Source organism: Cnephaeus nilssonii (assembly GCF_951640355.1).
Source record: "Cnephaeus nilssonii genome assembly, chromosome: 24".
In the NCBI taxonomy this organism is placed as follows: Eukaryota; Metazoa; Chordata; class Mammalia; order Chiroptera; family Vespertilionidae; genus Cnephaeus; species Cnephaeus nilssonii.
In genome coordinates, this window is record NC_137095.1 from 5,981,885 (window position 1) to 6,094,063 (window position 112,179).

The 112,179-nt window shown below is 43.7% G+C and overlaps 1 protein-coding gene and 1 long non-coding RNA gene across 3 annotated transcripts; both read right to left on the reverse strand.

The window, feature by feature from the left end:
• Nucleotides 1-5,445: 5,445 nt before the first annotated feature.
• Nucleotides 5,446-83,748, reverse strand: BLM (BLM RecQ like helicase). 2 transcript variants are annotated; one of them, XM_079764248.1, is made up of 22 exons: nucleotides 83,683-83,748; nucleotides 71,883-71,984; nucleotides 70,354-71,033; nucleotides 69,148-69,310; nucleotides 65,419-65,543; nucleotides 61,272-61,404; nucleotides 60,086-60,765; nucleotides 57,808-57,999; nucleotides 55,252-55,370; nucleotides 53,945-54,058; nucleotides 50,874-50,972; nucleotides 50,267-50,415; nucleotides 36,206-36,312; nucleotides 34,311-34,471; nucleotides 28,282-28,477; nucleotides 27,447-27,637; nucleotides 23,116-23,263; nucleotides 16,820-17,019; nucleotides 16,158-16,350; nucleotides 13,326-13,448; nucleotides 10,663-10,864; nucleotides 5,446-6,507 (listed from the first exon to the last, which is right to left on the reverse strand). In XM_079764248.1, the coding sequence occupies exons 2-22, from the start codon at nucleotides 71,978-71,980 to the stop codon at nucleotides 6,330-6,332; spliced, it is 4,251 nt and encodes a 1,416-aa protein (XP_079620374.1). In that variant the 5' UTR covers nucleotides 71,981-71,984; nucleotides 83,683-83,748; the 3' UTR covers nucleotides 5,446-6,329. The 2 variants fall into 2 exon arrangements, with proteins under 2 accessions (XP_079620374.1, XP_079620375.1); XM_079764249.1 differs by lacking the exon at nucleotides 83,683-83,748 and adding an exon at nucleotides 72,777-72,840.
• Nucleotides 83,749-94,374: 10,626 nt separating this feature from the next.
• On the reverse strand, nucleotides 94,375-105,317 carry LOC307095078. The gene is made up of 3 exons (XR_013813173.1): nucleotides 105,021-105,317; nucleotides 101,541-101,837; nucleotides 94,375-94,567 (listed from the first exon to the last, which is right to left on the reverse strand). It is a non-coding gene; the product is annotated as an uncharacterized lncRNA (long non-coding RNA).
• Nucleotides 105,318-112,179: the final 6,862 nt, after the last annotated feature.

The following is a 112,179-nucleotide window of genomic DNA, read 5'->3' on the forward strand; positions in this document are numbered from 1 at the left end:
ACACACACACACACACAGATATCTAAGTGAATACTGAGGCCCCGTTCACTTGTCTGGGGAAAGCCAACTTAAGTGGTGATGGGGCGAAGCCTTCAATGACCAGCCTGCCACCGTGCTCCACAGGCCTGGCACTGCCACGTGGGCTGCGAGTCTAAGGTCCAGCAGGCCCCAGGCGCTGCCCCATCCCCGCCCCGGGGAGGACACTCTAACCCAGTGGTCGGCAAACTCATTCGTCCACAGAGCCAAATACCAACAGGACAACGATTGAAATTTCTTTGGAGAGCCACATTTTTTCAACGTAAACTTCTTCTAACTCCACTTCTTCAAAATAGACTCGCCCAGGCCGTGGTATTGTGTGGAAGAGCCACACTCAAGGGGCCAAAGAGCCACATGGGGCTCGCGAGCCGCAGTTTGCCGACCACGGGTCTAGGCGGATGCCTTCAGGGGTTCCCTCCATTTACCCAGCCATCCAACAAACGCAGTCCGGCACTGCTGTGAGCCGAGAGGGGCAGAGCGCAGACTTTAGCTCAGGCCAGTGGAGGAAGTGCAGGACCTGGGCGGGGGGGGGGGGGGGGGGGGGAGTCCTTGGAGGCTGGCTGGCCCCCCTTCCCCTGGGCAGCACCCTCTTCTTTAGCCAGGGCTCCTACTGTGCTCCCCAGTGTCCCTGGGTAGGTGACCCAGCCAGGACACTTGTCCCCTCAAAGTGAGGAGGGTGGCCAAGTGAGGAAGTGTTGCTTTCTGCTCAGGAATGGGGTCCCCAAGGTGGCCAGGTGGCTGTCCCCCGGCTTTATTCTGATTATAAAAATGACACAGAGCTTGTTGTAAAAGGTCAAGCCATTCAGAAAAGTAAAAATCACCACTGTTAATATTTCAGCGAGCAATATCTCCCTCTCCCCCCCCGCTCCACAAACACACACATAGATAAAGTCACAAATAAAATCTTTACTAGCCATGCTGTCTGTAGCCTGCTTTTTTTTTTTAAGGAGCTGTCTTTTACGAGACATACAACTGCTGATCGCCGTGTGTGCACGGCCCTCCCTGCAGCCCACGTGGGGACCAGGGTCCGGGGCTGGGCTGCGTGGCAGCAGTGGGACAGTGGCATGTCCTGCTCAGCCACACGCTGTGGGTGACTGCCCAGGTCAGTAAGCAGCGCAGTCATCACATGCTCTTAAGTAAAAAATAAGCTGTTACAGAGTTAGCTTTGGGGTGGGTGGGGGAAGTGTGCAGTTGAGAAATTACTTGCCAAGCATGGAGGCAGTGAGTGCGTACACGCGCACTCCATACATGTAGGAGATCCTCTGTCCACGGGGCTGAAATAGGACCTGGAGCAGGGGCCCCCACATGGACCCCTCAGGCAACATAGCGTTCTGCTGACTGGGAGGGGCAGGGACTGCTGGTCTCACTGATGAGGAACATCATCTCTTGGGGTGTCTTCAAAGCATGAGACAGCGCCACCCTCCCCCATATCCCCTCCCGGGCCAGGGGGATCTGTCCATTCCTGTCACCTGTTACCCTGAAGGCTGCTGGGACTCTCGCTGGACAAATGAGAGCCTGCTGCCCGCTGGCAGGTGTCCAGCCCCACCCTCTTCAATTCCTTTGCGACCCTGGGTCAGAGCAATTTTTCTAATTGCTCCGATCAGACCTTGTCTCTCCTGTTTTGGGGCCTCCCCTGGGGACCAGTCCACATTCCTCAGCCGGGACCAATTCTGCAGGCTCATCTGCCCCCTCCGGCCTGTCCTGAGCCCTAGGCGGTCCCCTCATGGGCCCTGCTCCCTCCTACCTCCAGCCCTTTACCTCTGCACTTCCCTTTCGCCCGAAGTCTCCTCTTGCTCTCAACTCCTCCCCATTCTTCAAGGCTCCAACTTCACTTCTTGTGACTCCCAGACTGGACTGGGTCTCAGCTGGGGGCTCCCACTGCACCCCAACTCCCCAAATACTGCTTCTGTTCTTCTCCCGGGGTGTTAGAGCATTGGCCGTTGCCCTCGCTGACTGTGACCTCACCGAGGACCAGGGCTATGCCTGGGTCTCCGTGTCCTGGCCACCAAATGTTGATGGAGTATCTGACCACAAGAGTGCCCACAACCACTTTGGGAGGCAGGGACCTGGCATGATGTTCATTGTACGGATGAGACATGGAGGCTCAGAGAGGCCTGAGCTTGCAAAGATCACTCAGCTAGTTCGGAAGGAGCGGGGCCGCTGGGCTGGGTGCTGGGAACGTTGGGGACAGACGGCGCGTGGTCTCTGCTCACAGAGCGCGTGCAGTCATGCAGGCGGCGAGTCGCAGTGGGGCTCACGTGGGCGGCCTTGTGTCTGGCACGAACTGTTAAACCACGGCCGCCGCAGACACTCACGCTTCTGTCTTGAGGTTAGCAGGGTTACTGCCTCCCAGGTCACGAAAGGCTCACGGCCGCTCACTGAGAAGGCCTGAGGGTGCTGGGTGCGAGCAAGACTCCAACCATAGGTCTGTTTCTCAATCCTCCCAGGTTGAGATTTCTTTAAAAAAAAATTTTTTTTTTTTTTTAAATTGATTTCAGAGAGGGAGAGATAGAAACATCAATGATGAGAATCGATCGGCTGCCTCGTGCACGCCCCACACTGAGGCTCGAGCCTGAAACCCGGGCATGTGCCCCTGACTGGAATTGAATCTGGGACCCTTCAGTCCGCAGGCCGACGCTCTAGTCACTGAGTCAAACCAGCCAGGGCAGGTGGAGATTTCAAAGTCTGATAGCAGAAGCTCTTCATATCCTTCCTGACTGCAGTGAAGGTCACCACTGAGGCTCATGGCTGTTCTCTGTCCCACGAAGGGTCATCATGGGAGGCAGCAGGGCCCAGTGAGCTCCCCCAGGGTCTGACCATTGCGCGGCCTGGAGGCTCCTGGCAGAGGCTGAGTACATGGGGCCAGGACAGGCTGCGGGATGCCTGCGGCCTGGGTGGGGACCCACAGGGACAGACCGCTGGGCTGAACTGCATCCTGATCAGGGCTAGGCCTAGGGGCCATCAGGTCACTGAATCTTCTGTGGGAGGCTGAACCATGCTGTGGTGACGCCAACACCCCATGTGCCACACCTGCAGGCCACAGGGACCCAGCCTCTGGCCCTCAGCCCTGCCTGGGGGGTGCCTTCTCTCCTGGGGGTGCTGTCTACCTTCTTGTCCTGTCCTCTCTGCAGCGACCGGAACAGGGGGAACTCCCTGGGAGTTCGTTCCCTCCCTCCTCCTTCTCCTGCCAACAGAGAACACGGGTCTCGCAGAGGGAAGAACAGGGAAATGAGGGCTTTCTAAAGGCTAACTTTATCCTAGAGATTCTGGTGGTGCCCTGCCCAGATGCAGAAATGGAATCCTTGCCTCACAGCAACCGAGGGCTGAGCCCATGGACTGAAGCCCCTAGCGGGACCGGCTCAGCGAGTGGGTCTCCGGGGACATCCCACTAGCCCGCCTCTCTGAACCCTGTGAGGCCACACGGAGGCCATGGCTGCTGCAGCATCTAGTGGATTCTACCCTGGCCTCCATGGAGGGCCCACAGGCCATTGTCCTCTGCCAAGGCAGGAGCCTGGGGTTTGGTGAACCCCATGGCTGCTGCTTAGAGCTGGAGAGTCCGGGCTGGGCCTCTGGGAGCCTCCCAAAGACAGGGCGGGCCTCTGAGCACCCCCAGCTGTGGGAGGAGAAGCAGCAGTTTCTTATGAAGACCAAGGGGACCCGGACCACAGCCCCTGCTTCCTCTTCTGGGGAAAAACCGCAGCTCAGCTGGCCTGCAGAATTCTGAAGCTTGCCCCAGGGGCCTACAGTGCTGAGCAGGGGGTCCCTGGGGCTCTGGGTGGAAAACTGGGGGTGGGAGAGGAGGTTGGATTGTCCAGGGAAAGAGCACAGACTTGGATTCCTTATCTTGTCCAAACTGAGGACTTCTGAGAATGAAAAGGCACTGTTTTAACTATTACACCAGGACAGCAGATGTAAACCGGGGCTCTTCAGGGCAAACTGGAATGTAGGTTACCCTACTTACTACCGCTTCCTAGCTGTGTGGGTATGGGCAATTACATAACCTCTCTGAACTGTTTTTTTTTTTTTTGCAAAAAAAAAAAAAAAAAAAAAAAGAGGCCAATATCCTGTGCTTGCCTCCCAGGGCTGTTGGGGCGGGGGGGGGGGGGGGGGCAGGGAGAGAAAAAGAGTAAATGATGTGCAATTCCTGGAACAGCCCTTGGCATGGAGTAGGCTCTCCGTGTTTCTCCTCTTCCCGTGAGGCAGTGGGTCCCCTGTCCCTGGGGGTAAAAGCAAGGACCTGTCAGCTCTCGAGAGTGAGTTCCTGTGGTGGGAGAAGGTGTATAGAGCTGGAGTCAAATTCCAGTCCTCCCAGTGAATTCCAGAGGGGGATGACGAGGGTGGGTCAGTGAACCGTCCTAGGCTGGAAGCCCCTGGTGGACTTGGCCCCTCCCCTCTTCCCAGGTGGTGACCTCTGCACCCACAGAGGGCCCTGACCAGGGCCCAGCCTGGAGCGGCTTTGCGGTCACCATCTCTGTGGCTGCCAGAGGCCCCAGTTTTGGTCAGGGTAAGTCAGTACGCTTCGGTCTTCCTGCGATCGCCCCGAGTGGACGCAGCCACGTTCTCCAGGGGATCTGTTTTCTGTGCCTGCAGGAATTGAAGAGCCTGTTCCAACCCAGCAATTTTTAAAAAAGAGCTGGGTGCTGGGCTTGGCTCTGCCATCTGATCCTGGTCAAAGGTCTCCAGGCCTCGGATTCCTGCCGGAGGGTGGGGATGAGCTGGCTCTGTCCTGGGGGATGGGATGAAAGATGTAGGTGACGGTGCTGGCTGCTCAAAGCCTCTACACTCCATCACTTGGGGCTCCCACTGCACTGCCTTTACCCATCTTCCCCTTCCCTTGCCTGGGAGCCCCTCGAGGCAGAGCGGACACTCCTGAGGGGATAGCAGTCTCCACTGTCCAGGCAGATGAGGTCCTTAATCCAGGAATGAGGGAGGTCCGAGCCGGGAAGTGACTCAACATCTGTGCCGGGGCTGCCCCTGACCCCTCGAAGCCAGCACCGCTGTCGGCGGAAGGCTCTGACCTCCTGCCAGATGTCCTTGGGCTCTGGAACGTGGCCTCACACGGGGGACATTATCCCAGCAGCCTCATCTACTGGCGACTTTGCCCTCCATTTCCTTTCCTCACTCCAAGAAGGTTCTTCTGGCCACGGGCCAGGACTTGCTGGAAGGTTGGTTTCTCGAAAACTGTCAGCTGTGGGAGGCATCCTGAGGCAACAGTGCACAGCCCTCAGCGGACTCCCGTCCAGCCAGTCTCCTCCGTCAAATGTGTCAAACGCAGGTCCCGTGTGGCAGTCAGTAGGTGTGCAGCTCCAAGGGTGGTCCCTTAGAGTGGGTGCAGGGTCTACCCCAATCCTGAGCCTCCAGGCAGAGGCCACAGGCTCCCAGTCACGCTGGCCTTAACACCTTTGGTCCAGTCAGGACCTCCCCAGCTCTATGCTCTTGACTCCGGTCAAGAAGTGGGACACCAAAGTTACCTACAGCTCAGGAACAAGATTTCTCCAAAAATGGGGTACTGGAGCTCCGATGAGAGGTGCCCAATTCCACTTTAAGACTTTCTGGCCAACCAGCCTATTCATGAAGGGTCTTGTAAGGTAAGACTCCCTAATACCGAAGGACTACGCCGACATTTAACGTATTCTCACCCAACAGAATGTCTGACCATTTTCTTGTTGTTCCCAGGTTTTGGGTTATTATTCAGTGCTAACAATTCCATGGGCGAAAGAAATGGCAACTTATTGTGCTACTTTATATTTTTTAACCAGGCAGATTGAGCATTTCCCAGATATCTGTGGGTCGTTTTTATTTCTTCTTCTGAGGAGAGCCTACTCACACCCTTTTTTCTACTGGTCTGTCTTTTCTTAATGATTTAGAGGTGCTCTTTGTATATTGCAGATATTACTCCTTTGTCATATTTTTTTTTTTCCTATTTTCTCTGTCTTCTCATTTTGTTTACGTCTTCTACAGAGTTTCACAGTTTTACAATGTCCCATGCGTCTTTTCCTTCAGCTCCTGTGTTTCACGCGTGCTTCGAATTTCTCTCACTGAGATGATTCAGCTGCTGCCTCAGAGGTTCTCCGAATCAGCAGCCACAAGGCTTGCAGTGGCAGCAAATCATGCTTATTCAAAAGAAAATGTTTACTGTAAAAATAGAACTGTCACCCCAAGCATTTATTGAAACATTAATAGATACGGGTAAAAATTATACATGGCATAACAAAAAGTAACAGCTTTATATTCACAGATGGTCAGATGCTGACAAACCAGAAACAAGATCTCTGTACATTGAGAGTTGGTTGTTAGGAAAAGGCATACGTCGGCCTGAGGAAGGATCTATTCACAGGCTTTGGTGGAGCCATAATCCCCAGTTTTCTACTGATTCCTGCTGCCGTCTGAGAACCACGTGCAGTTGATGCCGGCCCGGGGATGCTGGAGGATTTAGTCTTAGGAGATACCTTTCTGCATGTGGTGGATCTCCTAAAATATGACAAAGAAAATGGAAATGTTATATAAAACCCCCAAAAACAGTCTTTTTTTTCTCTTAACCTGAAAGAGCTACATAACCCATGCTTTTCTTTGGTCTTACGGGTCTCTCTGCCTGTAATCCCCCGGGTAAGGTCAGTTTCCTTTACAATTCAAGGAGGAAAGGACGCTGCTGTTCTTCAGACAAATTCATCTCCCTAAAATGTCAAGGACTGTTTCTGAATTCTGTGACTTGAGGCCAAATCATGTGCCTTCTCTCCACCTACACCTTTCATAGCTGATAATCAGACCCCTCCCTTGGGACAACAGAGCCCAGATCCATTCTGATCATATAAGAAAAGTACGGGGACCTTGTTTTAAGGCCCCAAATGCTGGACAATACACTCTGGAATTGCCCGGTCCAGAGAAAGGCGGCTGGGTGCATGGAGATGGGGCAGAGCAGAGCAGAGCAGAGCTGAGCCGAGCCTCTTCCTGCCAAGCCCCCGCCAGGGGAAGGCTGCAAATGTGGTTCCCTGGGGAGGCCTGCGAGGGCTCGGGTCTGGCACGTCGCTGTCACCGCCACGTCGCCAGCAGCTCGCCGGATCGCCTGCACTCCCAGATCTGTGTTCTTGTACCTCCCACTCGCTGCCTTTACAGTCAAGGAAGCAGCCCTGGCCACAGCCTATTAACAAAGTCCTTCAAGCACCTCACTTCCCTCACTGGCCTGAAGATAATAGCGATTCTTTCCTCCTCCCTCCCACCCCCAATAAAATGTAAAATAAATAAATAAATTAAAAAAAAACCCCACAGGGCCGTATGTTTACAAGGATAACAGCCGGCAGCATTCTCTATAGAAGCCTTTTTCTTACACAAGTATTTCCTGCTGCTTTGTTACCCGGCTGAATTCATGCCCAACACGAATTCCACAGCATCATCGGGGGCTGGCAAGTGGCCTCCCACCTCTGAATTCGGGGGCTGCCGGTCTGTGGTAATGACATTCCGGTGGGACTAGGTGAAGAGTGGTTTTTCAACATCGTTACACTCTTGCTCCAGGGCAGTATGACCACAGAACTGGCAAAGATGTGCTAAGCCGGCAGAGCAGCAGCCTGAATTTCCCTACGCAGATTTCCTGCTGAGGTATTAAGTCCAGAGCAAAAACCGGCTGTCTCTGTTGATTTACAGAATGAATCTGCCAACAGCAGCCTCCATCTCGCCCAGCCCATCCATTTTACTCCCACTTAGGGAGCTGGGAACAAAATTCGTTCCTTGTGTGTTCTTCTCAAGTGGTAAAGTTCCGGTAGGGTGGCGAGTTAAGGACCCTGGCAAAGAGCCATGTTTATTCTGCCATTGTGCAGAGACCTTCAACCAGGTGAGCAGTGGAACTGGAGGGAATCTTTCAGAGAGGCTCTGGGGAAATGAGGAGAATGAAGCACAGACACAAAGAGGCTGTGACAAAGGTAAAAGAAAGTAACAAATCGTGCTGGTTTTTGGCTCTAGGGATCAAAGAATTCCATCATAGACACACGGGCTAATTAAAAACCAGCATCAAAACTGGGACTGGCTTTGGAACTGACTGAGCTTTCCTACTTCTCTCTCTCTCTCTCTCTCTCTCTCTCTCTCTCTCTCTCTCTATATATATATATATATATATATATATATATATATATACATATATACAATTTATTTTTTACAGAGAGGAAGGGAGAGGGATAGAGAGTTAGAAACATCGATGAGAGAGAAACATCGATCAGCTGCCTCTTGCACATTCCCTACTGGGGATGTGCCCGCAACCAAGGTCCATGCCCTTGACCGGAATTGAACCTGGGACCCTTGAGTCCACAGGCCGACGCTCTATCCACTGAGCCAAATCAGTCAGGGCTTTCCTACTTCTGATTAGATCAGGTTCCAGGCCACAGGGCAAAGTGCTTCACTCTTACAGACCAAAGTTGTGAAAACGGAATAAGGGAGCCAATGGCAATGATCACTTAAAATAGGGTTTGCTTTGTTCTAACAAGTAAAAATGAAATCACAACCATTGCTAAGGTCTTCCCAGGTACTCCATGTAGAAATGAAAATGCTCTGGGCCCTAGCTGGTTTGGTGCAGTGGATAGAGCGTCGGCCTGAGAACCGAAAGGTCCTGAGTTCGATTCCGGTCAAGGGCACGTACCTCAGTTGCAGACTCCTCTCAGGCCCAGGCCCTGGTCAGGGCTCGTGCAGGAGGCAACCAATTGATGTGTTTCTCTCACATCGATATTTCTTTCTGTCTTTCCCTCTGTCTAAAAAAAAAAAAAAAATCAATGGAAAAATATCCTTGGGTTAGGATTGGGAAAAAAAAAAAAAAAAGCTCTGGGCAAGTGTGGGCGAGCCACTGTCCAGTCCTACCTATAAAATTGAGACCAGGCTGGTACAACCTTGCGGAAGCCTCCCACAGGCCAGGCCTTAGTTTCCTCATCATAAACCCCAGGGGACTGGACCACATGCCTTTTAAGGACTCTTACTCTGTGTGGGCTCCTGAGGCAATGAGTATTTCCCAAAACGAAGGAATAAATGAAGAAAATAAAATGTCCCCACTGAAGAACATCTGCCGGTCACTTGCACATTAAAAACCACAAAATTAAACTAACATTTACTAATGCTTTTAATTTCTGTATCCTGGCAGAATAATTAGCACATGCAAGATGTTTGTTTGTAGACTTAACAAGAAAGTGACAATTTGGTCACATTTGCCTTCCCCTTTCTTCCCTCACTCAAAAAAAATTTTTTTTATTACCCAGAAGGAAGAGAGTTACAAAAAACTGCCAAAGAAAAAACACAACAGCTTCCAGAAATTTACCGAGGACTTCTTTCCCTTTTCTGCAAGCATCTCTGTGACAACATGCAGTTATGTGGGAGGCGGCCATCCAGGCTGATGGGATGGTCGCGATCCTGCCAGACCTTACTTTCCTGGTGAGGACAGTGTCCTTGCAGAAGACAGGGAGGGGCTGTGTGAAGCAGTGCAATTATGAAGAAATCCGAACGCCGCCCAGATCATCACCCAGCACCTGACAACACTACCTTTGTCCCCCCTTGGTGTGCTAACAGCGCCCACAGCAGATGAGTCCCCGCCCAGGGGGCAGGCACATGTGGGAAAGGGAGGACGGAGGCCATTCGCGCCGTCTCTCGGAGCCTGGCTTGCCTGACCTTTTGGTTTTCCTGTTGTGGACTCTTCCCTGCTGCCCTGCAGACTGGGAGGCCGGCTTTCCCAGGTATGGATGGATGGCAGGGAGTGTGCAGGGCCTCCAGGTGGAGGCCCGTAGATTCTGCGGCAATATAATATAGCAGTAGAGCAAGTACTGATAGAATCATAAAAGTAAGGAGGAAACAGAGGTTTCTGTTTATTCAGCTGGTATATGATTTATACTATTTTAGGTGGAAAAGACTCTTAAGAAGAGCAATTATAAATTTTTTTTTTTCTAAGTTCGAGTCAAAATTGGAGTTTTTGCAAACTAGAAAATTTTAGTGATAATCGACTTAGGAGTAGATTATTTTTATTTATTTATTTAAAAAAAATTTTTTTTAAATATATTTTATTGATTTTTTACAGAGAGGAAGGGAGAGGAAGAGGGATAGTTAGAAACATTGATGAGAGAGAAACACTGATTCAGCTGCCCCCTGCACACTCCCCACTGGGGATGTGCCCGCAACCAAGGTACATGCCCTTGACCGGAATCGAACCTGGGACCCCTCAGTCCGCAGGCCGACGCTCTATCCACTGAGCCAAACCAGTTTCAGCAGGAGTAGATTATTTTAAAAACTAAAGCAGCCCAGCCGGCACGGCTCAGTGGTTAAGTGTTGACCTATGAACCAGGAGGTTGCGATTGGATTCCCAGTCAGGGCACATACCCCGGTTGTGGGCTTGATCCCCAGTGGGGGGCGTGCAGGAGGCAGCTGATCCATGATTCTTTCACATCATTGATGTTTCTATATCTCTCTCCCTCTCCCTTCCTCTCTGAAATCAATAAAAATATGTTAAAAAATAAAGAAAGAAAATGAAAGCTAAAGCAAATGTTGGATCAAGCGACATTTAATAATGGCTTATTTTACTAAATGCTTCAAAGGACACCAAAGCAGCTGCACTTTTGTACCTTCCTCCCTTACACCCTGGGTTGCAGAACGTGTTGCAGAACTTACCCTCTTGCCTTGAAATCACCAAAACCAGTTTTTCTCCTTTTAGACCTTTGGCAGGCTGGCATCCTTTTCCTCTTTCTTTCATTTTTGGTTTGATTTGCAAAGTAATGAGAAGATATCGGTGTTTCCTCATCGCACTCCTCCGAGCCATTTCTAGCAGTGCTTCTGCTGCTGGATGGGCTCACTGGTGGGGAGCTGTCCTCAACTGCAAGTGGACAACGCAGACATTTACCGCTGACGCCTGCTGGGCCCAGTGTCATTCGTCACAATACACACAGTTCAGCTGACACCTACCTGCGTTCCTAGTGTCTTCTTGCCACATGGGTTTGACAATTCCGCAGGAACTGAACATTTCTTTTTCTTTAATTTTACAAAGCCCCAAAGTGCTCAATGGCAATTTATTTTTTTTAAAGGCAGAGGATAAGAATTCATTTAAAAAAAATCTGTGAGCCTGGCCAGCGTGGCTCAGTGGTTGAGCATCAACCTATGAACCAGGAGGTCACTGTTCGATTCCCACTCGGGGCATATGCCTGGGTTGCAAGCTTGATCCCTAGTGTGGGGCGTGCAGGAGGCAGCTGATCAATGATCATCTCTCATCATTGATGTTTCTCTCTCTCTCTCCCCCTTTCCTTTCCTCTTTGAAATCAATAAAAATATATATTTTAAAAAAAAACTGTGATACTTTTTAACTCAACTAGAGACCTCCGGTTTAGCGCCTACTCTGTGTGTATGACCTACACCTGTTACTATTTGGGCAGCTAATCCTGTTAAGCTCTTTTAAAAGTATGATGTGCTATATAAAAGATAAATCTTATTTATCAACTTACATATGCTGAAAATATAACCCAATATAAGAGAAACATAAACTATGCTCTGTACCTCACTTCTGAACAACAGTTACTTAGTGAGTGAGTGTCAGAAACTTCCAGGCCATATTTTATTCTTCAAAGACAAAAACACCTCTTTGTTTTTGGGAACATTTCACACACCATGCAGGAAATGGGTCTGTATGGAAGCACACAGAGAAATGGTAACTTCCACAGGTATTGGCACCCCAACACACGGAAAGAACATGAAACCTCCGCAGATAAATTCATTCCTCCATTTTCTGAGGAAGGTATTTCCTGGCTGGTTTGGCTGGTTCACCCTCAGGCTACCTCGCTGCCCGGTAAAAAGGACAGGTCGGGCCTTGTCCCTCCAACACTGGTTCCCACAGAAAGGCCCTGTAGCTGGGGCCAAGAGCGCTGTCAGCCCAGCTGTGGGACTTGGGGGCTATGAAAGGCCTCACCCATTTCCACCTGTAAAATGGGTGTTGTGAGGACTGAGGGATACAAAACAGACAAAGCTCTTGGCACAGTGCCCGTCCCTCCATAGTGGCAGCAATTCTCACCAGGCTGGCTGCTTCCACAGAGCAGCCCTGTCTCACGTGGGAAAAACCCTTCCAAACAAGTTACTATAGTAAACAAGCATGAAGTTCCCTCCAAGGGACTGCCCCTATTGTCAAAGCAAGGCCTTTAATGGGGTACTGACGATACTGAGGAATGTATGAAACCCTTCTTCTGCAGCATTTTTTTTAATGAATAAAAAACAATTAGGAACAGACAGAACTTGAAACACATGCTCACTCATTTCTCAGCCTGTTTACTATTTCCATCAGCCTGGAAAAGAAACCCCTACCGAGATCCCTTACAGAAACAGGAAAAACATTGCACTTGGCCTGCCTGCTGTGTCCTGTCACATGGCAGTCTGTTAGAGGAGGCCATAAGACTTCTGCATGTGCCCTGTCTCCTACATCTTCCTTTGCTCTCCGTTTCCTCTTAGCCAGTGCCTTCTATAGCTCAGTAGTGATGGGGTTCGTCATGAGAGATGCTTCGTGACAGGCCTAATGTAACCTTTGGGAACACCTGCTAATGAGGCACCGACTTGGACAGATTCTTTCACTAGCTAACAATAAGAAGATAATCTAGCACTACAATTCCATGGTCATTTTCCCAAAATATTTAAACTCCATTCTTCCATTTTACCTGTAGACATGCTTTTCAGATAACATATTCCCTCCTCAGATAAGGAAACTGCCGCACAAGGTTATTTGTGGCCTGCCAAGGAGCACAGAGCGAGATGGTGGCAGGCCTGGGAGCTGCACTAGCCCAGTGGTCGGCAAACTCATTAGTCCACAGAGCCAAATACCAACAGTACAACGATTGAAATTTCTTTGGACAGCCAGATTTTTTCAACTTAAACTTCTTCTAACGCCACTTCTTCAACATAGACTCGCCCAGGCCGTGGTATTTTGTGGAAGAGCCACACTCAAGGGGCCAAAGAGCCGCATGTGGCTCGTGAGCCGCGGTTTGCCGACCACGGTGACTAGCCCTAAGGCTCCCCCAGGTATTTGCCTGAACAGAACCAGCAACTTCTGGGCTCCAAGGTCCTCCTTTGGGTCCTGTAGCAGGTTTGGTAGCTGGCACCCCGCAGGGGGCCCAAGCACCTGTGTCCCGGAAGCGGTGCCTGGCACACCACTGAAGGGTGCCCTGAGCACTTGAGCGCCAGGGTGACAAGGTGTTGGAAGCATGAACAACCCAGAAACCACAGAGATTTAATCCAGTGAGATGCATCGCTTAACATTAAGTCAGGCTTTCAGAAAACACATATTTGGCTGTATACTGAACCTGGCAGTGTCCACTCGGAGTATTTCTGTAATACTGGAATCACTTCTGCACCGTATTTTTCCAGTTTATCTTCAGTAACACCATCAATTTGAAGCAAAACCTCAGGATCAGAAGATAACGATTCTGTGCGTGAACATAAAAGCAGGAATTTAAATTACCACCAAGAGAAAACCCACTGGGTTTGTGCTCATCCACCCATTCAGCACATGCTTGTTAAGTGCCAACCAAGGGCAGAGCACTGGGCACATGGGCCAATTTTCTGCAAGGCAGTTGGTGCCAACAGAGGCAGCAGACAGGCCCAGAGGGTAGCAGCCCATCATCCAATTCCAGAAGCAAAGGCGCGTTACGTCCGGGCTGAGAGGGAGGGAGAGCAAAGGACACGGGGTAACCGGGGTAACCGGTGAGGACCTGTGCGCTGTGCCTCAGAGTTTAAGCAGACTTTGCTATCTTCTCACATTCAGGTTATTTAGGGGAATGCCCACATTCATGTTTCCAGCTCTGACTTCTCCCCTGCACTCCAGACTTGTATATCCAACTCAAAAAGACCGTAACTGAATTCTTTTGTTTTAATAAGAATTAAAAAAAAAATATATATATATATATTTTTCCTCACGTGCCACAATATATATATTTATTGATTTCAGAGAGGAAGGGAGAGGGAGAGATAGAAACATCAATGATGAGAATCATTGATCAGCTGCCTCCTGCACGCCCCCTACTAGGGATCAAACCCTCAACCCGGGCATATGCCCTTGACCAGAATCGAACCCGGGACCCTTCAGTCCGCAAGCCAATGCTCTATCCACTGAGTCAAACCAGCCAGGGCCTGTAACTGAATTCTTACACGCCCCCAACCCAAACCCATTCTTCCTCCAGTCTTTCTGTCTGTGGGGTGAAGCAGGTAATCTGACTTTAACAAGTAGGCTGTTGAGTCCTCTGCACACAGATGCTACATCGGTCCCGTAGCCGGACAAGCCTGTCATTTTAAAGATCACTCTAGCTGCTGTATGGAAAATGGATTATAAGGGGAAGAGCAGAAACTAGGAGCCCGGTGGGAGCCACTGAGAAGGAAGCGAGGATGTCGCGAATTAGGGTGTAATAGTAGAGATGAAGAAGAGATGGATTTGGATGCCTTTGGGAGGCTGGTCTGTAGGAGTCATTGATGCACTGGCTATGGGGAGTGAGGGAGTAATAATTCCTACGTAGACTTCAGCAAAGGGTGGATTTCAAATCTTCGATTTTCACATCATTTCTATGTTTAGAGGAAGAGGAACAGACCTTTGGGACAGACTAGGAGGCTTATGGAGGGCGTTAGTGGGAGACGAAGTGGGAAAGGCAAGTAGAAATGCAGATCCTTGATAGACTTGGTACTTCATCTGGAGAGCTGTTGGCGTTTTAACAGAGGTTTTGAAAGATTAAAATGTACATCATGTTCATATCTGGAGGTAAGGAGACCAGTTAGAAAACTACACTAAAAGCCTAGGAACAAAAGACTGTATTTCATCAACTCTAAGACACTTATTCATGGTTTGACTTTCCTGAGGTCAAGGTTGGTCTTACAAGTGCTGCCGGCTGAATGGTGGCTGTGCTGCGGCGGCTGCTGCCTGTGCACGTGAGGACGTGGTCACAGCCATTAGCACTGCTGGCACGGCCACGGCGTGACTGCGGGGCCGGTTCCTCACGTGCCACAGAAAATGTCTACAAAACAACTAGGCTGTGATTCGACTGAAAAAGTGATTGTGGATGCAGAAAACCTCAGAAACGGAGGAACGGGGGATAAATTTGGCATTGATAAAGCCAATATCTCTTTCTGAGAAAATGACCACAAGTTCAGAGTTTCTTGCACACTACAACCAATGCTTCCCACAACTGAAAAAGATGCCTAAAGTGGATGAAGCGGTGTTACCTTTGTGCCACTGAGCATGTCAAGAAAACAAGACCACCAAACCAGAATGAGTGATGGGAAAATAGTGGAACACACTGAAAAAGGCTGCTGTCGCTAACATTCTCAATGACACACGGGAAAACAAAGATATGGAAAACGGACTCAAAAATAATTTGGAAGTCAGGCTTTGAATGTGAATTTTTACAACTACCTAAATCAACTCACTTTAATTTTATGCATTTTTCATGTACAAGCAGAATAAGTCAAAATAATTTTCAACAAAAGCACTGTGTTACAGTTTAATTAGCAGAATTTTTTCTTTCTCAAGTTCATAAAATAGCAGGGTCTTAAAGTAGATGGCATCTTAGAGTTGATGAAGTACTATAATGGCCTATGGTGCTGGGAATGGGAATGGAGAAGAGAGAAGGTGATGATGATGGGACTTCAGGAAGGTAATGTACAGTACTAGTTAGTCACTGACGTAACACCTTATTTTCCAAGGACTTTACTATTAGAATTCTGGTGGAGCTATCTGAAGCTTTGGCAATAACTCAGGGCATTTATTAACTGAAGACACAGAAGAGTGCTTGATCCGGATTCAAAGAAGCATAACACATCATCTCTTTTCATAAGGAACTTAGCTCCTCATTGCAAAGACATCGTTATAATAACATAGCTAAATTTCATAAAGGCAGGCACAAATGGACACATAATCATAAGGAACATCTGGTATTAGAGACTGCAATTATCCATATTCTAACATCCAGCATTGGAAGAAAGTATCTCAAGAATAAGTTTAAATGGCTTCTCTGAGCTTTCAATTTAGAGATTAAATAAGAATAATACAAAAGCCTGAGATACATTTATGCACTTAGCAAGTTCCTTAGCAAGACTAACCTTGGGCTTATTAATTGATGCCACGGAACAGAAGGCTCAGACACACCTACCTGCAAGCTTCTTGAGAGTGACAGTGTTGAAGATATTAAAGTAATGGACACCAAAAACTTTCCCGAGAGATTTGCACACTTCTGTAAGTTCTCCAAGACATTTCTTAACAACCTCTTCCCTCTGGGAAACCTTCGTCACTAAGGCTTTTTGTTTTTTTATACGGCTGGAATTTTCCGTCTCCATAAAGTCAACCTTTGAGTGAGAGGGGAGAGAGAGAGAGAAATCATAGGAGTGTGTGTGTGTGCGCACACACTTGCATCAACATAGGGGTTTTATTTAATGCCTCATTGCATTTTGGGGGGGATACTTCTTTTATGCCAAGTGGATAGTAAGCCCTTTGGGAACAGGGGCTGTGCATTCTCCATCTTTGTATCCCCAGTGCCTAGCACAGAACTACTTCTTGACAAATGTTAGTTTAGTAAATACGTGGTGATTTAGTGATCTGATAACCCATTAAGTGCACTTTGATAGTTATTGCATTACTTGGGTTCCATTTTAAGATCTCTTTGCAAATTAAGAGGAACATAATATGTTCATACAAGATAGTAGAAATAAATTCAGTACCCATAAGCTTTGGAAAAGAGAGTTTAATTTGCAGGAATATGTTTTTGTCTACTCACTGTGAAATAATAAAATGAAATCAACATTTAAAATGCTGTACCTTTAAATGCCCATTTAGTAAAGCTTGCGCTTTAGTTCCGAGCATCACGTAGGCAATGGGTTGGTCATTGGCATTGATAAATAAGTCTTCATCCAAGATCTTGTCGAGTATCAGCTTTTTAAAAAGTCTTTCAGCATTGTGTCGTGAATATGTAGATCCCTTTCCAAATATCCCCGACTGAATTTTTGCACTCTTACTCCCTGGTGAGAAGGGAAAAAAAGTTAGATTAGTAAATGTAGGCACATCATAATGCTCTAATAGAGGTGATTTGTGGGCAGGTCTGGATAAATGGAATAAAATACATCATTACCATGACAAAATATAAATTATTAAAAATTACTTTAAAATAAAAAATAAGAAAATGCTTTCATATTATTATATAAAAATGTTAAATTATATGTACAATGTGATAAATATGTGATTGTGAGCAAACACATTAAAATATTAGCAGATTTTTCTGGAGTTATTTGTATTTTTTCAGTTTTCTACATATTACAATGTAGTGATCATGTATAACTCTTATAATAAGTTATTTTATCTGCAATTCTTTGTTCCCCTGAAAAAGGTCCAAACTAGGAGAAGGCAAGAATCCTGAAAGGGAAGACTTAGCACTGAAGCTGCTTTTGTCCTGAGGAAGGAGCCGGTCCAGAGGAAAAAGCTGAGAAACTGAGCAAAATCCAAGCTATTGATTTTTTTAAAATGAAGGAACCTCTTAATTGTTTACATATTTAATTAATGTGATACCTGGGAAAAAGACTATAGTACAGAAGGGTTTATAATTAAAAGCAACATTCCTCTGCCCCACCCTCCCCTCCCGTCTCACTTCCCTTCTCTAAGGCATTCACTTTCTAAACAGCTTTTGTTTTCAGCTCTTGTGGTTACCTCCTCCGGAACCCTAACCCTTGCTGTCATTCCTCTAGCCCAGGGGTGGGGAACATCTGGCCTGCTCCGTATAAGGCACACAGAGTCATTTGGTCTGGCCCTGCCAAGGCATTAGGGTGAGTTAATTAAATGTTTGCCTAAATAGAGCAGGCTAATTTTTAAGCTGATAATTTTGAATGGCCCTCAAATGATGTTATAAATATCCAAATGGCCTTTGGCAGAAAAAGGGTCCCCCCACCCCTGCTCTAGCCAGTCACCACCTGACATTTACCTAATGAACGCCCAACTATGAAAGAGAGGCTTCAGCCAAAACTGGTTTGGCTCAGTGGATAGAGTGTCTGTCTGCGGACTGGAAGGTCCCAGGTTCGATTCCGGTCAAGGGCATGTACCTTGGTTGCAGGCACATCCCCAGTGGGGAGTGTGCAGGGGGCAACTGTCTCTCTCTCATCGATGTTTCTAGCTCTCTATCCCTCTCCCTTCCTCTCTGTGAAAAATCAATAAAATATATTTAAAAAAAAAAAAAAAAGAGAGAGAGGCTTCATCTCATTTATGCCACCCCCTTCACTTTATCTTGCCCCAAATTTTGCTATAATACTGGTTCACCTATTCAATATTTCTGTAACTTTAGATAGAACTTTTGACCACTCTCTCCCCTCTATGTAAATTAGCATCTCAAACCTTCTGTGTACTCTTCTTTTATTTTTATTTATTTATGTACTTTACTTTTATATCAAGATGAACATATACATCCTGTCCTGTTCTCTAACCATATTTAAGTCTATATGTTGATGCCAAGTGTTGTAGCTAATCAACAGTTAATAAGTTTCCTTCTCCACTTGGAATGCTGTGACTCTTGTGCAATCCTAAGGAGGATGTTTACCGCATTCAGGCAAATGGATTATTTTTTTTGGTAGATTTTATCAATTACTCAAAATCATGTGACAATTTCCTTTGTTTTACATATAACCTTAGCTCTCCTGTATAATCTTTCCCCTGGAGTTTCTAAGCCCCTTTCTCCCTTTTTGGTTAGGAAGTAACATTTGTGTTCTTCACTGCCATCAATAAAATATTGCATTTCTACCCTGGCCAGTGCTGCTAAGTGGTTAGAGTGTTGGCCCCGCACACCAAAAGGTATCGGGGCCAAGGGTGTGTACCAGGATTGCAGGTTCGATCGCTGGCCCCGGTTGGGCACATGTAGGAGGCAACCAGTTGATGTGTCTCTTTCACATTGATGTTTCTCTCTTTCTTTCTCACCCTCTGCCACCTAGGCTCTCCACCCCTCTCTTAAAAAAACACAACAACACACACACAAAAAAACAGAGTCCTAGCTGGTTTGGCTCAGTGGATAGAGTATCAGCATGTAGGCTGAAGTGTCCCAGGTTCGATTCCAGTCAAGGGCACATGCCCAGGTTGTGGGCTCCATCCCCAGTGGGGGATGTGCAGGAGGCAGCCAATCAATGATTCTCTCTCATCATTGATGCTTCTCTCTCCCTCTCCCTTCCTCTCTGAAATAAATAAAAACATATTTAAAAAATAAATAAATATCCTCAGGTGAAGATTAAAATAAATGAATGAATATATTTTAAAAAGCCAAGCCAGTGTGGTTCAGTGGTTGAGCACTGTTCTATGAACTAGAAGGTCAAAGCTCAATTCCTGGTCAGGGCATTGCCCAGATTGCAGGCTCCATCCCCAGTAGTGGGAAGGCAGGAGGCAGCTGATCAAATGATTCTCATCATTTATGTTTCTATCTCTCTTTACATCTGAAGTCAATAAAAATATATTTTAAAAAATATTTAATTTCTTATTCTTTATACTAGAGACCCAATGCACAAAATTCATGCACGGGTGTGTGTGTGTGTGTGTTTGTGTGTGTGTGTGTCCCTCAGCCCAGCCTGTACCGTCTCCGATCTGGGATCCCTCTCACAATCCAGGACTGCTGGCTCCCAACTGCTCACCTGCCTACCTGCCTGATTGTCCCTAACTGCTTCTGCCCGCCAGCCTGATCACCCCCTAACCACTCCCTTGCCAGCCTGATTGACGCCTAACTGCTCCCTTGCCAGCCCAATCACCCCTAACTGCCCTCCCCTGCAGGCCTGGTCACTCCCAACTACCCTCCCCTGCAGGCCCGGTCACCCCTAACTGCCCTCCCTTGCCAGCCTGGTTGCCCCTAACTGCCCTCCCCTGCAGGCCTGGTCCCCCCCAACTGCCCTCCCCTGCTGGCCTGATCGCCCACAACTACCCTCCCCTGCCGGCCATCTTGTGTCCACACGGGGTGGCCATATTGTGTTGGAGTGACGGTCAATTTGCATATTACCCCTTTATTAGATAGGATTATTTGGGACCGATTTTTCTTGACCTTGTTACAATGGGCACAAACTGCTTACTGGATGTGCTGCATAGCTGTGTTTCTGGGATTTCTTCTCACCGGACCCTCAGTCAGTTCCTTTGTTTATGGTATCATATGATGTGCACTCACTTTCTTTGCCTTCTAGTCTCCAGAGTTGCTGATATTAATCTGATGCTAGTTTGGTTTTGGTTTCTGATTTTACTTACCAAAACTTTCAGGACCATCAATAAAGAGGTCCAGAATAAGCCACTGTGACATAAAAATTATTGAGCAGAAGAAATCTCAAGCACAGACCCCCCCAAGGAATTCAATCAACTGTCATAAATCCCCTCCCAGGGATGACTGATCTTATCATCGAAGATCCACATCTAAACAGACACTGTCACAAAAAACGATATCTTCCTCCCATCTGTTCTCCTAAGAGCCTATTTACCTTTCCAAAAAAATCTTCTCTTTTCCTTAAGTGGTCTTTCTCCCCCTCCCCTTCCCTTCAGGTGGTATTTAAGCCCCAAAGCCTAACCAACCCTTAAGAGTTACATTTTTTTCCGTGAACTCCCTTATACACATGATTAAATCTGTCTTTTGACAGTTTAATTTGCAGGCCCCCTCCACTACTAAACCTAACAGGGTAGAGAAAATTTTTCCTCTCTAATATTTCTTTACTCTTGGTATCCTTTTTTATTTTTCTTACTCTTGGTATTCTTTTTTCATTCTTTTTACTTTTGTTTTTCTTTTCTTTTTTTTTCTTTCTTATTCTTGGTATTACATCTCATAAAGCATTTGATTTGGCAATCAGTGGGCATTTTAATCTGAAGGCCTTTTCCTTTTCCGCTCTGAGAAATTTCCTTTATCATTGGTTTAATAATTCCCTCTATTTCCTATTTCAAAAATTTTGACAGATTTCATATCTCCTAAGAATAGATCTATATTTTTTCCATTTATTTTTTTGCTCAGGTCTTAGAAGATTTTCTAGACTTCGTCTTCCAACCTTTCCACTAAATTTACTCTGTCAACCATTTTAAAAATTTTATAGTGCTTTCTCAGTCGTTTTTTTCTTTTCCAAAACATTCTATTATTATTGAAGTCTTTGTCAAGATACTAATTAAGAGTGTCCTCTCCTTTCTCCCCAAAGCTATTGCCTACTTACTTAGCTATCTCTGTCCCCAGGGTCAAATACTCTATTTGGTCTTTCTCTTGATTGTCCATTTATACTTAATCTTCAGGACCAGGTTAAACTATTTAGTGGACTTCCTCTGTTATTTTATATCTAGGTCTATGCCCCCCCCCCCAAATTCCTTCCCTGAATGGGGATATTCAGTCATTAGGTTTGCTTTAGAATAAGTAGGTAGGACCAGACTTTAGGTGGGTTGGGTGCCCCACCCACCATGCTAACTCAGCTTTCTTCTTTCTTTCTTTCTTTCTTTCTTTTTCTTTCTTTCTTTCTTTCTTTCTTTCTTTCTTTCTTTCTTTCTTTCTTTCTTTCTTTCTTTCTTTCCCTCTCTCTCCTTCCTTCCTTCCTTCCTTCCTTCCTTCCTTCCTTCCTTCCTTCCTTCCTTCCTTCCTTCCTTCCTCTCTCTTCTTTTCCTTCCCTCACCCCTCCCTTCCTTCCTTTTCTTCCTTTCTTTCTCTCTCCCTCTCTCTTTATTTCTTCCTTAAATTATTTTTAAAAAATATATTTTTACTGATTTCAGAGAGGGAGGAAGAGAGAGAGATCGAAACATCAATGATGAGAATCATTGATCGGCTGCCTCCTGCATGCCCCCAACTGGGGATCGAGCTCGCAACCCAGGCATGTGCCCTTGACCAGAATCGAACCTGGGACCCCCTCAGTCCACAGGCCCAGGCTCCATCCACACAACCAAACCGACTAGAGCTCAGCCGCCTTTCTAGTCCTCAGGCAGTTCATTTATTTTTATTTTAGAATCAGGCTGGTATTTGATGCAGTTCTTTGGTGGGCAGACTCTTTTTAACTGCCCCCTCCTATTTTTCCTATTTTGGGCTCCCCTGATTTCACTCCCAGTCCCTGGGTCCAGACTTCAGGCCTGAGGCCTACTGATAAGGGATTTTGCCTGGTTGATAGTTCCTCCCTTGCTTTAACTCTCTCCTACAATTAATTTACCATCGTGGTTTATTTCGCTTCATTCCATTTGTCAATATGCTTCCATCCATTTCCTCAATCTAATGATGGTCTCTCTCTGGTTCTCTATGCCATTGCAGATTTAATTCCTCAGTTTATTTCCTTACTATTATTTTAACAGAGCGTCAAGCAAAAAAAGAAGAAAGATACTTATGCTCAGGCTACCATCTTGAACTGAAAGTCAGCTAACGGGTAATTCTCTAAGCAAGTTATATTCCACTCAGACTAAACTGTATAAGCTTTATTTTATTTATTTTTTTGTATGAGAACTCCTTATCTTAGTGACTTATAAATTCTATAAAAATAATTAGCATAGCCCTGGCCATTGTGGCTGTTGGTTGAGCACTGTCCCATGCACTGAAAAGCCGGTTTGAATCCAGATTGTGGGCTCGATCCCCGGTCGGGGTTGCATGCAGGAGGTAGTGATCTATGTTTCTCTCTCACATCGATGTTTCTCTCTTTCTCCCTTCCTCTCTAAAACTCAATTTTAAAAACACACACCATAAAGTGTTTCTTTCTGGGAAAAAAAATCGGCATAATTCATAAAAACCGATTTTCTTTTGTTAGTCGAAAAAGGTTTTATCAGCCGAAACCGGTTTGGCTCAGTGGATAGAGCGTCGGCCTGCGGACTCAAGGGTCCCAGGTTCGATTCCGGTCAAGGGCATGTACCTTGGTTGCGGGCACATCCCCAGTAGGGGGCGTGCAAGAGGCAGCTGATCGATGTTTCTCTCTCATCGATGTTTCTAACTCTCTATCCCTCTCTCTTCCTCTCTGTAAAAAATCAATAAAATATATTTTAAAAAAAAAAAAAAAGAAAAGAAAAAGGTTTTATCCTGAAGCCCTTCACTTCTATAAGAAATTAGACAAGAGAATTCTTTAGATGTTCAACTTCAACTGATAAAACGCAAACTAAAAAAACAGATCACTTACCCAAGAAAATGTCAACCAGCATATTCATGGTAAATCTCCCACAAGGACCTACATGTTTTCTATTTCCCATTCCTTGAGATGAACTGTGTTCTTGGACAAATCTTACAATATTTTTCACATCGTCAGTCACATCTCGTGTCTTATAATCCTATGAATAAAAAGAGATTACCTTTTATAATTAAGATGAGACCTAGATTGCTAAGGTTTACTAACTAGTAGTGTCATAAATCAACCGTTTCCACACCAAAATCTAAGTAAGTTTCACATGTTCATTCTTTCCTAAGTTCTTCTATTAACCTTGTGTCTAGAACAATTAGCACTTTACTATATCTATTTTATTACTGCTTCGAAGACATACATCTTGTCTTTCAATGACCTGACAGTACTCTACAGGTAAGAATATTCTTAGAAAACAAAATACCCTTCATCACCCCTAGAACAGTGGTCTGTTATGTACTGGCTGGTGACTTCTGAGATGAAAAACGTGCAAATTTATGAGTTTCTAATCTCTTTTGGGTCTTTGGTGCCACAATCTCTCTTTTTTATTATCTCCTGTCAGTTCCCTTCCTCATATTCCCCTTGGCTGACTCCAAAAGCTGCCTATTTTCTAAAGCCTCCATTACCATACTCTCTCTCCGCTAGTTCTCCAAACTACCGTATTTTCCGCCGTATAAGACTACTGGGAGTATAAGATTTTCCTGGGTTAAAAAGTCATCTTATACGCCGGAAAATACGGTAGTCCAATATATCTAATCCAGTATATCTAATCCCATCAATATAGTCCAATATACCGTATTTTCCGGCGTATAAAATGACTTTTTAACCCAGGAAAATCTTATACGCCCAGCCGTCTTATATGCCAGAAAGTACGGTAGCAATCTAACCACCTGTGCATCCCCAAAGCTGGGTCCTGCTTCTGCTTCTGTGCCTCTGTACATGCAACTCCCCATCTTTTAATCCTTGTTCCTCTGCCACATTTCAACAACCTAAGGATCAACAGGATTCTCGTCTTCCACGAACATTTGGCAGTGATTTGGAGGCTCTATCTGGAATCATCGGGACAGAGTGCCTTGTCACTCTCTCCAACATCATTCCCGTCTTGCTTCTTGGTGACTAGGAAAGAGGCGATCCTCCCGCACCTTGGCCTTCAGCGTCCTGATCTCCTCTGCTCCGGTGAGCCTGTCCTCCACGTACGTCAGCAGCTCACTCCCGTGGTCACACCTCCTACCTTTCCAGCTCACATCATCTGGCATCCAACAATCCTCATCCTCAGATGTTCGCCTAACTCGGCTTGAATTCCACAGACCCGTGGTCGGCAAACTGCGGCTCGCGAGCCACATGCGGCTCTTTGGCCCCTTGAGTGTGGCTCTTCCACAAAATACCACGGCCTGGGAGAGTCTATTTTGAAGAAGTGGCGTTAGAAGAAGTTTAAGTTTAAAAAATTGGGCTCTCAAAGAAATTTCAATCGTTGTACTGTTGATATTTGGCTCTGTGGACTAATGAGTTTGCCGACCACTGCCATAGACCATCACTATCATACTACCTTTCATACACCCTCAACTCCTTTGCCCTTAGGCCACGTCATCACATTGCCTGACAGGACACATTAGATGATTATATGCAGCGCTCCACCATCCATGTCTGCACTTCTGTAGCTGAACTTGGCTGGAGAAACACTTACACTGACAACCATGTTGACTGTTGGCACTTTCAATACATGGCCACAAACCTCAACTGGACGCTTAACGCTGCCAGGTCATCTCCAGACATCCTTAGCCCATCACTCCTCCATTCTCTTAGAACCGTAGTCAGCAAACTCCAGTCCGTGAGCTATACGCCTGCTTTTGTAAATCAAATTTTACTGGAACACAGACATGGAAAACCAATGCATTTATTGCTTATGTCTGCTTTGGGCTAAAAATAGCAGAGTTGAGTAGTAGTTGTGACAGAGGCCGTGATTCTAAGGCCCAAAAGCTTAAAATATTTACTCTCAGGCCTTTTAAGATAAAGTTTACTGACCCCTGTCTTAGATGACTATTTTACTCTCTCCTTTCTGTTCAATCCTTTCTCTTATCCTGTCAGCTGACGACCTTGCTTCCTAATTGAGAAAACTGAAGTAACCAGGAAAGATTTCACCAACTTCCTCCACTACAGCTACTGTCAGCACCTGCTGCACATTTTCTCATCCTTCCGCCTGTTATTATAGGTGAACTACCCAAGCTCCCGTCTGAAGCCAATCTCTCTACTTCTACTCTAGATCCCATCCCCTGTGCCTACTCAAGGACATTGCTTCAGCAATTCTCCCCCATCCTTACATACCAAATTGTCATCCTCTGGAGGCAAATTCCTATCCGCACACAAATGTTTATTTCTCCTGTCTTTTCTTGACTCCACTTCCCCTGCCAGCTACTGTTTCATTTCTCTGTTCATCTTTCAAACAAAACTGGAAAGAGTCCCATATATTCACTGCCTCCAATTTTGCGCCACCCTACTGAAACTAGTCAAGTCACAGTCCCCATGGTTCCTGCAGGGCCAATGGTGAAGTCTAAAGTCCTAATCCAATGGTGAATTCTCAGTCCTAACTGTACTTGGCTTAGCAGCAGCATCTGATCACTACTTAAGCACTCCCTCCTCCCTGAAATACTTAGTTTCTTTGGTTTTCCTCTTATCTCACTTGTTCTTTCTTGGTCTTCTTTCCTAGTTCTGCTTCTCAATCTCTTAATGTCCCGGGACTCAATCTTTGGTTTTCTTCTCTTCTGTCTATAAACTTATATCCCTGAAGATTTCATCTGCTCTTATGTCTTTAAATAACATCTATAAGTTAAACACCCCCAAATTTATATGCATCACCAGCCTCTTCTCAGAATTTCTGAATCTAATGGACATATCGAACCCAATATACCCCAAACGGAATTCCTGATCCTTCCTGCCAGACTGCCTTATCCAAACATCTTCGCTGAGGATCACTCCATACTTTGAGTCACGCAGCTCTCCAGCTGCTGCTCTGGCCTGCCATGACCTCTTTCCTGACTCATAGCCCTGCTCACCACGTGGGCTCCTTTTTTATCCCTCAAACGCACAAGCCTGCCCCTACCTGAGGGCTGTTGTTCTTGGCTTCAGCCAGGAATGCCCACATCCAGAGAGCTGCTCAGCTAACTCTCTTCTTCAAAGTTTTGCTCAGACGTCATCTTTACAATAGGACTTCTCTGGGCCACCTTATCTAATACTGCATCCTGCATCCCATCCACTAGTCCTGACTCCTTATCATGCTGTGCATTTCACCACAGCCCTTACCCCTTAACATGTGCTTGTTATGTGTCTTGTTTGTACTCAGCCTCCTTCTGCTAGAATGTAAGATCCTCAAGGGCAGGGACCTTTATATTTTGTTCTGTGATGTATCCCAAACTCCTACAACAGCGCCTGTCACAGAGTAGGCACTCAACAAATATTTGTTGAATGAGTGCCCTGATTAGCAAGGTCTACAGAGTTGGGTGCGGTGGGCGGAGATGGCCATGAATCCAGATTGCACCCCAAGAGAGACTCAGTCACCTCTGCTCTGGCTAGTGCTGCATGTCTAGTTGTAACCGCTCTGATCACATATAGGTCTATCTCCCCTCCAGTCTATGAACGGGCCCCACCACGCTCTTTTGTGAATCCCCAGCAACTTACCCAGACATTGAAAGTAACATATCAAATGAGAAAATGCTCTGTAAACTGTAGACATTAAAACATAGCATTACCATAATAGGTACAATCAAGTACTTGAATTTGACAATCTCCCAAGGTTATTTTTAGGACAAATGATAGCAAACTCAACTAGAAGTTATTGCCACCATTCTTCATAGTTTTTTAAAAATCAATTTATAGAGTCATCTAATTGATCTGAATTCACACACACAGGACTCCAGTTATCACAACTCTTTTGAGAATGAGATCTTTAAATATAGAGTTGAATTGAAAATATTCTACCTGCTCATTTTGGATTTTTTGTATAACGATATTTCTAAAGTATCCTATAATTACTAGTGCACGTATATAATAACCCCAGTATTTTGGATAGGCCCAGTATATTTTTAAGGACTTCTAATTCTAAAGATATTCCATAGAATATTAAAATGTTTCCATTCCTAATTACTATGGGAAGGAAGCAATCTTTCCCTTGTTTAATTCCTTAGGGGCCACTATTTTCATCTAACTTTTTTTTTTTGGTAGCAAAGACAGTTTTATTGATTGAGAAGGCTCATCTCAAGAAGATGGGAAAAGTAATTCTTAAATCCATCTTTCAGCTAACTTTTCTATATCAAGAGGAGAAAAATGTTTTTCCATTTTACCTTTGTTTGACAGCAATTATCACAAGAAACTTCTGAGTGTTTCTTACAAAAATCAGGATTAAATCCAATTTCACCAAAGTAAGCCAAAAGCTGTATTCGCCTGCATTCTGTTATATTTTCACAGTAATGTACCATACTATACAAATTATTAAAGTGAGTCTCTCTTGTATGATGGTTTCCATCTTTTTCCACTAAAAGAAAGGAAGAACATAGCAAAAAAGACTTATTAGAGTAGAAAAACGAAAGAGAATATCACAGAAATAGTTATAATACATTCATGTTACTTTAAATATTAAATGAAATAATTGTTAATAGCATTATATATCAACATGACATTCTATGTTATAATTAATGGAATATTTATGGGCATCCCTTAAGATATTAGTTTTATAGGTATAAATGTAGATGGTCAGGAGTAGCTGAAAATATTTTGCAAATCTTCATTATTCTCAATGATGATTTGCATGATATACACATGATATTAAAAACTCCCATATTGAGCCGAAACCGGTTTGGCTCAGTGGATAGAGCGTCGGTCTGCGGACTGAAAGGTCCCAGGTTCGATTCCGGTCAAGGGCATGTACATTGGTTGTGGGCACATCCCCGGTAGGGGGTGTGCAAGAGGCAGCTGGTCGATGTTTCTCTCTCATCGATGTTTCTAGCTCTCTGTCCCTCTCCTTTCCTCTCTGTAAAAAGTCAATAAAGTATATTAAAAAAAAAAAACAACAAAAACCCCCAAATTGATATAAGCATTTCTATTTTTCTGTAACTAGACCAAAAGTACCACAATGCCACAAGTAGGGTACCACTATCACGAGACTGCAGGGGGACTTACTCAGTATAAGTCTCTTCAGTCTGGTCACATCATAATAGGTATAGAAAAGCAGGCAGTGAGATATTTCCCCGTCTCTTCCAGCTCGGCCAGATTCTTGATAGTAACCCTCCACGGATTTAGGGAGAGACGCGTGGATCACAAATCGCACGTCGGGTTTGTCAATCCCCATTCCAAATGCAATTGTCGCACAGATAACCTGATGTAAGAGCAAAAGCCTGTTAGCCTCATAACGCATTAAAACCGTCATTTTAATAACAGATGCTCCTAAAAGCTTTCTCTTCTATTTTGTTTTCAAATGTACTCTATACAACTATCTGGTATCTTAACTTGGTCCCATTATTTAGCACAACTAATAGGAGATTTCTATATTGGCAATTTGCAGTTTTATTAAGACCCGAGAAGGTCAAGAGACGCTCGGTGGGGCGGGCATTTTCTTGTGTGGCTTGGTATTGTCACCTGAGGGAGCCGGCATCAATAGCAGCCACCTCTCAACGTGCTGTCACTGGTTGATCTCTTATGTTTTTGATAAGGTGGTGTGAGTGCCGCGCACACTGCCAGGGTGTCCCGGCCAGTGATCAGAAACGTGCTGCTCAGCAGCTCAGGTGGTTCCCAGGGCTTGAGCGTCGAGGTCACTGCTGCTAGCTTCTCTGATGATTCACCTGTTCAGTGTATACCATCCGTTCTCCCAGTGACAGCAGCTGATCATACAGCGGCTTTTTTTATTCATCAGTGAGTTTCAGTCAAAACGTGAGGTTTTTATCAAAACTCATGTGAGTAAAAGTCTGAGTTGCTTATACCAGGAAAAAAAAAAGACTGGAGACCCTCGATCTTGGCCTATGCAAATTACTTAGTGGAAGCAAGGCGATAGTTAAATTTCAGGAGCTTGACAAATCAGTGTTTAGTAAAAAATCACCTTCAAGAATATCCATTTCCTTTGCAAATTTAAGGCCTATTTAATCCAGACAAAAATATTGTATCTCTAGGCAAAATTACATTATATAAATAAAGCTATTTTTAAAAAATTAATTGCTACTGCAAAAAACGGTATTTCAAAAGCAAATGAACTATCTGGCAGCCAGACTGAGGCTAATGACACGATCTCAGTAACCAGAGAAGGGAACTGCAACCTATGGAGCACGCGGATGGCAAATGGGGACAAGGACATCCATCAGTGCTGGGAACGGCAGCAGCCTGCAGTCTAGGTCCGTGGTCCATCTAAATTTATGGCACTTTGATCAAAGGCAAATATCCTTGGAAAGAGGAAGTGTACCGTAGCCTCTAGTGGTGGAGAGCAGGTAGAGAGACTTCAGAGCAAGATGTCCCAGCCCACAAGCCCACAGGGTGTGGTCCACAAGGTTCCAAGAACCCTGGTTGGGCGGATACATGACTCAAGGCCACAGATGACAGCCAACTCTTTCCGAAAGCCTTTACCTGGGAAACTGGCTTTGTTTAGTTGTTACTTCCTTCTTATTTCTGTAGTGCTTTTAAAACTTCAGGCTATAATCGTTTCTTTGTGAAGAAAAACAACCAAGTTTTATTCTAATTCACAAATCCAACAAGACAAAGGCTGTCCAGTTGGTTGTACCCTGACTGTAAGGATTAGCTCGTCTGAGAGTAGAAAACAATTAGATTAAAAAAGAATTTCAACCAATTTTTTAAAACCATATTTTTATCAAAGTGTTTTATATTTATTATATATACTAGAGGCCCGGTGCACAAAATTCGTGCACAGGGGGAGGGGGTTCCTCAGCTTAGACTGCATCCTCTCACAATCCAGGACCCCTCAGGGTATGTCTGACTACCGGTTTAGGCCCAGTCCCTGTGGGATCAGGCCCAAACTGGCAGACATCCCTCTTGCAATCTGGGACCGCTGACTCCTAACTGCTCGCCTGCCTGCCTGCCTGATCGCCCCTAACCCCTCTGCATGCCTGCCTGATTGTCCCTAACCACTTGCCTGCCTGCCTGATCACCCCTAACTGCCTCTGCCTCGGCCCCCGCCGTGTGGCTTCATCCGGAAGGACGTCCAGAAGGTCATTTGGCTGTCTGGTCTAATTAGCATATTACACTTTTATTATTATAGATATAAGCATGTATATTGTAGAATATTTACACTATGTATATATTTATTTATATTTTAAAAAAATATTTTATTGATTTTTTTACAGAGAGGAAGGGAGAGGGATAGTGAGAAACATCAATCAGCTGACTCCTGCACACCCCCTACTGGGGATGTGTCTGCAACCAAGGTACATGCCCTTGACCGGAATCGAACCTGGGTCCCTTCAGTCCACAGGCCGACACTCTATACACTGAGCCAAACCGGTTAGGGCCTATGTATATATTTTTAAATCCTCATCTGAGGACATTTTTTCCATTGATTTCTAGAGTGGAAGGGAGCGGGAAGCAGAGGGGGGAAGAAAGAGAGAGAGAGAGAACAAAAAACATCGATGTGAGAGAGTGTGCCTCCCTACTGGGGCTGGGAAACCTGCAACCAAGGCAAGTAATTACCCTTGACTAGGAATCGAACCCCTTTGCTCTGAGGGCCGACGCTCTAAACACTGAACCAAACCAAACTGGCCAGGGCTATATATAAAGATTTAAAGAAGTTTAAAAAAATCGGTTTGTTTTTTTTCTTGTCTATTTTTTTATTCAATCTTTGTTGCGGTTGAGATTACACACCGTTGAATTCTATTTTTCACTATCTTTCTCCATCATGAACATTTTCATTATATTGAAAAACTAGAGGCCCGTTGCAGGAAGATTCCTGCAAGGATAGGGCTTCCTCGGGCCTATTCCTGCAAGAATAGGGCTTCCTGTGGCTAGTCGGAGCGAAGCAGAGAAGGGAGTGAGGGTTTCGCTCCCATCTCCGCTGCCTCGCTCCCTCCCTTCTCCGCCGCTGCAGCGCTTGGCTTCCTTCTACGCTGTCTTCAGTCCTCGCTTCTTGCTGTCTTCAGTCTTTGCTTCTTCGCTCCGTGCCTGTGTATGCAAATTAACCACCATCTTTGTTGGGTTAATTTGCATACTTGCTCCTGATTGGCTGGTGGGCATAGCAGAGGGATGGTCAATTTGCATATTTCTCTTTTATTATTGTAGATTCTTCATAAACCATTTTTAATGGCATGAATGTAGTGCCATAAGGTTCCCAATCATTCTTTCAGGACATTTAGACTCTTTAGTAATAAAAAGTTATTAGGGTATTTATCATTAAAGATCACATTGATGTCAATTCCATGCTCAAAATTCAGATTTGAGGCTCTTGATAAGAGTCCACCATATTGTTTTCCAGAAAGGCTGTCATGAACATTGTAGGGACCTGCCTCTTCCAGCACTCTCCCCAAGTTAGTAAAAGTTTGTGCAAGAGGTGAAAATGACCTCTATTTTAAATGTGAATTCCTTTGAATATTAGCAAAGTTGCACTTTAAAGAAGCATTTGATTTAGCCTTTTAGTTTTTCCTATCCAATAGTCTCTTTTAAAAAAATATATATGTGTGTGTATATATACATATATTTTTTTAAATTGATTTCAGAGAGGCAGGGAGAAGGAGATAGAAACATCATTGATCAGTTGCATCCTGCACGCCCTCTACTAGGGATGGAGCTTACAACTTGGGCATGTGCCCTCGAACAGAATCGATCCCAGGACCCTTCAGTCCGCAGGCCAACGCTCTATCCAGGTGAGCCAAACCAGCTAGGGTTCCAATAGTCTCTTGATGGCCTATAGGGTAATTTATTAAGACTCATGTTTTTCTTATCAAATTTTTACAAGCTCTTCATTATGTTTTATTTGCTGAAAATATAATTCCTAGTTTGTTGTTGCTTATAATTTTATTGATATAGAAGCACTGAGCTCTTTAGGTATCATTTCTGTGATTACTTAGTTTTGGGCTATTTTTAAGCGTAGGTTCTCTTCTACTCAGAATTCATTTAAAAATACCAACATCTTTATTTACCTGCAATTAATTTTGATACAAGGATCCAAAATGATATCAGTAGAATAATCTTCCTTTCCTCATTAATTTTTAATGCATTCTTTATTATATACTAATTTTATATGTTTTCCGGTCTGTTTCTGGATTTGTTTTATTGATCTGTCTATAATGTTCTTATATAGCCAGTGTTTACGTGTTATTATTTTCTTGCCAAATTCTTTTAGTTATCTTCACTTGAATATTCTTCTAGGCAAACTTTAGAAAAAGTTTATCAAAGGAAAAAAAATATTAGAAATTTGATTAGTTAAATAAATAAATTGATTTGAGAAGATTGACATCTGTATTTCAGTGAAGATAAATCAGTGATCTATTTTCTGAACGTTTACATATGTGAAAATGCCTTCCTGTTGTTTTCAACATAAATGATATTGAGCTGGGTATGAAATTCTCTGGTCCCAGTCTTCCTACTTCTGATTCTAAAGAGTCTACTCCTGTTTTTTAAAATGTATTTAGTGAGACATTCTCAGGCATGTCTGTTTTCTGTTCTTTGTAGAGTAAATCTTGATGAATATAATTTTTTAGGTTTGTAAATCAAAGTGGTGAACTATATCGACATATAAGTTTTCCCCCAGTGATTTTTGTCTTTTAAATTTGATACATATTTACTTATAGTACATCTTAACTATCCTGATTTCTTCCTTGGGTACACTTATTATTTGTAAGCTAAACCTCTATTCCCTGTCACCAACAAGTATCATATTTTTTCTTTTCAATTTCCATCTGTTTTCTTTTTCTTTCACATTCTCAAGTTATTTACAACATCACTGATTCAAATGTCTGCACTGAGTCAGATCATTTACATCTTAGACCACTTCTTTCTGAGGATACTAGGTTGATAACCTCTAAGATATTCTTCTGTTTCCCCTTAGAAAATAATTTTGAGAGATATTTCTCCTCCATATCTTGAGGGTAACGGTTTCTTTTTCTGAGAGCTGAAAAATTCATAGGCTACAAAAAAAGCATTAGTCATTTTCCTGAGATTCACTCTTGCATGGATACAGTGAAAAAGACAGATAATACTAAGTGTTGATGAGGAAGCAGAGACATTGGAACCTCATAGATTCCGGATGGGAATGTAAAATTCTATAGTTTACATTCCCATCCATTCAAACAAAATCTAACACACACATTTATTCACAATAGTCTACCAACTGATGAATGCCTAGCAAACTGGTAAATTCATACAATGGAATATTATCTGGCCACAAACATGAATGAAGCACTGATACATGCTACAATGTCGATAAACCTTGAGAACATATAAGTGGGTGGAGGGGGGAAAGGGACAATGAGGGACATCTGTAATAGTGTCAACAATAAAAAAACACATTATGATAAGTAAAAGAAATGAGTCACAAAGAACACATTCTGGCCCTGGCCGGTTTGGCTCAGTGGATGGAGCATCAGCCTGGGGACTGAAGGATCCTGGGTTTGATTCTAGTCAAGGGCACATGCCTGGGTTGCGGGCTCGATCCCCAGTAGAAGGCGTGCAAGAGGCAGCGGATCAATGATTCTCTCTCATCATGATGCTTCCATCTCTCTCCCTCTCCCTTCCTCTCTGAAATCAATAAAAATATATATTTTTAAAAAGAACACAGTCTGTATGATTCCATTTATATGAAATGTCCAGAATAGGAAAATCTATAGAGACAGATTAGCAGTAGCTGGTAGATTAATGGCTACCAGGGAATGGAGGGTTGGGAGAGTAAGGGGTGGCTGCTAATGGGTATGGGGTTTCTTTTTAGGATGATGAAGTGTTCTAGAATTAGTGGTGATGGTTGCATAACCTTGTGACTATACTAAAACCACTGACTTGTAAACTTTTTTGAAAGGGTGAATTTTATGGTCTTGAGTTAATCTCAATAAAAATTGTTTTTTTATTTAAGAAAGAAAGCAACTTTAGAAGTCTTTAAAAATATTTTCTTCTATTTCAGTCTTATTTTGATGTCTACTACTTATGATAAAAACAATTTTCATTTACGTAAGCAAGTTTGCTTATATACTATAAAAAAATTACTTGTTTATCTTTAAAAATGTCACCTGACAGCCATCCTGGTTGATCCACTTGTGCTGTACTTCGTCTCTGGCAGAATCACTGAGGCCAGCATGATAAGCAAGAGCGGGGAGACCATTCTTCTGTAAGGTGTCAGCCATCGTGTCACATTCTCGCCTGGAGAGGCAGTAAATTATCCCTGAATCATCTGCCAAGAAATGAAGATTTGTAACATAAATAACAGCACAACCTATATTATGTTCTTTGAAACATATGAAACATAAATAGACCTCCATAGTTTTCTTAAAGTAGGTAAAAGAATGCAAGCAAGGAGAACTCACGTGCACTGAAAGTGTCAGGATTTGACCTTTAATCCTGTCCCTGAAAATGACTCCTGAGGTGGACCTGGACACACCCCGGGCACTATTTCACACTGGCTAGAAAATGGGAAGATACCCTTACACAAACTTTGTAGAAAACATATGGCAATATGTATCACAGAGCCCCAGAAATGCTTCTATCTTTTGGCTCAGTTTCCTTTTAGAAAATGAATCTAGAAAATAAAGCGGTACAAGGACTTACACAAAAAGTTTTATTCGAATTTGAAAAATTAGAAAAATTTTAATGGCCCAAATTAGGAGGCCTATTAAGACAGGAAATTATAAAATAATACTAGTGGCCCGATGCACAAATGAAGATTCATGAAAGAATGGGCCTTCGTTCCCCTGGCTGCCGGCACTGCCTTTGCTCTGGCTAGAGCAGCCTTTCTGCCTTCCCACACTGCCCAGAGCGGCTGGGGTGGTGTGGAATGCCTGTGTCATCACCATGGCGATGATGCAAGTGTCCGGCTGTCCCTGGCCGCTCGGCGCCCACATATGCAAATTAACCTGCCATCTTTGTTGAGTTAATTTGCATACTCACTCCTGATTGGCTGGTGGGCATCACAAAGGTACGGTCAATTAGCATGTTACTCTTTTATTAGGTAGATACGGTATAATTATCAAGTATTTTCTATGTTTATAAAAAGACATGAGAAAATGCTTAAGACATAAAACAGGTTAAGGGTAGAAACACAATATACTGTATATATACTAATATATAGTATGCTAATGGACAGAAAAATGCACTCAAAAATTAATGGAAGGAAACAAACCAAAAGGATAACAGTGACTTGTCTTGAGGTGAGGTTTGTCTTTTGCTTCCTTCTTCTTTTTGTTGTTATCTAAATGTTCTTCAATGAGCATGTATTATATTTATTGTTGTTTTTATGTATCTATTTTTAACATTAGAAAATAAAGGTATTAAGGAAAAGTCATTTCTCTGTGTCAGAGCCAAAGGTATAGATTTACACACTATTACGCTATTTATACTAGCTGCCAGGGAGAGGAGGGCCTGGAGAGGGAAATTACTGACTTTTTCATGGTCCATCACTGCACTGTTTGATTTCTTCAAACCAATATGTATATTAAGATTTAAAAAATGAAATAAAGATGTTTAACAAAAAACTTCTCCATGGAAAGTGGGTTACATGGGAAAAAACCATGAATCTCAGAATCTCATTTTAATTATTATCGTTTAAAGGCAGACACACTTGGGAGAACACACTGAAACGAAGACCTGCATAATTCACACACAGATAGAAGCCAGAGTTAAGACACTGACACCATAAATTACAAAATAGAGATGTAGGAGGAAGTATTGAATATTTTTTTGTTAGGGTTTTTTAAAAACGTATTTTTTATTGTTAGGGTTTATTGTTATCAAACTGAATGAGATTTCACAATATGCAGAACTGAGGGAGTTGAGATATTCTGCTCTATAAATAGCAAATCAGTGCTATCATGAGAACTGTTTAATATGCAATCTTATATATTCTATTGTGGTACTAAAAAGACATGTATTGATTACTTCTAGACATAATTCATCACATGGCTGTACTCACGTGAGTGATGCTTCCTGATCCATTCTAAGCAATCAAATGCTACCTTTTTAGGCTTTTTTGGGAGCACGTAGTATTTCAGATTATGTCTGTTAAAGCTCATGGTAAACCTAAAAGAAGTCCCAAACATAAAATTTTGTTACTATGAGAAAATATAGTTTTAGCCACCTTCAAAAATTAAATGCTGATTTTCCACAAAGCAAATCTAATTATTGAGTTGTGTTAAATTGAATACTGCCGCTAGCAGCTTACATCATAGAACAGAGCAATGGGAGGTGGGTTAGGGGGTCAACGAAATGAATGGTGACAGGGAGGGAGTGTCTACGGGACTAGATGACAGGGAGTTAGAAGGACTGTGAAGAGAACACAGGCAGGTAAGCCGAGAGCCCGGTCTCCACGATGAAGATGGCTAAGAGCAGAGAGGACTAAAACATTATTTAAAAGATTAAGAAAATCAGCTCAGCCAGTGTGGCTCAGTGGTTGAGCATTGACCTATAAACCAGGAGGTCGCGGTTCGATTCCTGGTCACAGCACATGCCCGGGTTGCGGGCTTGATCCCAGTGGGGGGCATTCAGGAGGTAGCCAATCCATGATGATTCTCTCATCATTGATGTTTCTATTTCTCCCTTTCCCTTCCTCTTTGAAATAAGAATAATTAAGAAAAAATATATACTAGAGGCCCAGTGCATGAAATTCGTGCATGGGGGGGGGGGGTGGTGGTGGTGGTCCCCTGAGCCCAGCCTGCACCCTCTCCAATCCAGGACCCCTTGGAGGACATCCCTCTCACAATCCTGAACCACTGGCTCCTAATCGCTCACCTGCCTGCCGGCCTGATGGCCCCTAACTGCCCCCTGCTGCTGGCCAGGTCGCTCCTAACTGCCCCCCCGCTGCTGGCCTGGTCACCCCTTACTCCCCCCCCCGCCAGCCTGGTCTCCCCCAACTGCCCCCCCACCCCCCGCTGGCCTAGTCGACCCTCACTGCCCGCCCTGCCATCCTGGTCACCCCCAACTGCCCCCCCTGCTGGTCTGGTCGCCCCCAACTGTCCCCCCTGCCAGCCTGGTCACCCCTCACAGCCCCCTCACCGGTCTGGTCACCCCACGCAGCCTGCTTGTTCAGTTGTTCGGTCGTCCCTCACTAACCTCCCTGCCAGCCTGATGGCAGCCATCTTGTGAGGGCATGAGGGTTAATTTGCATATTACCTCTTTATTATATATATAGAAAATCATAAGAGAAAACATATACATTTTCAGGCCACCACTGTTCCCAAATTTTGACTGTGTACACGAGGAGCTAATTGCCGGGCAACAAAAGGAGCGTGGACCATTGCACTTTGGCTCTGCGCCCCGGAGAGAATGTGGGTGATGCTGAGACAGAGTGCTCTTCTCTCTCTGGTCTTTTGCCCTGGGTGTCCCACTTCCTCAGGAAGCTCTTCCTCTCCGTTACCTCCTCTCTTGTACTTCAGTCTCTTCTGTGAATTCTTCTCTTTTTTCTCTGAATACGTTCTAAGATCACCAATCCTAAAAACAACAAAAGCTTCCCCTGACCCAGTACCGCACTGCTGCCGGCACCCACCTTCCTTTCCCTCCAGTGGCAAGACACTGAGGCTCCCAGCCGATGAACCACACACTCAGCTTCTTCTCATCACTTCCATCCTGGCTTTCCCGTTACCCTTCTACCAAAATTGTTTTTGTCAAAGTTTTTACAACTAAAGAACTGTTATAGGATCCGTGACCTGGAGGGACCCTCCACTGGCCCAGGTTCCAACACCTCCGCAGGAAGGACACGTTGAACTTCGAGCACAAAGCCCTCCCAGTGCCTAGGCTGATGGGGAGGAGGCTGCTATTCAAGGGTGTGGAGGTCAGAGGGAGGCAACCACTGGCTTTCTGTTTTTGTATCTAAATCCAAGCTAGCTGGGTCCAGGATTTGTTGCCATTGGTGGGATAAAGGTGTTTAGTTTTAGAACTGAAGAATGCCTTGCTGGTGGAGGGCAGCCACGCTCCCGAAGGGACTGCTGTTCAGCTAAGAAGGCCACGCAGGAGGCAGTAGTAGCCTTCACCGACATGTTTTTTGCGTTGGTTTTTCAGACCGCGTCCTCGCTGACCTCTCCGTCATGCCACATTGGCTATCCTTGCTGAAAGCCCATTAGCTCTCACTGTTTTACATTCCCTTCACCACTCTGATCTCCCCATCTCCATCTTGTCTTCCTTCGCTCACTCCCTAAGTGACAATCACCCCCGAAATGCTAGGCTCTTCTCTTCTTCCCCTGCATTATCTTCTTCAGGGACCACGCTTTCTTTAAACTGCATCCAGCTGAAACCGGTTTGGCTCAGTGGATAGAGCGTCAGCCTGCGGACTCAAGGGTCCCAGGTTCGATTCCGGTCAAGGGCATGTACCTTGGTTGCGGGCACATCCCCAGTGGGGGGTGTGCAGGAGGCAGCTGATCGATGTTTCTCTCTCATCGATGTTTCTAACTCTCTATCCCTCTCCCTTCCTCTCTGTAAAAAATCTATAAAATATATTTTAAACTGCATCCAAACACCATTCCCACCTCTCCCAACTTTTGCCTCCAGCTTAGACCTTTCTTCAGATTTCCAACCCATAATCCAACTCCTTTTCACACAAATGGTCTAAAACTGGGCATGCATGCCCCCGCAGGGAGGGGTCACAAAGACTTTCTAAAAGCACAAGAGCAAAGATGATTTTTAAGGAATCGATTTCCAGGTCCTCCCTTCTCCATTTTCACGTCACTTTTGCTAAAAGACTGATCTGAGAATGTGCCTGCAGTCGAGGCATCCTGCTGGTTTCTCCTGCCCCCATATTTTTTTTCTTTTACAATTGTCCTCTCACTTTCTAAAAACAAACAAACGAACCGAACCCTACTTTTGACTCCTTCTGAACTTTACTACCGTGCACTGCTCCAGGTGCAAACACCTCCAGGACATTAAAAAAAAAAAAAAAAGTCTAGTATGGGTATAGGTAAAACTTTCTTTAGTCAAAGAAACAGAAACCATTGGTGAAGCTTCATGTTTGTTAAGTGTTTTACATATTTTTGTTAAGGGTAGGGTATGACATCAGGAATGAAGTATTTCAGCCGCTATTGGAATGCTCTGGTTTCAGATACAGAGGAAGGTGGTGGGAGTGAAGACGATTTTTACTTTATGATCGTGCTTCTTCCTTCATCCCTGAAAACTGTCAGAGAATGCATTACTCTGAGTCAAAACCATCCCTCTTCTATCACTTGTACAAGACACTCAGAGCTTTCTTGTAGTGCTTGAAATGGCAGAAGTATGTGTAGCAAGCAGATTGTGGCAAAGAAGGGGGCAGATAAAAGTTTGATATATTCAAGGACTAATTTGATTGTTCTCAGTTCATTACTTACAATCACTGCCACAGCAAAAGAAACTGCAGTCTTTTTTTTTTTAATATATATTTTATTAATTTTTTTACAGAGAGGAAGGGAGAGGGATAGAGAGTCAGAAACATCGATAAGAGAGAAACATCGATCAGCTGCCTCCTGCACATCCCCTACTGTGAATGTGCCCGCAACCAAGGTACATGCCCTTGACCGGAATCGAACCTGGGACCTTTCAGTCCGCAAGCCGACGCTCTATCCACTGAGCCAAACCGGTTTCAGCAGAAACTGCAGTCTTGATAGTTAAATTAAGGCATTAAAAAAAATTGCTCAGGCCTGGCCAGTATGGCCTAGTGGTTTGAGCATCATCCCATGCACCAGGAGGTCACTGGTTTGATACCTGGCCAGGGAAAAAGCCCAGGTTGCTGGCTCAATCCCCAGTGGGGGCCATGCAGGCAGCCAATCAATGTTCCTCTCTCTCCCTCTCCCTTCCTCTCTCTCTAAAAATCAATAAAAACATCTATATATATAAAAGCCTAAGCAACTGGCCAACTGTCCGGTAGCTATGACGCACACTGACCACCAGGGGGCAGGCGCTCAATACACAGGCATGGAAACATGGAACAGATTGATGAATTACAGAGGGAAGGGGGAGGGGGAGGGAGAGGGAGAGGGTGGGGAGAGATTAACCAAAGGTCTTATATGCATACTAGAGGCCCGGTGCATGAATTCGTGTACCGGTGAGTCCCTCGGCCTGCCCTGCGGGGAATGGGCCGAAATCAGCTCTCTGACATTCCCCAGGGGTCCCAGATTGCGAGAGGGTGCAGGCCAGGCCCAGGGGTGCAGGCCAGGCAAGAGGGTGCAGGCCAGGCGAGAGGGTGCAGGCCAGGCCCAGTGGATTCATGCACGGGGCCTCTAGTATTTTAATAAAAAAGAATGGCCTTATTGCCTTTTCCTACATTTTACACCACACTTTAATGTTAGAACAATGTTTCATGTATTACAAAAAAGCTGAGCCTGGCCAGTATGGCTCAGTGTTTGAGTGTCAACCCAGGAACCAAGAGGTCACTGGTTCGATTCCTGGTCACGGCACATGCCAGGTTGAAGGCTCGATCCCCAGTAGCAGGAGGCAGCCAATCGATGATTCTCTCTCTTCACTGATGTTTCTATCTCTGTCTCCCTTCTCCCTTCCTCTCTCTGAAATCAATAAAAACATATTTTAAAAAAGCTGAGTCAAAAAAGAAGACAGTAGCAATGCTGGTGGGAATGTAAAATGGGCAGGCACTTTGGAAAATAGTCTGGCAGTTCTCAAAAGGTAGAAAATAGAGTTAGCACACAACCCAACAATTCCATTCCTGCGTCTATATCCGAGTCAGGAAAACACAGTTCCGCATAAAAACTTGTATGTGAATGTTCATAACAGCATTACTCATAATAGCCAAAAAAAGTAAACAACCCCAGTGTTGACCAATCTACACTAATAAAAGGGTAATATGCTAATTAGACCGGGAGACTTTCCAGACGTCCTTCCAAAGCCATGGTGGCAGGACTGAGGCAGAGGCGGTTAGGAGAGAGCAGGCCAGCGGAGGGGGAAAGGGGGGCAGTTGGGGATAAGCAAGCCGGCAAGGGGGGGGGGGTTCCCAGTTGGGGGCAAGCAGGCTGGGAGGGGGGCAGTTGGGGGCAAGCAGGCTGGGGGGGGGCAGTTGGGGGCGAGCAGGCTGGGGGGGCAGTTGGGGGCGAGCAGGCCAGCGGGAGGAGGGGGGCAGTTGGAACAAGCAGGCAGGCAGGCGAGCGGTTAGGAGCCAGTGGTCCTGGATTGCGAGAGGGATCCCAGATTGGAGAGGGTGCAGGCTGGGCTGAGGGACACTCCCTTCCCCCCACCCCACCCCGTGCACGAATTTCGTGTACCGGGCCACTAGTGAATAAATAAAATGTGATATACCCATAACAATGGAATATTCTTCACCAATAAACTTTGAAAACATTATGCTAAGTGAAAGAAGCCATATTGGATGATTCTCTTTATATGAGACTAGAGGTCCCCGATTGCCTGTAGCCACCCACCCCCGGTTCCCAGGCTGGGGGCAGACCCCTGGTGGTCAATGCACATCATAGCCAACTGGTCATTCCGCCGCCTGGTCGAGTTGCATATTATGCTTTATATATATATATATATATATATATATATATATATATATATAGATATATATATATAGATATATATAGATATATATAGATATATATAGATATATATAGATATATATAGATATAGATAGATATCCAGAATAGGCAAATCTAAAGACAGAAGGTAGATTGGTACTTGCCTCAGGCTGTTAGGGGGTGTGAGGGGAAAGTGGGATTGACTACTAATGGATATGGGTGCTTTTGCAGGGTGAGGAAAACATTCTAAAATTGATTGCGGTAATGGCTGCACAACTCTGATTACTAAAAACCACTGAATGATACACTTTAAATAGGTGAATTGAATGGTATGTGTATTATATCTCAATAAAACTGATATATTCAAAACATTTGGCATAAAATCTGAAATTTTTATTTGTGGCATAGAGAAACGTTTACTAATTTAGTCAAACAGACTACTTTTACTAAAAATAAGAAAATGACATCATATCAGGACAGAAAGCTGTAGATCCCAAATCCAATTAAAACCAAAACAAGTATCTCTACAGCAAATAGACGCTAAACTCCAGCAGATGGGCCGCTAACTAAAAGCAGCATTCCCACAATTTGTTAGAATGAAAAAGATAAGTCTGTCTGATTTTATTACAGAGAACAAATCTGACGTGGCCTGCTGGAAAGCAGTATGTTTGGGATTACCAGATACTGTAGTTAGAGGCAGTGCTCATCAATTGATAAATGGGTAACTGAAATGTGGAATGCCCCCAAAATGGAAGATTATTCAGCCATAAAAATGAATGAAGGATTGACACAGGCTACAACATGGACGTCCCTTGAGAACATTATGCTAAGTGATGGGGAGTGACTGCTTAGAAGCACTGAGGTTGCTTTTTGGGATGATGAAAATGTTCTGAACTTAGATTTGGGGGATGGTTGAACAATTCTGTGAACATTCAAAAATCCCAACTAAATTTTTTAAAAAATATATTTTATTGATTTTTTACAGAGAGGAAGGGAGAGGGATAGAGAGTTAGAAACATTGATGAGACAGAAATATCAATCAGCTGCCTCCTGCACACCCCCTACTGGGGATGTGCCCGCAACCAAGGTACATGCCCTTGACTGGAATCGAACCCGGGACCCTTCAGTCTGCAGGCCGACGCTCTATCCACCGAGCCAAACCGGTTAGGGTAAACACAACTAAATTTTAATCTTTAAATGGGTGGATTTTATGGCATGTCAATTATATCTTAATAAACATATAATTTTTTTTTAAAAAAAAGAAGTTTAGATTTTATTGTATTTCACTAAGGGAGTTGTTGCTATTAAAATAAAAAATATTATCAGGTCCAGGGTGTCAAACTCATGTGATTTTAAGTGATGTGTTAGGAAATGGAATTAATTTGTGCTCAGCTCTTGTTGCTTTTGGAACTGAAATACTTGTCTTGAGGATATGTACTAGTTTATATGAATTACAAACAGTCAAAATTTTCTTTTTTTATATATAAGAAAATAAGCCTAATGCGGCTGATTTGGTTTGGCAATGAAAACTGGATTTGCCATTCAGGTTACGTGGTAGTCATTTCCCATTATCTGAAAGAACTCATCAGTAGCCACAAAGTTTTGACAAAACTAATTTAAAAGCATATCACAGAATAAAAAGAAATATGTCAAAAATAGATTAGGAAAGGTCTTCAGAATAAATGGGATATAAGGTTTATTTATGTGAAACAGCAATTGGGTAAGTCTTGGTAAGGCATTTTTTAGGGTATATTTCCCGGAAAAAGTAAAGTGAGTAACTAATGATCGGACTTATTTTGCCAGTCACATGGTTTATAAATCTTTGCTTTCAACAAAATTTGGAGGACTTAATTGAGTTGTTGGTTGAAATATCATTAAAAATAATTTTTCATGACAGATCATTACGTAATGTTGGCATATGTGTCAGAAGGAATTCAAATAATTGAGTGTTATTACTACAATAAAATGCTTTCCATTCCCATCCACGTTTTTGCGAGCAATGTTTCTCAATGCTTACATCTCTAAAAGAAATTGAAGCCACCGGCCAGTATGGCTCAGTAGTTGAGCATCGACCTATGAACCAGGAGGTTCAGTTCCCAGACAGAGTACATGCCCAGGTTGCGGGTTCTGTCCCCAGTGTGGGGCTTGTAGGAGGCAGCCAATCAATGATTCTCTCTCACTCTTTCTTCCTCTCTGAAATCAATTATATAAATAAATTGGAGCCAAGTGAATTCATTCACAGATATATGAACTAACTGGGGGAGGGGGGAAGTCCTATCTTTATTAAGTTACACATTGTCAATCAAAATGTATGCTTAAGAAATTTTAAAAATATATTTGAACTGTGCTCACAGCCATCGCCACGCTGCCATCGTTAATGCCAGCCAGCCTCTAGCACCTGGGTTCCAGTCCAAGGAGAAGGGGGGCTAAGTAAGGGGTTCTCTATACCATGGCTCTTACAAAGTGGGCTGCCCACAAATCAACCCGTGGTAACGTACCATGGGAGCAACTGGCTACCAAAGCCACTCGCAAGAGTGTGCCCTGTACGGGAGGGGTAAAGAAACCTGATCGTTACAGGCCTGGCACTGTGGCACTCTGTGAAATTAAACCTTCTCCGAAGTCCACTGAACTTCTGAGTCACAAACTTCCCTTCCAGCGTCTGGTGGGAGAAATTGCTCAGGACTTCAAAACAGACGTGTGCTTCCAGCGTGCAACTATTTGGTGCTCTGCAGGAGGCAGGAGGCCTACCTGGTTGGCCTTTTGGAAGACACCAACCTATCCATGCCAAACGTGCAACAATTATGCCAAAGGACACCCACCCAACACACTGCAAACGTGGAGAATGTGCTTAAGAACCCACTAGGATGGGAACTATTTCGTTCTTTTTAAAAATATATATATTTGTATTGATTTCAGAGGAAGGAAGAGGGAGAGATAGAAACATCCATGATGAGAATCATGGATCGGCTGCCTCCTGCAAGTCCCCCACTGGGGATTGAGCCCACAATCCAGGCATGTGCCCTTGACCGGAATTAAACCTGGGACCTTGCAGTTCGCAGGCCGACTCTCTATCCGCTGAGCCAAACCAGCTAGGGCTATTTCATTCTTTAAAAAAAAAATTCTCCCCTTCCTGTTATTGGTAGTTCTGAATGTTAGATATTTTCTTTCCATGGGGTCAAAAGGTACCTAAGTATATGACAAGTGGAAAATAGGGGTCAGAAATTGGGTATTGGCAGTTTTTCCATTTTCATTTGTGTGTATATTTTTTTAATGTAAATGCTGGGACATAAAGCATTCATGCAAGTGAAAATGTTTCAGCGAACAAGTTTCAGTAGTTCAACTTTTTAAATTTTTCTGGACAAGGCCAACATTTGGATTTTTAAAAAACAAGTAAATTTCTTATTGATGGCAACTAAATGGTGTTTGTAGCATTTTTATAATAAAGTAGATTGCATCCATTCACTCTACTTTTCTAACCGAGTTTCCGACATGCAAGCACATGTTTTAAATGTGGTCTGTGTTCAGTGCTGTTCCTGTAAGTCTGCTATTAAAATACAGTAAACTGTAAAATATATACATACTTGTAAACTAATCCGATCAGTTATGTGCTACTAATAATTACAGTAACTCAATTTGGAAAAAAATTTTGGTATAAGAAATTTAATAACAATTCTTAATATACAAACATGTTTCTATCTCTCTATCCCTATCCTTTCCTCTCCGAAATCAATAAAAATATATATATTTTTAAAAAGACTTCATGCATAAAAATACATTGCCTTAGAATAGAATTCTGTAGGAAACTGAAAGAGAAATAAGTGCTCAAAGAGAAAAAGGAAAAATGTGAAATATCTGTTAAAGAGGTAAAAATTTTTTAATGTGTTTTGCAAGTGGATGATGTAGGTACAGAACTGCTCTCATACATATATTAATATTCTACGGAATACATTTTAAAAGGCTGGGTTACAATTTTGTTTTAAAATGTTATAACAGACCACATTCTCTTTATTTAAATTCATGTTGAAAAATTTCAGGTGTCAGGTTAAAAATGTACAAATGGTACAGCTTTTCAAAATTCTTTTAGGAGGCACATGTCCGAAGAAAGCATGAAGACACCACGATCTAAAATTAAATTCATTATCCATCCCTTCCAACCTGCCACTCTCCTGCATTTCCAGGTATCACCCATGGAGCCAGTCACCTGCACCAGAAACTGGTATAAACTTTCACTATGTCCATATTTCTAACCCCATCAGCTGCCAGTCTTGTTGATTCTACTGTTTTTTCTCTTGACTGTCCCCACCTTCCTTTTCTACTGCTGCCACCATCATCATCTCTCTCCTAACGGGCTGCAATAGGGTTCCTAAAGGGCTATCCTGCCTCTAAACTTTTGTTCCTCCACTCCACCTTCATCCACTGCCAGGGTTATCCTTCTACCAGACAGTTCCGATCAAGCCACCTTCCAGGTGGATGTGCCTATAGGACAAATCCCAATACTTGAGCACTATGATATGTAAGACCCTCTGGATCTGGCCTCAAGCCACCTTCCCCAGGTTATCCCTTCTCTTTATTTCTCCACTTATCCTATGCATTATTCACCATTCCTTGGGCCTGACCTGTATTTTCTTTTTTTCTCTCTCTCTTTAAATATATATTCTTATTGGTTTCAGAGAGGGAGAAGGAGAGAGAGAAACATCAATGATGAGAGAGAATCATGAATCGACTGCCACCTGCACACCCCTCACTGGGGATCGAGCCCGCAACCTGGGCATGTGCCCTCAACTAGAATCGAACCCCAGACCCTTCAGTCCACAGGCCGGCGCTCTATTCACTGAGCAAAACCAGCTAGGGTCTGGCCCGTATTTTCACACCAAAAACTTAGCCCTGAATTCTCACTCTTCATCTGTTAAAATGCCACTCACTTAGCAATTCACATCCAGTAGGATGAATACAGTAAAAAAGACATACGATAACAAGTGTTGGTGTGGATGTGGAAAAACTGCAACCCTCACACACTGCTGAAGGTAATACAAAATGGTGCAGATGCTTTGAAAATCAACCTGGTAGTTCTTTAAAAGGTCAAATGTAGAGTTACCATATGGCCCAACAATTCTTCCCCTAGATATATGTCCCAGAGAAATAAAAACACATGTCCACATGACAACTTGTACACAAATGCTCATAGTATTATTCCTAATAGCCAAAAAATGGAAGCAACTCAAATATTCACCCCATGACGAATAAATAAAATGCAGATTATCCATACAATGGGATAGCTGTCAATAAGAAAGAATGAAGTACTGATACATGCTACAACATGGATGAACCTTGAAAACATGATGGTAAGGGAAAAAGGGCACTCACAAAGGCCACAGAGTATATGATTCTATTTAAATGAAATGTCCAGGATAGGCAAAAATCTAGATAGAAAGCAGATAAGTGGTTGTCTAGAGCTGGGGAGGTGGAGGATAGTGGCAATTAACTGATAATGTGCATGGAGTTTCTTTTAAGGGAGACAAAAATGTTCTAAAATTAGATAGTGGTGGGACTGCAAAACCCTGTGAATAAACTAAAAATAATAAAAAAATCACAGAATTATATACTTTAAATAGGTGAATTTTTAGGTATAGACATTATAACTCAATTCAGATATTTAAAATTTTTTAAAGACCACTCATCCTACAAAACTCACTTCCTTTATAAAACTCTGTCTGACCCCTCTTCACTAATAGTTGTTACTTTGGGTTACAGTTAATCTTGCCTTTCTGAGTTCCTGCAGTAATAATTTACACTTCTAATCACCACTTACTTCATTCTGCAATTTGGAGAGAATTTAAAGGGTGCTGAAAACAGATTGTTTGGGTTTAAGTCCTTACTCCAGCACTTGCTAGGTATGTGGCCTTGTTCAAGTTATTTAACTGCTGTGCCTCCGTTTCCTCATCCATAAAGTGAGGAAAATGGGAGGACCTACTTTATAAGACTTTTGTGTGGACGAGTTAATACACATAAAATGCCAATATTAGTGCCCTGCACATTGTATAGGCTAGATATGTAAAAGTGTTAGCTGTTATTACTGTTGTATTGTTACATTATTATTGTATTAACTGTCCATATGTCTGTCTCTTTCTTAGTTCATATTTCTCTGGTCTTAAGGAAAGGGAAAATTTATTATCCATCCTTGTATTTCCCAAAGAGGAATAATATCATAGACCAGCATAAGGAGAGGAGCATGGGGCCCTGGCTCCAAACCTTTGGATAAGTGCCTTCTTCAGGGTCACGACACATCAGCAGTTGGGCAAATTTAATGCAAACAAAGGGCTTATTGGTAGAAAAGAAGAGCAGGAAAAAATGTGTCAGAAAGTGTTCATTAAAATTTTTTACTTCCACTAAGAGATTTAAACCTTCCCAAATATAGACGTACCAAATATATTAAAGAGTCAACAGACTTGCCCAAATTTCCACATTTTACCCACATTTACCCAAATTCCTCCTCCATATGTTTCATTTATTCATTCTTAACAAGTGCCAATTATGCACCGGGCACCACATGCTAGACTCAGAAAATGTATGATCTATTGCTTTTGCAAGGAGATCTCCTCACACTACTAGGAAAGGATACTAAAGGTGTCTGCTTCTAAATATATTTGTGCAATGTTTACTCAAGCAAAACGACCAATTCTATACTTAACAAAATATTATTCAAAAGGTGAATTGAGCCCAGCCGGTGTGGCTCAGTGGTTGAGGATCGACCTATGAACCAGGAGGTCACAGTTTGATTCCGTCAGGGCACATGCCTAGGTTGCAGGCTTGATCCACACAGTGTGGGGCGTGCAGGAGGCAGCCAATCAATGATTCTCTCTCATCATTGATGTTTCTATCTCTCTATCCCTCTCCCTTCCTCTCTGAAATCAATATATATATTAGAAAAGGTGAATTAAACTGAACTTATATGATTTAACTGTCAGGCATCTGGAAAATTAATATTACTGATCAAAAAGAACAGACTGCTTCTGGCATAAATTGAGGGGAAAAAGCTAAAAATATTGCCTATCTAAAAAAAGAAAAAGCTTTCACAGACCAATGTAGTACTTGTAGAAGCAAATTTCTAGTATGTAGGTTATTCACTAAAACCTAAAGTCTGACACCTTAACTATCATGTAATGTTTATCAATTATGGAAGCAAAATATATTTCTCCCCAATTTTATACAAACTCCCCTCTGCAAGTGAGATCACACACAAAAAACTCTTGAGTACTTGGAAATTCTCGCACTCAAGAATACCAGTTTAGCCCTGGCCCGGTTGCGCAATGGTTAGAGCGTCAGCCCACGGACCGAAAGGTCCAGGTTCAATTCCCAGTCAAGGGCATGTATGTGGGTTGCAGGCCCGAACCCGGCCACATTGATGTTTCTCTCTCTCTATCCCCCCTCTCTCCCTCCCTTCCTTCTACTCCCTTTAAAAATCAATGGGGGTGAAAAATATCCACGGGTGAGGATTAACAAAAACAAACATGTCAGTTTAATCTGCAAAGGTCTCTGTAGCTACTTTAATCTCATGATCCCTCATATCCTTCATGTGGCACTCCAGTTCTCATAACCCGCTGAGAGACGCTGCTATTGTTTTTACTGATTACCATATTTATAGAGCCAGCTTATTCTCTTTATTTCCAAATGAACAAAAGGTGTACTTAAAAAAAAAAAAAACCCACCCCAATATATTAGTCATTCCTTCAGGCTTTCCTCAAACTCAAACACCCATTAACAAATTGGAAGGAAAAAATATTTTAACCCTGGCCCACAATAGGTGTTAAGTAAATATTTGCTGAGTGAATGAACCTATCAGAGAATGCACCCGTGTCTACAAACTCACGCAGAGGTACAAACTAATCCAGTACAACCTATATATGTGGGGCATTTTACTATTGTTGTTGTTCTTATTGAATAATTATGGATTTGGTGCCAATAAGAAGCCCTTTGCTGTTGAGATGGAAACAAAGTAAAAAAGCTGTTATACATAGTTTCCGGACTATTTTCAACATTGTGGGTGTCACTGGGATTTCAGAGAAAAGGACATAGAGCAGGGTCATTGGCTCATTTCATGATGTATACTCTAGGATGTATGGGAGCCAAAATTAGGCAAATAAAAGCTAGTTTATTACTGGGACGAGACCAGGGCTAACAGGAACAGCATGCACTTTACCCCTACTTACAAAATAGGTAACGAGAGAGAGTTTTCATTTCAGTAAGTGAAGAAATTAGGGCCCTGGTTCCCAAATTTTGCTATCTATTGTAATCACCTGGGGATTTTCTTTTTTAAAGGCGTTAGCAGTACTGCCCTCACTGCACGCTAATTGGACAGTAACACCACCCCAAGGAAAGGATGGTTCACTTGGGGATTTTTAAAAACCTACTGGCTCCCAGCCCCAAAATTCTGAGCTAATTGGCATCAGGCACAACCTGGGCATTGGGATTTTCAAAGCTCCGCAGATTATAATGTGTAGCTCACCGAGAACCACTGCCCCAGGGTTTGAAATGCAGGACTTTCAACAACTTACACCTGAGGCCTGAGAATCTTCAGCTGAGTGAGGATGTCCTTCTGCACCCTGGGATTCGCTGTGGCCGTGAGAGCCATCACCGGAACAGAGGGAAACTTCTGGCGAAGCATATTCATTCTTTTGTAATCCTGACGAAAATCATGTCCCCACTAGTTGAGAAAAAAAAAACCCGCTTTTCAGACCATTTGAATCTTTCGTGTATACAAAGCAAATACTGCTCTCCACATTCAGAACCACCTTCAGTGAAATAGAATATTCTTCAGTGAAATAGAATAATGCACTCAATGTTTTCTCTCTCTTTGGTTCTGAAAATATATATACTGTTGGTGGTATATATTTATCAATATTTCAAGACATAAAAAATAGTATTTACGCCGAAACCGGTTTGGCTCAGTGGGTAGAGTGTCGGCCTGCGGACTGAAGGGTCCCGGGTTCGATTCCGGTCAAGAGTATGTACCTTGGTTGCGGGCACATCCCCAGTGGGGGGTGTGCAGGAGGCAACTGGTCGATGTTTCTCTCTCATCGATGTTTCTAGCTCTCTATCCCTCTCCCTTCCTCTCTGTAAAAAATCAATAAAATATATATTTTAAAAAAAAATAGTATTTACCTGACTGACACAATGTGCTTCATCAATAACAAACCGTGCCAGGAGCTTCCTCTCATACAGATTCTCCAGAGTAGAAATCAGCCTGTTGCTTGCACAGACCTAGGTCAGAAATGGATCAATGAGACACTTAAACACATTTAAACATCACATCGCCTCAAGGATTCTGTTGTCTTTAACTTCCACTACAACTTAAGCTCCATTAAAACCTTCAGAGAAAACTGGTTCTTATTCCATTATATGAAGAGAATTAGCAGAAGTGATAGAAAATAGCAGAGACATTTTACAATGTTTAGCAAACAGTTATGTGTCAGGTCAGTGGATGTAAAACTTTGGACCTCAGTGTAGCTGAGGGCCATGCTTACACTGGGAACAGTGCTATGGACACGTTACTTCAATGCTTGTTACTTGGGGAGGGGGATACACACACACATATACACATATTTGTATGTATGTATGTATGTATGTATGTATGTATGTATGTATTTCATAGCTCTGTCCATGACAGGGCCTAAAAGCAATGACAACCTAGTGTTAACGACCACATCTAGCACCCACATCTTCACAGACATGTCAAAAGGACACAGAGGCCAGTGTGATGAAGGTCTCCCACTGGCCAAATTAGAACATTAAATTATATAACAAAAACAGATGCTAGCCTACTATATAAGTTAAAATTCCGTAAGTTCATATTAATGTAAGTAAATATGTAGGTAAAAGGGAAACCTCTTTGTTATAGTAAAATGCCAACTAATTAGAAAAATCATCATCTGGCAGCCATTATAATAATAGCTAAAGGGGAATCGTCAATGGATGATGAAACTATTAGGTAGACGTCTGATGAATCAACAGGATATTTACACAGTTTCAGAGTATCCCACAACAAGTATCTACTGTTACTAAGGCAGAAAATAACCGAAAACACTTACATTTATGACCAAAAAAGAGAAAAAAGTAATTTTACAGTGAAGAAGTCTGGCAGACATCACCTTACCTAGGTGATTAGGTTAACTAACATCACCAATAATAGAATGAACTGACATCAAATGCCTCCTGATAGGATGCCCTGAGAACTTAACACAACTTCTGAAGTTCCTGCCAAGATGAATAACTAATCACGAGGAAACATAAGATAAACTCAAGTTGAGGGATGGTTCTCAAAATAACTGGCCTTCACTCTTCAACTGTCAAAATCACCCTAGCTGGTTTGGCTCAGTGGACAGAGCGACAACCTGCGGACTAAAGCGTCCCAGTCAAGGATGCCCGGGTTGTGGGCTCGATCCCCAGTGGAGAGCGTGCAGGAGGCAGCCAATCAATGATTCTCTCTCATCATTGATGTTTCTATCTCTCCCTCTCCCTTCTGCTCTGAAATAAAAAAAATATATTGAAAAAAAAAAGTGTCAAAATCATGACAGACAGACAAATTATTTAAAGAGACATGACAACTAAATGCAATGCATAATCTAGGAATTTCTTTTGCTATAATGGACATTATTAGGACAACTGGTGAAACTGAAGTTCATAGACTAAATAATAGTGTATCAATGAAAACTTTCTGATTTTGATCACTATATTGGTATGCAAGAGAATTCCTTGTTTTTAGGAAATGCATGGCGAAGTATTTAAGGTTAAAAGAATATATCATGTCTACAACTTACTTTCAAATATTAAAAAAATAGAATGACAAAGCAATCACAGTAAAAGTTACATTTGGAGTTTCTGGGTGAAAGTCATACAGGAATTCTTGCACTATACTATATATCAGAAATATGTCAAAATTGAAAAATGTATGTATTCTAGTGAGCTCTTAGGAGATAATAGAAAAAATATATTGGTCTCCACCCCAGTGTCTGGCAGAGCTCCTGAAATCCTTGCCATTTCCTGAGTGATAAGAGCGCTAGGAGCATCTTTTTACTCTAGAGTCGAGTCTGGGGGGATCCTGGATGGGGGCTGGGCACCACAAAGACCAAGCCATTAGAACCTTGGAATTTGCATCACCACCCCCCATCCTCCAGACAGGGGAGAGGGGCTAGAAATAGACTTAATAATTGATCGTGCCTACATGGGGAAGCCTAAATCAAATCCCCAAAGTATGGGATTCAGAGTTTCCAGGTTGGCAAACACATCCACACCAGGAGGGTGAGACCCCCAACTGCATGAGGGCAGAAGCTCCTGTGCTCTGGACCTCCCCAGACCTCACCCAGCATTTTTCTTCATCTGCCTGTTTGTCTGTATCTTTATCATGTCCTTTAGTAAACTGGTAAACTTAAGCACTGCCCTGAGTTCTACGGGCCGCTATAGCAAATGAATGGGAACTGAGAAGGGAGTCACAAGAACTTCTGATTTATAGCCAAATCAGAGAGAAGTTATGGGTGACCTGGATGGGGACCAACTAATTACGATCGGCATCTGAAGTGGGATGGGAACAGTAGTGTTGGACTGAGCCCTGAACCTGTGGGATCTGACACTATCTCTGAGTAGGCAATGTCAGAATTGAGTTAAATTACAGGACAATCGGCCGGTGTCGCAAGAATTGCTTGGTGTAAGGAAAAAACGTCCACACACTTGAGCAGAAGAAAGTATTCTATAGTATATAAGTAATTATACTTATAACTAGTAGCCCATTTGCAGGAAGAATCCTGCAAGCGGCTGTTGCGGCCGCCGCACCTGCACCCGCTCGCCACTGCCGCCCGCCCCGCTCCGCCCCGCTCTGCCCCAACTGGGCTTTCCCTCTGGCAGCCACCTTGCTTTCCGCTTTTCCTCCCTCTTCCTTCTAAGTTGTCTTCAGTCTTCACTCCTCCCTCCCTCAGCGTATGCAAATTAACCACCACCTTTGTTGGGTAATTTGCATACTCGCCCTGATTGGCTGGTGGGTGTGGCTTGGGTGTAGCTAAGGTGTGGTCAATTTGCATATTACTATTTTATTAGGTAGGATATTACTCATATAGTATGAGTAATAAAGGAGAGAAACAGAGGAGGGAAAGACTGGGTTTTCCATACTCAAGAGGGAGAACTGAATTGTTTTACTAACACAGCTCTAATGTCGTATTTTAAAATAATGATAAAATACAAACCTTCTCTGGAGTAACATACAGAAGTTTTATAATTGGGTCTTTTTTTGATAACTGGAGGTAAATACTTGTAGCTTCTGAGTCAGTCTTATCACCTGTCAGATATGTAGCTGGAATCTAAGTATTAAAATAGTAAACAATGTATGTTTTACACATTAATCTGACTTAATCTTATATTTATTCTTAGCTTTTATAAATATTTTACAAGTTACATGTCAAATCTATCATAGGAAAGATAATCTCAATGTAATAAAAATAACAATAAGCACATAGGACATTTAAAAAAAACAACCCTTATTAAATATAATTTAAAATAGTCTTCTCATTATTTACTTCTTTTTTTGCTTTCCTTTACTTCCTTTGCTTTTCATGTTTGTAAGTAAGTATCCGAAAGATCCAGTCCTAATGTATAGCTGCATTATTTTTTAGGTAAATGTGTATTCAGGGTTTTAATGTGTAACAATGATGCAAGGGCCATAACATCAGGACTGACTTAACAATGGCTATCATCACTGCACTAAGACATTCTTTGGAAGGAAAATCAAACCAGCGGTCTTGTTGAAAAAGGTAGTGACACCCTAGCCAGTTTGGCTTAGTGGATAGACCTTCAGCCTGCAGACTGAAGGGTCCCAGGTTCAATTCTGGTCAAGGGCACATGGCCGGGTTGCTGGCTCGATCCCCAGTAGGGGGCGTACAGGAGGCAACTGATCAAAAATTCTCATCATTGATGTTTCTATCTCTCTTCCTCTCTGCAATTAAAAAAAAAAGAAATCCAACATAAAAAAAAGGAAAAAAAAAGAAAAAAACAGAAAAAGGTAGTGGCTCATTAACCCTGAAAATAATTCTGTTTGATCCCAATATGCAGGATTTAGTAGAATGAATTCATATACAATTATAATCTCAGCCAGGAGGAAAAAGGACACCCGGGTGGGCATGTGCATGTGTATGCATTTTAAGATGTTAAGGGAGTAAGATAAGAACTATGCTGATCTGGCAGAAAAAAAAACACAAAAAAAAACTACTTTCATATTAAATAAAAAACTTTTATATCAGCAAAGTACAAGTTAAAAGTTCTTACTAAAATACATTCTCCTAGAATAAAATCAGATGGAACCACAGAAGGTTATCTGTATGAGAATTTTCAGACTTGAGCTTAAATGTACAACTTAATGTAATAGCTGTACTTCGTTCTTATAATTCACAAACTATTAAGTAAAAAGGCAGCCCAGAGCACTAAAACATAATTATTTTTAAGTTATATTTTTATTAGCATTTTTACTGTACTTGGAAGAATTCTGTTTTTAACTTACATCCAATGAAGTCAGCTTCTGGACCTGATCTACGATAAGTGACCTCAAGGGGGAAATGACAATAGTGACCCCGGGAGAAACACAGGCAGGGAGCTGGTAACACAGACTTTTCCCACCTCCTGAAAGAGAAATGACAAAGAAATATCTGTCAGGTCCTATCTAGAGAGCATGAAGGCAAAAGTTACAAAGTAAACCACACGCAATATTTAAGATAATTAATAGAATACCAAGTGATAGTCCCCCTGGTGCCAACAACTTGTCATATTCAAATGAGCCGAAATACTTAGATAATTTATATGTGTAAGGATTATCTTTCAGGACATCTCATGTAGGTACATATGATAGCAAAAGCAAGAATCAGGGTGGAAAACTTATATGCAATAGAATTGCTTTAAGTCTACTTGGGAAATCCAAATGCAGTACAAGAGGCACTCTAGTTATGATATTAGGATTAAAATAATTATTTTATATAATACTATAGGCCCCATGCACGAAATTCGTGCAAGAGTAGGCCTTCCTTCCCCTGGCTGCCGGCACCGCTTCCCTCTGGCACCCAGGACCCAGGCTTATCTCTGGCCGCCGGCAGGCGGCAGGCACCTGGGACCCAGGCTTCCCTCATAGCCCTGGCTTCGTCCGGAAGGTTGTCTGGATGGTCGTTCTGCTGTTTAGTCTAATTAGCATATTAGCTCTTTTATTATATAGGATTTCATTTTAAAGAGTTAAAATGTGATAAAATATAGAACACTAAAACCCACAGTTAACATGGTTTAGTATTTCTTTGATGATCCAGAGGGCACTTCTAGAATCTCAGTTTTGTTAAACCGCTAGTACGAACACTCCCTGTACTCTTATCCATAGGGTAATATTCCCAATCTCCCTTTGAAGTAAAGGGTAGAACTATATTTGTGTGCATTAACAGAGGAAGAAGAGAAATAAATTTCTTTTGAGACCACAGGGTGGGGTGGGTGGAATCTCTCTCCGTTCAAATTCAAAATGCCAAGACAATCAGTACACATTCAATGGTAACTGAAATGATTAATCCCTAATTTTCAACTTCATCAGCCCACTGATAAGAGAAATTTGTGCCAGGCAGTTTCTAGGACTTCGAGTTATTTTTATTTTTTTAAAACAAAACAGTCCATCTTTTCTGCAAGAGTAGTAAGTAAATTTCTCTTTGGTATGTATGTGTAAATGTCAAGGCAAGACCAAGAAGCTGAGTTCTAGTTTCGGTTCTACCCCTCAATAGGTCATGTGACTTAGACATGCCAGTTAACCTTATCACGCCTCAACTTTACAACCTCCAAAATGTACTAGATCAGTAGCTTACAAATTTTGTTGAAAATAACCCCCCCCCCTCCACACACACACACACACAATACCAAGAGGTTAAACTGGAGTGGAAGGACACATAAAAACACCCCCTTGAGTCCTGGCCAGTGTTGCTTAATGGTTAGAGTGTTGGGCCTCACACTGAAGGGTTGAGTGTTCGATTTCTAGTCAAGGGCACATGCCTAGGTTGCAGGTTCGATTCTAGACCCGGTTGGGGTGTGTGCAGGAGGCAACCAATCGATGTGTTCCTTCCATTCTCTATAAAAACCAATGAAAAAAATATCCTTGGGTGAGGATTAACAACAACAAACACCCCCTTGAAACCTCAAAGGACCATGGGAAGCCCCCCAAAACCAGTGGACGACCCAGGGTCCTTTCCTGCTTTAGTTTTGGAGCACCAACTTGGAGTTGACACAGAGCACAGATTAAACAAGTTAATGAAACAGTAAATGGTTATTAAGCAAACATCACCTAAATTTTAAAACCAGTTTGAAAAAATTCAGATAGCCAGATAATACTATTAAACAATGATGGCAATAAGACGGCCCAGGGAAGACTGCATGTGCAAGTACTGAAGCTTCAAACTCCCCCTGGTTCTTATCCTAACTGCTTATTTAATACTCTGCCTTGGATGACTATAAATCATTGAACAGCTGTTATAAACGTTTATAGCACAATGAAAAGTCCTGGATCTCTTCAAAAGAGGCCAAGAAAGAACTATGCTAAATGCTTTTCATTTAATTCTCATAACACTCTGTGAGGCAGGTTATTATTATCCCCTCTGCACATGTGGGGTCCAAGGAATGAAGTGCCTGGCTCAAGGTCACACCGCTAAAAAACTCCGGAGCTGATGGTTTTAACCACCATAGAACACTAGACTGTAACAAATAAACTGCCAGAAATGGTCACATCTCTATTCCAGTCCTACATTTTTATTCATGTTCCAGACTAATTTAGATTAGAAAAGGAAAAATTCCCAAAGAGAAATTCTATATCAGTTAAACACAACCAGCTTTGAGTTGAAAATCTTAAAGGGCTATAAATGTCATCATGTCAACAACTAGAACAGAGGGTATGAGGTAATACACTTTCTTACTATGGCATGGGAGGGTTAGAGGCCCATAAATGATAGAAATACTGTGTCGATGTTCTTTTTATTTCTATTAAAGGGCTTTCATTTCACATCTGCCAATGGATTCCTGCCAATTCATATCTAAAAATACATACCAGTGGGCATTAAGATAAAACAGTCTTCACCAAGCAGTGCAGCATTGATCGCCTCTAGCTGATTAGTTCGAAAATGATGTAGACCAAATTTTTTATGAAAAATCTTCATCATTTCTTTTGTATGAGGAAAATTAAGACTTTGGAAATGCTCGTGATTCAGATTTCTGGATGGTAAATTTTGCGTCGACTGGTCTAAGAAAATAATCAATGTTAAGAAAAAGCAGTGCATTAATGTCACAAGTCAGTTTTAGTGTTTACCCTTTGCCCTGCATGATCACTGACATCCCTTTCCCTACAGCCAATTCCTTCTTTAACTATGTACCGAATTTCCTTCCATACAAGTGTCAAAGCCACCAAAGACTTCCTAAGGGCCAAATTCAAGTCTTTCCTTGATTTTTCTACAGCATTACCTCTACTCTGTTGCCTCTTTCCTCTTCTCTCTTGACTGACCTTCAAGGCAACTGTGGATTTAAATTCCCTCTCTTGGTTCCCACTTCCTTCACCTGCCCCTGAAATTTGGGAGTCTTTCAGATACTTGGGGCTGGGCTCTTTTCTGGAATTTTCCTAGTCCTATGATCTTCAGCATCACCTATGTGCACAGAAGGCATAAGAACTGACTGATCCACTCCTAAGTTCCAGTCCTATATGCATCTTCAGTTGTCTGCAAGACATTTCTACCTAGCCCTGGCCGGTTTGGCTCAGTGGATAGAGCGTCGGCCTGCGGACTGAAGGGTCCCAGGTTCGATTCCAGTCAAGGGCATGCACCTTGGTTGTGGGCACATCCCCAGTGGGGGGTGTGCAGGAGGCAGCTGATCAATGTTTCTCTCTCATCGATGTTTGTAACTCCCTATCACTCTCTCTTCCTCTCTGTAAAAAAATCAATATTTTTTTAAAAAGACATTTCTACCTAAACGACTTACCAAAACTGTAAGCTCAACAAGTCTTGAAATAGCCCTCCTCAGCTTTTCTCCAAATCTTCCTGTCTCCTGACCCCCCTATTTCTGTTAATGGTGTCATACTTTCCCAATCACCCAGTCAGAAACCTCAGTCATCTTAGCTTCCTGATTCTTCTTCCACAATGTCACTCACATCTGCCCCCTGCTCTCCATCCGTACTGTCGCAACTTTGGTTCAACTCAGAGGAGCAGAGCTCATGCCAGCTTTGGCAGTTACTCCAACCCCAACGCTCAACTATCTCAAGATAATTGCGAACGTCAAGTATGACACATTCTAACAGCATACAAAAATAAATCCATTAAAGGTTATTTTAAAGGTCAACAGTGTAACTATAAGAACAACCTTTGTGGTATTAAGTCATCAATAACAAAAATAGAGAAGGCTGTACTTTATAGAATGTTGTACATCTAAACTTGTTTCAGTAAAACAAAACACTTTGTGATAACTTTATAGGATTGATGTAAGGTTTTAAAATTAATTTTGGCTCTTCTCTGCAGCCTTTACAGTGGCTAATTTCATTCCTCCAAAAACTTCCCTCACTAAACTGTGAGCACCAAGAGGGCAGGAACTATTCATCATTTATCTATTACCAGAACCTAGAGTAGAACATGCACATAGTGGGCACTCAATAAATATTTATTGAATTAATTAAAAGGAGTCTAGGCCAAAAGAAATAATTTGATTGATTTAAGAAATGTGACTTCACACAATTTACAATAGCTAAGATCTGGAAACAGCCCATCAGTAGACAAGTGGATAAAAAAGATGTGGTACATCTACACCATGGAATACTACTCAGGAGTAAAAAAGAAGAATCTCTACCCTTTGAGACAGCATGGAGGGACCTGGAGAGTATCATGCTAAGTGAAATAAGTCAGTCAGAGAAAGACAAGTATCACATGATCTCACTCATATGTGGAATCTAATGAACAAAATAAACTGACGAATTGAGTGGATCCAGAGACATGGAAGCATGGAACAGAGTGCAGAATCTCGAAGGAAAGACAGGGGAGGGTGGGTGGGTGGAAGATAATAAATAAACCAGAGACCTTGTGTGAATATATGCATAACCCATGGACACAGACAACAGGCTGGTGAAGGCCTGGGGCAGGGGGCGGCAGGCTGGAGGGAGTCAATAGGGGGGAGGAGATATATGTAATACTTTCAACATTAAAGTTTAGAAAAATAATAAATTTAAAAAAAATGTGACTTCAAATCTGTCTTCAACTGCCCTGTATTTTAATATTTTGAGACATAAACATTTCTCTACTGGATAAACTGATCAGTTCTCATCAAGTCAGAATTCTAAAATATGCACTTACATTTTTGAAATGACCCTGAGAAGTTTCTATTTTGAGCAGTAGATGTCACAGGAAGGCAGTCTGTCTTGGTTGGAGAAATTCTTCCTGATACTGATTTAACGGGCCGACCTTCCTTAATGGGTGGATAGGCAGCTGTGGAAGATTTGTTCGTTGCCAAGTCCTGCATTATATTTTCCCACTCATCATCATCATCCAAGTCATCTATGTCAAAATGATCAATCTCGCAGGAGGCCTGGATTTCTCTTTCTACGTCACCTGTTGAAGCAGTATGTTTACTCTGATCTTTCACAGCGGTGCTTGTAAGAAAACTTCCTGGAAAATGAGAGCTTTCGTTTCTTTTTTCTATCCTTGGTGTTTCAGCCCAGTTGCTACTCACAAAGGACTTCTGTAAATGGGAATTGAATAATGGTCTTTCAAAGAGAGTCTTCTTGGTGACCGAGAATCCTGTCTTTCCTGGGGTAGTCATCAAACACCCTCCAGAAGAAATGGAATTTGAGGGAAAATTTAACTCATCAGAACTCCCTGTAGGGCAGGAATCGCCCTTTGAAAATGCATAAGGCAAGGAAACAGATGCCATGTCCTCCATGGGGTTACCGAGGGCATCAGGCCTGCACCTCCACATTGAGCCAAGAACACTGGCATCAGCTGTGTTAAAATCTGCTTCAGCCAGGAGTTTCCTTCTGAAGAGAAAACACAAACACCAGAGTAAGTGTGAGTAGTTACCACGGTAGGCCACACAAGTATATCGTTAGTTCTCATCCCAAGTTGTGGCAAAATACATTCCCTTTTTTCCAATTTCAAAAACTTGGATAAGCCCTAACCGGTTTGGCTCAGTGGGTAGAGCGTCAGCCTGCGGACTCAAGGGTCCCAGGTTCGATTCCGGTCAAGGGCATGTACCTTCGTTGCGGGCACATCCCCAGTAGGGGGTGTGCAGGAGGCAGCTGATCCATGTTTCTCTCTCATCGATGTTTCTAACTCTCTATCCCTCTCCCTTCCTCTCTGTAAAAAATCAATAAAATGTATTTTTTTTTAAATTTGGATAAAATACAGTTTGAAAAGTAAATAAATTTAAAACATAGTGACAATCTATCCTACTCAGATGCTAACCATTTTGCCCTGTACGTTTCTGATATGGAGTGGTGGCAATGCAGTCAGATACACTCCAGACGGAGAAAAATCAAGGTACCTTATGTTTCGCTGCTGAAGCAGATCGTTCCCACAATCCAGAGCTTTCAGTTCATCATCAGGAATAGTATCAACTAAGTTACAGATGCGGTCCATCACTCGAATGAGCTGCTGCTGCGCACTTATCTGTCTACCTGTAAAGTAATTATGGTGTTAGTATTGTACCTTGAAAACAAGAGAGACAAGTTTTTCAAAGTCATGCATGTAAAATCTGAAGTAATTTAAAAACACAATTATAAACAATATACTGTCATTATCTGCCCGTGAAATATGAAATCAGATTGTCTCTAATTCTCTATCATGAGAACCTGCAATGATGTTATTTAATTTCATGTTAATTCTTAATATTTCTCTTAGGGTAACCAAGGTCATTGGAAGATAAAGTTTTATCAATTTACTATGATTTTTTTTTTACTAATTTCAGGTGTAAATCTCACCGTGCCCACACAAAGTATATTATAAAGGGCTGCACAGGCAAGGACTCCTCACCCCAACTCCTCCTACCCCCCGCCACCATTTCCCAACTCATTCTCACACAGATGCTTCTTCCCACATTGCTCTGTACACCCCTAATCTGTTCTCTCTTCCTCTCCTTTCTGCCCGTCAGACCCTTTAACTGACTGCGCCTGGTCAGCAATTTCCCAGTAGCCTCATTCTCTCCTTTGAACATTTTCTTTCCCTTATTTCTCTGATTGTCTCCTGTTTTCTCTGCAGCCCACAAACCGCTTTTTCTCCTGAGTACCTTGGGCCCTAAGGGTAGAGTAGTATCTTACTTGCTTCCCTAACCCATTTTTCCCCCCAATTGATTTTAGAGGGAGAGGAAGGGAGAAGGATAAAGAGATAAAAACTTCAATGAGAGAGAAATATCATCAATTGGCTGCCTCCTGTACGACCCCCTACTGGTGATCGAGCCTGCAACCCAGGCATGTGCCCTGACCAGGATTTGAACCAGGGACCTCTTGGTTCATGGGTCGATGCTCACCACTGAGCCCCACACACCGGACCCAAGCTTCCTTTGGATGGTAACACCATAGCACCCAGACTTTTTTTTTGGAGACCATCCCTGCCCCATTCCCTCAGCGGGCACCTAGGTAAGTCAGCTCAATGAGAATCAGGTCAAGTTCTTTGGCTGGCCAGAAAAGAGGGCCTCTCTTTTCAGCAAGCTGGACAGGCTGCCACCACATAAGGAAACACACCTTGGAAAGAAGACTAATACAAGGGAAAGCAGAAAACAGAGATAGAAGGAAATGGAGGATTGAGATGGAGAGATGAGGCAGAACAGAGTCGTCAGAGAGGGCAGGTGTGAGAGAAATTCCTGATAACAACAGTTGGGTATCTGAATCCTGCCCTGCCACTCCACATTCTGTTTAACCTATGCAACTAAGAAATAGAATGTCAAAGAAGGTGAGGCTTTTGATGAAGGAAACAAATGGGTTAGGGAAGCAAGTGAGATGCCTACTCTACCCTTAGGGCCCAAGGTACTCAGGAGAAAAAGCAGCTCATGGGCTGCAGAGCAAACCGGAGACAATCAGAGAAATAAGGGAAAGAAAATGTTCAAAGGAGAGAATGAGGCTACTGGGAAACTGCTGACCAAGCGCAGTCAGTTAAAGGGTCTGACGGGCAGAAAGGAGAGGAAGAGAGAACAGATTAGGGGGTGTACAGAGCAATGCGGGAAGAAGCATCTGTGTGAGAATGAGTTGGGAAATGTGGACTCTTACTAATGACTGATGGACACAGGAACGTGAGGTATGAGATGGTAAAAGTGGAATTGCTGAATTCCTACTTTCTTCTGTGTTCTCTGCAGGGAGAACGGGCATGAGATTGGAAAGAGGAAAATAAATAATGGTCTGAAGGAAATGAAAGCCAAGACTGGCTCAGAGAGCGGTACAGCCATCGGAAAGAAGCTCAAGTCTTCTTGTCTAGGCAGATGACACTTCAGAATACAAAGGAAAACTGCACACAAGATTTCGATGATATCCGAAGCATCTAATTGATGGAAGAGTGAAGACAAGCAAACATTGTTCTAATTTAAAAAAAAAAACCTGTAAAGTGAGTGCCAAAACCTACAAGCTGATGACCTTGATATTGATTTAATACAAAATTCTAGAACACGTTATCAAACAGTTGCTTTGTGAGCTCTAGAGAGAGGAAACAATTATAGAGTTAGCAAGAGTTATAAAAATAAACCAGCCATCTTAATGCTCTAAGTTCTTTGAAAGGATTACTAGACTGGCAGATAACAATAGCTACCATTTATTGAAGGCCTACAGTGTACTTTACTTGACAACTACTCAGCAAGTTAAATATTATTTTCACCGTTTATAGAAACTGAGTCCAGAGAAGCTTAACTCATTTGCCAAAGCACACAGGCGGACTGAAAGGTCCCAGGTTCGATTCCGGTCAAGGGCATGTACCTTGGTTGCAGGCACATCCCCAGTAGGGGGTGTGCAGGAAGCGGCTGATTGATGTTTCTCTCTCATCGATGTTTCTAACTCTCTATCCCTCTCTCTTCCTCTAATAAAATATACTTAAAAAAAAAAAAGAAGAAGTGATGATGAATGGACTGATGTAAGCTGACAGGGAGTTCTCTAACAACATTCTGTATGGCTCTGTTCTTGCCCATGTCCTTGCCAATCATTCTGAAACTTGATGCAGAAACATTACAATGCATAGGCCATCAGTGTAAACTCAAGAGCTTCAAGGCTGCTGGGTTCAAATCCTAGCTCTACTGCTGTCTACTTCTAAGACCATGTGTCATCACTCCTGCATCTCAGTTTCCTTATTTGTAAAATGGGGATAATAGAAACTAACTTAAAGACCCTTTGTAAGGATTAAATCAGTTAATATTGTAAAGCACTTAAATAAACCAAAAGAAATTTGGAGCAAACAGAAACAACACAGAGACCTCTAGGCACACCGCATGTACAACATCCATCAAAGAAGAATAGAATATGTTACAGAAATATTCAGAGAAGAAAAAGAGCTCTTGGAAATGGATTTGATAAAAATGAAAAACCCCACAGAAGAGTTAAAGATAAAATTGAGGAAATCTCCCAGAAAGCAGAGAAGCAAGAAATGGAAAACAGGAAAATAGGTAATGGAACCCTAACATCCAAATAAGAGAAGTCCAGGAAGAGTGAAAGAAAAAAGAAGAAAATAAAAGGAAATGCCAGAAAACCTTCCAGAATAGAAGGACACAAACTTCTAGACTGAAGGAACCTCTGGGAAGTAGAATTAGGAGAAAGGAGACTGCTGTTTTTCAGTCTTATAAGTACTACTGGGGGCCCAGCGTGCGAAATCGCGTGGGACCCAGAGTAAAGTCCCGCTGACGCGGCAGGACGCAGCGTCAAGTCACCTCCTGGTGACCAGTCTTTGGTTGCTACAGCGTTAGGACCACTGGGTTTTTATTATATAGATTGGGTTATTTCTACTACATATTTGATAGAAAACATTTTAATGAATTAAGAAACAAATCCAACAACCAAAAAAGTATTAAACTTTAAGACCCAAACCCAGAGTCTTTACCAGGAGAACTAGGAGGATGTCTAGAAACCAGTATCTGTAGATAAGAGTTAAAAGACCTAATAATATGTAGCCTTAAAAAACACACAAAAAACTTGGAGCTTCAGACTTACTTCACAAGGATTAACTTCTGGGAAAGCAAATTTTGGTTTAATATAAGAAAATTTGCTGAGACCGGTTTGGCTCAGTGGATAGAGCATCAGCCTGCGGACTGAAAGGTCCCAGTTTCGATTCCGGTCAGGGGCATATACCTTGGTTGCAGGCACATCCCCAGTGGGGGGTGTGCAGGAGGCAGCTGATCAATGTTTCTCTCTCATCAATGTTTCTGACTCTCTATTTCTCTCCCTTCCTCTCTATAAAAAATCAATAAAATATATTTTAAAAAAAAAGAAAGAAAATTTTCTAACAAGTAGCGTTTTCAAATTAAAGAATGAATTACCTTGTGAGAACATGAGTTTACAAGTTGTCTGAGCACATGCTGGCTAACCAATGAGCAGGGATGATTCTCTATAAGGAACTATAATTTGCCATCTTATGCTATACAGTCACAGGTAAAAATACAATCTTGCTTGGTTTTCAAAAGTAAGCAATTAAAATACATGACATGTCTAAAAGACTTTTTGTACCGCCACAGTCTCTGCTAGTCTCTTGGTTAGATGGCTGAGGAGGCACTTTCTCTGGTTTTGACAAGTCCTCTGGTGTGGTTAGGCCATCCTTCTTTCTGTCACAGGTGTCAGGCTCCTTTAACAAACTACAAGTTTAAAAACATACAACCAATCAACGTATAGAATACATAATTGTCCCTCTAATATTTCTGCACAGCTGGTCAGACAATATAGAACAGAAAAGAGAAACATATTTTTGTATCTTCTCTATTCTAAAACCTCTTTAGCTGGCCCTCAAAGTCATTCATCTTCTGGCCCAGGAGACCTTCTCAACTTTGTCTCCAATTGTGTCCTTTCAATAACCCCAGGCTCCAATCACAGTGCATGACTTACATTCTTCACATAAGTCCTGTGTTGGCTATTTCAGAAGTTCAGCCTCTGCTCGACTATGAAAAACCCACCATTCCAATCTCTTCCTATCCAAATCACACCTGTTCTTCTAGGCCCAGCTCAAGTGCTATTTTTCTGATTTCTCCAGCAAGTGGTTTTTAACATCTCTCTCTTCTGAGATTCCAAAGCATTTTATCCATATCTACGTGTATATGTGTATCTGTACATATAACTAACTTATACAGATCATACAAATATATATTAACACATATAAACATGGTCAGTCTGACTAGATATAAAAAATACTTTAAAAGTAACAAAACAAGTACTAATTGTTAAAGAGAAGGTACTGTGGCATCCAAAGAAAGATAACACTTTCCGGAACTTGAGAAGGCTTTGCAAAGGGGGTAGATTTGGAGGAAACCTTGAAAGATGGATATGAGAAGTGAGAGACTATGAAGAGATAGAAAAGACAATTCTATTCAGTTAGTATCCAAGAATCAACTGTACTTTTCTAAAACAGGACTTTGGAATGCAATCTTCTAACTAAACCAAACACTGATGAATAAAACTATCCTATCTAATAAAAGAGTAATATGCAAATTGACCATCACTCCAACACACAAGATATCTTCCCCCATGTGGTCAAAGATGGCTACCCCCATGTGGACACAATATGGCCACCACAAGATGGCCTGCAAGGGAGGGAGGTTGTGGGCAATCAAGCCTGCAGGGGAGGGCAGTTAGAGGTGACCAGGCTGGCAGTGAAGGAAAGTTGGGGGCAACCAGGCCTGCAGGGCAGGGCAGTTGGGGGGGACCCAGGCCTGCAGGGGAGAGCAGCTGGGGAGGATCAGGCCTGCATGGGGGGGGGGGGCAGTTAGGGGTGACCAGGACTGCAGGGGAGGGCAGTTAGGGATGACCAGGCCTGCAGGGAAGGGCAGTTTGGGGCAAACAGGCTGGTAGGGGAGCAGTTAGGCATCAATCAGTCTGGCAGGGGAGTGGTTAGGGGGTGATCAGGCTGCCAGGCAGAAGCAGTTAGGGGCAATCAGGAATGCAGGCAGGTGAGCAATTGGGAGCCAGCAGTCCTGGATTGTGAGGGGGATGTCCGACTGCCCTTTTAGGCCTGATCCTACTGGGATCAGGCCTAAAAGGGCAGTCAGACATCCCTCGAGGGGTCCCATATTGGAGAGGGTGCAGGCTGGGCTGAGGGACACACACCCCCGTGCACGAATTTCGTGCACCGGGCCTCTAGTGTTTTATAAAATGATATTACATTTAAAGAAAGAGCCTTACATTTTAGCAGGGTTTTCCAATTCGTCTAATGAGGCTCACTGGACCTTAAGGTTATTGTAAGAGCATTACTAGCGATAAAACTGGAAGGTAAATTGGGGCCTGAAGATGGAGGATTCTGAGGACCAGCTCAAGAGGTTTACAAATACAAGGAGCTACCAAAACATGTTTCTCTTTTCTGTTATATATTACCTGACCATTACACTTCTGAAACTAATTCAGAAGTTATAACCAGCATTTTAAAACACAATAAAAGGTAATAAAACTTAAGTGTCCTTTGCATATAAAGCATGATTTGTGAAAATTCGATTTGTTTTATAATATACACAAATGTGTATATGAGGTTGCAATGGAAAATGTACAGAGAGAATGTACCTTGGAGGATCTAGGTAAAGTTAATTATGGTATGAAAACTCAATAAATTATATAGCCATTAAATGGAATAAGAATAAAGACTACATAACAATATAGAAAATATTTTAAAAATAATACTGAGAGAAAAGAAGCAGAGGCCTTGGCTGGGTAGCTCAGTTGGTTAGAGAGTTGTCCCCATACGCCAAGGTTGCAGGTTTGATCCCAGGTCAGGGCACATACAAGTATCAACCAATGAATGCATAAATAAGTGGAACAAGCCCAGCTGGTGTGGCTCAGTGGTTGAGCACTGACCTATGAACCAGGAGGTCACGGTCCAATTCCCAGTCAGGGCACATGCCCGGGCTGCGAGCTCAATCCCTAGTGGGGGGCGTGCAGAAGGCAGTCAGTCAACGATTCTCTCTCATCATTGATGTTTCTATCTCTCTTTCCCTCTCCCTTCCTCTCTGAAATCAATAAAAATATATATTTTAAAAAAATAAGTGGAACAACAAATCAATGTTTCTCCCTCTCTTAAATCAATAAATTAAAAAAAAAAGCAGAATAAAAAGTATAGTTAGATGTTGATCACAGCAAAGCAAAAATCATACACATGCAGAAAAAGGTCAAAACCAAACACGAATAAAGAAAATGTTTGGTTTGTTCAGATGTTGAGATTACAAGAATCCTGATAAGTGGTTACAGTGTTATTTGTGCAATACACACTTTATAAATAAACAAAAAGCCAGGCAATAGCAGTATGCTGAATCTTCGTCCACTGCCATTAATTTTATCATCCTGGGCCATCCCCTGCTCCTCCCTGGGCCTCAGCTGCTTCACCCGCTAAATGATGCTACTGATTTAGAATCCAGACTCCATATGAACTCCTGATCAGTTTCTTACTTTGTGCAATTCTGTCTGAATTCCTATTGGGAGGGAGAAGAGGAGAGGGCAGCTGATACAGTTTTTTAGTTTTGTCATCAAATAATAATCGTGCTTCAACCTTTCCTGCCTCTTTAAACATCCCAACACACCTGTTAAAACACAAACCCGGAGAAACTCGATTATGCACACAAACACCTCCTTCCTGTCTTCCTTCTCTAATTAAGCTAATACACTATAGAGATCTAGTTCTTCTCAAAATATTGGTTAAAAATGTAGTATATAACCCACCACTTAACTGGACTATGATTTAGACTGGGATGAGGATGGAGGTAACAATGATTATTAATTTGTATTTTAAGCTATTGATGATCTGTGTGGACTATGTATTTTCCCCCATAACACTACCAATAAACCACAATCATGTCCCTAATTTAATAAAATTCAGTGAGTGTCAAATACAATAGTCAATTCTATCCTGTAGGATTAAAAAAAAAAAAGGGGGGGTGGTAGTGGTAACATATCACTAAGTAACTGTCCAAATAAGGAGTGAGCTTTGTGTCATATATTCCTCATGTTAAAATTAACTTCATAAAATTGTTTGGAGGTCTCATGTAATTACAATTTTGGTAGTATGCTAAAGCTGGAACTTTATAGCTTTAGCGTACCACCAACTAAATAAAATGTTATCAATAGGAATTTTTTGAAGTTTTCATTTAGATATAAAATAAACTGTGCAGAGCATGAAATTATACAAAAATGATAGTGCATCACTAAATTAAAATATTTCAGATACCTCAAATGCAAACACTAATGCTTATCAATCAGCTATTTTACCTAAAGCATTTTAGAGAGGAAGAAGAGGCAGAATTCGTTATTTCTTCCGGAGAAGGTGGAATAAAATCGATGTCATAATCATCTTCATCAAGCTCAACACATGGAGATTTCTCCATTGACTGGAATTCCGTTTCTTCCAAGTGTTTTGCCTTCTCACTATTATCTAAAGTAGACAGTTGATAACATAGGTTATTTTCATCATTAATGAGACAGAAAGAACAGGGTCTGAGCACTGAAAAGTAAGTGCTTCAGGCAAGTCATAAACACTAGCACCACGCTATGAGCCCTCTCATTTCCCACCTTAATGTCAGCTTGTTTTTTCATAAATTATTATTGAGTCAATTGGAGTAAGTCCAATGAATACTGGATTGAGGCCAAAGATCTGCTTAAGGATTTTCATGACTGTCTCGTTCAATTATGAAACTCCTACTTGGCACTAGCACTTTTGTTTTTCTATTTTTTACTCATGTTTAAATAATGAGTCTGATAATTTTACAAACACTATTGTTTGTACAAACTATTTTTACTTTATCACAAAGGCTTCCTAGTGATTTAAGTCTATCAGATTCAATCTCTCTCCTGACTACGAGGAAAAACACAATGCCCAATTGTTACTCTTTAGTTTACATTTTACCAAATTTTCTCTTCATAAACAGCAACACATTTGATTAGACTATAGCTCTGTTTATTATCAATCACTTTCTGGTCCTCTCTCACCCTACAGGATTCAGGTGTTTAAAAATTTTAGTCTCACATTTGCAGCTATTTCATAAGGTAGGTACTTCCATATATGGCTAATCTTAGCTATAACTATGAGACCTAAGCAGAAAATAATTTGAATGCAATTTATACTTTAATAGCACGATCAGATATCATACAGCAATATTCAGTGGCCGCAGGCCATAAAGGAATTATAATAGAAAGGCTTAATTCACTTCCCAATTCTACCACTTACCAGCCAATAGACCATTTAACCTCTATGGACCTTATTTTTTTCATATGTAAAAATCAGAGATTATTAGCAAAATAAAATCTTTCATTTCATCAGTATATTCTGCCTCAAGCATGTGGCCAACAGATTGTTCAATCAACACCTCTAAAGATCTGAAGGGCAAAAGCTATATCACATTTGCTACTGTTCCAAGACCTAGCTTTGAATGAACGAATACAATCGATATACTGAAATGAAAATAAAATAATTTTTACCTCTTTCCTCTCCCAAATGAGTTTTTAAAGAGTGACTATTCTGAGTAACTTCATTTGTAAGCTCTCCGGAACTGGGGCCATTGTCAATACAAATCACACCGCTACTTGACCATTCGGAGTCCGCCTTCTGTTCCTTAGTCAAATCTACTTGCTTGCATTCAGAGGAAGGAGTAGTCAAATCAACCTTGACTGTATTTTCCTTTTGAAGCTGTGCTTTAAAGACGTTTCTCTTAGACTTTTTAAATTTCTGAGCAGTGCTTACCCTTACAGAGTGATTTCTGAGTGGTGTGACAAATGCTTTTGAATTTCCGGAAGTATCAAAGTCATCCATATCATCCCAATCTGATGAAGAACTATATTCTAATTTCTTGAAAGTGGTATCACGGAATTCCTTTATACTTGGAGTGCTCTGCACAGCAAGTGAAACTTCCCTCGGAATCTGCAACGATTCTGGCGATAATGGTTTTGAACCCATTCTCTTGGTTTGCTGTCCTGCAGCAGCATTTTTAAAGTCACCGATCCTTGTCTGCGGACTCATGGTACGAGGTAAAGTTTCACTGGAGGAAAAGTCCTCAGTAACATTAACATCTTTATCACTTAACACAGGTGTTTTTGCTACGGACACACAAGTCACAGACACATTGTTGGCTGAAGGTATTTTCTTTTTAAAAGTGAAACAGCTGGAAAAAGGAAATACTTGAATTAGATAAGTTGTTAACAAGCCCAGTAATTTTTTACTAATTTATATAACTTACCTTCTATCCCCCTCTCCGATTTTAAAATTTATAAGGCAAGTTAAAGTATACTTTGTATGCTCTGATCATTCCTATTCAGGGCTAATTATTCAGTTTTGAGAGTATCCAGGCCATTCCCACTACTTTATTTCTCAGGCTTGTAGTTTTTAGTCATCAGAGGAAGGGGATGGCATAAGTGAAAAAGAGAAAAGATTCAAATGTGGCTACTTGTTGCTACTCTGATCAAAGTTTTATGGGGGGAAATGTAAAAAACTGCTCGCTATACTGAGATTTGGAGGAGAAATAAGAATCCTGGATACCTCTTAGCGACATAAAGGCCAATGGTGACTTTAAAGCCAAGCACCCAGAACTTGGTAAGGGTACAATAAGGAATATAAATTATTAGATATCATTAGGAGTTTGGAGTTTATCTTAGAGAAAAGAACAGAACCACAGGGCTATAGTTTCTTTATAAGTTGTTTTTGGAAAAGATATAAAATTATATGAGAATATATAAAAAATATCTATTTGCCTAAATTTACAAAAAGATTCATTATTAATTCATTCAACAAATATTTACTGAGCAAAGTGTTATGTGCCAGGAACTGTGCAAAAGTGCTGAACAATTTATTACTTGGTGCTGCTAACACATGTTCTACCATTAACTTGCAAAGTGGGAAAAATCATTGACCTCACAGCTTCATTTCCCCATCTATACAATGAAAGGGTTGAAAGAGCAGATATCTCATTTGTATGATACTGTATGTATAACAACAAAACAGCCAAAATACTTACGAAGGTTTTGGTTTTGAAAGATTTAATTTGTTGTTAAGTTTTCTGGCTGAATGACGCTCCAGTTGCTCCTGTAGATTATTTTGAGGAACAGCAGCCATGATCCTAAAAAGAGAGGGGAAAAATATCAGTACAGTTATGCGCTTTGCATGAATCACAGTATTTTTGGGGGACAGAGGGGATGGAGCACTGTTCCAACTGTGCCCAAAGTAATGAGGCTTTTTTTGGTCAATAAATTGTTTTGACATTTACAACTGGTTATATTTGAACTATATAATCTTTAACTAACTGACGCTCACTTGAATAGCAAAATGACCTGGTTTCCCCCAATGCTAAAATAAGCACAAAGGACATTAAGGGAAGGGATTATTAGGAAAGGGCTTGCAGGAAAAGGACACCTGGCCTGGGCTTGAAGAATAAATAGAAACTAGACAGAGAGTGTGGTAGGAGAAAATAATCAAAGCATTCTGGAAAAAAAAAAAAAAGCATTCTGAAAACCCAAAGAAAAAAAGAATAACTGAATCCTATGTCCAAGGGGGAAACTGGGAAAAGAAGGAAGAGCACCACCAATGAGCGCAATGGTTCCCCAGCAAGACACCACGTTTCATAATTATCCACTTTCAAGCTGAAAGAATACTTTTACCAAGCATAAAAGTATTCTTGTAGAGTACCTTGTAGAGCCGAAACTGGTTTGGCTCAGTGGATAGAGCGTCAGCCTGCGGACTGAAAGGTCCCAGGTTCGATTCCGGTCAAGGGCACGTACCTTGGTTGCGGGCACATCCCCAGTAGGGGGTGTGCAGGAGGCAGCCGATCGATGTTTCTCTCTATCTCTCTCCCTTCCTCTCTGTAAAAAATCAATAAAATATATTATATATATATATTAAAAAAAAAGAATACCTTGTAGAACAAACTGTGATATTTGCTGAGCTATTGCCTGAGATAATGTACAGCTTGAGCCACCTTCAAGTTACGGGGGTACAAGAAGACAGGACAGCCAAAATCTATGGATAGCAAAAAATTTTCATTTTAGCTGATAGTTATAACTCCTTTCCCATTCTATCTTCTTTTTTTTAAAAAAATACTTTTATTGATTTCAGAGAAGGGAGAGATAGAAATATCAATGATGAAAGAGAATCATTGATTGGCTGCCTCCTGCACATCCTCCACTGGGGATTGAGCCCGCAACCCGGGCATGTGCCCTGACCAGGAATCAAACCGTGACCTCCTGGTTCATAGGTCAACGCTCAACCACTGAGTCACTCTGGCGGAGCTATCTTTCTTTTTCAAATCAATGGGAATAAAGTAGAGTGACAAAAAGCCCAAACTATATTTAATTTGCATGGCCCAAACTCTTTAAAATGCAAGGAAAAATAATACAAAGAAGCAGAATTGTAAGAAGAACAGTATCACTTGACCAACAGAAATGAGAAATGTACTAAGAACTCAGATTCTTTGGTCAATTCTGCCACAAACTCACTGTGTGGCTTTGAGAAATTCATTGACTCTCTCCAGTGTCCTCATTTCTAAAATAAGAAGGTTGGGTTAGAAAATTTCCATGTTTCCTTCTAAAATTAGCCCTCTATGATTCTAAAACAAATAGGTATTTGGCAGGGATAAAATGAGAAAGATATAATGTCTTTTAAAAATGTTGCTGAGAATAAAAACTGTCATAAAGAAAAATATAATATATACAAAAAAGTAGAGATTTTAAACAGTGGAGATTTTCAAAGTGGAGGCACAAGTTAATAAAACAAATTAGAAAGAAAAATATAAGCAAAATTTAGAAAGTTTAAAATATGATCTTAATAAAACTGGAGTGGAGAAAAAAAAAACCCAACATTATAAAATGAAACTATTTTTAAAGTGATAATTAAAATACCACACATCGAACTGTTTGTTAGCTGGCAGTGGTTCTCAGCAATGTGGGTCAGATTCTGGTCACAATCTAAACAAAGTGATGGTCTCCACTCCCTCTGGCTTCTACCCTGATCACAAGGCTAAAACCCTTGGGGGGGGGGGGGGTCACTAATGATTGATCTCCATGTTACTTATTACAATACCCCTTTTCAATCAATTCTCTTTCCTGATGGCTTAGCATATGATGAAGTTGATTATATGCTAAGCATATGACGAAGTTGATTATATGTTCTTAAAACACAAGCCTTCTTTCAGACTCTCTTAACAATTTATTCCTACTCATCTTCCATCCTCCAATGGTCGATCTAACCATTACTTCCTTAAGGAAAACTCCATATTTAGGTAGTCACATAAAAGTGGTTAAGAGCAAACAAAATACATGGATTTGTAGCCTGGCTCTACCACTTATTAGCGGAATGCCCTTGGACATATTATTTAACTTCTCTATCTCAGATTCCTCATCTATACAATGCCTACCCACCTCTTATGTAAAGTGCTTAGAATAATAGCATCTGGCAGATAGTCGGCAATATATAAGTGTTTGATAAAGAAAATATACCCCAATAATATACTCTTATAATAAGAAATGCCTCTCAATTGCAGTTTTTATCGTAGTTGCAATTCTATTCACTTTTGTAATTATTTAGTTGGTATTTCTTCTACTAGATTGTAAACACTGCAAAAATGGGCCATTATGGGTTTTATAACCCATAGCATATCTAAGCACCTAGCATTAAATATTTATTAAATGAAAGAATAAAAACGTTAAATAACATATGTCTCAACTATGACTAATCACGGAAATGTAAAGCTGGTTTAACATTAAGTGAAACCACTAATATGATGTATCATCTTTACAGTTTAAGCAGTAAAAATCAATGTAATCTGATCAATAAATTTTAAAAACATTTCTATCAGGGTAAAGCACAGTAGCAATAAAGTACACTAATCTTAAGTAAATGGCTCAATGTGGTTTCACTTGATGTGTCTAACTATGTAAACAACATCCAAATCAAGGTATAGAACATTTCTGGCACCCCAGTATGCTTTCTTGTGCCTTTTCCCAGTTAATATACCCCAGATGTAACCACTACCTGACTTTATCACTATAGATTAGTTTTACCTATTTGCGAACTTTTTTTAAAAGAACTTTTCTTTTATGATTTTAGAAGGAGGGAGGGAAATAACATCAATGTGAGAAAAACTGATTGGTTGCCTCCCACATGCGCCCCGACCAGTGACTGAACCTGCAACCTGGGTATGCAACCTGACCAGGAATCAAACCTGCCACCTTTTGGTGTACAGGACAACACCCCAACCAATTGAGCCACACCAGCCAGGGCCTCTTCTTGAATCTCTTGATATTTGTATATATGGAATCACACAGTATATATTATCAATGAATTTTTGAAAAAACATCTGATGAAACTCAAACCATTTCTAATAGATACCTAACAGACACAATACAGTATCTTACATTTTACAATAGGGGTGAATCTATTAAAAATATAGGCAAAAACAATATTGTTCTTTTATTTTCACTCTCATATTGAACATTCTTGCTGGTGCAAAAATATTAAAAAAGGAAAATACTAGAAAAGAAGAAACATGAGTATCATGACTTGTAGACAATTAGGTTACCAACACAATCCAGTCATAACAATAGATAATTAAAACTTTAGTAAAGTGGTTAAATAAAATATAAACCCACAAAAGTCAAATGCAGTCCTAGCTGGTTTGGCTCAATGGATAGAGCGTCGGCCTGTGGACTGAAGGGTCCCAGGTTCGATTCTGGCCAAGGGCACATGCCTGGGTTGCGGGCTCGATCCCCAGTAGGGGGTGTGCAGGAGGCAGCCAGTCAATGATTCTCTCACATCATTGATATTTCTATCCCTCTCTCCCTTCCTCTCTAAAATAAATAAAATATATTAAAAAAATAAATGAGTAATCGTTAATATTAGATAATAAAACATTAAAAAAAAGTCAAATGCATTCTCATGTGGTAGTAATAACTAACTAGAAAATACAATTTTTAAAAATATATATTTTATTGATTTTTTACAGAGAGGAAGGGAGAGGGATAGAGAGTTAGAAACATCAATGAGAGAGAAACATCAATCAGCTGCCTCTTGCACACTCCCTACTGGGGATGTGCCTGCAACCAAGGTACATGCCCTTGACCGGAATCGAACCTGGGACCCTTCAGTCCGCAGGCCGATGCTCTATCCACTGAGCGAAACCAGTTAGGGCAGAAAATACAATTTTTAAAAGGCATTCAGGAGAAACCAAGATGGTGGCACAGGTAAACACCTGAACTTGCTGCCTCGCACAACAACTTCAAAACTACAACTAAAAGACAAGATGGACATCATCCAGAACCACAGGAAGGCTGGCTAAGTGGAAATTCTACAACTCGAAGGAAAGAGAAAAGCACACTGAGACTCGGAGGAGCTGCAGAAGTAAAGGCAGAGGTACGAAGGCACACACGCGGAAAGGGCTGGCAACTGAAAATGTGGTTGTCTTTTTCAATCAGGAGGGAGACACAAGCTCCTGACTGCTCTGAACTCCAGTTCTGGGCGAGACTCTGGGGACCCAAACTCATACAGGGAGAAACTGGACTGTCTGGCAGCGGGCGGAACTCGAGGGTGGCTTTCTCTCAGAGGTGCTTGCAGAGATTACCAAGGGATACTAAGGCCCCGGGGGCCTCTTAGGGCAGGGCTGACAGGAAGCCATTGCTGTTTGCTCCGCCCTGAGACTCCGCCCCCTCCAAGCTGTGCGCAGAGGCTTTTGCATATGAATGGCCTGGTCCTTTGAAATCTAAACTTACCTAACAAACTGCAGCTGAGTCAGAGAGACCCAGAACATCCAAAAGAAGGCCCAAGCCCCCACAGCAGCTTGCATTGCTTCACAGCTGAGCCTGATCTGGGAACCACCAAACCCCAAACAAAGAAGAGGAATCTGCAGATCTCTCTGTAGCTCCTGCTGGGTGGCCTCAGGCAGAGGCTAAATTAGCACCTCCTTGGAGATCCAAGAGCCAGTGTACCCAGGGGTCAGAGTAGGACCATCCAGATTACAACTCCTCAGATCCATAAGGGACACACTCAGGAGGCAGACTCAAGAGAGCACCAAAGCCCCTCTGAAGCAAGTCGTGCCTCATAAGGGTGTCTCCAGCACAGAAGTTCTCCCATCATAGACACAGCTGATCCTCACAGCCAATTGGCCTGGAGGTCAATTCCTCCCAGTGATACCAACAACAATCAAGGCTTAACTACAACAAGACTGTGCACACAGCCCACAAAGGGGTGCACCAAGAGTGTCCACCTCAGGTAACTGGGGAGGCTGAGCCACTGGGCTCTATAGGACACCTAGCACACAAAGCCACTCTATCAACTCAGGGAAGCAGCCAAAATGCAGAGACAAAGAAACAGGTCACAAAGGAAAGAAATGGAGGAAAGCAAACTACTGTATATAGAGTTCAAAACCACGGTTATAAGGTTTTTCAAGAATTTTCTAGAAAAGGCCGATAAATTTAGTGAGACCCTCGAGGATATGAAAAGGGACCAACTAGAAATTAAGCATACACTGACTGAAATAAAAAATAATATACAGAGATCCAACAGCAGACTAGAGGATTACAAGAATCAAGTCAAAGATTTAAAATACAAAGAAGCAAAAAACACCCAACTGGAAAAGCAAAAAGAATAAAAAAATATGAAGATAGCGTAAGGAGACTCTGGGACAACTTCAAGCGTACCAACATCAGAATTATGGGGGTCCCAGAAGAAGAGAGAGAACAAGACACTGAAAACCTATTTGAAGAAATAATGACAGAAAACTTCCCACCTGGTGAAAGAAATAGACATACAAGTCCAGGAAGCGCACAGAACCCCAAACAAAAGGAATCCAAAGAGGACCACACCAAGACACATCATAATTAAAATGCCAAGAGCAAAAGACAAAGAGAGAATATTAAAAGCAGCAAGAGAAAAACAGTTAGTTACCTACAAGGGAGCACCCATACGATTGTCAGCTGATTTCTCAACAGAAACTATGCAGGCCAGACGGGAGTGGCAAGAAATATTCAAAGTGATGAATAGCAAGAACCTACAACCAAGATTATTCTACCCAGCAAAGCTATCATTCAGAATTGAAGGTCAGACAAAGAGCTTCACAGATAAGAAAAAGCTAAAGGAGTTCATCACCACCAAACCAGTATTATATGAAATGCTGAAAGGTAAAGATAAAAATTATGAACAACAAATACATATCTATCAACAAGTGAATCTAAAAATCAAGTGAATAAAAAATCTGATGAACAGAATAAACTGGTGAATATAATAGAATCAGGGGCATAGAAAGGGAGTGGACTGACAATTCTTGGGAGGAAAGGGGTATGGGGGGTGTGGAAAGAGACTGGACAAAAATCGTACACCTATGGATGAGGACATTGGGGGGGCGGTAAGGGCAGAGAATGGGGTGGGAACCGGGTGGAGGGGAGCTATAGGGGGAAAAACGAGGAACAATTGTAATAATCTGAACAATAAAGATTTAATAAAATAAAATAAAAGGCATTCAACTAACAGTAACAATGAAAAATATTAAGCAACTACCAATTAACCTAACAAAGGCATACATCTTCATGATATGACAAAAATGACCAAGTGTTACTGAGAGAAATTTAAAAAAAATTGGATAAATATATCATGCTCTTAAATGAAAGGTTTGAATGTCATAAAGACAACAGTTCTTTGAAAATTAACTTATGAGTTTTAACAAAATTCCAACTGGAACACCAGAAGAATATTTCCCAAAACTCAACAAAAATGCTTCTGAAATTCATTGACAAAAGCACAATACAAGAATACTAAATAACACTGCAGTGGGAACTAGCATTTAGAATTATAATCGTATTAAATGTAATAATAATTTAAATGAAAACCTGGGGGGGGGTAGTAGAGGCTGGGAGGAGGGGGGAAAAAAGGGGGAATGGGAGATATCTGTAATACTATCAACAATAAAAATTATATTAAAAAAAGAAACGCCTAGTCTCCAAAACATGTTTAATGTGTAATGACAGAAACAACAAAATAGGGCAAAGAATCAATATTTAACAAATGCTCATAAGTAAGCCATATACTCTAGGGTCAATAAGTGGCAAACGATGACATGGGCCAAATCTGGCCCGCAGCCTGTGTTTGTAAATAAAGTTTTACTGAAACACAGCTATGCCCATTTGTTCATATACTGCCCTTGGCTACCTCAGCACCACAGATGAGTAGTTATGACAGAGAATGTTGAGTCTGCAAAACCTAAAATATTTACTACCTAGCCCTTTACAGAAAAGGATTGCTGACAGTTGCTCTAGAGCAGTGGTCGGCAAACCGCGGCTCGCGAGCCACATGCGGCTCTTTGGCCCCTTGAGTGTGGCTCTTCCACAAAATACCACGGCCTGGGCGAGTCTATTTTGAAGAAGTGGCGTTAGAAGAAGTTTAAGTTTAAAAAATTTGGCTCTCTGGGGGGATGAGGACAAATATGTGATACCTTAATCAATAAAGAAATTAATTTTAAAAAAATATTACATGTTCTAAACTGAGACTTAACTCCTCAAATGTGTTCATTTTACTTGTCCCAAAATAATAACCACAAATATAAAACTTTAAATAATAAATTATTATTTTTCCCACTGTAAGAATCTTTAATGTGAAATGTATTCTGTGAAAAAAAAAATGTTTAAGTAAAATTCTGTGTAAATAAATAAATAAATAATGTTTTTTAAAAAAATTTGACTCTCAAAAGAAATTTCAATCGTTGTACTGTTGATATTTGGCTCTGTTGACTAATGAGTTTGCCGACCACTGCTCTAGAGTATTGCTGGATAAAATAGAAAATTACTAAGTACATCAAATCTCTGACAAAAAGCTTAAAAAATGATCAGGTCAAAATCTAAATCAAAGTGGGAACCCAGAAAGTAAGGAGAGCACTGAAGTTCCTTTTCTCCCGAGGGCAGCTGTCTAATCCTGAGAATCTGAGCATCAGTTTTGATAACCTTGGAGGAAAGAATGCTCTGAATCAAAGTTAGGGACCACCAAACGTGGGAAGTATTCATTCCCTGTAAAACCAGCACTACAGTCCTGGCCGGTGTGGCTCAGTTGGTTGAACACTGTCCCGTGCACCAAAAGGTCGCAGGTTTGATTCCTGGTCAGGGCACATGCCCTACTTGTGGGCACCATCCCCAGTAGGGAGCATGCAGGAGGCAGCCAATCAGTTTCTCTTTCACATCTATGTTTCTCTCTCCCTTCCTCTCTCTCTAAAATCAATAAAAGCATATCATAAAAATAAAACTGACACCAAAAAGGACTATATCATTTAGGAAAAGGTAAACCCAAATTAACCCCCCACTTCCATCCCCAGGTGTCTAAGTAAAGTTACCAGTTGCTGAGGGATTAAATGGGACAGACCCTGAAACTACAAGCCCAAGAAACTTTTCAACCCAATTTTTATACCTGCGTCATTAACACACACACACCCCTCAAGCCATGAATTTAGATTATAATGATCCTAATTCCCAAGCACTTGGCAGAGGCAAATGCAAAAATACCTCTGGAAGAACACACCTTTATACCAGGCCTTAAATAATGTCTACAATTTTTCAAGACAGTGTACCAAACACAGACAAAAAACAGCCAAACACACAAGGAAACAAGAATGAGAACTAGCCCTGGCTGGTTTGGCTCAGAGGTTAGAGCATCAGCCAGTGCACTGGAAGGTCGTGGGTTCGATTCCAGTCAAGAGCATGTACCTCAATTGCAGGCTCGATTCCCGGCTGGTCGGGGTGGGTGCAATAGATATGTCTCCCCCAAAACTATGTTTCTCTCTCTCCCCCTCCCTTCCACTCTAAAAATCTATGGAAAAATATCCTCAGGTAAGGATTTAAAAAAAAAAAGAAGAAGAAGAAGAAAGAGAACTGGTTGTAACAGAAGCAAACAGCATCAGGCCTAAGAGTACAAAGCAATTAAACTTATTACGTTTAGAAATATAAAAGAAGCTTGAAACAAGTAGAACTTCCCAAGCAGGGTGGAAGGGTAGTCTATGCACTATTTGTGCAACAGACTTGTGCAATGATTGGTATCAGGCAATGAAGACCCACAGTGGCTTTCAGCATTTAGTTCTCGAAGAGTAGTTTGCAATTTCTCTGAACCTCTTTGTTCTAGCTTTTCTTCCCATAAAAGAAACATATCGCCGAAACCGGTTTGGCTCAGTGGATGGAGCGTCGGCCTGCGGACTCAAGGGTCCCGGGTTCGATTCCGGTCAGGGGCATGTACCTTGGTTGCGGGCACATCCCCAGTGGGGGGTGTGCAGGAGGCAGCTGATCGATGTTTCTCTCTCATCAATGTTTCTGACTCTCTATCCCTCTCTCTTCCTCTCTGTAGAAAATCAATAAAATATTAAAAAAAAAAAGAAAAGAAACATATCGAAAAATAAATACATATGTACTAAAATTATATATAATTAATGTAATTCTACTTAACATATCCTATATAATAAAATCCTAATATGCAAATCGACCGTACGGTGGAACAACCGGTTGCTATGATATGCACTGACCACCAGGGGGAAGACACTCAATGCAGGAGCTGCCCCCTGGTGTTCAGTGTGCTCCCACAGGGGGAGCACCGCTCAGCCAGAAGCTGGGACTGACGACTGGCAGGTGCAGCAGCGGTGGTGGGAGCCTCTCCCGCCTCCTCAGCTGGGCTAAGGGCCCCTCGGGGGATGTCGGTCTGCCGGCTTATCCTCCAAGGGGGTCCCGGACTGCGAGAGGGCGCAGGCTGGGCTGAGGGACACTCCCCGCCCCCCCCCCCAGTGCACGAATGTCATGCACCAGGCCTCTAGTGTATTTATGTTTATTTATACCATATATTTAAAGTTTTAAATATTTCAAACATACAGAAAATAGAATAACCATGTAACTACCAACCAAATTTAAGAAGTTAATCTTTATCCTATTTCTCTCTTTTAAAGTATAAAACATTTCAAATATATTATTTATCTATTTTATTTTAATCCTTACCCACGGATAATTTTCCCACTGAATTCTAAAGAGTGCAAGGGAGGAATGAGGGTGGAGAGAGACATGGAAATGAGAGACACATGGATTGGTTGCCTCCAGCACACGCCCCTACCCAGGCTGGGGAACCTGCAACTCAGGTATGTGCCCTCGACCCTTCGGTCTGCAGAAAGACACTCTAACCACTGAGCAACCGGCCAGGGCTCAAATATATTTAAAATTTCACTCACTCCCCTTATCCTGTTCCCTTCCCTCCCTTCTCATAGATCATCCTGACTATTCTAAAGTGGATGTAATTTCCCTGCATGTTGTTACTTTATGACACACCTAACACTAGGGTCTTGAACCAGCATTTTAACTCTGGTTTCCTCATCAGCACAACGAAGGCAACAGCCACCTCTCCAGAAATTCTCCTCCCAGTGGACTACAAACCACTTCCTGACAGCCGCCCAGCTAACAACATGGCGGTGCATTTTCCTTCTATTTGCTAGTCCCCCCCCCGCCCCCCCAATGCCCGCCTCCCCTCCTCAATGTCTGATCGGTCTCTCACGCAGTCTCTCCCAGGACTGCTCCTCGGACGTGACAGGGGCACCGGAGTGCCATCTACCCAGGTGGCACGGGGAGCCGGCACGCGCCTTCTCCATCTCGGGACTTCAGGTGGCCCAAGTTTTTTTTTGTTTTTTTGTTTTTTGTTTTTTTTTAAATGTGTGTGTGTGTGTGTTTCTTTTTTTTAAAAAATATATTTTATTTATTTTTTTACTGAGAGGAAGGGAGAGGGGAGATTTTTTTACTGAGAGGAAGGGAGAGGGGAGTTAGAAACATCGATGAGAAACATCGATCAGCTGCCTCCTGCACACCTCCACCTGGGGATGTGCCCGCAACCAAGGTACATGCCCTTGACCGGAATCGAACCCGGGACCCTTCAGTCCGCAGGCTGACGCTCCATCCACTGAGCCACACCGGTTAGGGCTGGCCCAAGTTCTGAGAAACCCAAGGGCCCGATGTTGAGGAAGATGCTTTGGAGTCAAAGTCAACTCTTGGTTCAAATTCTCTCCAAAAGCCCTTGGGGCAGGGACAACCTTTGTGCTTCCGGTGCTCCGGGAGGGCAATGTGCCCCACTTCTCCGAGTCACGCAAATAGAACGCTTGCTGTGTACCAGATACTCCCGGAGGCATTTACCGCACAGACGAAATCACTGAATCCTGACCCAAAACAAAACCATGTGGGAGGGATCCTTTCCCCCCACAGGACGGACGGAAACCGAGGCACAAAGTTGAAGTAACGGCGGAGTCACGGAGCTGGGACGTGACAGAGCCGGGACTCGAACCCGGGCACCTGACCCGCCTCCCTGGGCTGGGGTTTTGCGAAGCGACAATCGTAAGACAACGGGTGCCACGCACGGGGCACACGGCGTACACTCAAAACACGGCAGCCGGGCTCGAGGCTGTGGAAGCCCACAGGACAGAGCAGCGTTTTTGCTTGTTTTTTGCTTTTTCCTCAGGAGGAAAATGGGGCCGGGCCTAGCCGGTGACTCGGCTGAGGCAGACACCACGGTGGGCACGGGTCTCCCCCCAACGAGAACACAATGGGCGCTGGCCCGGCTCGGCCCCAACACCCTGGGCGACCCCGGCTCAGCTCGCCTCCGCCCCGGGCCTGTTTCTCTCAGGGAACCGTCTAGAATCTCGCCCAGGCTGCCCGCGAAACGACAGGGCTCAGCGGACCGAGCAACGGAGGAGCCCGCGGAGCTTTCCTCTCCCAGCAGCGCCGGGAAGCCGAGCCGAGCCGGGGCGGGTCGGCCCTGGGTCCGCGCGCCGCACTCACCTCTCCCTCAGGCTCGGAGCTGGAGGAACCACGGTCCAAACTCCCCGCGCCGGCTCCTCAGCCCGTGCGCCGCACGCCAGCTCACTTCGCGCCAGAAGTCGGCCGGCTCCGATTGGATGCGTCCTGAGAAAGCCGACCAATGCCGTCGCGCCGTGGTACCTGGCCCCGCCCCCGTGCGCTTCCGGGGCGGGGCCGCCGCGCGGTGCTGAGGAATCACGTGTCCCCCACGCCCAATCATAACTCGGAATGTCAGGTCAGGTGACTACGGTTAAACCCCCGGCTTCCGGGGCTGGTGGGTGCTGTGTTTTTGTTGTGTTTCCTGGTGTTGGTAAAGGCTCTTCGCCCAAAACAGGCGACGGGACCGCGGACTGCGGTGGGATTGGGAGCCCCGGGTTGGAGGAGGGCCTGAGACTTGCCAGTTCCCACAGGCAGAGGTTCTGATCCTCCATCTGAGCCTCGGACGCTCTCTCCTCTCCACTCCCTTAGTAACGCGGCGCTGCCCCACCGCAACTGTAAGTTGTCATTGACAGGAAAAGGGGTCGCAGACTCAGCTGTCTCCAGGGACATGTACAGTCCCTGAGTGAGAAGCCAAGCTGTGGTTCCCGCCGATGGTGGCCACGCGAGAATGTGGCCCTGGGATGCCAGAGCTTCTTCCTTTTCTTTATTAAAATCCTTTATTTCTTTCTCTTTTTAAGAAAAACTGAAAATGTTTCTTTTTTTATGCGTGAAGTGTGCCAGTTTTTAAATTTTACCCCCAAAATGCGGCCAAACAAAACACGTTGAGTTGTAGAATAAAGCAAAAGCAGAGTAACTTAAGCAGATTTTTTTTTAATTTCTTAAAAAATTAGCTTTTTATTGATTTGAGAGAGGAAGGGAGAGTGAGAGAAACATCGATGGTCTGCCTCCCACACGCCCCCTACTGGGATCTAGCCTGCAACCCAGGGATGTGCCCTGACCAGGAATCCAATCTTGGTCCATAGGTTGATGCTCAACCACTGAGCCGCGCTGGCCAGGCTCCGCAGATTTTTAATAGCAAAATGGCCAAATAGGAAGCAGGATAGAGACAAGGTACAAGCTATGAACAGTCTCCCAAAAGAATAAAGGCATTAACACTTAGACTTAAAAGGATACCACCCAGAACATTAAGTAGGGCCCTCTCAGAATTCAACCAGGTGTGGATAAAAAGGGGCAACATACTAACCTGACAAGCTCAGGGGAGGCCTGTGGGGTTGCCTTGCACACTCGGGACCTAAAATAACCACAAAGGATGGTCTGAAATTAAAACTTTTAAACTAAAAGCAGTTTACGGCAGGTAGTCATGTCCTAGGCTAGAATCTTCCCTGATAAAAGTCAATCTTGACCGTAATTAAACCTGGCTATTGTCTTTTTTTGCACCTACCATAACATACCTTTGGAATGTCAGGATAACTCCTTTTCCAGACCCCTCTGGACACAACCAATGCACCCGAGTGGAGACCATAAATCCTCTCGTTATTAGTACGTTAATTGTTAACTATTCTGTACCCACCTATGTAAAAGATGTGTCCATCATATTACTTTTTATCCAATCCCAGAAGTTGCCACTTGGCTTTCTCCCGCCTCCTTAATCTATCCCCATTGAATTTCTATAACCCACTTAAGTCTTCTCTTTTGATTGCAATGTATAAAAATAAGGTGCAAAAGTGCCATTATTTCAATCTGTTGAGATTTTGCTTCCCGGCAGTTGTGGACAGTTTGGCTCAAATAAACTCACAAAAATTCTTTACAGTTTTGAATGTTTCTTACATGGACAGAGGGATGACACTCAGCTGAAATTGCCTGCTTCACACACTGCCCAAACCCTCCGTTTGCCTTTTTCTTCTCTGTCCTTCAGCTTTGTTCCCTTTTCTACTGCCAGGCATTGTGCTAGACGCTGGAGAACTTCCTAATGGGGTATACAGTGGGTTAGACATCTGTGAAAGAGGTAGACACTTGTACACTAATAATGACAACATAAGCCATTAGAAAGAGAACGGGTATTATGGGAGCACCCAGGAGGGACACATAGGCTCCAGGTGTCCTTACATCTGAGAGATGAGTCAGTAACTTTAATATTGGATACTGGGTATTGCCAGGGTTCTGGTCCCAGCCTTACAAAGGCTTCAGCATTCTGGAGAAAGGGGCTGCACGTAGATTCAAGAAGGAGTCCAAAGACGAAGAAAGATAGTTTTGAAAGGCATTGGGGGTCAGAGGAGCTTTAGCTGAAGGAGCTAGAACAGTGGTCAGCAACCTCGTTAGTCAACAGAACCAAATATCAACAGTACAACGACTGAAATTTCTTTTGAGAGCCGAAAACTGACTTCTGCGCATGGGCCACGAAATTTCGATCGCACTGTGCGTGCGCACCCGCACGTGGTATTTTGTGGAAGAGCCACACTCAAGGGGCCAAAGAGCCGCATGTGGCTCGCAAGCCGCAGTTTGCCGACCACTGAGCTAGAAGACTCTCCTTGTCTCAGGACCCCGGGCTTTTATGAAACACAATTTGTCCCAAGGCAAAGTGGAACTATACACTTCAAAGGGTAAGGTTTCAAAGGGTTTAAGAATCATTGTCAGTTTGGGGAATAGCTGTTCAGGTGTTTGACCAACAGGAGGCAATAAAATGCCCTGAGCTGTCTGGCAGCTAACAATAATCCTATTCAGGTTTGGGGGAAGTGCCTTAGCTGTTTCCAACAGGTAAACTACATGTGTGGCTCACCCTTGTTGAGCCGCCCAAGCTTCACCAACCTTTTGGTAAAACTCTTATAATTATTACATGCTGGAATTGGTTCTTGGCAGGATATGGAGGCCCTGATGGATGGGACCAAAGCATTCATGTTGTAGTAATCCACCATGGGGCTCCTATTATGGATTGAACCTTTGTGCCCTCCCCAAATTCCTGTGTTAAAGTCCCAATTCCCAATGTGACTGTGTTGGAGATAAGACCGTTAGGAAGGGTAACTCAAGTTAAATAAGGTTTTAAGGGAGGGTCCTAGTCAATAGGGAATTATAAAGTGCTATCAGAGGGAAGGCCGTGTGAGCACCCAGCAAGAAGGCTGCTGTCAACAGGCCAGGAAGAGAGAGAGGCCTGACTAGACACTGAATCAGCCAGCACCTTAATCTTGGGCTTTCCGGCCTCCAGAGCTGTGAGAGAATAAATGTTTAAAAGTCACCCAGTCTTGCCCTATCCGGTTTGGCTCAGTGGATAGAGCATCGGCCTGAGGACTGAAGGGGCCCAGGTTCGATTCCGGTCATGTGGGCTCGATCCCCAGTGGGGTCGTGCAGGAGGCAGCCAATCAATGACTCTCTCATCATTGATGTTTCTGTCTCTCCCTCTTCCTTCCTCTCTGAAATCAATAAAATATATATATATATATATATATATATATATATATATATATATTTTTTTTTTTTTTTAAAGTCACCCAGTCTGGTGTTTTGTTCTGACAACCCCAAATTACAAAGACAGCCTCTAATTTTTCCAAGTTTAAGAAGAGACAACATTGTATTATCAAGTAGAGAAGCACTGGAGCTAGTTACCCCTTCATTAATTGGGTTTTATAGAATAAGTTTTAATCCGCGAAGGCGCTGTTTTAACTTATATTGAACCATATTAACTATTTTAACCCGGGGAGTGGAGTCCTTGGGGTCCCATTGTATCAAGCCAATTTGTAACTGCCAAAGATTTAATCTTTTAAAATTGGTTATTTATTGTGTTAGAGTGTGTTTGTCCAATGTGGGATATTTTTATGGCTATGGGTATTATAAGTAAGGGAAATTTAGGCAAGGCAATAAAGTGAGGCATTCCTATTCTCTATTTTATAATTGCTTTCTTAAGATTATAGGGCACAATGTTTATATTTAGTGGGATCCCCAGGTATAACTGTAGTAATTGAGCCCTGGTAATAATGAAGTCCAGAAATTTTTGTCTATTAGTACATTTTAGCAAATGTTAGAGTTAACTTAGGCTGTAGACGCACAAAAGCCATTTTTATCTTTTTGTTATATAAATTCTTTTAGTATATAAGTTTTTGTATATAAATTTTGGATTTCCATTTGGACCACATTAAGGACCTTTGTTTTAATTTAGTTAGATATCACATATACATATATAATGTATCTGTTATATATTTATGTTAAAATATTATGTATACATAATTTACAAATTATCTATATATACAAAAGGCTAAGTGACCCACCATATGTCCATCTGACCACCCGGCCGGCCGGTACATATGATGCACACTGTCAATTTAAAAATAAACAGTTGACCCGCGCATGCGCGATACATATAAAGCTCTCGCTGGCACCAATTGCACGCGTGTGTTTCGATCTGTCATTGTCCATCGTGAATTTGGTTGCTTTTGTTGACATTCTTAAGTTGAAAGAACGCAGAATATGTCTGAAGACCAACTATTGGCACAACATACCTCTGAAGCCGAAAAAAGAAAGTGACAGTTTCCCGTGATGCCAACATGTGCGATGACTATTAATAAATCACAAGGACAAACTGTAGACAGAGTAGGAATATTCCTACCTGCACCCGTTTTCAGACATGGTCAGTTATATGTTGCTTTCTCTCAAGTTTGAAGAGCGTGTGACGTTAAAGTTAAAAGTTCTAAATACTTCATCACAAGGGAAATTAGTCAAGCACTCTGAATGACTAAAGCGTTTTTACTCTTAATGAGGTATACAAGGAGATATTAGAATAAGTTTAATCAATTTATCAGTCATTGCTTTTATCAATGTTGTTTTTATATCATGTTTTTGTTGTTTTTATACCACGTCTTTGTTGTTGTTATATCATGTTATTTATTAATCAATTTATATATTATTTTCATATACATTTTACTAATTTTCTTTCATCTCTGACACTTCTATTATAGAGAAAGGGCGAATAGCAATATTAACCCTTTGCACTCGCTTGCTTTTTTCTCGATTCCTTTATTCTAATGCTAACCGTGTGCACAAGGTTAAAATATTTCTTCTAATTAATTTCCTTTCAATGTGCACGAATCCGTGCACCGGGCTACTAGTATATTCATCCTATATAATAAAAGGCTAATATGCAAATTGTCCCCTCTACCGGGGCGTTCGACCGGGAATTCGACCAGGGGGCAGGACCAGCGACCAACTGCCTGCGGCCCCTCCCCACCTGGCCGGCCCAGCCAATCAGCCCCGATTGAGGCAGGCCAGCCGGACCCCACCCGTGCACAAATTCGTGCACCGGGCCTCTAGTAATATATAAATTATGTATTCATAATTTATACATAATTTAGTAACCTTTTATTTTTCTCTCCCTGTATTAGGGTTTTGTTTTTTCTTTTTTCCCTGCCCATCTGTTTTTCTCTGGTTTTAGGCTTTTAGCCACCGAGGCTGTAGTGGTTTCTGTCTCAGGCTGATAAAAGGACAGAGGGCGGGGGGAGGGCCCAGTGCTTCTAAGCAGCAGCCGCTCCCTGTGCTCAGTCTAATCTGTCCTCTTCTCAGTAACCCCTGCCCCTTGTTTCCTCTTTAAAAAAACCTTTTAGAACAACCAAGCAGCTGTATCTGTAGGTGGATAAAGTTTTCCCTTTTTTTTTTCTGTCTCCTGTCTGTCCCTGACCATTTCCCTTCTTTCTTTTCTTTTGAGTGTTTACCCGATAAACTCTAAGTTGAAATAATTCCAGCAAGATTTGGGGTATAGGGTCTCTCCTTAGATGTCTGGTCCCTGGCTCTCAGTTGATTGAGAGCAGGGGAAATATTGGCGTGGTGTGTGGAGGTGATAAAGAAGGTGGGTGTGGGTATGGTCTTGGGATTGTCTGGAGGGTTTATAATAAGACTTTCCATGCTTGTAAAAGCAGCATCACAGGAAATAATAAACAATTTTGGCTGTTCGTTTGGCCCTGCGGTTAAGAGATGCCAAGTGGACAAATAAAGAATCGAAGACAAAACTGTTAGGGCAGCCTCTCTCCACCCTGGGACATTTTCCAAGAAGCCAGTGCTAGGAGCTAGGAGTGGCCTCAGCCACATCTGCAGGTTCCAGGCAGGAAAGAGCCAAAACACCAAAGGCCACAAAACAGCACCTTTTGCAGTAGACAGCTGTTTTCACCTGGGGAGCATCTGCTCATAGCACCTTGCTATTTATTCCTTGGGAGATGCACCCTCCCCAACTTCCGGCCCTTATGCCTCATGCCTCAGTCCAACGTGGGGCTGAATGCTTAAGCCTAGTGCTTCAGAGGTAGTCACGTGACTTGGACCTAGCCAATCTGCATATCTCACTAGCTTGGCCTCAGTGATTGGTTCAGGGATGGGCCTGTAATCCAGCTGGTCCAATGAGAGCTCTCCCTGAGACTTTTGCTACAAGTTACAGGGAACATGCCCTTTCGGGAAGAGCTGCCAGACTGTTAGGATGTCATCCTGCAGCTGGGACTGGGTGGGGAGCACCACGCGGCAGAGCAGAGCAGAGCAGTGGGAACTTGTCTGAGAATGAAGTTACCACGGAAGAGAGTGCAAACAGGAGAGGGAAAGAAACCCAGTTCTGATAGGACTGTCTGAGGCCCAGGAGCCGGTGGTGTTGTCAGCCATGCCATGGACTTCTCAGTTACATGAGCTGATAAATTCTCTTTCATACTTAAAAAATGTGCAAGGTGGCCCTAATTGGTTTGGCTCAGTGGATGGAGCGTCGGCCTGCGGACTGAAGGGTCCCAGGTTCGATTCCGGTCAAGGGCATGTACCTTGGTTGCGGGCACATCCCCAGTGGGGGGTGTGCAGGAGGCAGCTGATCAATGTTTCTCTCTCATCGATGGTTCTAACTCTCTATCCCTATCCCTTTCTCTCTGTAAAAAAATCAATAAAATATATTTTTAAAAATGTGCAAGGTGCAAAATAGTATACTACTGTTTGTGTAGAAAATAGTGTTTATATGTATCTGTTTGTACATGTATTTACACTTTTCTGATAAGTAAAGAACTAATAACCATGGGTACGTGTTGGGGAGTGGGAACTGGGTAGGTAGGGAAGGAGATATAGACTTCCCTGTATATTCTGTCATATCTTTTGACATTTGCACATTTGAGGACATTACCTATTCATAGTAGAAATACAGAATTTTAAAAATACAAAAAAACTAGAGGTTGCAATGGGCCATTAAGTAATCTAAAATTCCTACACATGCAAGAAAATAGGAACATGTGACCCATTGTGAAAACAACAACAAAGAGTCAACAGAAACTGACCTCATCTGTAATAGTGTCAGATAAGTAAATATGTATGAATAAGATGTTTTTTAAAAGGAAAGAAACTGACCTCAAAATGATCAGATGTTGAATGTAGCACAGACTTTAAGGAAATTTTGATACATATGTTCAAAATCTAAAAGAAAATATGTTCAAAGAATTAAGGTATTGTCATATGAGTGAAGTAATGGGAAAAGACGCCCAAAGGTAGGCAGTGGGAAAGAACTTCTCGGGGCTACCTGCTCTCAAACTGCTTTCACCCAATCCTCATTATTTTATTTATTTTTAAATACATTTTATTATTTCAGAGAGGAAGGGAGAGAGAGATAGAAACATCAATGTAGAGAGAATCACTGATCAGCTGCTTCCTGCACGCCCCCTACTAGGGATCTAGCCCACAACCCAGGCATGTGCCCTTGACCGGAATCGAACCTGGAACCCCTCAGTCTCCAGGCCGACGCTCTATCCACTGAGCTAAACTGGCTAGGGCTAGACCCTCTTTCACTCCCAATTCCAGAGATACCTGGTTCTGTCGGCGGCTATACTTTTTAGGATTCTATGGTATACACTATCTTGTTTTTTCCTTTTTTTTTTGCCCAGGAATTGTCCCTTCTCGGATCTGCTAAGACAGTCAGTCACCATTCCACTTCTGCTGTCTAGCTTCCAAAAATTTGGTACTGTTGTCTCCTCTGTTCTCCTCATCCTTGAAGATTTACTGTCGTTTTAAAAAAAATTACGTTACAATAGTTTTAGCAGAGATTTCAGAGGGAATGAATCTAGAAGTGCATGTTTAATCTGCAGTTTCAGCCTGTACTAATTCATAAAAAGCAGTTTAAATAACATGACATTTCCCGGAAACTGTTCCCATCCAATATGTTAGCTTTCTGTTGGCCTCACTAAAAGGCCTCAAATGAGATTTCTTAATCTCCCTCTCTTCTTGTGCCTCAAAACCCTTAAAGTAAATTAGTTATGCCTGTCCAAAGCCCATTAGGTGGACATGACAAATAAGTAATAGAGGGACGCTCACTTTCTTCCAGAGAATTAGCCCTCCTCAAGGGACCTGGGCTCACCACACTTTCACAAATGCATACCCTCTGGACATGTCTGGCTTTTGTTGACAGTAAATATTAAATTATGCTTCCAATATAAAAGCTCTACTGCATCTAACACAAGCTAACAACATTAAATGATTACCCAGGTCTTCAAACCTAAAAGGCTTTTTCTTCCCTTAAACAAGTCCTGTCGGCCCCAGCATTAGGCACCCGTGATTCTAGTAAGTACTCCCCTCTTTTCCTCCATTAAAAAAATTACCTTGGTTGTACAAAGACTAATAGAGACAACTTCTTGTTGCCTATTATGATTCTCCTTGCAGCTGGTCGCCCCAGATATGCCTCCGGCCTGTGTTCTGTGGCTAGAACAGTGGTCGGCAAACTCATTCGTCCACAGAGCCAAATATCAACAGCACAACGATTGAAATTTCTTTGGAGAGCCACATTTTTTAAACTTAAACTTCTTCTAACGCCACTTCTTCAAAATAGACTCGCCCAGGCCGTGGTATTTTGTGGAAGAGCCACACCCAAGGGGCCAAAGAGCCGCATGTGGCTCGCGAGCCACAGTTTGCCGACCATGGGGCTAGAACATCTATCGTGTTAGAAACTTCTTTTTTTTGTCCTGGCTGCTCTCTAGATGGGGTGGGAGGCTTGTTCAGTTCAGGTACAGCACGATTTCTAACGATCCAAATATATTTCCAATGAACTAAAAATCTCATAATTGCCCGGCTGGCGTGGCTCAGTGGTTGAGCATCGACCTATGGTTTGATTCCCAGTCAGGGCACATGCCCGGGTTGCAGGCTTGATCCCCAGTAGGGGTCATGCAGGAGGCAGCCGATCAATGATTCTCATCATGGATGTTTCTATCTCTCTCTCCCTCTTCCTTCCTCTCTGAAATCAATAAAAAAAATTAATAAAAAAATAGTAGCTGTATTCTTTTACAAAGTTCCAATATTACCAAAGTTCCAACAACCACTCCTTCCCTTTTGCCCTCTCAAGTTATGGGGTGTCTTCCCTCTGTCGCTAGTTCCATCACTTTTTGCTTCCCTGAACTCTGCCCATATTTTTGTAAACAGTCTCTTCATTAGACTCTCTTAAATGTCACCTTTGGAGTATGCAACCTCTTTTTTTTTTTTTGTCAGGACCCCTGACATGTATTGGGTTTTCAACGGATGCAGTTACTGTCCACCTGACTGAAACTATATGGCCTCAAAGACATCTTACTGTCACATTTTACATAGTTGGCTCTGTTCATTGGTTTCAGACAATGAGGTAGGGTAATGTTCCCCTTTGATGGTCCACATCTGCACAGGTGATGAACTGTTTTCATCAAAACACGTACCTTTCCAATAACTCTGCCAATACTTTCATTGATTCCAGATGACTTTTTGAGTTCTTCATATTTGTGGCCAACTGGGGGGAAAAAAACATTGACGAGAAATAAATCTCCGAATGTCTTTAGATTACTGTAATGACTTCTCATGCCTCACAACTGTCTTCTAAAGAAGTCATGAGCCCTAACCGGTTTGGCTCAGTGGATAGAGCGTCAGCCTGCAGACTGAAGGGTCCCAGGTTCGATTCCGGTCATGGGCATGTACCTTGGTTGCGGGCACATCCCCATTAGGGAGTGTGCAGGAGGCAGCTGATCGATGTTTCTCTCTCATCGATGTTTCTAACTCTCTATCCACCTCCCTTCCTCTCTGTAAAAAATCAATAAAATATATTTTTTTAAAAAATAGAAGTCATGAGATGCTTCAGCTGCAAATGCTTTGGCTACTGCACCCATTTTCTCACTTCTCAAGCCATGCTTTATCTTCCTCACCAGCTAGGCTCCTCTGACAACTTTCTTGGATGTTCTCTGCTCCATTACCAGGCCCCAAATCCAGGGTAGACATCTGTAGAGGCAGATGGTCTTCACCCAGATCACCTTAGGTATTCCCCAGACGGCCACTTGATGGCGCCCAAGAATCTTCACCTTCACTTTGATCACATGATCCTTGGAATGGCTCATGTGAATAAAGGAGGTATGACGGAGGAAATCCGATAAAAGCTGTTAGTGTGTTCCAACATGTTCCACTGTGGATCATAGTACTGTCACGCCTGCCATTTTTAAAGCTGTCAATGAAAGAATATCAACTTAAAAAAAAAAGTCTTTAAGTGTTTATTTGAGCCAAACAAACGACCTTTGCCAGGACGCAAAATCTCAACAGAGTGAGAAAATGCTCTGGAGAATGGCCGTTTTGCAGCTTATTTTATACACTGGCATCAAAGGAGGAGGTGTGGGAGGTTGGGGGCATGCGTGGGGAGGGTTTTGGGATGGGAATGGGGGGATGAGGACAAATATGTGATACCTTAATCAATAAAGAAATTTAAAAAAAAAAAAAGAGGAGGTGTGAGGAGGGGTGCATGAAATTCATTGGCGGTAGATTAGGGAGGCGGAGGAAGCAAAGAGGGGAAACCTCTGAGATTGGATGAAAAGTTAAAGGGAGAGACATTTGACATGGGTGGGCCCAGGAGAGTTAATACTTACAGCACACGGCGATGGTATGTGGACAACGCGGTAACAGTGAGGTCAATGTGGGCTCGTGCGGTGGTGCCCCGAGGGATCTGGAAACAAAGATGACTCTGCCATTTCAAAAGTATGTTATCTTAGATGCACAAAAACAATAAACAATTTCAAGGTTAAAGGTTGGCCTTTGTCAAGGAAGCCACAGGCCTAGGACGTGACTACCACCATGACCCGCCTTCTTTTTTTTTTTTTTTTTTTCCATTGCACATGCGGTCAGGAGACGGATGACCCGCTTTCAGTCAGGAATGTTTCTGTTCAGACCACCCCGTGTGGTTTCTTTGGTCTCTGGGTTTGTGAGGCTCCCGTGCGGGCCTCTCCTGAACATGTCAGGCTTAGTATGTGACAACCTTTCAGCTACAAAGCATAGAACGGCAGGGCCAAATCCACAAGATGATTCCGTTTATTTCATCCAAGTGAAGAAATACTGACCGCTTAAATAGAAATGCACTTCCACAGAATACATAGGAATATTGCCCAGGCTGGTTTGGCTCCATGGATAGAGCGTCGGTCTGCGGACTGAAAGGTCCTGGGTTCGATTCCAGTCAAGGGCACATGCCTGGGCTGCAGGCTTGATCCCCAGTAGGGAGCATCCAGGAGGCAGCCGATCAATGGTTCTCTCTCATCATTGATGTTTCTGTATCTCTCCCCCTCTCCCTTCCTCTCTGAAATCAATAAAAATATTTTTAAATAAAAATTTAAAAATTAAAATGAATGAGTGTGCAAACATAATACTGAACACCTCAGATATTGGTGAAGGGAAATTATCACGTTCTGCTGAAATGAAGATGGGAGTGGCAGAGGTGTGGGAGGGAATAAACGTTATGGGTGAAGAAATGGGAGGGCGGAGTCCTCAGACGCGGAGTCCTCGCTAACCCACAGGCCCACGGACGCTGCCGGAGGCTTCCATGCCCGTGCGTGGTGTGTGTGCCTTCTCTCCTTGAGGTTCCTTGTACTCAACACTTAAAGCTCCCCTTGCAGCTCTAACCTAAACACCATGCGAAAGCCAAGTTTTTCCCTTCCGTGTTATGGGGAAAGAGGATTGAGTTTCCCGGGAGGAGAAGGCAGGCGTTTAAATTTAGATGTGGTGGATGAAAGCAAGTCTCACGTTGCTTCTGAATCAGAAACTAGGGAGAGTCACTTCTTTATTCTAAAAGCCAACAGCTGCTCAGAGACGAGCAGATTGAACCACTTCCTCCATGCTCAGAAATTCTCAGAGTGTGCACACACACATACATTTATATACATATATGGTGAGAAGGACAAAGAAAAGGAGCACAAAGAAAAATAATTAATTGATGATGTCATTTGCAACTTCAGTGCATAGTTCTATGTTTCCTTTGACATGATTTCCTGCAGAAATCCCGTTCATGAGTCCAGGCAAGTCTCTCGAACCAGGAGGTTAAGGATTACATTGCAGATGAGCACTAATCAGCCAACTAAGACAGACTAGTTATTTTTTTAAAAATGAGATATATTTTTTAGAGTTTTACGACAAAAGATTTCATAAGACACAGAAGAATCATGTAATGAATAATCGCCTCTTATGCCCATTATCCAAGCTGAACAATCCAATTATACTGAGTTGGAAGAAATCATAAAAGATTGGAATATAGACAAGGGCATTAAACCTAGCTTCACGGGGAGCTTGCCACAGTCTCATTAATCAGCTAATCTAATTTCTTTGTTTAACTTCAGTTTCCTTATTTGTGTAAAGAAAGGCTGTTCACCACCGACAATGAGTACCAAGTTCCTACAGGTCAGGTCGAATGCTCATGTTCTTCTCAAGATGCATTGTTTTAGTTGATCCCTATAAAACACACACACACACACACACACACACACACACACACACACACACACTGTATTTTTTATTGATTTCAGAGAGGAAGAGAGAGGGAGCGAGAGATAGAAACATCAATGATGAGAGAGAATCACTGATCGGCTGCCTCCTGTACTCCCCCCACTGGGGATTGAGCCCGAAACCCAGGCATGTGCCCTTGACCGGAATCGAACCCTGGACCATTCACTCCGCAGGCCTATGCTCTATCCACCAAGCCAAACCAGCTAGGGCATGATTCCTTTTTTGTAAGATTTTTTTATTATTATTATTGATTTCAAAGAGGGAGGGAGAAAGAGAGATAGAAACATCAGTGATGAGAGAGAATCATTGATCGGCTGCCTCCTGCACGCCCTACACTGGGGATTGAGCCCCCAACCCGGGCATGTGCCCTGACCGGGAATCAAACCGTGACCTCCTGGTTCATAGGACAATGCTCAACCACTGAGCCATGCTGGCTGGGCTAGTTGCTCCCTTTTAAAAACAGGCTGGGACAAAAGAGGACTTTATATAATCTTCTACATTTTTTCCTAACTGCGATCCGCCGTGTTAGATGGTGGCAGGATCTCCGGTGGAGATGATCGTTGGGCAAACAGAGCGATGAACCTGGACCTCAGGAAAGAATTCTGGGGCTGGAGGTCTGTTAGAAGGGATAGCCCATGAAACGGGGAGTCGCAGAGGAGATGAGGCCTGGGGAGAGCTCTGTGTAGCACTCCCACTCAGGGTATAGGGGGGACAGGCAAGGACCAGGGGGCAAAGCACACAGCCCTGGGAGAAAAGCGGAAGCAGAGGGGCTAACCAGAGACGGAGCCAGGGGTGGTGACGTCCCTCCGTGAGGCAGGAGAGCAGGGCACAGAGTAGAAGGCAGAGGAGGGGGGAAATCTAATTTCTCTCCAGCGTATCTCACCCCTCCCTGCCTGCTCCTGGTGATCCCTTCCACTTGGGGAATCCCTGGGATCTTGGGGGAACATCACCCTTCACTCCTTTCCCCCAATCTCTTGTCACCGACTTCCTGCCCGTTCCTCCTGGACTAATTCCTACTGGTCAGGTCTCGGCCTAAACATCTCTCTGACCTTTCAGTGAGAGCACATCCCACCGTGATGCACTCTGAGCGTGGCCTCTATAAAATGTGTTGTTAGCCCCGGCCGGCACGGCTCAGTGCTTGAGTGTCGACCTAGGAACCAGGAGGTCACGGTTTGGTTTCCGGTCAGGACACATGCCCGGGTTGTGGGCTCAATCCCCAGTGTGGGGCATGCAGGAGAGAACCGACCAATGATGCTCTCTCATCATTGCTGTTTCTATCCCTCTCTCCCTTCCACTGTGAAATCAATAAAAATACTAGTATTTAAATGAATAAATGTGTCGTTTGTCGTTGTGTATTTTCACAGCTCTGTGAGTAATGCCCACCTCCCAAGTAGAGGGTTAGCTCCATGAGGGCAGAGCCCAGGTCTGTGTCATTCGCAGCGTGTACACCAAGTGGCAGCCTTGGTGTCTGGCCCAAGTTGTGCTCAATAAAGATGGAAGGAAAGCCCGGCCAGTGTGGCTCAGTGGTTGAGCGTCAGCCTAAGAACCAGGAGGTCACGGTTCGATTCTGGGTCAGGTCACGTGCCTGGGTTGCGGGCTCCATCCCCGCTGGGGGGCGTGCAGGAGGCAGCTGATCAGTGATTCTCTCTCATCATTGATGTTTCTTTATATATATATATATATATATATATATATATATATAAAATTGATTTTTTTACAGAGAGGAAGGGAGAGGGAGAGAGAGTTAGAAACATTGATGAGAGAGAAACATCAATCAGCTGCCTCCTGCACACTCCCTACTGGGGATGTGCCCGCAATCAAGGTACATGCCCTTGACTGGAATCGAACCCGGGACCTTTCAGTCCCCAGGCCAACGCTCTATCCACTGAGCCAAACCGGTTAGGGCTCATCATTGATGTTTCTATCTCAATCTCTCCCTCTCCCTTCCTCTCTGCAATCAATAAAAAATATATTTTTAAAAAAAGATGGGAGGAAGGCAGGCAGGCAGGCAGGCAGGTGCTGGTGTTACCTCATCCTGGGTAACACCAGCCGTCACCCTCCCCCACTGGCGCTCCCAGGCCTGTGTCCTGCTGGCCGCACCCAACTCTGCGGCCATCACTGACCTCCTCGGGCTGTTTCTGAGGACTGGGGGGGGGCGGGGGGGAGCCAGACTGCAGTGAGTGGGAGGTGAGGAAATGGAGACAGGGATGCAGACAGCTTTTTCACACGTTTGGTTTTGAAGGGGAGGAGAGGATTAGGGTGGGAGCTGCCAGAAGCATTAGGGTCAGAGCAGTTTTGTGTGGTGTGTGTGTGTGTGTGTGTGTGTGTGTGTGTGTGTGTTAAAATTTTAGGAGAGATTGAAATATGTTTAAATGCCAGTGGGAGGGTGCAGTTAGGAGGGAGCGGTTGAATAAGTAAGAGTGAGAAGGAATGTGGAGGGGAGTGAAGGCGTCTCTATTGGGGGCACCTAAGTGTTAATATGAGCTCTTTATTTTTCTTCTAAATATGAGCTCTTTCTTCCCCAGAGTTGACAAAAGCCCCTCCCCCATTCGAATGTGGGATGCTGGCCCGGGAAGGGGGACGTCCAAGAACCAGCTCTGAGTCACTGTGCTGACCACCCCCCGCTGATAATAAAAAGAAGCCCGAGATGTCTAGATAGATTCTGTAGGAGAGGCTTGCACTGTGTTTCTCTCTCTCTCTCTCTCTCTCTCTCTCTCTCTCTCTCTCTCCCTTCCTCTCTGAAATCAATAAAAAGATATTTTAAAAAAAGAAACATCAGCCGAAACCGGTTTGGCTCAGTGGATAGAGCGTCGGCCTGCGGACTGAAAGATCCCGGGTTCGATTCCGGTCAAGGGCATGTACCTTGGTTGCGGGCACATCCCCAGTAGGGGGTGTGCAGGAGGCAGCTGATCGATGTATCTCTCTCATCGATGTTTCTAACTCTCTATCTCTCTCCCTTCCTCTCTGTAAAAAATCAATAAAATATATTTAAAAAAATAAAAAATAATAAAAATAAAAACGTGAATGCTTCCGTAAAAAAAAAAAAGAAAAAAAGAAACATCAATGATGAGAGAGAATCATGGATCAGCTGCCTCCTGCACGCCCCACACTGGGGATCAAGCCTGCCACCCGGGCATGTGCCCTTGACCAGAATCGAACCCGGGACCCTTCAGTCCGCAGGTCGACGCTCCATCCACTGAGCCACACCGGCCAGGGCTCATCACTGATGTTTCTATCTCTCTCTCCTTCTCCCATCCGCTCTGAAATCAATAAAAATATATTAAAAATAAAACAAGAAACTCATCTTCTGCTGGGAGCGAGGGGCCTGGCCGGGCCATGGAGATTTGGAAGAATGAGAGCTGAAAGCAACGTTTAGGAGTGGGTGAGCCAGTGACCCCGCGGGGCTGGCAGACAACATGTGAGAGAACGGAGGGGTCCCAGGTGGAACCAGGAAAGGTGCTTGGAGGCCACCCAGGGGGGAGGGCCTTTAGGGTCTCCCCCCGCCAGCAGCAGGGCCGGTGTGCCCAGGCCCCCGCGGGGCGCTGCTGCAACCTGAGTCCCATCTTCTCTCGTTGCTGTAGGTCAGGGGTCCTCCAACTTTTTAAACAGGGGGCCAGTTCACTGTCCCTCAGACCATTGGAGGGCCGGACTATAGTTTAAAAAAAAACACTATGAACAAATTCCTATGCACACTGCTAAGTCGGCTGCTAAGCAGGACAGGCAGCGGCGGCAAAAACACCCGGCGGGCCGGATGAATGTCCTCGGCGGGCCGCATGTGGCCCGCGGGCCGCAGTTTGAGGACCCCTGCTGTAGGTCTTAGCTGGGCCGCCTCCAGGGCCTTAGTGGCCACGTGGCTGAGGCAGCTCCTGGGTCAGCGATGACGCGGTCACTGCAGGCAGCGCTCGGTCCGCTTGTCCCCGTTTCGCCTTTGCAGAGGGGGGACCCTCCCCCTGGCACCTCACGCGTGTCACCGAGGCTGGCGGGACCTCCTCACGCTCTGCGAGGTGTGGCTGTGGGAGTGTGGCTCTCGGCGCCTCTGACAGAAATGACGGGGCGCCGGGGTGGCGAGTGACTGACGCTGGCCCTGACCACAGAGGGAATTCACGGGGAGGATCTGAGTCCTCCCACCAGGGCAAAGGGAAAGATCGCAGTGGGGAAAAGGACGGAACCAGGGAGGTCTTGGGGACCCAGAAGCAGGAACCGAGGACAGGCTCCCCCAGCCGCCGTCCAGGGATGTGTCAGCACCGCCTCTGCGCGGCATTGGCTTCCTCCATTCCAAGGTCCGAGGCCCGGAGAGAGGGCTAGGCGGGCCCAGCGCTCCCGAGATCCCCCAGCGTCTGGGAAGGAGGCGGCACTGAGCTAAGGCTCGTGGGTCCCCTCAGCTGTGTCTGGTGCCATTTCCTGGAAGCGCCTGTACCGTTCCTGAGAGCTCTCCCTCCAAGACAGAGACTCCCCCCCTGGCTGGTGTGGCTCAGTGGATAGAGCATCAGCCTGCGGACTGAAGGGTCCCGGGTTCGATTCCGGTCAGGGCACATGCCCGGGTTACAGCTCGATCCCCAGTGTGGGGCGTGCAGGAGGCAGCCTATCCATGATTCTCTCTCATCATGGATGTTGCTATCTCTCTCTCCCTCTCCTTTCCTCTCTGAAATCAATAAAAACATACAGTATTTTCCGGCGTATAAGACGACGGGGTGTATAGAAGATTTTCCTGGGTTAAAAAGTCGTCTTATACGCCGGAAAATACGGCATTTAAAAAAAAGGAGAAAGATTGCTAATCTCTGCGTCTCAGACACCCTTGTGACTCGGGTGGAGACAGAGGCTTGCGTAGCCGTTTCTGGGAGTCGCTGGCGCCCATCTGGAGTCCCCACTCTGGAAGTCTGTCCCCTCCGCCCAGCCCCTGCCTGGCTCAGAAGCAGGTCTCATACCCTGTCTCTCTGGGGCCCTCAGTCTAACCACCTCACGCCCGCGGCCACGTGGGAAACACCAGCAGGGCCCTAAATCTTGTCCTAATCTTAGAAGTTTTTTTGTTTTTCCTAAAAGGGCAAGACACTATTTTAGTCCCTGGTTTGCAGGGAGAAAAAGTCCTGTTTGTCCCTATGATTCATTTTGGTGGTTTCTGGACGGTGTGGTACTGATTCATGACGACTCACCCAGCATCTGGGATGAATTAAAGGGGACTTGCTCTCAGTGACGGTCAAGTCTTAGACGAGGCTGACGTTACGGAGAGGCGTGGTGGGAACGCCAGAGTTGAGCAATCTTCAGGACTTGAGTCAGCCCCGTCAGATGCCGTCCCGTCGCAGCACAGTTAGCAAAACCCGACGTGGGCTTCGGCGTGGGGCTGCCGTGACGTAACGTCTGCTCCTCACGCCCGAGCTGGTGACTCCTTGCCGGTCAGACCGCCCCCCACAATGAGCTTCTCTGTGTGTAGCCATGAGCCCAATAGACACCTGGGGAAACAGAGGCAGGAGACTGGCATGGGTGTTGCATCGGGGGCCTGGTTTTCTCTGGTTTGTTCCAGGAAACTTTCCACAGAATTCCAGAAGCCACCCAGTGGCTCTTCTTCCTCCTCCTCCTCCTCCTCCTCCTCCTCTCCCCACCTTCTCCTCCTCCTCTTCTTCTTCTTCTTCTTCTTCTTCTTCTAATATTTTTATTGATTTCAGAGAGGAAGGGAGAGGGGGAGAGAGAGAGAGAAACATCAATGAGAGAGAATCATGGGTCAGCTGCCTCCTGCACCGCCCCCCCTCCCGACAGACTGGGGATTGAGCCCACAACCCGGGCATGTGCCCTGACCGGGAATCGAACTGTGACCTCCTGGTTCATAGGTTAATGCTCAACCACTGAGCCACGCCGGCGGGGCCACCCAGTGGTCCTGAGTGGGGGATGGTTTTGCCACGCCAAGGGGCACTTGGCAGTGTCTGGAGACATTTTTGGTTGTCACCGCTGGAAGGTGCTACTGGGATCTGGTGTGTTGACGCCAGGGAAGCTGGTAAACATCCTACTGTGCTCAGAGCAGGCCCCACAGCGAAGACTTTTCTAGCCCAAATGGTGCTGAGGTTGAGAAACGGTTCCAATATAGACCAATCCCAAACCCCAACTGACATGATGGTTTCCGCTCATTAAGTGACTTAGTGAAAAGGACAGCAGTCATGGTAACACAGGTCTCCTGAAAATCACGTGGGTTCTGTGTTTAAAAAGGGCACATCTGCCCAGCCAACGTGGCTCAGTGGTTGAGCGTTGACCTATGAACCAGGAGGTCAGGGTTCGATTCCCGGGCAGGGCACATGCCCGGGTTACGGGTTCGATCCCCAGTGGGGGATGTGCAGGAGGCAGCTGACCATGATTCTCTCTCATCATTGATATTTCTATCTCTCTCTCCCTCTCCCTTCCTCTCGTAAGTCAATAAAAATATATAAATATTAAAAAATGCACACCTTCCCTGTCTCCTTAAATACCATTCTGGCTCCTGAGACAGGGCCGACTCAGGGCTGTGACAGAAGAGTGGCATTGGAATTACAGGAGCGAACCCGAGGGGACTCTTTCTAGCCAAATATGGGATGATTTGAGCATCAAAAAGGAAAATGCAAATATGTTAACATCCGTATGTGCAACTTGAAAGAGAAGCTTGTGGTTGAAAGATGAAAAGCTATTTCAGGATCTTGTGGCTTCTAGAAGTTTCCTTTATTTAAAAAAAAAAAAAAGTTGCTTCCATTGGCTCTGAAACCTAGGTGTTCTCATTTCCCCTTCGTGTTATCAGCCGTGGAGGACAAAAAGTTTGCAACGTCTCCGCTGAACTCCTGGAAAAGGAGCCGGCTGGGAGCACGCAGTCATCATCATACAACCAGGACCGCACACACCTCTGGGATGGCTGCAGCTCTCACGTGGGAAACAGAGAGAAAGGGAGAGTAATGTGTGAACAGGCGACTGCAGAACAGACGGATATGTCTGTGGCACGGTGTTCCACTTGGAATCTCCCTCTTCTAACTGAAAACCCTCTTTATAACTGAAGTAGCCCTAAGCTGAAGCTGGTGTTGCTCAGTGGATAGAGCGTCAGCCTGCGGACTGAAGGGTCCCGGGTTCGATTCTGCTCAAGGGCACACACGTAGGAGGCATGCGGGAGGCAGCCGATCCATGATTCTCTCCCATCATTAATGTTTCTATATCTCTCCCTCTCCCTTCCTCTCTGAAATCAATAAAAATATATATTTTTAAAAATAATAGTAACTAAAGTACCGTATTTTCCGGCATATAAGACGACTGTTTAACTCAGGAAAATCTTCTCAAAAGTCGGGGGTCATCTTACATGCCGGGTGTCATCTTATAGGGCGGGTATATCCCAAACTCTTTATTTTAACTGGAAAAGTTGGGGGTCGTCTTATACGCCCAGTCGTCTTATATGCCGGAAAATATGGTAAATTTCTAGGCCCACGATGGAGCGGCTCCTGCCCCCGGTGCCACATCAGCCACCCACACGTTTGTGTTCCTGTAGACCCCCCCCCACACCCCCGACAGACACGCAGTCGATCTCATCAACCGATCCCCAGACGCCAAGCCATCCCTGGGATCTCCACTTACTTCTTCGTCCCTTAACCTTTCTACACAAGGTCAGATATGCAACCCCAGCCTCTCAGCCCTGTTTCTGCACCGCAGCTTCTTCCACTCGCTGCTTGCTCCCTAGCTCTGCTCCATAAAACTCCCTCTTGCCCGAATCCCTGGGAGAGAGCGCGCCATGGCTGGTGAGGCGCCGCCCTCCCACCCCAAGGATTGTTTTCCCTTGAGTAAAGGGCTTCAGACGTGTTACTAAATTGCTTTAGTTTTGTCATTTGATGTCAGTTCAAAGAATACAGGGAAATTATTGAATCATATAGTCAAGGAGTCTAGACAGTGCTACTCACAGCCTGGTCATGGACCAGCATCCACACAGGTGGCTAGTGGTCCACCGAGGGCGATAATGGCTACACCGATGAAGCAACCATGTGCCTGACCATCTTTCTACACGTGTCCTTTCCTACGCTGTTGATGATGCTGAAGAATAATGAGAACACCTGGTTTAAGAGGCCATGGAAGTACCACTTTTTATAAGGGAAACTATTAGAAGCCATACGGTTCATTTTGGTTGCATTTTACAAAGGCATCAGGCAAGCCCTAGCCGGTTTGGCTCAGTGGATAGAGTGTCAGCCTGCGGACTGAAGGGTCCCGGGTTCGATTCCAGTCAAGGGCACGTGCAGGCTCCATCCCTAGTTGGGGGCGTGCAGGAGGCAGCCAATCAATGATTCTCTTTCATTGATGTTTCTATCTCTCTCGCCCTCTCCCTTCCTCTCTGAAATCAATAAAAATACATCGTAAAACAAGTATCAGGCAATAAAGATAACAGAAACATAAAACTGGAAACAAACAAAAAAACTGCCCTGATCATAGCAGTGAGAAACACTGCTTAGTGTGGTGATTCACAATCCTGGCTGCTCGTTAGAACACCTGGTGCGTTTTGACAACTACCAACATCAATCCCAGCGATTGTGATTTCAGTGGCCTAGGTAGGGCCCAGGCATGGGTGGCCTTAGAAGCTCACCAGGTAGTTGGACTGTGTTGAAAATTGATGTTCTGGACTTAGACTGGGGTCGGATGAGACTTACCCAGCGGTCAGGAGAGTCATCCAGGACCCGAGTTCTCATAGCTGTAAATGCTCACATTAGAACCGAAAGAAGGTCTCACATCAATGACCTCAGCTTCTACCTTCAGAAACTAGAGAAAGACGAGTAAATTTAGTGCAGGGTAATCAAATGCAAGGAAATAAGGTCAAAGAGGAAATCAATGAAATAGAAAACAGAACAATAGAGAAAAATGAACAAAACCAATAGCTGGTTCTTTCAGAAAAAAATCAATAAAATTAATAAACCTCTAGCCAGACTGATTAGGAAAATAAAGAAAATACAAATGACCAATATCAAAAATAAGAGAGGGAATATCATTATATATTCTATAGATATTAAAAGAATAAAAAGGAGTCTGGCTGGTGTGGCTCAGTGGTTGAGTGTGGACCTATGAACCAGGAGGTCATGGTTCAATTCCCAGCCAGGGCACATGCCTGGGTTGTGGGCTCAATCCCCAGTAGGGGGCGTGCAGGAGGCGCCTATTGATGACTCTCTCTCATCATTGATGTTTCTCTCTCTCTCCCTCTTCCTTCATCTCTGAAATCAATAAAATTATTTTTTGAAAAAAAGAATAAAAAGGGAATATTATAAACAAGTTTCTACAAAGAAATTCGATTAACTTAGATGAAATTGACAACTCCTTGAAATACTCAAACTACCGAAGTTCACTCAAGAATAAACAGATAGCTTGAATAGCTGTATATTTTTAAAAGAAATTAAGTGTGTCGCTAAAAACCTCCTCACAAAGAAAACGCCAGGCCCAGATGACTTTACGGATGAATTCCACCAGATATTTAAGAAAGAAGAAATGGCACTGCTATACAAACGCTTACAAAAAATTGAAGAGGAGAAAACAACTCCCAACTCATTTTTTTTGAGACCAGCATAACCCTGAATCCAAAACCAAAAACATTACAGGAAAATATATGGACATCCTTAAAATCCCAAAGTGGCCCCCATTTCTGAGACACCCATCACTGCTGCCTGCCCCTCCACAGCCATTGTGAACGGAAGTTATCCTAACCCAGGACCCGGACCTCACATGGCTTTGAACTGTAGCACATGAGCTTCTTCTTCCTGGTTCCAGATGTTGGGGCCCAACAGCAGCTTGAAGATGGGCTTGAAAAGGGGTGCTGGAACCCAGTCTGATTCCCTTCTCAGGAGGTTGACCTAACAGACACACAGGGAAAGAATAGTTGATGGAGGGAGCCGAGGAGGGAGACTCATATTGACTAAGCAGCTGTTGCAGTCATTTTGGAACCATAAGGAGAAAGGAGAGGAAGTGGGTCCAAAAGAGTACTGGGGCGATACACGGGAATAGGCAGGAATTGCATGAGAAACAGAAATAGAGATAGAGATGGATGGATGGATGGATGGATGGATGGATGGATGGACATAGGTGGATGGATGGATGGGTAGATGCAGGATGGATGGATGGATGGATGGATACATGGATACATGGATGGATGGATGGATGGATGGATGGATGGATGGATACATGGATGGATTGGTGGATGGATGGATGGATGGATGGATGGATGGATGAATGGATGGATGGATGAATACACTGATGGATGGATAGATGGATGGATGGATGGATGGGTGGATGGATGGATGGACATAGGTGGATGGGTGGATGGATGGATACATGGATAGATGGGTGGATAGATGGATACATGGATGGATGATGGATGGATGAATACATGGATGGATGGATGGATGGATGGATGGATGGATGGATACATGGATGGATGGATGGGTGGATAGATGGATACATGAATGGATGATGGATGGATGAATACATGGATGGATGGGTGGATGGATGGATTGATGGATACATGGATGGATAGGTGGATGGATGGATGAATGGATGGATGGATGGATGGATGGATGGATGGATGGATGAATACATGGATGGATAGGTGGGTGGATGGATGGATGGATGGATGGATGGATGGATGGATGGATGGATGAATACATTGATGGATGGATAGATGGATGGATGGATGGATGGATGGACATAGGTGGATGGATGTGTGGGTAGATCCAGGATGGATGGATAGATGAATGGATAGATGGATGGATAGAGCTGAAAATGAGAAACACCCCGAGCTTCTGTATCGTGTGAGGCCTAGCTCTTCAGATTCTTTTGGATTCATGGAAGACCCTGTATACTTGACACAGGAGTGGACCTCTGTTTCTTATAGGCAGAACCACGCTGACTGACCAAAATGCTCAATAAAGGCTAAGTTCCTTCCCTTCCCACAGGGTAAGCCCTGGTGTCACTTCTCGCCTAAGAACACCGTGGGCCACCAGCCTCATTCCCAAAGTCCTCAGAGATTTAACCGGATTCTCTTTTCTTTGGCATGTGTTTATTTTTTATTTTTAAATTTATTTTTCAGAAATATGGAACGCTTCACAAATTTGTGTGTCATCCTTGCCCAGGGGCCATGCTAATCTTCCCTGCATCGTTCCAATTTTAGTACAAGTGCTGCCAAAGCGAGCACTGTGTGTGTTTATTTTTTAAAAAATTGTTTAAGGCATAGTATACATATAGTAAAGTAAATCTTAACTGTATGCCTAGAAGAATTTTTAAAAATATATTTTTATTGGCCAGCTGGCATGGCTCAGTGGTTGAGTGTCGACCTATGAACCAGGAGGTCACGGTTCGATTCCCGGTCAGCGGACATGCCTGGGTTGTGGGCTCCATCCCCCAGTGTGGGACGTGCAGGAGGCAGCCAATCAGTGATTCTCTCTCATCCTTGATGTTTCTATCTCTCTCTCTCTCTCCCTCTCCCTACCTCTCTGAAATCAATAAAAATATATTTTTAAAATGTTTTTAAATTAAATGGGACTGTGTTTGGAGAAAGGGTCTTTAGGAGGTAATCAAGGTTAAATAAAGTCAGAAGAGGGGGGGCCTACTCTGATAGAAGGGGTACCCTTATAAGAAGAAAGAGAGAGACCAGAGTTCTCGCTCCCCCTGCTTGCACAGAGGTCGTGCTAACACACAGCGAGATGGTGGCCATCTCCAAGCCAAGAGAACAGGCCTCCTCAGAATGAAACTTAGCGAGCCAGCACTTGATATTGGACGTCCAGCCTCCAGAGCTGTGAGAACTGAATTGCTGTTAAGGAACACAGTCTAGCCCTGGCTGGTTTGGCTCCGTGGATAGAGCATTGGCCCTCGGACTGAAGGGTCCCGGGTTCAATTCCGGTCAAGGGCACATACCTTAGTTGCAGGCTTGATCCCCGCCCTGGTCGGGGTGTGTGTGGGAGGCAACCAATCGATGTGTCTCTCTCACATGGATGTTCCTCTCTCTCTGTCTCTGTCTCTCCCCCTCCCTTCCACTCTCTCTAAAAATCAATGGGAAAACATCCATGAGTGGGGATTAACAAACTAACAAAGAAATATAGTCTATGGAATTTGTCATGGCAGCCTGAGCAGACTACTACACCATGTGATCCACACCAAGAGAAAAGAGAGGAGAGAAATTTTGAACAGAAAACTACCCTTGTGCCCTAGCCGGTCTGGCTCAGTGGATTGAGCATCAGCCTGAGGATTGGAGAGTCCCAGGTTCAATTCCAGTCGGAGGCACATGCCCGGGTTGCGAGCTTGATCCCCAGTAGGGGGCGTGCAGAAAGCAGCTGATTGATGATTCTCTCCCATCATTGAAGTTTCTATCTCTCTCCCTTCTTCTCTAAAATAAATTTAAAAATTGTAAAAAAATACCCTTGTAGGAGCATGGGCAGTTGGCCAAATACGAGCAGGTGGGCTGTGCCCAGCATGGGCGGCGGGGAGGGGGGGTGTGCTGGCAGCCCCTCCGGCCAGGAGGTCCGGTCCACTTCCGGGCCGGCTTGGACAAACTGCGAGGAGACTTTGGATAACTTTGGTGCCATCGCTAAATGTCAACCAGCAGCCTCTCACTCATCTGTCATCTCGGAAGGGCTCCAAGGCGTCCCAACGATCCAATAGGCTCATTTATGTTCCTGATCCAGACGGGGGCCTCGTGGGGAGACCTACCTGACCGTTGACTTGTTAGGAAAAACCACTCCCCACGGGGATGGACTCACCAGCTAAATGGCGCTGAACCAGGTCTGAAAACCACGCCCTGCCCCACCCCACCACAGCCTCACCCGGTGTGAAAGGAATGATAACCGCTCCTCACCTGGGTGGGGGTGAAACCTTGGCCAGGAGCAGCGGGGAGGGTCCGTCCTGCCCAGGCTCCCTCTTCATCGCTGTCCTGTGGGTTGTCCGCTTACGGGATGATGCTTTTTTGTATATCGTGTTTCACAAAAGCTGTGTGCCAGTAAAGAGAACGCAAAGCCGGGCAGTGGCGACTCAGTGGTTGAGCGTTGACCTAGGAACCAGGAGGTCATGGTTCGATTCTTGGTCAGAGCACCTGCCCAGGTTGCGGGCTCAATCCCCAATCATGCAGGAGGCAGCCAATCAGTGATCCTCTCTCATCATTGATGTTTCTATCTCTCTCTCTCCCTTCCCCTTCCTCTCTGAAATCAATTTAAATATATATATATACATATATTGCCCTAGCCGGTTTGGCTCAGTGGATAGAGCGTCGGCCTGTGGACTGAAGGGTCCTGGGTTTGATTCCGGTCAAGGGCATGTACCTTGGTTGTGGGCACATCCCCAGTAGGGGGTGTGCAAGAGGCAGCTGATCGATGTTTCTCTCTCATCCATGTTTCTAACTCTCTATCCCTCTCCCTTCCTCTCTGTAAAAAATCAATAAAATATATTTTTTAAAAAAAGAAATTTCAATCATTATACTGTTGAGATTTGGCTCTGTTGACTAATGAGTTTGCCGACCATTGCCCTAGAGCTTTGAAAATACCCCCTATTCATTTTTTTGTTTTTGTTTCCCCTATTCATTTTGTACTGAAGATGTAAACTGTGTCTTTGGTGGGACTTGGAATTGTAAAGAGTCACATTTTGTTTTGTTTACCTTTTTTCCCAGAAAGAGAAAAAACAAAGAAACAACCCCAATACAGCTGCATGATGGTATTATTGCACGGCTTTCAGGCCTTTGGAGAATTGAACCACAGGGCTCCTGGCCCGTCTTCACAGCCAAGTTTCTAGAGAGCGCTGTCCATCTCGCTGCCTTACTTTCTCATCTCCTGCAGCCACCATCTGTGGTTTCCGTCGACCCACGGAAGCAGCTCTCATCTCGGATCCCACCAACTTCCTGTCTCTCCATTCTGTGGACCCCGTCAGTCCCCATCATTCTTTGAGCCCCAGTGCCATCGACATTCGTGGTCTCTTCCTCCTTGAAACCCTCCCTTTCCCCAGAGTCCGTGGGCAGTTCTGACACGGGATGTGGGGTGGGAGTGTGTGGGGATGAAGTGCGTGATAATAGGGCTTAACCTCCATCTTCCGTGGAGGGAGATTGGAAGTCAGTAGATGATTCAAATTTTAAAATCCATTAAAAAAAAAAATCCATCAATAGCCCTGGCCAAGTAGCTCAGTTGGGTAGAGCGTTGTCTGAAGATGCCAAGGCTGCAAGTTCAATCCCTGGTCAGGACACATACAAGAGTCAACCAATGAGCCCTGGCTGGTGTGGCTCAGTGGATAGAGCGTCGGCCTGGGGACTGAAGGGTGCCGGGTTCGATTCCAGACAAAGGCACATGCCCGGGTTGCAGGCTCGATCCCTAGTGTGGGGCGTGCAAGAGGCAGCCCATCAATGATTCTCTCTCATCATTGACGTTTCTATCTCTCCCTCTCCCTTTCTCTCAGGAATCAATAAAAACATTTTTTTTTAAAGAATCAACCAATGAATGCATCAATAAGAGGAACGATGAATCGATGTTTCTCTCTCTCCTCTCAAGTTTGAACTTTTCAGGCTGTTGCTATTTAACCAATGTTTATTGTACAACTGACTGAATAAAAATTAAATTAGGAAAATAAGCGAAACAGATCAAATCAAAGCCGCTCTGCTTGGGCTAGGAGGGTGGCCCTGGCCCCCACCATCCCTGGGACTCTCACGACATAACTGGGAACGAGACAAACCATGAGTTTGAGAAATTCCCAGGAAACAAGACAGAACCGCCAACCGCCTTCCTTGAGAAACAGCCTCTTGGACCATGATCTGTACCTCTGTGGTTCAGGAGGGGAGAGTTCTGCCTCATTTCGTTTCTACAAAGAAGCAATGCGGCCCGGCCGGACATGAACCAGGGGGTCACGGTTCGATTCCCGGTCAGGGCACATGCCCTGGTTGCGGGCTCCATCCCCAGTGTGGGGCGTGCAGGGAGGCAGCCGATCCATGATTCTCTCTCATCATTGATGTTCCTATCTCTCTCTCTCCCTTCCTCTCTGAAATCAATAAAAATCTATTTATTTAAAAAATAAGAAGCAATACAGACATCTCCCTTTTGTGGTTCCTTCAGCATTCAGAACCCAGGAGAAGCTGGTTGGCCTCAAACTCCCCCCCACCCCATACACACACACACACACACACACACACACACACACACACAAACCCTCCCCAGCTGCTGCTGCCCTGACCCGCCTGCCTTTTTGAGATGTTTTCCCCCTGGCAAGGCCGAGCCTGCCTGGCCCCGTGCTCAGGGAGATGGGAGGAGCAGGGCCTGGCAGAGCGCACAGGGACAAGCTTCATTTCCAGAGCGTCTCTGACAGTAGGTAGGGCTCTCTCAGACACAATCTTGGCCAGTTTCGATCAAGGAGGTTGCCTATTTTGGTTAGGACTTCCTGGGCCAAGTTCTCACACAGATTTCCCGCAGTGTCAGTGCCAGGGGCATAATTATAGTGCTTTTTAATGAGGGAGATGCTAACGCAACGCGCCCCATTTAGAAAGCCTCTCGGCCGGAATCGTGTAGAGCATGGATGCGTTTCTGCTGTCTTTATTTCATAGGCGCACGTGACATGCGCCCTTGGGAAGCCTTAGAGATTCGTGTATTTATAAAATCTGCAGCTGAAACGGGTGTGGCTCAGTGGATAGAGCGTCGGCCTGTGGACTGAGGGGTCCCGGGTTCGATTCCGGTCAAGGGCACGTACCTTGGTTGCGGGCACATCCCCAGTGGGGGGTGGGGGGTGCAGGAGGTGGCTGATCAATGTTTCTTTCTCATCGATGTTTCTGACTCTCTATCTCTCTCCCTTCCTCTCTGTAAAAAAGTC

Excerpts from the sequence above, each read along its gene's own strand:
- BLM (XM_079764248.1), bottom strand. The coding sequence starts at position 71,980 with ATGGCTGCTGTTCCTCAAAATAATCTACAGGAGCAACTGGAGCGTCAT. Across the intron at positions 65,544-69,147 it reads TCCTCTCTAAAATGCTTTAG|TTTGTTAAAGGAGCCTGACA; the intron begins GTAAAATAGCTG and ends TTAAACTTGTAG. Across the intron at positions 16,351-16,819 it reads TACTAAATGGGCATTTAAAG|GTTGACTTTATGGAGACGGA; the intron begins GTACAGCATTTT and ends TCTCACTCAAAG.